We start from the raw sequence: 137,365 nt of genomic DNA, 5'->3' as shown, positions 1-137,365 counted from the left end.
TAGGGCGTCTGAAGGGACTCTCAGGCGAAATATGACTCTTCTCTGCACATTTTCATGCGACTTTGATGGTGATTTTTTTTTTTTAGAGGCATAAATGGGGGAGGTTAGCAGTTTGGGGAACCACAAAAAGTGGCACAGTGGAATTATCAGTTTGATAAGGGAGGATTATAAATTTGAGACCAACAATAGGACAGAGGGCATGATGATGGAGGGGGAGTATTTAGTTTTTTGGGCCAGAATCAGGCAGGGAAGAAGACTCAATAGTTGGAGGGAGCAGCAGGATTGGACTGGTCCACTGGTGTACTGGAAAGCCACCGGTGGTACCTGTCACCTGTTGACTCCACCCCCAGTACTCACTGACTCCGCCCCTACCAGCAGTTCAATAAGAGAGCAGAGGAGAGGAAAGTAACCAATTCATTATTTTGTAATTATACTACAGAGGAGAGGTGATACCCTAAGAGGGGGCCACAATATGTGGAGGAGATGAGAGGGGCCATAAGGCAAAACACATGTGTTACTTATCGAACGCAAGCGCTTACGTGTACGGGAAGGTGTAACTTCAGATGCGCTAGAAATTCATTTCAAAATGCAATTCAAGAGCATCGTGTGAACAAGTATTAAAAGAACTTGCAAAACAGAACGGTAAAAATGCAAATCGAACCAGATCCGTGTTTTTAATCATCATTAATAATGATGTGTTCTGCCTAATATGTTTCAAAACACAATGTACATGTAATATTCCCATGTAGCAGTAGGTGGGCCCCCACAATACATTTTAAAGGGAATCTGTCATCAGGAGCCCCTTTTTCTACCTCCCTGTGTCCCCATAGAGAACAGTATACACCCTGCCAAAGAGATTTTATAGTAAAACTGTGTTTTTAAGTCAGATGAAAGTTTACCATTCTGTATGCGGAGCCGTGTCCCTTGTCCCCCCCCCCCCCCCCCACCTCAGGACGTCCTCATTGGCCACTCCCATGGGACACACCTCTGCATACAGAAAGGTAAACTTTCATCTAACTTCGTTTTACTATAAAAACTCTTTGGCAATGTTTACACTATTTTCTATGGGGGAGCCAGAAAATGTGCTCCTGATGACAGGTTCCCTTTAATCCCCCATTATAAGCGCAGATAGTTGGGAGCTATGGTATTATAGCATTGACGACTCTGATGTTATCTGCCTGTCGGCTTCAGTGCTACACAAAGCAAAAGGAGAGGATCTGCTGAAGGGGAACAGAGGTAAGTACAGGACGTGTCTACTTTCATTCTTTGGGTCGGTACGATCACAGGGATAACAAGTTTGTATAGATTTTATGTTTTCATACATTTACAAGAATTAAAACCTTTTGTACAAAAATGTTTTTTGTTTTTTTTTTATTTTGCCTTCTTCTGGCGCCAGTAACTTTTTCATACTTTGGTGTACGGGAGCTGTGGGTGGTGTCATTTTGTGCTACCATTTTTAGGACTGTACGACCTTTTGATCGCTATTTATTGAATTTTTTTTAAATATATTTTTCAAAATGGCAAAAAAGTGCCATTTTCAACTTCGGCCACCATTTTCAATTGAGGGGTTAAACGAAGTGTAGAGCAGTTATTATATTTTGATAGATCGGGCATTTTCGGATGCGGCGATACCGAATGTGCTTATGATTTTCACTGTCTATTTATATCAGTTCTAGGGAAAGAGGGGCGATTTGAATTTTTTTAATTTTTTTTTTTTCAGACTCCCCAGGGAACTTTAACCCTAGGTTGTTTGTTTAATGCTACCATACTACAGTCTATGTACAGGGTAGGGATGTCATACAACAGTCCATGTGAGATCAGCCTAAGGGCGATGCCACACATGGCGTTTTTGGTCCGTTTTTTTTTAACGATGCGTTTTCAGTCAGTTTAAAAAAAACTGCATGCGTTTTTTTGACCTTTTATCATGCGTTTGGCTGCTTACAACCCGTTTATCTATTAAGATAATTGGGGGGAAAAAAAAAAAAACAGTCAAAAACTGATGCATTTTCAACCAACAGACCAAAAACGCCATGACCCTAACCAGCAGCTATGAACATGTGTTAGAGATTTTTATCTAGGGCTTATCCGCCCTTCATGTTGTACAGGTGACTTACAAATTAACATTTTCATGGGACCAGAAACTTGAACATAAAACCAAGAACACGTCAGTCTCTTAGTGCATGTAAAGATCTTCTCCCAGTTTATTTCCCAACCACAGTCGTATATATCAAAACAAGACAGAAACTCATCAAAGAGGCGCGAGTAGAATACTGCAATGCTATTGGCCACAATGAATCCACCAGCACATTCTCCTAGAGCAGTGATGGCTAACCTATGGCACTGGTGCCAGAGGTGGCACTCAGAGCCCTTTCTGTGGGCTCTCAGGCCATCACCAGAGATGACTCCAGGTATCTTCCTGCAGTCCCAGACAGCCCAGGACTTGCTGTGCACAGAGCTATATTAAAGTGACAGCGCTACCTGGGACTATTTTCTGCTTTATTGGTGTCCTCAGGTGCTGGTATCAATGAAAACTGTGACAGAGAAGGGAGCATAAATCACTAATTACATTTCTGTGTTGGCACTTTGCGATAAATAATTGGGTCTTTGTTGTAGTTTGGGCACTCGGCCTCTGAAAGGTTCACCATCACTGCCCTAGAGGCTGATAGACCTTGTTCACAGACATGTTTATACGAATTTCCCTGAGAAGAAAAAGATAAGCTGACTCCAGAACTAGAGATGAAGGACGGACTGGATTCCCATTAAATGTCAAAGGGATTTAGACAGAAGAGCAAACACGTTACGTAAAATGAAGTTTGAATTATGACGTTAACCGGACAGCGCTTGACCCCCGGCATGACCCTTGGCTAATACTTAAAATGGTGGACAGTCCCTTATTTTGGGATCTCTTAAGTCGAGATGGTGTCCGAAACCAGTGCGATCTCCTTAAAGGGGTTATCCGGGTCTTAAAAAATTACTGAGGGCCGGGCTATTTAACACATACTAAACATGTACTTACCTCCTCTAGCGCTGCCGATGTCCCATGCCGCGGTCAGTCTCTTCTGTGCGCCGGTCTGTTTACAGGGGTGCACAGGGAGCTTCCAGCTGGCCGGAAGCTCTCATCCGACACCATCTCCCAGAGCTTACAACGCTGAGAGATAGGGATGGATGGGAGGAGCCGGCCACATCGCGGACCGGAAGCTCCCTGGGCACCCCTGTAAACAGACCGGCGCACAGAAGAGACTGACCGCGGCACGGGACAAACAGGGGCACAGATCGAAGAAACCTTGGCGTGGGACATCGGCAGCGCCAGAGGAGGCAAGTACTTGTTTATTATGTTTAACTAGCCCTCCCCAGCACTGCCCTCAGTAATTTTTAAAACCCGGATAACCCCTTTAACAACATGTTTTCTAATCTAAACCGCCCCCCCCGGTGGCGCTGCTGCGCTGAAGAGCATCGGAACGCACTGGAGTTCACCAGCTCGGGCTGAGTGAAGGTAAGTGCACATTTTCCGTTTTTAAATGCGGCGGTTTTTCCGAATCCGTCGGGTTTTTGTTCGGCCACGCCCCCCGATTTCCGTCGCGTGCATGCCGGCGCTGATGCGCCACAATCCAATCATGTGTGCCAAAATCCCGGGGCAATACAGGGAAAAAAAAAAAATCGGCGCAAGTCGAAAATATTCGGGTAACACGTCGGGAAACCGCGAATCGGGCCCTTAGTAAATGACCCCCAGTCACTTTCACACTGTAAAAGCAAATGTAACACAGAACTAATAGTTTGTCTTCTCAAATCTCCTTATTCAAGAACATCCCAGCACAAAAGACGTTTTATTTAATACATTGTATGTACTCCAGGTGTTATAAACAGTGAAAAATGGAGTAAGAGACATAAAACAACGTAAAAAGAAAAAAAAATATATATATATTCATACATATAAATGGGCAAAAATAGGGGCTTATTGACAAACAATCTGATCTAAGAGCGAGGTCTAACCTTAGGATAACCTATACAGGGAATAGGATACTGTGATTAGTTCTGTATTTCCTAATATTAACATTATCAGTTACAATAAACAAACTATAATATACAATGTATGTACAATCCTCTGTAAAATTAATTTTTATTAATTCATTATTTTAATTTATTCATCATTTATTACACTGGACAATCCCTTTAATGGACAAGCAACAGCAAACCTCCACCCTGTTCATTTAATTTTATGCCGTTATTAAAATTTTCACAAAAAACGTGAACGTCTCGAGATGCAAAACATCGCAATAAAATAAGTATTCAAGTTGGTGAGACTACACGAGACGATTAAAGGAAATCTACCATCAGGATCGTGGATTATAAACCACACACACTTCCATGCTGCTGTGCGCCCCCTTTACAAGGATCTGCTCTTCTTTTAACTTCTTAGGCCCTCGATTTTTAAGAAAATCTGCTTTTAAAGCTATGCAAATGAGCCTGAGGGGCTCCGGGGGCGTAACTTAAAGGGGTGCAGTCGCAACCGGGCCCAAGAAGTCTAGGGGGCCCCATATGGTGTAGCTTTCCTATAGGAGAAGACTAGGACTATAAAGAATACATTATATTTGGGGGCCTGGCACACATTTTGCACTGGGGCCCGGTAGCTTCAAGTTACGCCACTGCTGGGCTCCGTTAACTTCTATGGAGCGCGGAGCCCCTGAGGCTCATTTTGAAGGCTTTTTTTCGTAAAAACAAAAGCATAAAAAGCTTAAAGAAGAGCGGATCCTGACAAAGGGGGCGCACACCAGTATATAAGTGTACTTGGTTTATAAACCGTAATCCTGGTGGTAGATTTCCTTTAAGGCTACATGCACACACACAAGTCATTCCGTTTGTGGCCGGACATCGGTGGACAATTCTGTGACTTTCCTGCAATTTGTCCAAATATAATATCTATGTATCAAAATGTAACATTTAATATTGACAATAATTTATTACACATTTCATATTGATAAAAATACTGTACACACACAAGGCTACTTGGGCTTCTCACGAGACTGCGATAGCTTCTTATCTATTTGGGCGATCCCTCTCGCACAGAAGCCAAGCATTGTTTTGCACTAAAATTGGGAAAAGAAACAAGAAAAAAAAAAAAAAAAAAAAAAAAAATTAAAAAAATTTAGTTAGGACGACACAAGTTACCGAGGAAATCAGCTCATCTAACGGCAACCGGTCACGGCCCATAAACAGCAGCGCCCAATTATCCTGGACAGTGTCCGGATCACTATCATTTCTTTCTAAAAATAGATGTTTAACCCCTAAACGACCTAGCCCATTTTATCCCCCCCCCCACCTTCAAAAAAAAAAAAACCTTTTCTTTTTTTACACGTAAAGAGCTGTGTGATGGCTTGTTTTCTGCGTAACAAATTGCACGTCATAGTGATGGTATTGAATATTCCATGTCGTGTACTGGGAAGCAGGAAAAAAAAATCCAAATGCAGTGAAAATGGTGGAAAAAAAAAAAAAAAAAAAAGAAAAGAAAAAAAAAACACATTTGGCCTTCTTCTTGTTGACTTGGATTTTACAGCTTTCACCAAGGTCTACTTCATTCTTTGGGTCTTTAATTTTTGTAAATGTATGAAAACATTCTAAACCTCCTGTACAAAATTATTATTATTTTTTTTTTTTTTTAATATTTTGCCATCTTTTAGCACTAATAACTATTTCATACTTCCATGTACGGAGCTGTGGGTGGTGACATTTTTTGCAACTTTTGATGATGTTTTCCATGCTATAATTTTAAGGACTGTGCGACCTTCTGCTTACTTTATTGCATTTTATTTGTTTTACAAAATGGCAAAAAAGTGGTATTTTTTTTTACTTTGGGCGCTATTTTCCGTTACGAGGTTAAACGCTGTGAAAAAAAAATGTTATTTTATTTTGATAGAACAGGCATTTTTGGACGTGGCGATATCGAACTAGTTTCTGTTTTTTACCGTTTCTTTATATTTATATCAGTTCTAGGGGAAAGGGGGGGGGGGGGTGATTTTAAAATTTTTACTATTTTCCAGACTCCCTAGGGTACTTTAACCCCAGGTTATCTGATCGATCCTACCATACTACAGTATATGGGGATTTTCCACCTCATTCATTAAAATGTGCCGATTGGGTTATGACGTCATGGGGAGGGACGGTCTTTGGCAAGATGGCGGCGCCCATGCGCCGGAAGCGATCAATGAGATAACACCTGCTATCTGTGCTAGCACCGATCATGGGTGTTACCGGTAAGTGTTTGCTGCAACATGCAGCAAAGACTTACCGGCTATGGACAAGGCTCAGCCCGTGAGCCCTCTCCATGCACCGGGACCCAATGCGCACCCTTCAGACTCAGAACTTCCCTATCAGATTATTAGTTGCTTAATCCCAAACACATGGAACATTTCCAGTATAAATGTGACACATAGCGATGCAACATTGTGACAGATCTGAGGTTTTTCCCGCTTACCTTTTGCAGTTGCGCTTCCACGTAGCTAATACTTGGCAGCTTCACAGCGTTTTTAACTATTTTTCTCGTTTGCTTGTGAGGGTTATCAAAGCGATAGCTGCAATACATAAGGAATTGTTATGTTCAGGACATTGACATCAATCCATATTGGGATAAAAAGCAGATAACACATGAGAAGTACATAATACCTATAAAAAGAACCCCCACTACACTACGGATTGAAAACGCGCGCTTTAATCGGTCCTAGAACGCGACGTGTGGCATCACCCTAACGTGTGACTGTCCATCAAAATGGAAATTCATGCGCTTGCGACAAAAACAACCAAAATCACATAAACGCAAACAATCCCGCATGAAACTGCTGCAGGGGAAGGCGAGACATCGAATGTGAGAAAGGGATTTCAAGAGACACAGGTTCAAGATACTGAAAGGGTGTAAATATTTCTGCGACATGGTACATTTACATATACCCATATACCGTATTTTTCGGACTATAAGGTGCACTGGATTATAAGGCGCGCCATCAATAAATACCTGCTAAAACGTCTCGGCTCATATATAAGGCGCACCTGATCATAAGGATCAATGACCAGCAGGTGGCAGACCTGTGCACAGTTCAAGACCACTGTTGTCTGTAAGTACGGTTCATATATAAGGCGCACTGGACTATAAAGCGCACCATAAAATTCCTGCTAAAACGTCTAGGTTCACATATAAGGCGCACTGGACTATAAGGCGCACCGGATTATAAGGATGAATGACCAGCAGGGGGCAGACCTGTGCACAGTACAAGGCAGCTGTTGTCTGCAAGTACGGTTCATATATAAGGCGCCCTGGACTATAAGGCGCACCGGATTATAAGGATGAATGACCAGCAGGTGGCAGACCTGTGCACAGTTCAAGGCAGCTGTTGTCTGTAAGTGCGGTTCATATATAAGGCGCACCTTTTGATTTCTGAGAAAAATAAAAGGATTTTTTGTGCGCCTTATAGTCCGAAAAATATGGTACAAGAACATGGGCCCTAAGAATTGTTCCGTTAAAAAGTAACCGCACGATGTGGCCATTTTTCACTGCTGTGTGTGAGCAAGTCCTTAGTGTCCATTATTTCATTTATTTGACCATTTCCCTCTATTACCAAGTGACAGCACTTGAATTCAGGTTAAATAAATCGCGCTTGTAGTCCAGATGATCCGGTGTCGCTATATACAAGGCTCCGAGGGTTAATGAGCAGCCTTTACAGTACAGAATCTGCACAGTGCTATGAAAGAAGAGAAAAACTAAATTAAAAAAAATAATAATAATAAATAACATATGCAATATGTTTTACAAATATTCTTTACTTCAGTATATATATATATTATATATTCCCCCCCCCCCCCCTACTCCGCTTCAGGAGCCGAAAAGAAGAGAGGAGATTATTACACGTTGTTAATTTTTATGCCTCACGGGACCAATATTAAAAATATCTTGGACAACCCCTTTAACCCTTTCCTTGGCAGGAGTTTGTGGAAAAATGAGCATCATTATTTGCCAGGGCAATTTTTACTAATTGATACATGAAATGATACTATTATTCTAATTATTGGTAACAAGCGTCCAGTGCTTTGCATGTAAACCATGAAAAACGCTCGTTACCGAGGCCCCTCTCTATAGGCAACATAAGGTCATGTTACCCCCTCCCCCGGGATTAGCTACAGATTCATAGATATTGGGAATATTTGGATTATCCCTCATTCTCCTCCCGGCGGCCCACCACACATCAGAGGGCGATGTCAATGACTTATCTAATACGACCTGGATGCCAAGAGCCAGAACTTTGTTTAGTTTTGGTAACATCTGAAAAAGGAGAATCTTTTCTCTCATATGATACCAAATCAGGTGCAGGGAACCAAAATATTAACTGCTTGGGAGTGAGATCTGTATATGAAGATCCAAAACCCAAAATTCACATGAACTGTAAATATATCCGGTTCTCTGGAACCTAGAAACAGATTATAATACAAGAGAAGATATTCTCCTTTTTCAGATGGCACCAGAACTTTGATTCTAGGTGCCACTAATCCAATGTTATGGCTCTTAGTGTCATGGGCCACTGAAGTGCCACCCTGGGAGCATGTATATGGTCAGAGGTTCACAGGTCTGGGACCACAAAGCTTAAACGTGGAGTATGAACGGTGTTTGAAAAGCAATCCAGGCACAACAGGGAGGGGAAGTGTTTTCACTGAAATTATTTATATCGGAGATTGAAACAGGGGAATGGGCTGCAATGATCACAAAGGGGGGGGGGCATTATCAGAAGCCGGAGCCAAGTCTTTTTATGAGAATCTGGTCTCGGACATAAAAAACATCCCCCTAGACAGAAGGATGAGCATTTAAATTTGTGACATCTACCTTAAGTAAATCTGACCCTAATGTCCTTTAGGTTCTCTCCCTACACCCTTCACACAATGGGGCTCATTTACTTACCCATCACATTGTCCGTGTATAATGCACTGTGCCGCGATTCACTAAGATTGTGCGCTCGATATCCTGCATGTGTCTCTTCCCCGCTCAGGTCCGCAGGAGTTCACCTTCTTCTTCCTGGTGCATGTAAGTGCATTGTGCGTGTATAATGTGCTGTGTTGGGAGTCACTAAGATCCTGCACCCGATATCCTGCAAGTAGTGTCGCTTCCCCACTCAGGTCCCCGGAGGTCACCTTCTTCTTCCTGGTGCATGTAAGTGCATTGTCCGTGTATAATGCGCTGTGCAGGGAGTCACTAAGATTGTGCCCCCGATATCCTGCATGTGTCGCTTCCCCGCTCAGGTCCCTGGAGTTCACCTTCTTCTTCCTGGTGCATGTAAGTGCATTGTCCGTGTATAATGCGCTGTGCAGGGAGTCACTAAGATCGTGCGCCCGATATCCTGCATGTGTCGCTTCCCCGCTCAGGTCCCTGGAGTTCACCTTCTTCTTCCCGGTGTATGTAAGTGCATTGTCCGTGTATAATGCGCTGTGCAGGGAGTCACTAAGATTGTGCCCCCGATATCCTGCATGTGTCGCTTCCCCGCTCAGGTCCCTGGAGTTCACCTTCTTCTTCCTGGTGCATGTAAGTGCATTGTCCGTGTATAATGCGCTGTGCAGGGAGTCACTAAGATCGTGCGCCCGATATCCTGCATGTGTCGCTTCCCCGCTCAGGTCCCCGGAGTTCACCTTCTTCTTCCTGGTGCATGTAAGTGCATTGTCCGTGTATAATGCGCTGTGCGGGGAGTCACTAAGATCCTGCGCCCGATATCCTGCATGTGTCGCTTCCCCGCTCAGGTCCCCAGAGTTCACCTTCTTCTTCCTGGTGCATGTAAGTGCATTGTCCGTGTATAATGCGCTGTGCAGGGAGTCACTAAGATCCTGTGCCCGATATCCTGCATGTGTTGCTTCCCCGCTCAGGTCCGCAGGAGTTCACCTTCTTCTTCCTGGCGCATGTAAGTGCTTGATCTTGCGACACAATTTTAAAGTTAAATCCCACGCTCAGTCCGAATGGGTCGGATCGTTCAACGGCCGCCCCCCGATTTCTGTGGCATGAAAGACGCGCCAAAATCCGATCGCATGTGACACAACCCCCTGCTAAATACCCGTCACAGCGGCGCAAATCCTTAAAAAGCTGTAAAGTCCAACGAAAGTGTGGCCGCGGACCCTTAGCAAATAAGCCCCATTGTGTGATGGGTGTATAGAATGGGTTAAGTATTGTTATTGATTGATTATCAGCCTAGTAGGAAAAACAAACCTGAAGGCGTCCAGCTTGTAGGAGGAAACCGCTTTGTTTTCTTCTATTTCTACATTTTCTGTAACAGCTGCAAAACATAAGAAATAAAAAAAACACCACGATTACTTCTCGCATCCAAAACGCACATGAGAGGGGCTATATATATATATATATACACACACACACATATCCATTGAAGCCCATACGTCTTGGACAAACCCCCTCCCACTTTGGATGAGTTTTAAAGTGACAAAAACCCCACGTGGGAATCTGCCCCCAAGGTACTGGAGTCTTTTTTACTCTTCGATATGAGATGAAATCAGAAATCTGATGGCGACAATGTTGTGGTTTGCAGCAAATAATAATTAATTACAGGTAAACTCGTGGCGTTCAGCACCAAATGGGGAGGGGGGGGGTTAAAATCTTTTTGGTGCGGAACGCCACAATTTTCTTTTATGTTGCATGAATCTCTCCGTTCTGAGGGAGGCAGCACATTGGTTTGGGCTCATCGTGAGCTGAAATAGATTTTTCTATTGTTACTATTTTTATATTACAGATAAACCCAATTTTTTGACCCTTGGGTAAATAGGAGACATGACTGGGCACTACAGGTATAGACACTGAGGGGGGGTGACTGCAGACCCCTGGGTACAGAGGAGACATCACTGGCACTGAGGGGGGGGGGGTGACTGCAGACCCCTGGGTACAGAGGAGACATCACTGGCACTGAGGGGGGGGGGGGGGGGAGTGACTGCAGACCCCTGGGTACAGAGGAGACATCACTGGCACTGAGGGGGGGTGTGTGACTGCAGACCCCTGGATACAGAGGAGACATCACTGGCACTGAGGGGGGGGGGGTGACTGCAGACCCCTGGGTACAGAGGAGACATCACTGGCACTGAGGGGGGGGGGGTGACTGCAGACCCCTGGGTACAGAGGAGACATCACTGGCACTGAGGGGGGGGGGGGGGGTGACTGCAGACCCCTGGGTACAGAGGAGACATCACTGGCACTGAGGGGGGGGGGTGACTGCAGACCCCTGGGTACAGAGGTGACATCACTGGCACTGAGGGGGGGGGGGGGGTGACTGCAGACCCCCGGGTACAGAGGAGACATCACTGGCACTGAGGGGGTAGGACTGCAGACCCCTGGGTACAGAGGAGACATCACTGGCACTGAGGGGGGGGGGGGGTGGGAGTGACTGCAGACCCCTGGGTACAGAGGAGACATCACTGGCACTGAGGGGGGGGGGGGGGGGGAGTGACTGCAGACCCCTGGGTACAGAGGAGACATCACTGGCACTGAGGGGGGGGGGGGGTGACTGCAGACCCCTGGGTACAGAGGAGACATCACTGGCACTGAGGGAGGGGGGGGGGGGTGACTGCAGACCCCTGGGTACAGAGGAGACATCACTGGCACTGAGGGGGGGGGGGGTGACTGCAGACCCCTGGCCCCTGGGTACAGAGGAGACATCACTGGCACTGAGGGGGGGGGGGGGTGACTGCAGACCCCTGGCCCCTGGGTACAGAGGAGACATCACTGGCACTGAGGGGGGGGGGGGTGACTGCAGACCCCTGGGTACAGAGGAGACATCACTGGCACTGAGGGGGGGGGGGGGGTGTGACTGCAGACCCCTGGGTACAGAGGAGACATCACTGGCACTGAGGGGGGTAGGACTGCAGACCCCTGGGTACAGAGGAGACATCACTAGCACTGAGGGAGGGAAGGCGGCTGCAGACCCCTGGACATGCTGAGAGTTGTAGTGCCGGGTGTGCCGCTCCCTACAGGTCGCACCTTTCAGCTGGATGATGTCCTTGTCCTGCGCCTGCGCCGTGTAGTCCCCGGAGTCCCCTAGCGGCAGGCTGCAGTTACTGCACAGGTACAGGGCGGGACTGGCCGGCGCTTCGTTACTTATTTTGGTTTCCGATGCTGTAACTTCTGCCGGTAAAGAAGCAGATTTCGCGCCATTTGTTTCCATTCTGTTGGCTCCACATGACCGCCGTGCTCTCTAGCGGTTGGGCGACCAGGAGACGCGTCATACCAGCGGCGATCCCGCGCTGGGCGGAGGCGTGATGTCACTGCTCACGTGACACTCCGGATCATGTGACCGAGGTGATATAGGCGGGGGCGGGGCTTGGTGCAGGGCCGCTCTCTGCTGTGTGGAGGAGATTATCGTCATGGTGTAATGTGTGCGAATGAAGGGTGAGGGTCATGTATGGATTGTGCAGGGTCTAATGGCTGCATATAGACACATTGGGACATACATCATTATTAATGTGGGGCGCAGTGTATAACATTGGGGTACATGCTGTATGTGTATAGGGGGTGCAGTCTATGATATGGGGGGTACATGCTGTGTATGGGGGGTACATGCTGTGTGTGGGGGGTGCAGTCTATGATATGGGGGGTACATACTGTATGTGTGCGGGGGTACAGTGTATAACATGGGGGGGTACATGCTGTATGTGTGCGGGTGCAGTCTATGATATGGGGGGTACATACTGTATGTGTGCGGGGGTACAGTGTATAACATGGGGGGGTACATGCTGTATGTGTGCGGGTGCAGTCTATGATATGGGGGGTACATGCTGTATGTGTGCGGGGGTACAGTGTATAACATGGGGGGGTACATGCTGTATGTGTGCGGGGGTACAGTGTATAACATGGGGGGGTACATGCTGTATGTGTGCGGGTGCAGTCTATGATATGGGGGGTACATACTGTATGTGTGCGGGGGTACAGAGGTACATGCTGTATGTGTGCGGGTGCAGTCTATGATATGGGGGGTACATACTGTATGTGTGTGGGGGGTGCAGTCTGTCATAGTATTACATAGTATACAGAGACTCCTCTTTTCTCTGGCCCCTCAACTCTTAAAACCCTATTTTGTTGACTTCTTGCATATAATGACCCCTTTTATTTATCAATTGTTACCCACTTATAGTCCCCCGCCAATCAAATTGCGGCCACTTCACCTCCCTCGCCTCCCCCTTCACCTTGTGACTCCCCATTATGGCCCCCACGCAGTGTATGTCTCTTCTTTCTGCTGATATGACTGTGTGCGGTAATATTGTAAGTTTTTGTTTTTGGTCCCTTTAGATTCTATTCTGCATTGGATCTTGAATGAAGCATTTGTGTCATCGGAGAAGATCACAGCAGCATGGACTGGGATTTGAGAACAAACCCTGCTTGAAAAAGGATAGAGGGTAGTGATCTGACTGGTGGGGATCAAATTCTGGGACCCCACTAATATCTGGTTTCCGTTCTCTGGTATGAATGGAGCAGAAGGTCAAATATACGTCCTGCTGCTTCATTCATTCACTGATTGTGCCTGGTCGCCTGTTATCTCTGACACTGTCATTGAGGTTCAAGACAAGAATACCCAAGCGCTGTGCTTGCCAATTTCCAAAACTCCAATGGTATTTAATGGAGCGGCAGAACACGGGGTTGACCTACTGCTCCATCAATTAGAGCTACATTCTTGTGATCACTGGAGGTCGCAGAAGTCACACCCACCTGTCGGATTGCTATTCCCTATCCTGTGGAAAAGATCCTATACTTACCTCTCCCCTGCATTATACTCCTGCCTGCACCTTCTGGTCTTTGTTTGCAAACAGAAGCTGCAGCAGGGATGTCATGTCCGCTGCAGCCTTATCTTCCTCTCTGCTAAACCCCTCTGAAGCCAGGAGTCACATGTCATCATCATGATGTCACCGCTGTCAGAGAGGCAGGATGATTCTCTGCTGCTATTGGGTAGATATTCTTATGTTGCGGACAACCCTTTTATGTCTTCTAGTGGCACATTTAAAAAAAAAAATGTCCAGGTAATGTTTTATAAAATAATAAAAATAAAAATTTCTTAAAATCACTTTTCTCCTGATTAATTTCATGTGTAATAAAATAGAAAATAAAGAAAAACCACAGAACCGTAGCTGAAGGACTGTTCAGTTTTTTGTTTTTTTTTGCAAAGATGATCTTTAAAGGGGTTGTCTGACTATTTTAAAAACTTTGCAAGTGGGCTGAGGAGGGCTATAAAACAATAAATCCCTTTATTTTTCCTCCTCAATCCCAGGGCTGCCAGGTTTTCTCATCATGTGAGAAACTATCTGGGTCCCTGCTTCGTCTGCAGTGCACAACCCATCATAAATGTCTACAACTGCAACACTGCCAAAGCTTCCCCACAGACACAGCGAATACCAACACCTCGATTTACCGGCCCCAAAGAAACCTAGACACTTGAGACTCTCACAGAGGACTCCACACCAAGCCACTGCTCTCAGACTATCTCATGAGTCGTAGTCCTTCAGATTCTACTAGTTCTTACTGTCATCAACAAGGCCGTTCAGTTCCAAGGAAGCGGAATGCACACCTGGCCAGGGCAGGTATCCTCTGCGCGTGTGCAAATTTTTGAGCTCTATACTCCTATTGGCACTATTATAGGCACTATGATAGTCTGACACCTACACAATACCTCCCACTCTAGCACTGCGGACATCTCAGGGTTACTCCTTCCCGTCTCAAATCTTCAGCTAACATCACAGACTCATTGTCAGTCACCATACAAGTGGTCCTTTGCCACAATTATAGTGAGCATACTGTCATATATGGACATTTAGAGGCAAAGTACATAATATCAGACAAGGAAATGACCTTACCCAGTCCTTCCAGCCAGTGAAACAGAAGTGACGGTTGGGGCAGACAATAAAGTAAACTTACCCCGAGCGCTCATTGTCAATTCTGGTCACTGGACTCCTGCGGAGGTCACCTCGATGGTTAGATGTCCATTTTAGTATGCCCAACCCAGGAAGGCCAAATGTAAGAGATCTTTATCTAGGGTTTAAACCGCCCTGCAGTTGTAAGGTGACTTTTGAGTTAACCCTTTTAGCCAAAAATGGCTCCCGGTACCGGGATGAGAGCAGAAACTAAGACACACCAGTCTCTTAGAGAAGCTGTCATTTCTGGCTCCTCTGCTCTGGGTTGAGGCCCCGCCCACAAGCTGCAGGGAGTGAGAGGTCGTGCCCTGTATAATGAACAATGTGGGATCTTCTTCACTCTGCAATAGATGACGTCCTCCAGTGGTTGCCTGGCCCTGTCCTGCGATCAGCAGAGGTTAGTCTGCAATTTCACCTTTGTCTTTGGAGTTCATAATAACCACAGGCAGGACAGAGATAAAGTTTCTCCTATGGCATATAAAAGTAAAATCTTTGTCCTATAAATCTTCCCCTCCGTACTGTGATCGGTGACATAATATTCTTATAAAACTCCTGTAAACCATCATGAATGAGCCCCCTGCAGTACAGGCCTCCGGGCGGCAGAGGGCGCTCTGAGAGGCGCAGCACATCCCGTCACACATTGCCTTCCCTGTATCTGGCGGCGCATGCGCGCTGCGGTCTGTCTCACTGTCACCTGGAAGATGGCGGCGTCCGTGTACAGAGCCGGGAGCGCTGCGGGCAAGGCCTTCTTCTCCGGCCGCTCGGTGGGTACAGGCTCCTGCAGGGAGGTGGCGGGGCCCGGGGAGGACGCAGGAGGTGGTAGCCGCGGTTATAGGGGCCTACGGGAGCTGTGAGGAGAGGCCGCCCGTGTGTGAGGTGAAGGTCACCCAGTCCCAGGACACGGCGGGACCCGGAGTACGAGGAGAGGAGGCCGCGATATACCGGCTGTAGTCACCTCATTATTACAGCACCGGCATCGCCGTCCGGTTACATTTAACCCCTTACACTCTGCACTTAAAGGGGAAGTCCATGAGTGTGGAACTATAGGTGTCCACTGGAAAATATCAGCAGATCCTACAGTAAATAACAATCAGCGCCACAGCCGTCCATAGTTTGTGTGTATCTGTTTTACTACACATGTGCATCCCTTTAAGGGGGAACAGAGGACGATTAGTTCTTAAAGGGGTCGTGTGATGCATGGAGACAAGTGACAGACAGGGAATTTGAAAACAAATCCAGTCCCCGTCATTGAGTGTCACAGCTGCAAAGGACGTGATGATGTGACCTCTGAAATGTGTTGTTGCTGCTGGAGTGGTAGAAGGACCCTCTAGGGCTCAGTGGTATAAATGTATGAAAAATGTAAGATCTATGGTTGACCTTCCGTATTTTAGTTTCCATTACGCTCCCCTAAACTGATGGCCCAATCGCAGGTGTGAACAAGGCCTGAGTTGGACCCTGGATTTTTGAAGGATTGTAAACCCAGCACACTGACCTACTGGTGTGTGCCCCCTCCGTCAGAATCCACTCTTCACACAATTATGCAGATTAGCCTTAGGGGCTCCATAGATGTGAAAACAGCCTGGAGCCCCTTGGGCTCATTCGCATACATTTTAACCCCTTAAGGACGGAGGGTTTTTCGGCTCATTTCTCGCTCTCCAACTTCAAAAATCCATAACGTTTTCATTTTTCCGTGTACAGACCTGTGTGAGGGCTTATTTTGTGCGTAACAAATTTTACTTTCCCGTGATGTTATTTATTTTAACATGCCGTGTACTGCGTAGCTGAAAAAAAATTCCAAATGTGGAAAAATTGAAAAAAAACCGCACGTGCGTCACGTTCTTGTGGGCTCAGTTTTTACGACTTTCACTCTTCGCTCCAAATAACACGCCTACTTTATTCTTTGGTTCGGTGCGATCGCGGTGATACCAAATTTATAAAGGTTTTATTGTGTTTTAATACATTTTCAAAAATTAAACGAATGTGTACAAAAAAGAAAAACAAATTTTTGCCATCTTCTGACGCTAATAACTTTTTCATACTTTGGCGCACGGAGATGTGTGAGGGGTCATTTTTTGCGAAATGAGGCGACGTTTTCATTGCTACCATTTTGAGGTCTGTGCGACATTTTGATAATTTTTTATTTCATTTTTTATGTTATGTAAAAAGGTGTAAAAGTCGCATTTCGGACATTTGGGCGCCATTTCCCGCCTCGGAGGTCATATTTTGATAGATCGGGCATTTTGGGACGCGGCGATACCTAATATGTTTGTGATTTTTACTGTTTATTATGTTTTATATCCGTTCTAGTGAAAGGGGGGTGATTTGAACTTTTAATATTTTATTAATTTTTTTTATTTTTTAAACTTTTTTTATTCTTTTTTTTTTCCACTATTTTTTAGACCATCTAGGGTACATTAACCCTAGATGGTCAGATCGCTCCTACCATATACTGCAATACTACAGTATTGCAATATATGGCATTTTTGCAGGTCATACATTACAATGAGCCACTGCAGATGCCATGTAGCCTCGTGTCAAAAGAAGACCCGAGGCTACCATGGTAACCGATCGGCGCCCCCCTGATGACGTTCGGGGGCGCAGCGATCGGAAAAAAGATGACGGCGCCCGCGCGCCGCTGTCTTTTAAACGCCGCCGGCGTTGAAAGGGTTAATAGCCGCGATCGGTGCAAGCACCGACCGCGGTTATTAGCGGTGGGGGTTTTGTGCAAAATGCAAAAACCCCCACCTCTGTATGAAGAGGACTCAGCCCGTGAGCCCTATTAATACATCCCTTATACCTCTGCGCCGTAGAGCTACGGCGCAGAGCGTTAAGAGGTTAAAGGTTTTTAAAATTTGATGTCGGGGCCCTGTGCTCTGGAGAAAGATGCCGACACGTTGGGTGTGATCGGGTTTATAGAAGCAATAAAGACTAGGCCTAGTTCTCTTTCTGTTTTTCTCATTATAGTAGGAGAGATTAATGGATGTTTCTTGCGCTCCTCATAGACTCATAAAACAAAGATTTAGGCTGCTGTGCTAAAGTGGAACCAATTCCTGGGGGTCTCTGTGACACCCCAGTGGGTAAATATGGTTTAATAATCCTTTTAATGTGGCTTATACATGAGATGAAGTTTGCACGGATTTTCCCTTGGCAGCAAATTCAGTCGTTGGGAAAGAAAAGTATCAGGCAGGTAGATTTCTATATGTCACGGAAGGGTCAGCGGTTGGTTTTCTGCTCCCCCTTATAGAATACACACACTCACATCACTAGGGGGTGCAAGTAAGTACATGAGGCAATCTGGAGAACTGAATGAGCCATAGAGTCAGTGCATGACTTCAAGGTATGATGGTATTGTGTGACCCCCGAGGACCCCAGGGATATGCAGTAGGAGGAGTTGCAGTGATGCTGGGAATTTGCCCAGATCTATACAGCTGCAGAACTTGTCACAATGTATAAGTACAATCTAACTAGCAGCCAAAGATATCAGGGCTTTCTCATAGACTGCAAGCTCTTGTGGGCAGCCCCTTCCCCCTCCTACTGTTCCATCTCACCAGGTTATGACTCTGTCTTATTTTATTTGTATGTGTCCCTCACAATGTGCCCCTCCTATAGGGGGCAGTGACTGGTCAGACCTCATCTATGTGGGTTATTCCATGCAGTTATGTGGTAGCTTCTAACCAGAATTATCCCTGCCTCTGAGTCTGCATAAGATGAGTGGATAGGAAAGTGCTTCTGGCTGGAATACCCCTTGAAGCACCGCCCTGTCGGGTCTCATGATGGGTTTAGTGGTTTGTGATAATGACCTGATTTCATGTATATTAATATTTTCTGTATATTTACCCTCCAGCCCGCACTGTTAAGCCTAAAGAGGAACCGCAGCGCGTTGTCCTATGCGCAGACGTTGGCTAACATTCCCGAGACTCAGATCAGCACTCTGGACAATGGACTCCGCATCGCCTCTGAAGAGTCTGGACAACCTACCTGTACGGTAAGTCCTGCTGGTGGCCATTGGTGGCAGGAAGTGATGGATAAAATAATTACTGAAACCCCAGAGAGCTTTTTCATATATTTTGATCTCCGCTTCATTCTCTACATCTCTGATTGCTGTCAGTGATTGAGAACATCCATCCCACCGTTAATGTATCTTACACTCCTGACAGTTGGACATGAATAGAACAAGTTTTACGCCTCTGGGTAGAGGAATCCAGTCACTCGCCACAAGCAGAGGGCTTCTAGTTGTTGGAGTTAGGAGCTTGTGTGGACATTACATTTGACTTCTGTCTGTCTGTAGGTTGGTGTGTGGATAGCAGCCGGCAGCCGCTATGAAAATGAAAAGAACAACGGTGCGGGATACTTCTTGGAACATCTGGCCTTTAAGGTAAGAGAGAACTGTTTACCTTCCATATTCCTGCTGTCTTCCTTACTAAGGTCTATGTCACTGGCCATTCTGTGGTCCAATGTGATCACCATCTAACCTCCTTCACCTGTCTTATACCTTTTAAGGTTATTGCCATGTTATAAAGTGATAGAATATTGTCAGGATATGCAATCACTTTATGATTATGGGGTCCTGACCTCTGGGACTCTCGCAAATCCCAAGATTTTAATTTTTTGAGCATGTGCTATCCTCTAATTCAACAGATATCACATGAAAACAATATCATTCTTGTGGGCCCATACACATGACCCATGGTTTATACAGACCAGGCTGCAAAATTCAGAGCAGGTCCTATTCCTACCCGAGTTTGTGGCACAAGCAGTCTTAATTGCAGTCATTGCTTATTGTGAGTAGATTACACACAGCAATGACACATGGCCACAAACTGACACCTGGGACCTGTTTGCAGCCTGAGTTATGCTTATGTCTGTGTACATGTAGCCGTATTCTACTCAGAGGTACACCGACTAACTGCTGTGGATGCCACTTACAGTTCCCTACATACTTGATTATCCAGCAGCACAGAACACTTAGACGCTGCATTCTCCATTCTCAAGGTCAGACAGGATCTCTGACTCCTGATTTTAAAGTGTATCCAAACATATGCCATGACTTTATAGGGTGCAATTTACCCATTAGTAAACTTCTCATTCATATGGGATATTTGTGTAATCCCTGCCTTTTAATCCAGGGAACAAAGAAGCGTCCCCAGACCGCCCTAGAACAAGAAGTGGAGAGCATTGGGGCTCACCTCAGTACATACACAACACGTGAGCAGACGGCTATCTACATCAAGGCTCTATCTAAGGATCTACCTAAAGGTATGGAGACCTCCGTGTGGACTTTACATTGTACAGTCTTACAAGTAGGTAAATCTTTACCAGTCCATGAAGTCCTTTCTATGACTACATCCTCTGTTTTTAGCTGTTGAGATTCTGGCTGATGTGGTCCAGAATAAAAGCCTAGAGGACGCCCAGATCGAGAAGACACGTGAAGTGGTGCTGAGGGAGATGGAGGAACTGGACTCAAACCTCCAAGAAGTGACATTTGATTACCTCCATGCAACTGCTTATCAATCAACTCCCCTTAGCAGGACAGTTGTGGGGCCATCGGAAAATATAAAGTGAGTGGTTCTGTGTTTAAGGAGCTGGGAGAGGATAAGAATATTAAAATAGCAATACTTAAATTGGGCAAGCTATATAAAACCTGCATTAGAATCTATTTCGTGATTTATGATGGTAGTGGGTTGTGTGCTCTTATGTGAGTGGATGTTTACAGATCTTCTCTTACAGGAAGTTCACCCGGGCCGATCTTCTTGAGTACATCAACCTACATTACAAGGCACCTCGTATGGTCCTTGCAGCGGCCGGAGGTAACTCTACAACCATTAATATCAGATTGTTGGGACTGACACCTTGAAACCCTCTTGGATCAGGTTAAAGCAGTAGTGGACACTTATTGATGTTTCACTGTCCTGTAGCATCATAGTTATCAGTCATGTGACCTACTTGTAGCTTAATTCCATACAAGTGAATGATGCTTGGATTCAATACCAAGCACAGCTACTATACGAGGTGATACTTGGTGAACTATAAAGAGGCTGTGGCTATTATCCAAACGCTACATCCACTTGATATTGATTTCTTAACACGAAAAACCACAGAATTGGGTCTAACTTTCTGATCAGTGGGGGTCTCAATGATGCAACCCAGTCGGACCCCTGGAGCAGCCGGTCGCGTGTGGTCGTACTGCCCCATTCATCTCTATGGAGCTGACGGAGATTGCCTAAATGGCACCGGGCAATATCTGTCAGCTCCATAGTGATGTACGGGGCAGTACGACCACGCGTGACCAGCTGCTGCAGTTATCGTGGGGAGTGACTGGGGAACGGCAGACCCTGTCACGGAGACCCCCACGATCATTCTGTGGATAGGGTCTAACATGTTTCGTGGGAAAACCCCTTTAAGCTTAGGTCATTAATATTTTAGTCCTGGAAAAATTCTCTCTCAAACCCACTCCCCTTTTCTCTGAACCACTTTTGGTTTTATACTGGAGCAATTATTACTTTTATCACTGTTACTACAAATTGTTTTACATTTAATGTCTATCAGGAATAAATCACAAGGAGCTGTGTGATCTTGCTTCAAGACACTTTAGTGGACTTTCCTCTGAGTATGAAAACGACGTCATCCCCGTGCTCTCCCCGTGCCGGTTTACTGGAAGTGCAGTGAGTATCTGGATCAGACCGTATTGTATTACCATTATCCGTTTATACTTCAGGTTATGAGCAGGACGGCAGAGCTGGTTAGCTAACCTGGAGTCAGATTTGGGGAAATTGAGGAGTCTAACACCACCAAAATGGTCACAGACTCCACAGAGCTGTTTTCCCAGTCTCTCTAGCAGTAGCGATATAAATGCGGGCCAGTGCCTTATTCCTCTGATTTGTAGTGGTGGAGCCACTACTGAGCAGCCACATTCCTCTCAATTAAAAGCCTGGAGCAGAGGTGCACAACCCATGGGTGACGGGCCACATGTAGCCTCTCAAGCCTTGGTTTGTGGGCGGCACCCTGCTAACAGTCCAGTGAGTCCTTCCATAACTGATGGCAGCTTAGAAGTTGCTACCGGTCCTGGGTGCTCTCCTACCTGGAGGACCTGGATGGGTAAATACTTGTCCGCTGTACTGTACTGTGCTGCACCTGGGTTCTTACTTATTGCTGTATTTTAGTTGTTGGTGCAGTCATGGGGCTTGTTACTGGTGCAGCCCCTTAAAGTCGAGCAGTATGACAATGTGTGTTGCCTTAAATTAGGAGCAAGGCAGACATTTAAAGGAAATTTCATAGTATATTTTTTTTATAATTCATTCAAAATTTATTTATTTTTAAATATATTTAAGGAGGCTGTCTATTTAATCAGGACTCCAACCCCACCAAAATGGTGACGGACTCCAACAGCTCTAGTTTTGAGCACTAACACAACCAGATATTATGGCACCAGTATATCCAACACAAAACATCAAGAATGCAAGTTTTTACATAGTCTTGATTAAACACGTGCTCCTGTATGCAGATCATATGCAAAACTATTTACATTGACAAACTGCAGGCCAACCATGAGTGTAGTTGTTCGGCTTTCTGAAGTGGTGAGTTTGCTTGTCAGTGACTGTATCACCAGTAGCCAGTAACCTTCCTGCTGGGTATAGTATACTGAGCTCTATTCATATATTTACCATCATTTTACCTTTTTGTGTCTCTTTTTAGCTTTCTGCCCGCAATGACGACCTACCCCTGGCTCACGTTGCTATTGCAGTGGAAGGACCCGGTGTGAACAGTCCTGATAATGTTGCTTTGGCTTTAGCTAATACCATCTTTAGCAACTATGATGCCACATACGGTGGTGGGAAGGTAAGGATACTGCAAGTTTAAGTGGGTTCTAAAGGGTCCAAAAGGTGTTTCTCTGAGGAAATTATTAAAGGACACCTGTCATCAGGTCTGTGTCACTTGTCCTGTCACCTCTACCTGTTGGAGCAGCTCACAAGGATCCCATCCCAGCCTTTATCTAGTTATTTCATACATTATTCATTGTAAAATCACATATTTTTTATCATGTAAATGAGGCTGGTCACATGGTCAGAGGCAGTGATGTCACCCCTGTTACCCCTCCCCTCTCCTCCCCCTGCTCATGTCTGTGTGTAATGTATAGTAAAGCATAGTTAGTGTATCTGTTGACATGCTGCATCCTCCTAATATACAGGTGAGAGACACAGACATCAGCTACACATGAATCTGACATGTTCTGCTGTAACATGGCTGCCTGGAGCTGCTGTATCTCTCCTATACACACACACATGCACACACAGGCTGCAGGGGGCGTGGCCACCAGCACCAGGAAGCACATCATTATACAGCCTCACATCATTATACAGGCTGTCAGTCAAGCACTGGGGGTGTGGCTGTGCCTCCCACTCATGAATAGTGGACAGCTTGAATATGCTAATGCTTCATTGGACATTTCACAGGTCATTTGCATACAGCTTTAGGACCTCATTGCTTAGGTTTACAGGCATGTAGAGGGACAATGAAGGGATAGAGGCAATGCTCTCTAATGGCAGTTTATGAAAATATATTTAGTTTAGGGGGGTTATTTTGCATGACAGGTTCTCTTTAAGGTTAGGGGCCCTGTAGTTTAATTTTACACCCCCTGTTAAGCATGTTGGGAGTTTTAATTCCTCAACCATTGTGTATTCTATTATTTTCAGAATCTTTCTAGCAACGTGGCAAGGACTGCAGCTGAATACAATCTTTGCCAGAGTTTCCAGGCCTTCAATATTCGATACTCTGACACCGGCCTCTTTGGAGTCCACTTTGTGACCGATAAACACAGTATTGAAGACATGTTCCATATTGCTCAGGGAGAGTGGTAAGTATTCAGTATCAAGGGAGCTTCAGTCTTTATGCTCTCCTTGCAGTCTGATGTAATCTGTGGTGAAATCTGAGAATCTTCCGCTATTGCCCGGTCACTACTGTGTCGTAATTGCTAAATATTCTAATATTTATTCCATAGGATGCGCATTTGCACCAGTGCAACCGACGGAGAACTGGCCCAGGCTAAGAAGGCTTTGAAGAACGCTCTGGTGGCCCAGTTGGACGGTAGGGGATATTCTTTGTGGTAGGATAAGATTGCATAGCATCCATTGAACACTTGCTTATATTTTGTGGTTTCATTTTGTAGGAACAACCCCCGTGTGTGAAGATATTGGGCGTCAGGTTTTGGCTTATGGTCAGCGCATCTCCTTGGAGGAATGGAATTCCAGGATTGATGTGAGTATTTAATGCTTAGTCTGCAGGGTTCAGTGCATTTTAAAGTATTTGTACCCTGTGCACAGGATAGCCAAATGACATGCTTATTGTTGGGGTTCAACCACTGGGGCCCCCATTAATCATGAGATCAGGGATCCTATTCCCCTTTCAGGTTGAAAATTCACCACAACACTCACTTCATTGTCTATGGGACTGCAAGATATTGCTACGATATATCTGGCAATTCCATAAAGAATGAATGGTTTGACCTATCTATTAATGGGAATGGGACCACCATTCTCATCAGTGGATAGGGGATTCCAGAAACTTGGGACAACCCCTTTAAGCATCCTCACTATGTATATAGTAGCCATCTTTGCAGACATGTGCTACCAGATTGCTATACTGTAAGCATTGTAGAAGAGGAAGCAACCCTGCTTTGGTCGTGAAATATCAATCTCTTGTCTCCTGACAGGCCGTCAATACCAAGACTCTAAGGGACGTCTCCTCTAAGTACCTGTATGATAGGTGTCCCGCTGTGGCATCAGTTGGTAAGTTCCCCGACTCTTTGGTTTTGGCTTCTCCATTCACTTCAGGTAATGGTCTCCACCAGCAGAGAAGCCTTGGTCACCAGTAAATGTTCTCTCTCGTCTTCCCTTAGGTCCCAATGAGCAGGTTCCTGACTACAACCGCATCCGCAGCGCCATGTACTGGCTGCGCTTCTAAACTCCATAAAACGTCACGTTGCTCTGTGAAAAACTCTAAAGGAGTTGTTGTTTTTCTATGTATAAGCCGCACGGCTGCTGACGACCACATCACCAGGTAGAACGTTTGCAGATTGTGTAACGCAAGGCGGCCATGATTGTCTGTGCATTGTCTATTCTCTGAAATGCCAAAAGGACATGGAATAAAGTTAATTTAAATGATGAGATTGGTCGTGTTGTCCATAAAGCTCACACTCAGATTCTAAGAAATAATCAGCTTGTGGTATTCCTTTCATAGGGATTGTTTGGTTCTCCAGAATTCCTGACAATGGCATGAAGAAAGTTATGGGCGCCCTCTAGTGTGTCATGTGGGACTTTGCAGTGGTGCTACTTAGATTGCCACATTATAGATGTTCTCTACTGCAGCGCCCTCCTGTGGTCACACTCTTAACTTATTAATCAGTAGCTACGGTATAACAGACTTACCCTGCCCGTAACAGCAGCAGTGATGCAGCCCCCGGCTGTGTTCCAGGTCTCTATGGTACGTACTGACATGTTAGAAGAGCGGTTATACGATTGTGCAGACATTTTATCGTCACTTTTTCTGTTTTACAAAGCTCAGGATTATTTTACTGCTTGCATAAATCACGTGTGGGGATGACTGGTATGTGAGACGATGTGCAGCTGGGGTCTAATGCACTCAGGAAGAGAGAATATATACTGTAGAAAGATTGCTGCACCCCCTAATCCCCCACCACCACCCCTGTAGCCCTATGATCTACACCCAGTTATATTCTATTGTAACAATATGATGGATTTAGAGTTTCCAAAATTTGAAGGGTCCAAAAAAATTTTAAAAGTTCATACACTATCTTTTGCTGAGGCCACTCTTATTTCTAGCGGGGCTCACCCGTCTTTGGTACTTCCAGCGCCATTGGATCAGGAGTGATGATGTCTCATACATTAAGCATCTATCACTGGCCTCAATGGCAATGTCCCATTTATTCATACATAACTGCTGAGGCCAGGGATTGTAATGCACCAAGTATGTAACTAACCTCCTGATGGGACCAGAACCACCAGACCCTATTTATGCAAAATCCCTTTAAGAGAGAGCGTCCGAGCTTAGGTGAGTCTTCCCATATCGAATGTGCAGTGTAATGTGACAGGCTTGCTGTCTGAAATAATATACCTCCACTAAAAGGGGGTGCTCTATTGAATATTGCTTTGGCACCCTCCCTTGTATAGTTACACCACTACTACCGGCTCCTATGACTATTGGTGGCGTCCAATTCACTGCAGTAAAGCTGGAAAGTGCCTCAGTATAAATGCTGCAAAACCCTGCATGTGATCGCACCCTCGGGGGCCCCAAGCCTGGCATAGAAAGGCTAAAAACCACCCACCCTCATGAATCACAAGATAATTGTACTTGCCGAAACAGGTGACAACGCCCTGTGTGCCGGCCCGCCGCTGGCATGGCACCAGGCTCTGCTCCTTGAGACGTATCAGCTAACTGTAGCGGGAGCTAAGTTTCCTGGGGCTACAGACACAGATTTCTGAGCCTCCCAGGGCAGGGTGTATTGTCTTATTGTATCCACAGTTTTTAGGTGGAGAAGTTGTGGAAAATTTCCAGGGATTCTGAATGTCTGCGGTGCAGGAGAGGAGCAGGACGGGGCCTGTTGGGTGCAGAAAACCCCTTCTCTGAGGCTAAAGATGAACTGCCGGAGGGTGCAACCGAGTGAATGATCAAATTATGTAAATATGTATTGGGTCATTAATCCTGCAGTCAGAACAGAATTTTCATTCTAATACGGACCATACAATTCCACCATCTGATGGGAAACCACATAGTGGAGTCTCCACTCCATGACATTATGGTAGGTCCGTATGGTAACGCTTCACCATTCACACCATTGCTGGGAGTCCCAGTGATCAGCAGGACTGCAAGTGCACTAGGGGCGGGTCCAACTATCATCTAGTTGCAAGTGTCCTGTCTCTCTTCTTGAAGTGATGTCCTATTAGCTATGACTGACGTTTTCAGCTTTTGTATGCAGTACGCAGCCTGTATGCAATTCTTCAAAATCTGGCACCGCCCCCATTGCACTTCTAGGCTGATTTGCATAGTTAAAAAAAGTTAATGCTTCTATTTTGTATCAAAGATTTTCTTCCACTGTTATTAAAGGCCTCTGCACTTTGCTTTTACTGGATTTTGCACCTGATAAAGTCCCTTTAACCATCTATGTCTGTATTGCTCTCTATCTGTTGTATTGCTCTCCAGGCATTGACTTTTTTTTTTCCTGCAAAACTATGTTTCCCCAGCGATAGGTACAAGTTGTAACACTGGACTGTCTCCTGTACCTGGGGGAGAGGGAACACTTCAGTGAATAATTTATGACAAATCTATAGGCTCTTTGCAGCCGTTGTGATCCCATTACACTGTATATCCTGCCTTTAGTTATGGGATCAGTGTCATATTGAATCCTCATGTTCCTCATAACAATTCTATCCCTCTTATATCACATTCTGGGAAAGCTGGGTTACTGCTTATATAATTGCCATTACACTGTAAAAGATTATTTAGTTCATGGAATCCCATTACCAGATTTTACCCCATTAAACTACTGCCCCCTTCAGGCAGAGTATAAAATATCCATTCTTAAATTCCTTCTTTTTATGTGAATTCTCATCAGTTTACCTATAAAAAAAAATAAATAAATAAAAAAAAAAATCTTGCCCAAAGTCATGGATAAGAGTCCTATTTTACCAGAGAAGTCCAGTTTAGAGGCTGCAGGGGGCAGAGTTCCTTCAGAAGACCATATTGTTGGTTATAAAGCACCTAGAAACAAGGTATTGGGTGTCAAAACTACGAATCTCATCTCAATTAAGGATCTCAATCTCCACCAAACCAGAGAGATGTCCAGAAACTGGATCTTTATCTGAATTTCCAACTTTGTCCTTACCTGCCTGTATCTCTGGCTCTGTAGCACACAGAACCACAAACCTTGTGGTCAGCAAGATGAGATTCTTACCTTTTAGTATGACACCAGCAGCATGACTTTTGAGGAGTGTTTACATAAAAGGGTGCATTCTAGAAAGTACATTTCATCCCCTAAATGGGGGTGCTGGTAGTTTTTTTGGGGTAAAATCTGGTGAAAGGTTTCCTTTAACTTTTTCTGGGTCCTGGATGACACATATGCTAAGGTATATGGATGTACCTATACCCATACCTTCATCACTGTCATTAAAGGGGTTGTCCTACCTTGTATTTGAACCTCCATGGATCAGGATGTGGAATTTGGCACAACCCCTTTTAAGGAGTCTGAATATATTGTAAGTTCTGCAGAGGTGCACAGTCGTGTCAGCTCCCTATAACATTTATTATTGTGTCAAGTCCTAATTTGTAGTAATTTTTGCTGTAAAATATAACCGCAGTGACAAAGCTTGGTAAGAATCCGGGTTTCCACAGAATACTACAATATGCCGCGGCCAAAATACACAGATACTAATGACTTCATTACGGCAGAACCCGTGTTCTATCAACCCTTGGCTTGGCACAGCCGGCTTCTTCCTCTGAACGTGATTCTATGGTTAAATCTATGAAGAGTTACATTGTACAGAATGTTGACTTGTACTCCAATCACATCCAAATCTGCATGGAATTCGAGCCTGGACCAGCAGGGGGCAGCAGAAATGTGTAAAGTCTTGCACCGTCTACCTATCATTGTCTGAAGTTGGGGTCATAAAAGTTATTGGGGTAGATTTACTTCTGCGCTGAAGAGCATCGGAACGCACTCAAGTTCACCGGCCTATTCCTAGTGAAGGTAAGTGCAAGCTCCGCGACACATTTTTTTTTAAATGTGGCAGGTTTTCCGAATCTGTCGGGTTTTTGTTCGGCCACGCCCCCGACTTCCATCGCGTGCATGCCATTGCCGATGCGCCACAGTCCAATCACGTGCGCCAAAATCCCGGGGCAATTCAGGGGAAATCGCCGCAAATCGGAAATATTTGGGTAACACGTGAATAAAAACGAATCAGACCCCCATTGTGATGACACATTGGAAAAATGACACTAACACAGTACAAAAATATAAGGGAGGGAAACAATCAACAAGTAGATGGGGTTTTATTTCATAACTTTTTTTCTTTTATTAGATCCTGGCAATCGCACATATTGCTGTCAATTCCTAGACAAAATATAGTATTACATGTTGCCATTTAAATGATTAGCTGTCCATGTCCTGGAGGTATTGTCTATGACCACCAGCTATTAAGCCATTAAAAGGAGATTATAGAGAATAAGTAATTTAGACTGATAGCTAAATTGTATTCTGTTCACTCCTGAGCTCCCCCTAGAGGTGATTATAGGAACAATAATTTAAAACTATATCTTTGGTAAGGGTTTGGAGCTCTGTATCAGAAAAACTAAACTCCATCCATGATAAAGATATATTTTTCCTGGGAATTATTAGCTAGTTAGTATTGCCTATGCATTGGATAAGGCGATAAACGGTAAATCACAAGGGGCTTGGACCGCTGGGACCCCCACCAGTCTTTAAAATAGGGTGTTTGGACATATGAGCCTGCGCTTTATTGGATTCTGCCTCCATAGAGATGCAGGAGAATTTCCAATCCATTATCATGACGCACAAGAACTTCTAGAATCTCCCTTTAAGCGATTTATTAACAGAACATTGGGATCACAGTCACGCTACATTAACGACGTGGCAATTTATGATGAATCCAAATAATAAAATTACAATTTCCTATTACGAATGATTACCTTAAATACTTTGTCCTCAGTGATCTACATAGAAGCTACTCAGCCCTGGGGGTCCGCAGTGCAGACCCTTCCCCTGTCTGATCACGAAACACGGAGTCCCAAGCAATGTTCGCCCTGGAGCGGAGCTGCATTCCTGAGACATTATCATCTTTCTGGGGCTGCAAGACACCTCCGCATAATCATATAATTTTACATGAAACACTGCGAGACTGTATAATTATCTGGAGTGTCATTAGTGGGGGGGTCTTGCCCCACCACAAAAAATCCGGTACTTAGTGAGAGCGCGGCACAGACGTCCTGTAATCATCGTGTTTTATGTCCTCGGCTGTTACCCTTTACGTTCTTGTAAAAGTCATAAAGGAGCAATTACTTCTCAATGGCGATTTACAGTATCCAACTACTGCGTGATGGAGCGGAGCGCGACGCATGGACTCACTTTGGCGTCCCATGTCAAGCTCCGCCCCCTGAGGCCCCGTATAATTTATCTTATTTGTTATTCGCGCACATGTAGCGAGCAAACGCTTTAAAATAAGCATAAGTTGCCCAGAGATGTGAAAGTCGGACACAATTGGACAACAAAAATAGGCAGATGGAAAGTATTAAAAGTCATAAAACGGATAAAAATCACATTAAATATCATCAGTATTTTACTGATAGGACATGGATGGATTTTCCATTGTTTACATACAGCCGGCCTAACACAGCAACCAACTGTGAAGCCTGAGGGCCCATAGCAACCAATCAGGGCACAATTTCCTTTTACTGAACTGCTATAGAAAAATGGAAGCTGAGTTCTGATTGGTTGCCTATGGACACTCACACAGGCCTACGTTAGATTAGGCCTCAGCTGTCAAAACTGGGCCTTAGTTGTCATCCCAGGGTCTCTGAGGGGCAATTCTGCCTAGTGATGTACATTGTCTTTGTACAAGCTGAATGAGAATCCTACTTTTCTGGCTTCCATATTGGTTGCTACCCATCTTTGCCAGAAATTAATTCTTAAAAATAAGGGGAGATTTATCAGAAGTGTCTGAGGTAAAAATGTTCACATTGCCCATGGAAACCAATCAGAGCTCAGCTTTCTTTTTTAAAAATAGCCTGGGGGAAAATGAAAGTCGAGTTCTGATTGGTTGCAGCGAGAACAGTTTTACCTCAGACATTTTTGATAAATCTTCCTCCACGTCTCCTAGATTTACTGATTGATTCGGTGCACCCAAATAAAACTATTGAAGTGTGAATTTAGTGTGAAAAAGCTCCTGCCGTATTGTGTATACAGCTCCCGTGCATTCTTATGTGTGGTAACATAACAAAGTACCTATTGTATTTTCTATAAAACATTCTTTTTTTTTTAACAATGTGGGGCCAAAAAGCACCCAATAACATTTGACTGCAAAATCAGGCTGTTTGTAGTCTGTAACCATAGAGACACATTCATACGCATTAGAGCTGCATACATTAAACGGCCAGAGATCTGGTGTAGTAAACTTCTTTATTAAATTGCCACCAAAAAAGTTTTATTCTTTGTTATTGTGATCCTCCGCGCTAATGACTAAACCCAAGACCCCGTTGGAAGACGACAGCTGTACAAGTGTAAATATTCGGATATCCACTGCCCAAAATCTGCAGCATCAAATTTGTGTTGAAGATTTGGGTTGTAATAACTGTGGATTTCCTGTAGATTTAACCCTATGTGTGCCCAGTAAGACGGCTTCTCACCGCAGATTCGGACGTTCCCTAAAACCAAGCCCTGTGTAATTATTCGGGAATTCTAATTAAAAGTTAAAAATTTTTGGGTGGCCATTATCCACTTAAAGGAGATGGATCTCACCATCAAACATGGTGCTGGAGGCCGTGTAATAAGATAACTATTGTCTCCGAAGGAAAAAGGTCATCAACCTATTGTATGGTATGAGAGCAAGAGGGAAAAAATCCGGAGGTTACTGTGGGGTCACCGGCAAGAAGCAGGAAGAGCAGATGAAAGGAACTTGTCAGCAAGTTTGACCACGCAGACTGCAGGGGTCATCCCCGCGAAATATTTATATTCCAGGGTTGTCCTCACACTGCTGTGCTCTCTGCACAAAACAGCTCCTTTGCTCTAAGTGACTGCTGTAGTATGCCTTCAGAAGTCTGCTGCAACTTTTACTCAGAGCAGAGGGGCTGTGGAGGAAATAAATATGTAAAGAGCGCAGAGCACAGCAGTGTGAGGAAACACCCCCAGTGCACTTGGAGAAGTTACATTCATGGAATATAAATATATATTTCACAGTCCTGCTGCTCCTAAGATATCAGTGTAGAAAATTATTCCATCCAGAGTCGTCAGGTGACAGCCTTGTCCGTATGGAGGATTTCTGTGAAGTCTTTCTCCTTGGTAATAATAATCTTTATTTCTATAGCGCCATCATATTCCGTAGCTTTACAAATCATAGGGGACATATACAAGTATAATATTACATTACAGAGTGCCCTGATCACAAGAGCTTACAGTCTATGAGGATGTGGGGGTGACACAAGAGCTTACAGTCTATGAGGATGAGGGGGTGACACAAGAGCTTACAGTCTATGAGGGGGACACAAGAGCTTACAGTCTATGAGGACGAGGAGGTGACACAAGAGCTTACAGTCTATGAGGATGAGGGGGGGGACACAAGAGCTTACAGTCTATGAGGATGAGGGGGTGACACAAGAGCTTACAGTCTATGAGGGGGACACGAGAGCTTACAGTCTATGAGGATGAGGGGGTGACACAAGAGTTTACAATCTATGAGGATGAGGTGGTGACACAAGAGCTTACAGTCTATGAGGATGAGGGGGTGACACAAGAGCTTACAGTCTATGAGGATGAGTTGATGACACAAGAGCTTACAGTCTATGATGATGAGGGGGTGACACAAGAGCTTACAGTCTATGAGGATGATGGTGGGCACAAGAGCTTACAGTCTATGAGGATAAGGGGGTGACACAAGAGCTTACAATCTATGAGGATGAGGTGGTGACACAAGAGCTTACAGTCTATGAGGATGAAGGGGGTGATACAAGAGCTTACAGTCTATGAGGATGAGGGGATGACACAAGAGCTTACAGTCTTTGAGGATGAGGGGGTGACACAAGAGCTTACAGTCTATGAGGATGAGGGGGGACACAAGAGCTTACAGTCTATGAGGATGAGGGGGACACAAGAGCTTACAGTCTATGAGGATGAGGGGATGACACAAGAGCTTACAGTCTATGAGGATGAGGGGGTGACACAAGAGCTTACAGTCTATGAGGATGAGTGGGTGACACAAGAGCTTACAGTCTATGAGGATGAGGGATTGACACAAGAGCTTACAGTCTATGAGGATGATGGGGTGACACAAGAGCTTACAGTCTATGAGGATGAGGGGGGACACAAGAGCTTACAGTCTATGAGGATGAGGGGGTGACACAAGAGCTTATAGTCTATGAGGATGAGGGGTGACACAAGAGCTTACAGTCTATGAGGATGAGGGGTGATACAAGAGCTTACTGTCTATGAGGATGAGGGGAGAAACAAGAGCTTACAGTGTATGAGGATAAGAGTGACACAAGAGCTTACAGTCTATGAGGATGAGGGGGTGACACAAGAGCTTACAGTCTATGAGGATGAGGGGTGATACAAGAGCTTACAGTCTATGAGGATGAGGGGGGACACAAGAGCTTACAGTCTATGAGGATGAGGAGGTGACACAAGAGCTTACAGTCTATGAGGAGGAGGGGGTGACACAAGAACTTACAGTCTATGAGGATGAGGGGGTGACACAAGAGCTTACAGTCTATGTGAGGATGAGGGGGTGACACAAGAGCTTACAGTCTATGAGGATGAGGGGGTGACACAAGAGCTTACAGTCTATGAGGATGAGGGGATGACACAAGAGCTTACAGTCTATGAGGATGAGGGGGTGACACAAGAGCTTACAGTGTATGAGGATAAGAGTGACACAAAAGCTTACAGTCTATGAGGATGAGGGGGTGACACAAGAGCTTACAGTCTATGAGGATGAGGGGTGATACAAGAGCTTACAGTCTATGAGGATGAGGGGGTGACACAAGAGCTTACAGTGTATGAGGATAAGAGTGACACAAGAGCTTACCGTCTATGAGGATGAGGGGGTGACACAAGAGCTTACAGTCTATGTGAGGATGAGGGGGTGACACAAGAGCTTACAGTCTATGAGGATGAGGGGGTGACACAAGAGCTTACAGTCTATGAGGATGAGGGGGACACAAGAGCTTACAGTCTATGAGAATGAGGGGGTGACACAAGAGCTTACAGTCTATGAGGATGAGGGGGACACAAGAGCTTACAGTCTATGAGGATGAGGGGGTGACCCAAGAGCTTACACTCTATGAGGATGAGGGGAGGACACAAGAGCTTACAGTCTATGAGGATGAGGGGGGGGACACAAGAGGTATAAAAAACTTACTTTTATATATGGAAATCTTTGCCAGATTCACAGCATCAATCAGAGCACCTACAGATTATCTAGAGGAGGGGAAATCAAATAATAATCCCAGATCTGCTGACATGGCACATCTCCTGCCAGCACCACTCATGGCAGGCAGCACAGGTGCTACTGAGGAGGGAAGGAGTCACCAGGTAGAAATGAGAAACATCCCACCCAGACATTAATCAGCCCGGAGGAGACGTCTCATCTGCTCTATAGCTGTGCCAATGTGTCTATGCCACCAGACCGCCCAGGTATTTAGGGCGCTCGGTGTGCCCCTTTATTGTTATTAATAGTGGGTAGGTGTCTGATTGCTGGGGATCTAATCACTTCGACCCCCAGAGAGTCCTTTAAAGAGGTCCATAGGTGGTGTGCATGCAGCATCACTGCATTCATTACTATGGGACATGACAGTTTTGGTGGTCCTATAGCATGCCCACCACCACTGCATTCACATGATGGGGAGTCTCAGGACTAGAAACTCTTAAAAATAAGAGTAATTTGTGGGGACTCCTTCATGTCTGACTCCCAAGACCCGAACCCCAAAAAATGAACAGAGACCCTTCTCCACTTTTTCCCTACCAGGACGTCTTCCAGGGGTACTGCAGTCAGCCCTATCGACCATAATGGAGTAGTTCCCCGCACAGTGACCACTTACCTAACCAGCTATGTGGCCCATTTATTTTTATTATCAGAGGGACCTTACAGGATGGATGCTCTCTAATTTTAAAGGGGTTGGCCGTGTCCTGCTCTGCTTTCTTGATATGTAAAGTGAAGCCTCCTGTCTTTTACCTCATCACCCAGACATTCTTGACCATAAAATAGCCGCAGAAGGAGGGTCATGTGATCTCTAACTGTCCATGAGCAATCACCCTGCCAGGACCTTATGGCAGGGCGATTGCTCAGAAACATGAGGTAAAGTGGCCACCCCTTTAAAGTGGTATCCCAGCCATATAACATCATGTTACCATATAGGAATACCCCTTTAAGGACAAGTATGATGAGCAATAAGTACAGTCTGGCCTGATCTCCTATCTAGACATGTAGGAGGCCTCTGCCCCCGTCCTCCTTTCCCCTGGATCCTAATGATTGTTCCGTTTAATGAGGTAATTGATGGATGAACACAATTCTCTGGCAGGAACATGATCCGCACTTCTCTCCCACAGCAGCTGTAATTCTAGAGATGACCCCACAACAGCGGCGACCCCACATCACCCTGACTGTATGACACAGAGATACAAGCTGCTTTGTAGGAAGTCAGGTCCATGGGCCCCACACTGCCAAAACCCTGCGGAGATATTGATTAGTCATGTCTGTCTCCTGAGACGCTGAGTAACATTCACATATTATTAGGAATATCTTCCAACTTTCAGAACCCTAAAAGAATTTTTGTATAACACCCACATTACTAGCCCCAAACTGTATAATGCCCCTTTTAGTTGCCTCCACATACTACAATAACCCCATAATGTGCCCCCCCCCCATATTGTGGCCCTGTATTTATAATGGACAACTTTCTATAGCCCCCTTACTTATTATGCCCCCTTTTCTGTGGCCCTGTACTTATGTTTCCCTTTCTGTAGCCCCCTACTTATTATGCCCCCCATTCTGTAACACATTTCTTATAATGCCCCCCATTCTGTTGCCTACTACTAAGAATGCCCCCCTTTTGGCAGCCCCTTACTTATAATGCTCCCCATTCTGTAGCCCCCCTACTTATAATTCCCCCCCATTCTGTAACCCCTTACTACATATTGTGACCCTGTATTAATAATGGACCACTTTCTAAAGCCCCCTTACTTATTATGCCCCCCTTTCTGTAGCCCCTTAATTCTAATGTCCCCCACTCTGTTGCCCCCTACTTATAATATCCCCTTTTTTTGCCCTGAAATATAATCCCTACCTTTCTGTAGCCTCCCTACTTATAACACCCTCTTTTCCCACGTTCGGTAGACTCCACTTATGATGCCCCACTTTCTGTACCCCCCTATTTATAATGTCACTTTTCATGTAGTCCGGACCTATAATGCCTTCTCTTCTTTAGCCCCCACTTATAAAGCTTCCTCTTTTTTGTAGCCCCCATATTGGACAGGTTAGGGGGCCCATTAATCCAGTAGCTGCACATACATAGAAATAATGACCCCCATCAAAGGGGCCAGTAAAAATCCGGGGGGGGCGCCCTGTGTATGTGGTCAGTAGTCGGTCACACGTATGACGCGGTGACTCAGATCAGGAGGAAACCTCTGTGTATAAATATTTACAGCTGAGCCCCGAGACGGAAGATTTCAGACCCCAGGAATGTGAGCAGCGGGCGGCCGGGAGCTCAGCTGCCTGCTCCAGTAATGGCCTTCATTCTCTAGTGTGGATCTCACTCATCATTGTTCCTAATCCACCAGCTACGAGGATTTATATGGAACAGGTAATTACGGAGCGCGAGCAAATGGCACATAACGAACAATAACGAAGAGGAATCATGGGGGAGAATGAGGGGAATGACGTCACCCCATTGTTTCATCTAAGAGATTAAGATAATTCTTTCAGGAGATAATTTAAAATAATGGGGGTCATTTACTAAGAGCCAGATTCGCCCGGCTCGGTGTATTCCAGTGCGTTCCGATGCTCTTCAGCGCAGCAGCGCCACCTGGTGGACGTCGGAGGAACTACCTTAATAAATCCCGGACGGACCCGAATCCACCGCAGAGAAAGCGCTGCTGGATCGCGAATGGGCCGGGTAAGTAAATCTGCCCCAATGGGGCAATTCAGGGAAAATCGGCGTAAATCGGAAATATTCGGGTAACACGTCGGGAAACCGCGAATCAGGCCCTTAGTAAATGACCCTCAATATCTCTATTTGTTTCATAAATTGTGCATAAAAGTTAAAGAAATTCCCATTGCTCTCCTATCATATTTCCTGGGACTAATCAATATAATAAATAAATAAGAGGTGCAGTAACACGGCTCTGCCACTATACAGAGAGTGGAGCTGTTCCTCTTGCTTGGTTCTCTGAGTTCAGCATCTGATCAACTGGGGGTCCACGTGTTAGATCTGATACTGATGACTTATCCCATAGAGACCCCTTTAAGTGGAAAGACTCTAACAATTCTGAGCACCAGATTCAAATATAGTGAAGGGGCAAGGATTAGACCCCACTGATCCCACATCAGTAGGGAATTTTAAAAATTGTAGGAAATTTTAAAAAATATCTTATTTTGAGAGGTCAATACAAATCACATAACCCCTGGAGGCGACCCTTGTGGCCAATTCTATCATTACATAGCACAGCAGGGGGGCTGCAGTACACATTACGGAGATCTCTGTCATCACACGGATAGAGGAGACATCCGGGGAGGGAAGTCAAGGAAAAGTCTTTAGGAAATATTAATCTTTGCTGTTCCTGAAAATCTTTTACCTCCCTGAGGCCTCCATAACCAATGTGTGGTATCAAGGAGTCTGGGGTCTATAGGTAAGGCACATGCTTTGGTCTGGGGTATGTATTTAAGGCTCTATAGTTAGATCTTTATGAATTTTAATGGTCTGGGGTCTATATTTAAGGAATATGCTCTGGTCTCGGGTCTATATTTAAGGAATATGCTCTGGGCTGGGGTCTATATTTAAGGAATATGCTCTGGGCTGGGGTCTATATTTAAGGAATATGCTCTGGGCTGGGGTCTATATTTAAGGGATATGTTCTGGGCTGGGGTCTATATTTTAGGAATATGCTCTGGTCTGCGTTATTTAAGGGTTAAGATCTGGTCTTGGGTCTATATTTAGAGGGTGTGGTCTGGGGTCTATATTCCATTGAGGCCTGTTTACCTATAAAGGAGTGTGGCCTGGGGTCTATATTTAAGGGATATGCTCTGGTCTGGGGTATTTAAGGGTTACAATCTGGTCTTGAGTCTATATTTAGGGGTTCTGAGACCTTTATGAGTTTTAAGGGTCTGGTGTCTGTATTTATAGGGTCTGGTTTGGGGGTCTATCTTTAAGGGATATGGCTCCGGTCTGGGGTAATTAGGGGGTTAAGATCTGGTCTTGGGTCTATATTTAGGGGGTCTGGTCTGTGGTCTATATTTCCTTGAGGACTGTTTATTAATAAAGGAGTCTGGTCTGGGGTCTATATTTAGAGGGTCTGGTGTCTGTATTTATGGGGTCTGGTCTGGGGTCTATATTCCCTGAGGCCTGTTTACTTATAAAGGAGTCTGGTCTGGGGTCTAGAAATCTATGTGGTCTAGTACAATAATAGGATTGAAATTGGGGTCCAGGGGTTACACTACACGGGTTTGGGGGAGTGACCTATATAAACATTTTGAGCAATTTTTCCATCCTTCCCAATTATTTGATCCAATCTATGAATATCACGGAAACCCATCCCATGTACGGCATTATGGGTTATACTATAACAGAGCGAAACTGGCTGATACAGGAGAACAGTAGCTGTCAGAGAGCGATGACGTCTGTGATTACAGTAAGAGTTAACAATTACGGATACAGCAGATGAAGTAACCTGACACTGAAGACAAACATGCGGCTACATTAGAGAGAAGCTTCCCGGGGCAGGACCCGACACGCCGAGCCTGACACATCTGCAGCGCACAAGTCCTGTCGGGCCCGGTATCCGTACAAGTATGAGGGGTGGCCATCGATCGGCCACCGGCCACCGTCACGTCACCCCCTGCAGCTTCCTTCCATTCTCAGGATTAAAGGGATTTTCGGAATGCCAATAATCATTCCAGAGGAATCTATAGGATTTATAACGTTCCCCAATATGTGGCTCTCAAGCTAATGCAACACTACAACTCCCAGCATGCCCTGTTAGTGTAATTCCATGAAATCCCTGTCTACACTATCTATGTCTGCCATGTACAGAATCTCCTAATTACTGAAGACAAGTTTATAGTTCATTTCAATGGAATTTGCATAAATCTATGTAAGATGAGCTCCCCCTAGTGGTGGCAGGCAGCAGGCAGAATTTTATTATTGTTCTCTGTAGCTGCAGATTTAAAGATCAGAAAAACTCCCTATAATAATGCATAAAATAAATACATTAATGATGATATTTTCACTTGTAAAGTTAATAAAAATGAATAACAAACAAACCATCTTTTTTTTGATTGCAGTGGGAACTGATATTTTCAGTTTTTTTGTGAACACAGCCTTATCACTGTACAATGACACAAGGACCTTGTTCCACGAGCTGCTCTGACACATTGTAACAAGAGCTGCACCTGTGGAAACAGCTCACATCTCATCGGCCGGATCATGAAATATTGAGATTTACTTCTGCGGAGCCACAATGAATCACACGGATACAATGTGACGCTGGGGAGAAGCAGAGACATGGACAGAACATTCCTTCCTACTTTGCATAAACCTTGTCTAGAGAAACCTGATGAGGGACGTCCAATGTCCAGAGGCTTTTCCGCATCTAATAAATGAGTTACTGTAATCAGCCCTTCCCTGGAGAGAGGTTCCCCTATCCGCGAGGTCATCTCGGTGGTGGAGGGGTCAGCCTGTGCAGATGTCTTCAGGGCTGCTTCAGTTACTTATAGCAATGGCCGGATATGACTGGAGATACCAAACTGTGACTTGTCAGAAATCCTGTGCTGACTAATTTCACAAGATATTTATACAGCTCAGTTTTTCTGATACAGAGCACCAAATACTCTGCAGTTAAGTGATAAGATAATGCGTCCAATGGAAGGGGAGCTCCGATTAAATTCAATAATTAATCTGTCTACGGTGAGAAACTTAGCTCCCTCTAGTGGCAGCTGCAGGAAAATCAAATTGTGTCATTTAAATTAAGACGATGTAGGCCTGAAGAAGCTACAGTCTACAGTGCATATAAAAGAGAAAAAATTGGCTAACAACCAGTTTCCCACAATTCCCAGAATGCACTGGTAGTTTGGAGCTGTCATTGCATACTGGGACTTGTAGTTCTGCGAGGACTGGACAGCAGGTGGGGGAGACTGATGAACACTATAATATATCACTTTTGATCCTAATGTCAGACACCATCACCAAATGCCTGTCCTATAAATCAGTGTCTGCATCCTGTGCACAGAGAGAAGCTGCCACATTCCGGCCGCAGGTGCCCGGAATCCCTGGAATCCCCCTCAGTATTCCTGCCTCTAAGGCTTATTAATAGAAAGACACAAGGAATGTAAAGGTGATAACAGAAACACTTAACACAGGAACAAAGGAGACAAACCGCATCCGATGTACAGGGAAGAAAAGAGATAAAAAAGGAAGAGAAGTGTGACATCACTGTGTGTATTATCCCTGTACTGTGACATCACTGTGTGTATTATCCCTGTACTGTGACATCACTGTGTGTATTATCTCTGTACTGTGACATCACTGTGTGTATTATCCCTGTACTGTGACATCACTGTGTATTATCCTTATACTGTGACATCACTGTGTGTATTATCCCTGTACTGTGACATCACTGTGTGTATTATTCCTGTACTGTGACATCACTGTGTGTATTATCCCTGTACTGTGACATCACTGTGTGTATTATCCCCTGTACTGTGACATCACTGTGTGTATTATCCCTGTACTGTGACATCACTGTGTGTATTATCCCTGTACTGTGACATCACTGTGTGTATTATCACTGTACTGTGACATCACTGCGTGTATTATCTCTGTACTGTGACATCACTGTGTGTATTATCCCTGTACTGTGACATCACTGTGTATTATCCTTATACTGTGACATCACTGTGTGTATTATCCCTGTACTGTGACATCACTGTGTGTATTATCCCTGTACTGTGACATCACTGTGTGTATTATCCCTGTACTGTGACATCGCTGTGTGTATTATCCTTGTACTGTGACATCGCTGTGTGTATTATCCCTGTACTGTGACATCACTGTGTGTATTATCCCCTGTACTGTGACATCACTGTGTATATTATCCCTGTACTGTGACATCGCTGTGTGTATTATCCCTGTACTGTGACATCACTGTGTGTATTATCCCTGTATTGTGACATCACTGTGTGTATTATCCCCTGTACTGTGACATCACTGTGTGTATTATCCCCTGTACTGTGACATCACTGTATTATCCCTGTACTGTGACATCGCTGTGTGTAGTATCCCTGTACTGTGACATCACTGTGTGTATTATCCCTGTACTGTAACATCACTGTGTGTATTATCCCTGTACTGTGACATCACTGTGTGTATTATCCCTGTACTGTGACATCGCTGTGTGTATTATCCCTGTACTGTGACATCACTGTGTGTATTATCGCTGTACTGTGACATCACTGTGTATTATCCCTGTACTGTGACATCACTGTGTGTATTATCCCTGTACTGTGACATCACTGTGTGTGTCTGTACTGTGACATCACTGTGTGTATTATCGCTGTACTGTGACATCGCTGTGTGTATTATCCTGTACTGTGACATCACTGTGTGTATTATCCCTGTACTGTGACATCACTGTGTGTATTATCTCTGTACTGTGACATCACTGTGTGTATTATCCTGTACTGTGACATCACTGTGTGTATTATCCCTGTACTGTGACATCGCTGTGTGTATTATCCCTGTACTGTGACATCGCTGTGTGTATTATCTCTGTACTGTGACATCACTGTGTGTATTATCCCCTGTACTGTGACATCACTGTGTGTATTATCCCCTGTACTGTGACATCACTGTGTGTATTATCCCTGTACTGTGGCATCGCTGTGTGTATTATCCCTGTACTGTGACATCACTGTGTGTATTATCCCTGTACTGTGGCATCGCTGTGTGTATTATCCCTGTACTGTGACATCACTGCGTGTATTATCTCTGTACTGTGACATCACTGTGTGTATTATCTCTGTACTGTGACATCAGTGTGTGTATTATCTCTGTACTGTGACATCACTGTGTGTATTATCTCTGTACTGTGACATCACTGTGTGTATTATCCCTGTACTGTGACATCGCTGTGTGTATTATCCCTGTACTGTGACATCACTGCGTGTATTATCTCTGTACTGTGACATCACTGTGTGTATTATCTCTGTACTGTGACATCAGTGTGTGTATTATCCCTGTACTGTGACATCACTGTGTGTATTATCTCTGTACTGTGACATCACTGTGTGCGTTATCCCTGTACTGTGACAATAAAAATTTTGCTAACTTCTCCCATCTTTCATTCCTGCTTCCTATGGCTCAGTCTGGAGGATGTGGCTCTGTAGTATAATCTTGTATTCCCTGTAGCGGTGACCCCGGAGGATCGCTCTGTGGATGTGTCTGTAGTGATGGGAGGATTCTGTGGCTCTTGGTCACTGTCTGGTTGGGGGGGACTCTTTGTGGCTTCCATTACTCACCTGAGCGGGGGGGGGGGGGGGGGGGGGACCAGGTCTATGGCTCATAGTAGCATCGCTTATACAGGGATCTCTACAGGTGATTGTATTGTATAATCAGGACTCAGGTTCTAGATGAGGTCTCCAAAACTTTGAAGAGACCACCCAAGATGAAGAAGAAGATGAGGTCATAGCGGCAGGTGAAGCTCTTCTACTGAGGAACAGAGAACCTAATGGAAGATCAAAGGAAGTGTCCAGTCCTATGTACACAAAGCCTATTCCCAGAGTAACCCAGATCAGGAGGCGTAGAGACCCCAATCCACCATCACAGCTGGATCAGAAGGGTTAATACACACAGTGATGTCACAGTACAGGGATAATACACACAGTGATGTCACAGTACAGAGATAATACACACAGTGATGTCACAGTACAGGGATAGTATACACAGTGATGTCACAGTACAGGGATAATACACACACAGTGATGTCACAGTACAGAGATAATACACACAGTGATGTCACAGTACAGGGATAATACACACAGTGATGTCACAGTACAGGGATAATACACACAGCGATGTCACAGTACAGGTATAATGCACACAGTGATGTCACAGTACAGGGAGAATACACACAGTGATGTCACAGTACAGGGATAATACACACATTGATGTCACAGTACAGAGATAATACACAGGGATGTCACAGTACAGAGATAATACATACAGTGATGTCACAGTACAGGCATAATATACACAGTGATGTCACAGTACAGAGATAATACACACAGTGATGTCACAGTACAGGGATAATACACACAGTGATGTCACAGTACAGGGATAATACACACAGTGATGTCACAGTACAGAGATAATACACACAGTGATGTCACAGTACAGGGATAATACACACAGTGATGTCACAGTACAGGGATAATACACACAGTGATGTCACAGTACAGAGATAATACACACAGCGATGTCACAGTACAGGGATAGTACACACAGTGATGTCACAGTACAGGGATAATACACTGGGATGTCACAGTACAGGGAAATATTCTGAATCCCCAAGCAAGGGAACATCTCTAGGTGTGGCACATGGCCCCCATCTTAAAGGCCGCCATATTGGATCTAGGCTCAATTTTTCCACTAGGAAGGTGGTCTTGTAACAGTTCACAGCAGAACAGAAGAAATCGATTGCCTCCATCAGAGCAATGCAGGGAGTTACAGCAACAACTGGGAACGTTCCGCGTGATGCACAGCTATGTGACGTCTTCTCCCTGGTGGAGAACACAGCGTTGAAGTCGCTGGATCCAATTGCAACGAGAATCTATGGAGCTGTAGATCCGATTCTGATCTTCTTTGATATATTACATGAAACTTGCCCTTGATCTAATATGGCGGCTTTAAAGATGGCGGCCAAATTCTGAACATAGGCTAAAAGATATCAACTTCACCCATTACTTTGTGATTCTGCACCCTATATAAAAATATCCATGCATCCAGGACTGATGATTTTACCTAGTACACATGGGGTTAATAGACACCCACCTGTATAATGTGAGTGTATCTGTCATTGTAATGTGAGGTGTGTGACTCACCCGCCCACAGAGGAGCAGCCGCGTCTCCGGTACAGCAGATGTGGCGGCTCACAAATACTCATTCTATGGAAGAACTTGAACGCTCCGGGGGTCATTTATTCATCTATTTTTCCTTCAGTTGGTGTTTTTGCGCCTTTTTGCTGCCTAATGGCAGTTTTGCGCCTATTTTGCGTTTTTTTTGCATTTAATTGCGCAAAAACACAACAGTCCTGACCATGGTTAGGAGAGGCAATGGTGTGATCTGCACAACAAAATTGCGCCTTTTATAAAAAAAATATTTGCGACTAATAAGGCGCATGCGACCAAGAACCAAAACAACAAAGACAAATGAGGCGCAAAAATAGACTTACAACTGGCGCAAAAGGAACGCAGAGAAGGGGGAAATAATATAAATGACCCCCTATGTGTGTACCACGGGACCCATGGGGGTCATTATGACTAATGGAATACTGAATAGTGTCATTTATACAACAGCATAACTGCGCTGTCCGTAGATGGCGACACCTTCGTGATCACATGACTCCTGCAGCCAATTACTGGCTCCAGTGGTGACAACGCCAAAAATATCATCTGAATAATTGGCCCCCAGATATAGTTTATACACATGTCACCCCTAAAACTCATAAAACCCCCGGCTTTATTACTTTTCTAAATCACCGTAGATTCAAAAAACTGTCTAAAAGCAGATCTGCCCCTAGCAACCAATCACAGCACAGCTTACATTTCAAATTATGCTCTGGAAAAATGAAAGCTGCGCTGTGATTGGCAAATAAAAGCTGTTTACTTTTAGACGGGTTTATGAATCTTCCCATATAGTATTTACCTACAGAGGGGAATATAGAGAAGACGGGGCCCAGTATACATACAAACATGTCATTAGGGACACTGCAGGGACACAGAGGCTGCTGCTTTCGCCTCTGCCCTCTATGTTTACATGACTGACTATTGTTGGGGCCCAATGTCCGGACCCAATTAGGAAGAAATGACATCAATAGTAATTCAATAGTAATATCCTATTAGTATGTGCTTACAGCTCATGTACACTGCTATATGTCTCCATGGTAACAGACTTCAAACAAACCCTTTGGAAAACGATCTGCGTTTTCCCGACGTGTTGCCCGAATATTTCTGATTTGCGTCGATTTCCCCTGAATTGCCCCGGGATTTTGGCGCACGCGATTGGATTGTGGCGCATCGGCGCTGGCATGCACGCAACGGAAATCGGGGGGCGTGGCCGAAAACCCGACGGATTCGGAATAACCGCCGCATTTAAAAAAGAAAAGTGTTGCGGAGCTTGCACTTACCTTCACTAGGAATAGGCCGGTGAACTTGAGTGCATTCCGATGCTCCTCAGCGCAGCAGCGCCACCTGGTGGACGTCGGAGGAACTACCTTAATGAATCCCGGCCGGACCCGAATCCACCGCGGAGAACGCGCCGCTGGATCGCGAATGGACCGGGTAGGTAAATCTGCCCCTTTGTGTCGTCTGATTCTGTAGTCATCTATTACATCCTTCCCTTCATGGCCCAAAATCTACTTTATATGGATCACCAAGTTTGTGACCATGGAGACACATAGGGGCAGATTTACTTACCCGGTCCATTCGCGATCCAGCGGCGCGTTCTATGTGGTGGATTCGGGTCCGGCCGGGATTCATTAAGGCAGTTCTTCCGACGTCCACCAGGTGGCGCTGCTGCGCTGAAGAGCATCGGAACGCACTCAAGTTCACCGGCCTATTCCTAGTGAAGGTAAGTGCAAGCTCCACGACACTTTTCTTTTTTTAAATGCCGCGTTTTTTTCCGAATCCGTTGGGTTTTCGTTCGGCCACGACCCCCGATTTCTGTCGCGTGCATGCTAGCGCCTATGTGCCACAATCCGATCGCGTGCGCCAAAATCCCGGGGCAATTCAGGGGAAATCGGCGCAAATCGGAAATATTCGGGTAACATGTCAGGAAAACGCGGATCAGGCCCTTAGTAAATGACCCCCATTGTATTGAATGAGATATGTATATTTAAAGTCGTTGTCCAGAGGTTGAAAAACATGGCTACTTCCATGGCTACTTCCAAAAACAGCGCCTCTCCTGACCATGGGTGGTGCATGGTACTGCACCTAAGCTCTATTCATGTCAATACCAGCACAGGCCATGTGTCAGGTGTGGCGCTGTTTTTCAAAGAAGCCATGTTTGTTAGCCTCTGGAATCCCCCCTAAGATGGTAGCAGATTATGGTTGCACCCTACACCACAACAGCTACTGTCACCCCTAGTGTACATGCCATATGGCGGTATAAATATACTATACAGGGGTAGCTCTCTAGAGCTATACATTACACAGAAGGTTTAAAGAGCTGTCCATTTTGTCCTGAAACAGCGCCTGTTCTGTCCATGAGCTGGATCTGCAGTATGCACATAAGCTGCAATACCATTTACATGCTTCTGTACAAGGGTGGCGCTGTTTTTGGAAAAAAAAGATAAGACTCCCAGGGATTTTCTCCCTTCCAGCTGCTTCCTATATCTCTTCTGCAAACTCTTTGCCTTTCATAGTTGCAATAAATCTCTTTTTTTCCCCTTTGCAGCCAGAAGGAGGAGTCGGTGATCTGTTAGAGGGGAGAATCTGTATGACACAGCGCGGCGTCCATTCACCTGGCTGCTGAGAGTTTGGAGCTGAGATTTGCATCCCCTCCTATCTATTGGCTGTGAGCGGCAGGGGAAGGGCTGGGGGATTAATTACAGAGCAGTAACTTTTTGTGTAGCTTTAGGGTACATGCTAAAAAAAAAAAAATCTGGGAGAGGCAACAACAGACAGAAGCAAAAGAAGAACCAGGAGAGGGGAATTTGGAGAGAATTTTCCATTTTTGTAATTTTTTTTCCCCCAAGGATTTTCTAATTTTCTCCTTCAGAAAGTGAATTTACAAGAAGGGGAAAGTGAAGAGGCAGAAGGAGACCGAAAGTGTCCCCCCTATTCCCAGCCTCCTATAGGACCGAGCGTGCGGTGGAGTATGCACCTACAGCAAAGGTACAGTTTTTTATCTTCTAAAGTATTGCCGTGTAGGATTCGAGGAAAGCTGGGTGGTTCATGGGTCAGCTCACACACTTGTTTGTTTCTATGACCGTCCCTTTAATCTGAATGGGTCCTGCAGGAATCCACAGAACGTCACTTTTATGGATCAGATTTTCAGCTGCGCAAATTTTGCAACAAATCTGCTTTATATGACTACAGAATGGAATTGCAGTACCCAGCTTTCTAAGGAATGGATAAGATGTGAAAGTAGCGTCTACAGCTCCATAGAAATGAATGAAGGGGCGTACATCTGCATAACACAATTCGGGAGAGTGGGGATCCTTCTGGTGATCTTAGCAGTCGGACCCCCACTGATAAGGACAACTTATCCCTCAACTTGTGGATCAGGGATACATTAGATTCACTGGAAAACCCCTTTAAGGTTGGGTCTATTGCAGTTATGTGTCTCTCTAGCAGTTATATTGGGGTCCTGGGTTATCCCTCACATTTTGATTGTGGACATGATGATGTATAAGATGCCAGTCATGTGTGGGTACATGTGGGTACGAGACCCGCAGAGAATTTCATCCCATAAAAGTCAATGGAGTTTGGATCTATGGTCTGGAGTAGTAATATGGGGCTCCTGGACTGTTATGGGGTCCCACCTAGCATGTGGCACCCTCTTCTTGCATAACATAGGATGATCATCAGGTACCATTGCCCAGGTGTAACTCCTACCATCTGCCCCCTATAGCGTCCCACCTATACTGGAGATTAGAGCTTCCTCTCACCCATTGTCTGCACATTATCCCCTTCACTGACAAAATACAAGGACCTGCGGTGCCCGACCCTCCGCACCTGCAGATCCTCTTATGATTCATACATTAATACTCCAGACTCCATTAGGCGGCTGTACCTCTGCTTGCTTTGCCAGTCATGTACCACTCTGACGTCTTCATAGACTATAATAATATATATTATACACATCCTCAGTGCCAGGTGAGGGCAGGTATGGATAGTACAGGTGTGGTCACACCTGTGACTGTGTCTTTCTATAGAGGTGCAGTAGATTGAATCATATGCCCTCTACAATATAAGGTACAGGCATAAGTCTCTTGTGCCAACCTCTAATGACACAAATCAGAACAGGAAGAAGAAGATGCAATAACAATGGGGAGATGAAACGGACAAGAGGGTGGTGCCCTACAGTGCCACAGATTGTGTTTTGCATTATGGGCTCAACAATACTGAAGGAACCTAAATGAGTTGGTACTAGATATATTTGGCCTAATATCAGTTGGCATTGTGGGCACTAACGTGTAGTCACTGTATATGGAGTAAGGAGTTTGGTTTAACCATTAGCACTTCAAAGTGTCTGGGTCTGTGAGGACCATGGTAATGTTGGCACTATGGGTACAACCGTGAGTCTGGCACTTGGTGCATGATATTAAGGTTGGCACTATGGGCACTGTTGTGATGCTGATATTAAGGGCCTCACCATCTGTCTGACACAGTGTACTATAGTAATACTGGCAAAAAAGAAGGAATAGTCGGGTCACTCACCAAAAAACGTGTAGTTTTATTGAAGTCGGTTGAAGCAGGTAGAGAGTTACCAGGCACGCTACAGGTCTGTAGCGTGCCTGGTAACTCTCTACCTGCTTCAACCGACTTCAATAAAACTACACGTTTTTTGGTGAGTGACCCGACTATTCCTTCTTTTTTGTCGATGTTTACTACGCTGTCAAGCTGTCAAGTTAAAGCCGGAGCGCACCGCCTAGTGTACATTGCAGATTCCACAATTGTCCAGGTGTACAACATAGGTGAAAACACGTAGTAGCCTGCCATATCTTTTTCTCTGTATTTCTACTTATAGTAATACTGGCACTATGGGTACTTCAATGCATCCGCCAGTGGCGTACACTGAGGCTCATGGCTCCCAGTGGAGACTCTATGCCAGGCCCGGACTATAATGTACAGTTTATAGTACTAGTCTTCTCATATGGGAAAGGGACACCTTATGGGCCCCCTAAACCTCTTGGGCCTAGGTGCAACCCCCATTAAGGTACTGTCTGGCACTGTGTTGACTGTAGTGCTGTTGGCAATATGGGCACTATGTTATGTCGGGTACTGTGAGGACTTTGGACCACTATCGACCAGTGGCTGCATATTGGTTGCAAAACTACAACTCCCAGCATCCCCTGAAAGCCACCGGCTACCTCTACACACCCATACAATTAAAAACATGTTGACTCCTCCCCATCCCAAATATCCCCAAATATCTGATGGGTGTTATCATCCTGGAATGTGCCTCTGATCTCCGGAGGGAAGACCTTGGAGACATGATGTCATGATATCCAGGCTTGGGTGCTGAGGTGTGGTCATGTTTAGTCTTAAACTTCACAGCATCAAACAAGAAAGCATGAAAATAACCTGCACCTCCCTAGCTGCCCCCCTGCTGCTACTGGAGCCTGGATGTGACAAATGCAAGTGATGGACACTGCAGTAAATTTCCACTAAGAAGGGCCTTACAAAAGTATTCACCCCCCTAAAAAGAATAAAGAAAATGTGGCTCCATTTCCAAGCCGATGAGCTCTCAATCCATAACAAAGCATAATAATAAATATTATTACTAATGATATTAAAATAGAAACAATAAAACAAAAAAATACTAAACCATAAAACAATAGTAAAAATAATAATAATAACAATTTGAACAGCCTGTAGATACCACCAGAGGGAGTAGGGTGCCCACTATTGAGTTTAATGGAGGCTGACTAAATCTACATGAATGGAGCTCCCCCTAGTGGCAGCTTTATTTTGTAGTATTTTTTCATTATTTAAAATATTATTATATATAATTTATTATATAATATTTTACTGTTGTGTGGTGGGACCTAGAGCTCTCTATGAGAATAACAAAGCTCTAACACCTGATTTATGTGCCCTTTCACAATGTAACATAATAGCAAACCATGTTTAACAGGCAAACTAAGGGGGTAAAACTCTACAACAGTCAACTCTGAGCCCACAGAATCACGAATATAATGGCACAATGACAGTAAAGACTGACACAGAGATTAGTAGAGCATTTTACGCAAATTTCTGTCACAAGGGTCATGATCATTAGTAAAAAAAAAATCTAAAGCATAAAAATCAGTTTTATGAGTGCGTCCAGTTCTGGTTTCTAGGAGAATCCCCTTGGAATGACTTGTAGGTGGCATTTCTGTGTCTCAGCAGTGGGAATCCCACATGTTACTAGAGCGAGAGAATGGGAAGAGGGAGCAGAGGTGGCTGCCGCCATCAATAGAGGGAAGATGTCTCCCTGGCAGCTGCACAATGACCGTCTTCTGAGAGCTCCAGCCGTGGCCTTTACAATGAACCAGAAGCGGCCTCTCAGGATGTCAAAGGGCCTGGAAAGTCTTCAGTCTGTGGCTCTACAGACCAAGCAAGAAACACTGGGACAGGGTGGGGTGCGGTCAAGAGGGGGCGAGGGGACCCTGCGCAAAAAGAGACTTTAATGACTAAATTCAAGAAAGCAACAAAAATAAAATAATAGATAGAAGATAGATAGATATGAGATAGATAGATATGAGATAGAAGATAGATTGATAGATAGATAGATATGAGATAGATAGATAAATAAATAGATAGGAGATAGATAGGAGATAGATCGATAGATAGATAGATAGATAGATAGATAGATAGATAGATAGATAGATAGATAGATAGGAGATAGATAGATAGATAGATAGATAGATAGATAGGAGATAGATAGATAGATAGATAGATAGATAGATAGATAGGAGATAGATAGGAGATAGATAGATAGATAGATAGATAGATAGATAGATAGATAGATAGATAGATAGATAGGAGATAGATAGATAGATAGATAGATAGGAGATAGATAGATAGATAGGAGATAGATAGATAGATAGATAGATAGATAGATAGATAGATAGATAGGAGATAGATAGGAGATAGATAGATAGATAGATAGATAGATAGATAGATAGATAGATAGATAGATAGATAGATAGATAGATAGGTTCAGTGAAGAGGCAGCACTCCTTGTAGTGGTGAAAGGGGTGAAGCTTTATTCCATAAAAAGCGATGTTTCAGTGTACTGTTACACCTTTATCATTCTTGATAAAGGTGTAACGGTACACCGAAATGTCGCTTCTGCCTCTTCACTGAACCTATATTGGAGACCCTGGCCAAGGGATCACCGGCTTCTGCACCCACCGCTAGCTGTGCTGCTCTGGATCTTCTACTTTTTAGATAGATAGATAGATAGCAAGATACAAGATACATATTAAATAGATTGCTAGAATATTCACAGTGTATTGAGGGATCACTGGTTATCCTGACAAGTCTAAACTTCCATCTTTTGGAGTCCGCAGGGTTACATTCCTCTTTTTGTTTCTTCCCTTTGTCCTATGAAAAACATACAAGTGTAGAAGGTTTCATAGAAAGTTGAAGGGGGGGGGGGCTCTAGTCTTGAGGGGTGAGGACGTGGAGACTGATATAACATGTATATTCTTTCATTAGCCTACAGATGGACCAAGCATGCTGGGAGTTGTAGTTTTGCAAAATCTAAATAGCCATGTATTATAGACTACAACTTCATACACAAGCAATGGACCCAGTAGAGCTTTGCCTATTCAGCTTAACTTTTTAATTAAAGTGGATTAACCCTTTAATGAATGTATCTTTTTCATATGTTGCCCTTTAAGAAATGTCTGAATTGGAAGATTACCTGCAAGCCAGGTAGAGAGTGATGTAACCAACAACTGGTTATAGCTATTAATAGCTAACATGTTAGTAATAAGAGAGTTAAAGTATGATAATGTGTAGCCTGCAAGCATGTAGTGTGTCTGATGATGGGTGGAGCCCTCCCTGCCCCGGGCTACACATTACAGCATGAGACACACCTATCCAGGTAAGGATTATAGCGCTGAGCAAACAGATGTCCTACCGAATATCCTGCCCGGATCTGTTATACAGAGGAAGCTGCAGCGCACTATAATCAAATGCTAAGATGCTGTATAGATTTGGGTTAGATATGTCACGCAGGGGCGTAACTACATGGGAAGCAGCTGCTATGGGACCCACAGTGTCAGGGGGCCCCGGCATCTGACCTGACATGCTAAATAATGGAGAATGTGCACCATTATATACATATTATGCTGCACATTATACATAATAATATGTATATAACAGTGCACATCCTGCACATATGTATATGACAGTGCACGTACAGCACATATGCATATAATAGTGCACATCCTGCACGTATATATATATATGACAGTGCACGTACAGCACATATGTATAGAACAGTGCACATCCTGCACATATGTATATAACAGTGCACATCCTGCACATATGTATATAACAGTGCACGTACAGCACATATGTATATAACAGTGCACATCCTGCACATATGTATATAACCGTGCACATCCTGCACATATGTACACTCACCGGCCACTTTATTAGGTACACCATGCTAGTAACGGGTTGGACCCCCTTTTGCCTTCAGAACTGCCTCAATTCTTCGTGGCATAGATACAACAAGGTGCTGGAAGCTCCTCAGAGATTTTGCTCCATATTGACATGATGGCATCACACAGTTGCCGCAGATTTGTCGGCTGCACATCCATGATGCGAATCTCCCGTTCCACCACATCCCAAAGATGCTCTATTGGATTGAGATCTGGTGACTGTGGAGGCCATTTGTGTCCAGTGACCTCATTGTCATGTTCAAGAAACCAGTCTGAGATGATTCCAGCTTTATGACATGGCGCATTATCCTGCTGAAAGTAGCCATCAGATGTTACAGGGTACACTGTGCTCATAAAGGGATGGACATGGTCAGCAACAATACTCAGGTAGGCTGTGGCGTTGTACCAAGGGGCCCAAAGACATCATGACACCACCACCACCAGCCTGAGCCGCTGATACAAGGCAGGATGGATCCATGACACCACCACCAGCCTGAGCCGCTGATACAAGGCAGGATGGATCCATGACACCACCACCACCAGCCTGACCCGCTGATACAAGGCAGGATGGATCCATGCTTTCATGTTGTTGACGCCAAATTCTGACCCTACCATCCGAATGTCGCAGCAGAAATCGAGACTCATCAGACCAGGCAACGTTTTTCCAATCTTCTACTGTCCAATTTCGATGAGCTTGTGCAAATTGTAGCCTCAGTTTCCTGTTCTTAGCTGAAAGGAGTGGCACCCGGTATGGTCTTCTGCTGCTGTAGCCCATCTGCCTCAGAGTTGGACGTACTGTGCATTCAGAGATGCTCTTCTGCCTACCTTGGTTGTAACGGGTGGCGATTTGAGTCACTGTTGCCTTTCTATCAGCTCGAACCAGTCTGCCCATTCTCCTCTGACCTCTGGCATCAACAAGGCATTTCCGCCCACAGAACTGCCGCTCACTGGATGTTTTTTCTTTTTTGGACCATTCTCTGTAAACCCTAGAGATGGTTGTGCGTGAAAATCCCAGTAGATCAGCAGTTTGTGAAATACTCAGACCAGCCCTTCTGGCACCAACAACCATGCCACGTTCAAAGGCCACAAATCACCTTTCTTCCCCATACTGATGCTCGGTTTGAACTGCAGGAGATTGTCTTGACCATGTCTACATGCCTAAATGCACTGCCGCCATGTGATTGGCTGATTAGAAATTAAGTGTTAACGAGCAGTTGGACAGGTGTACCTAATAAAGTGGCCGGTGAGTGTATATAACAGTGCACATCCTGCCCATATGTATATAACAGTTCACAATACTGGCACAAATTGCTTAATAAATGTGGGTCACTGTGTACATACATGACGTTACTTATCCTGTACTGATCCTGAGTTACATCCTGTAATATACACCAGAGCTGCACTCACTATTCTGCTGCTGGTGCAGTCATTGTGTACATACATGACATTACTTATCCTGTACTGATCCTGAGTTACATCCTGTATTATACCTCAGAGCTGCACTCACTATTCTGCTGCTGGTGCAGTCACTGTGTACATACATGACATTACTTATCCTGTACTGATCCTGAGTTACATCCTGTATTATACTCCAGAGCTGCACTCACTATTCTGCTGCTGGTGCAGTCACTGTGTACATACATGACATTACTTACCCTGTACTGATCCTGAGATACATCCTGTATTATACTCCAGAGCTGCACTCACTATTCTGCTGCTGGTGCATTCACTGTGTACATACATGACATTACTTATCCTGTACTGATCCTGAGTTACATCCTGTATTATACTCCAGAGCTGCACTCACTATTCTGCTGCTGGTGCAGTCACTGTGTACATACATGACATTACTTATCCTGTACTGATCCTGAGTTACATCCTGTATTATACTCCAGAGCTGCACTCACTATTCTGCTGCTGGTGCATTCACTGTGTACATACATGACATTACTTATCCTGTACTGATCCTGAGTTACATCCTGTATTATACTCCAGAGCTGCACTCACTATTCTGCTGCTGGTGCAGTCACTGTGTACATAAATGACATTACTTATCCTGTACTGATCCTGAGTTACATCCTGTATTATACTCCAGAGCTGCACTCACTATTCTGCTGCTGGTGCAGTCACTGTGTACATACATGACATTACTTATCCTGTACTGATCCTGAGTTACATCCTGCATTATACCCCAGAGCTGCACTCACTATTCTGCATTGATACCTCTCTTAGGTAGTGCTATCTTGACTGTCACCATGCTATTCGAGAAGCAGATATTATTTCAAAACAAATGTTACAATTTGTATCACTTGGGACTTTTATTGCACTTTAGTCGCACTTTAAATTTTGGACTGATCTAAATTTAACTTTACCCAGATAATCATTGCAGGCCCCATTGCTGGGGTCTCACTGATGGATTTAGCAGGCGCTGCTGTACATGGATGGTTTTTAGATTTCCTGAGCTGTTCCCTCGGTCTTGCACGTCATCCCCCGGCTGTCAGTAAAACAGATGTTTTCTGGAGCGCTGCCGAGGCTGTGGGTGACAAATAGGAACTTGTATTATACCAAGTTTACTGGATGAACAGACAGGGGTGAATGGGTTAAGCTTCTAATAGATCTCTGCTTGCTCGAGGGAAATGGAATCTTTCTTGGACACTTTATTGTATGTAAATTTTAAGTCACATAATAAACTTGATCCCACTACGTGGCTACAAGTGATCACCTGGCGTGGAACCTGTTGAGTCACCATAGAATTGAGATGATCATTCGTGGTCACCAGGCAGTAACCAATGATCCTGGTTTGTGTCCCGGGGAGCACACAGTTGGCTTCTGGGTCACTTAAGAGTAGACTTGGTATTATATTGTGATTAGGCAATAGGCATATATCTACTGGCTCTTCATGGAATGGACACATCTACTGGGTCATCATAGAATGAGCGTGTGTCTACCGTAGATACAAGTGTTCAAAGTAAGTTTTCGGGTCACTGAGGCCACAGAATGAGACATGATCCTACTGTGACATAACTACAGGGTCTTCATGGAATGGACATTTGTCTACTGAGTCATCATGGGATGGACTTATATCTATTGGATCACAACTAAATGGACTATTGTCTACTGGATCGTCATAGAATAGACATGTGTCTACTGGCTCATAATGTGGTGGGTACATGGTCTACTGAGTCATTATGAAGAGGACGTGCTTCTGCTGGATCGTTATGGAATAGACAGGTTCTACTGGATCAGCACAGATTAGACAGGTGTCAAATAATAATAATTCTTCATTTATACAGCGCACACAGATTACGTAGCGCTGCACAGAGCTTGTTACATTAGTCCCTGTCCCCAATGGGGCTCACAATCTAATCACCTACCAGTATGTTTAGGAGTATGGGAGGAAACCGGAGGACCCGGAGGAAACCAACGCAAACATTACTAGGTTATCATAGATTGGACATGTGTCTACTGGCTCATCATGTGGTGGGTACATTTCTACTGAGTCATTATGGAGAGGACATGCTTCTACTGGATCATTATGGAATAGACAGGTTCTACTGCATCAGCACAGATTAGACAGGTGTCAAATAATAATAATTCTTCATTTATATAGCGCACACAGATTACACAGCGCTGCACAGAGTTTGCCAAATCAGTTCCTGTCCCCAATGGGGCTCACAATCTAATCAACCTACCTGTATGTTTTGGAGTGTGGGAGGAAACCGGAGGACCCGGAGGAAACCAACGCAAACATTTCTAGGTTATCATAGATTGGACATGTGTCTACTGGCTCATCATGTGGTGGGTAAATATCTACTGAGTCATTATGAAGAGGACATGCTTCTAATGGATCATTATGGAATAGACAGGTTCTATTGGATCATCACAGATTAGACAGGTGTCTACCAGGTTATCTACTGGACTTGTTTCTACCAGATCTTCATGTGTATTAGGACATCATTAAATAAACATGATTCTACTGGGTCTTCATTGAGTGAAAATTCTCCTACTGGCTTATTTAAAGGAATCTACCATCAAAATCCATCAAACCAGGGACATTACTCATAGATCCAGGCACCAGGACTGTGATAATCTTCTTATATTTGTTATGCATGGCCTCCTTTCTTCTACAATCAACTATTATAATTATGCTAATGAGCCAGAGGGAGTACCCTGGCACCTCTGCAGTCTGGTTTTACATACTGTCACCCTGTCCCACCCTTCCCCAATGCAGGAAGTGATCACTGATGTAGCAGCCTGGATGGGGCAGGTGTCATTATATTTGGAACTGTCCTCCCGTTTTAGGGTACATCTAAGTGTAAAACCTTCCTGTAATGAGTCCGCAGGTGTCTGACCTAATACCATCTGTGAAGCCCTTGTTGATATGTTTCAGAGAAAAAGACATAAAGCGAGAGCATCAAAGCCGTGAAACACAAAGGAGATGTGGAGGGGGAGCAGCAATTCCTCCATTATGAGGTCATGGAGGGGGTATGACTGATCGTGTAGCTTGTACCTCCGGTCTTAGGAGGGGAAACCCATCAGGACTTCAAAGGGAGCAGATTTGGATGTATAACTTTAAGGAGGATCTGTCTTCTTGTTGTTCCCCAAATTGGAGGCCTCCTCCATCACTCTATCACCAAGGTCACACAGATCAAGGGCAAGTTCTCACCAGCAGACGTATTGGTACCACCTTAGTGCCAAGCACCTGTGCAGAAGCCCCCCTGATGTAGATAAGTCCCTACTCAATGTACCGAGCCGCGCCAATTAGGATGAATATAAGCGGCACACATCAAAGAAAAGTGACACATGGACAGCCCGTGCCATCAGTCACCCCGTGCTGGAACCTCCACTAATCATGGGAGGGACTCTATGGCACAGATTGAACACAGCGCCCCTAACATGTATGTGTTAAGGCTGGTATTGCAGATCAATGAGGTGCAGTACCAGACACACCCAATACTTGAAGGTGGCGCTGTTTCCAGTAAATCAAGTTTGTGCTTTCTAGTGGCTGTCCCCAAAGTAAGAGAGCCTCAACGATGACACACTTTAAGGATATGCTGTCACCTGTTACATTTTGGAACCCCCTTAAGAAGTTCTTAGAACTTACAATAGTTGCACAATTTACCGTAAAGATGTATTGCTTCCTTCACATGTGATTTGTGGAACTTTGCAAGAGGTTAACATACAACATGTGTGTGCCAGGACCTGGAATGGCAGATGTAAGGCGGCCATACTCTGCTCCTGCCACGTGTAGAATGTAGTAAATTTGGGTAAATTCCAGGAATTCCGATAAAAAGCAAATGTCAAGATGTGTTTGAGCTTCTCACGTGATGGGCTGTGGACGCTGACAGGCCCCGAGGCTCCTGTGGCCCATTAGCTCCTTCACTTGACACTGCACTTAGCTAATCATACTGCGCTAATGGACGGCAACCACATCACAGCGCGGCCAGGGAGGTCTGAGCGAGCCGCGGCCTCCGCCAAAAATCTCTGTTTATACACAAGTTTCCTCTTTTAGAACCAAGTGCTGATCTTCTGTATAGACGACAAATATTTACATGAGGGATGTTGATGTGACTCATTACTTCGCATGAAAATATATGGAAAGTTATATAAAAGTGGAAAGGAAATTTGAAATGAGTTCATATAAGAATCTATCAATTTGGTCTATATAACTTCTATGCAGAGCTTTGTGTTTCCATGGTTACAGACTACAAACAATCCCTGCTGTAGTCTGATCCAATGCTGTTCCATACATTTTTCTCATACTTCTTGCTGTTGCAGCCCTTGCTGCGCTGGGGACCTGGGTTCGAATCCCACCTAGGTCAACGTCTGCAAAGAGTTTGTATGTTCTCTCCGTGTTTGTGTGGGTTTCCTCCAGGTCTTCCGGTTTCCTCCCACACTCCAAAACATACTGGTAGGTTGATTAGATTGTGAAACCCATTGGGGACAGGGACAAATTTGGCAAGTTCTGTACAGCGCTGCGTAATCTGTGTGCGCTATATAAATAAAGAACTATTATTATAATCTTCTGCACTGCAGGTTTTTGGCTTTATCATATACTTTGTATGTCAACCTATCCAGAAGAACGATTTTATGATTCCTGGACCCTACTGCAAGGTTCCAGAGCCCAACAGAAATTGCTACCTCTGCGCCCCCAATAAGTACTACCTATTCTACTCACAAAGGTGTATGGGTCATGAAATGTATCCAACAGAAATCTTGAATAATGGAATGAAGCCACAAATTCTCTGACTACACAAGGTTTGTTTGTAGTCTGTTACTAAGGAGATTTACTGGACTGAAAAGTTGCTGCATATGCAAAATACTAGATTTTTTTTTAATTGTATACATATTGGGGGTCATTTACTAAGGGCCCAAATCGCTCTGTTTCGTCGGGTTTCCCGAAAACTACCGAATTGCCCCAGGTTTTTGGCGCACGCGATCGGATTGTGGCGCATCAGCGCCGGGATGCACGCGACAGAAATCGGCGTGGCTGTCAGAAAACCCGACGGATTCGGAAACAAAAATGTGTCGCTTGACACGCACTTACCTGCACCCAGCAACGGACGGTGAACTCCAGTGAACTCCGACGGACTTCAGCGCAGCAGCGACATCTAGAGGACATCGGGCACTCGACCATAGTGAATCGCCAGAAGACCCGAATCCTCCACAGAGAACGCACGCGGGATTGCGAATCTTTGTAACATTGGGGCTCATTTAGTGTGGCGCATCGGCACCGGCTTTCACGTGGCAGAAATTGGGGGCGTGGCCATCGAACAACCCGACGGATTCGGAAAAAACACGGAATTTAAAAAAGAATTTGTGTCCCAAGATCAACCACTCACCGGGACGAAGAAGGCGAACTCCGGTTGATCTCAGCACAGCAGCAACTCCTGCTGGATATTGGGCGCACGGACCTTAGTGAATCCCGGCAGACCCGAATCCTCGTCGGACAATGCGCCGCGGATTCGTGACAGGACCGGGTAAGTATTTCATATGTTTCCTGCTTTATATAGTAGTTATTGGAATGGAACCACAACGCATCTGACTGGCTTATCTGTAGTCTGTTACTATGGAGATACATTGGTCTGCAAAGGAGCTTTTTATGCAAAATAGTAGATGTTTTATTTTATAAATGTGCGTTTCAATAGTTACAGACACCAAACAAACCCAGGGTGTAGTCAGATCTTGAATTTATGTGTTATGCCCTTCTATCCGTTTTGTGTTTATAACCTATTATGTGACCTCTTATGGAGGCATCACACGTCAGCACCCTGAGCGCGCACGCTTAGCACTGCTACATCTCATTATACATGTGATAAAGTTCTATCATGTGGCATCAGGAGATAATCTGTGGTCATTGTGTGGAGCGGGTGTGTTATATTAGCGGCACTCATCATGTATCCTGCTGCTTCCTGTACAGGACGAAACTTCTGGTTATTTAAAGTAAATCTGTAAATCTGCTCTCAATTTCCTACCTAGCGGGATAATAGTTTTCTTAGATTTCCATCAGGACATTTTGCAAACATTTGCCTTTCCTGCATTCCCAGACCTAAAGCGTTTAACTGTTGCGCAACTACAACCAACACTGTCTCCATCTGGCTGACAAGGACGATGGAAGTAGTAGTTTCACAACAGTTAGAAAGTAACAGGTTGTGGTTCGCTATATACGCCTGTAATATGTTACTTTGTATTATAATGGTATAATAATATATTCTCACATGGATTCTACTTTCTATAATACTCTGTATCTCAGTGTTTCAGATTTTATGTACACAGTTTATGGCCACCTTCCTTCTAAAATTAACTTTTATAATTATGCTAATGAGCCTGAAGGGCTCCTGGGGGTGGTATCGGAGCCCTCACTGATGTCTTTTCACTGGTTGTTACAATGAACACAGCAGGTCTCCCTACCCCCTGCACTTCCTGCTGCTGACAGGGAGGAGGGAGAGACATGTTCTGCTCATTGTAACAGCCTGTGAATCTGCAGCACTGAGGGGCTTTGGTAACACCCCCTGAGGCTTTCAGGGGCATTAGAATGGTTTTAAAAGTTTAAAAAATTACCACGGTGCCTGAGTCTATGAGTAGGTATCCCTCGGTTTTTATGATGGATTTTGATAGTTGCTTTTTTCCCGCTTGTTGATAGTTTCCACATAGAAATACATTCAGTTGGTAGACTTTGCATGGAGTTCTGCTGCGGATATTATTTATTGCTACATCTCCCTGATGGTATGTTTTATTATGTCTTGCAGAAATAGAAGATGATAGGGTCAGCTGCCCTCCTAGTGGCATTGCATGCACTAATATTATTCCCTGAACGGGGCACCAGTCAGCAAGGTAAGTAGCTGAAAATCCATCAGTGTCCAGACCTGAATTACATGTCCTATGGGACAACCAATGGCCATGCTGATTGTTTCCTCCCTCCCTGTTCCATAATTCTTGGGTCGATGTTCTCCCCTTGCTTAGTAACAATGCATCCTCCCTATGGACGGGGGAAGTCCGGCTCAGGGTCTACCTGCCATATAGTAAAAGTAATAGGACCAACTAGGGCAGGACCCCATTATTTTAGGTATTTTCCTGGTTGGCTTTGATACAAAATAGCAGAATGTAAGATTATATAACACATGGCTATAAATAATACAAATATCTCTTAAAACTTTGAAGTTTTTATCTTGGACTTTCCGTTCTGTTGAGATATTTGCTGCAGCCTCTGTCGGGGGCCCCTCTCGGCTCGGGCAGAGAAATTTTCCACCAGTTTGTGAATTTTCGTCCCTATCAGTCAGTTTTTGTGGTTTTCGTCACCCACGGTCGATTCTGCAAAATCATTTACAAGAACATCTCAAGTTCTCACAGTGGAGACCAACAATAGTTTTACATGAAAAAGTTTGTGTAACTTTTATGTGACACCCCTTGGCTTTCCATTATGTGGTGGGTCCGCTCCTTTATTCTGGGACCCTTAACCTGCTCCCCCCTGGGTAAAACAATGGTCCCATTAGTAAGAATTGACCTGTGATTGACAGCCATGTTCAGTTATAGGTATATACAGGCAGTCCCCGGGTTATGTACAGGATAGGTTCTGTAGGTTTGTTCTTAAGTTGAATTTGTATGTACCTCGGAACTGTATATTTTATCACTGTAACCCCAGCCAAATTTTTTTTTTCGTCTCTGTGACAATTGGATTTTAAAAATGTTGGGTTGTCATAAGAATCAGGATTAACAATAAAGCTTCATTACAGACACCAGTGATAACTGTTATAGATGTTTATTGTAACCTGGGACTAAAGTACAGTAAATTACCAACATCCAGAGGTCCGTTTGTAACTAGGGGTCGTATGTAAGTCAAGTGTTCTTAAGTAGGGGACTGCCTGTACTAGATGTATTAACTATATACAGTGTCATCCGTCAGATAATAGATTGGAAAATCTGCAATCTGACCCTGCAAAGCAACTTACATAGCTTCTTCTCTACTCACAGCCAAAGCTGCATTAACAGTTCTGTAGGATCCTAGTAGAAATCACTTTGCACTATGTTAACAAAACATGTTCAAAATAACAGTCCAAAATATAAATTACTTACTCCTTCTAGCTCCCCCTAGTGGTGGCTAAAGGTCATCATAATTGATACATTCACACCCAATCAATTGTACATGTGGAACGTATTGTTGTTGTCACCCAGGAATCCGGACAACGTCCTCATCGCTATCTCTTCTTCTCCGCAGCAAGATGCGACAACATATACGACTCAGATATTGTATTTGTAGTCGATGGGTCGTCCAGTATCGGAAGGGCGAACTTCCGGATGATCAGGACCTTTATGGAAGGATTGGTCATCCCTTTTATAAATGTGGTCAGTCAGGACGGAGTGCGGTTTGGGGTTGTCCAGTACAGTGATGACCCGAGGTGAGTCTTCTTATCTACACCCTATCTATGCAATGGTATATCACCTCCATTACAAGGCAGGACAAGGGTTAGGCAGAACAGGCAGGTGCCTAGGGGGGCTCTATGATCGGGGAGGTGCTGTAGGTATCCATTGGGTCACACATATTTTACCCCCAAATTCTACAGATCACAATGTTGGTATTTATTGCCCAAAGGAGTAAAAGGGACAGTGCAATGTTATTTATGGCCCAGGCTGTCACTTGTAATCAATTCATTTTATGGCTTTACACTCATCCCTGAGGCAGAGAAGGATCTCCCTGCAGGCAGCTGCCTTACATCATCATGGCTGAAGAAGGTGGTGGTGGTGGGGGGGGGGGGGTATGGGGGCACATTGTAACGTTACAAATTTTCCTATAGAAAACTTACACAAAGTTACACAAACAAAAAGCAGACCTATGCAACGCCATAGCAACAGACTACAAAGAAGCCCTGCGTAGTCAGATTCTATACACAAGACTTGTAGCCCTCTAGTTGTTACACATCTTCTAAATGTACTTATTCATTGTTTGAAATAAATTGAATTTATTTATTTTTTTAGAACAGAGTTCGATTTTTCTCGATACCCTAATGGGTCCCAGGTGATTCAGGCCATAAGAACCCTGGCCTACAAGGGAGGGAACACGCGGACCGGCGCCGGACTGAGATATGTCACAGATAACTTCTTTGGGCCGGCAATCCTGAGGCCTGACATACCTAAGGTCAGAAAAATTCTAAATTCTAAACACTCGTTATATTGTATCATTATAGATGAAACATTTAAAGGGGTTCTCTGGGTGAGAATTCCTGTTGTCCCATTAATTATTAGGGAACAATGAGTTTGTAGTGGGGAGGTCTACACTTCCGTGATGCAGAACGGCTGCAAAGAGCTTCTCAAATGTGAAAACCTGTCCTGGCCTCTTTTATATCCATGACCCATAAGCTACAATTTGCACGGTGTAATACTTCATTTCACCTGTGGTGGCGCTGCAGGGATTGTACCAAACATTACAGCATGTAGGGATTGTCTAAAGCAAAGAACTCATTACATTGGGGCAGATTTACTTACCCGGTCCATTCGCGATCCAGCGGCGCGTTCTCTGCGGTGGATTTGGGTCCGGCCGGGATTTATTAGGGCAGTTCCTCCGCCGTCCACCAGGTGGCGCTGCTGCGCTGAAAAGCATCGGAACGCACTGGAGTTCACCGGCTCGGGCTGAGTGAAGGTAAGTGCAAGCTCCCCAACACATTTTTTGTTTTGAATGCGGCGGTTTTTCCGAATCCGTCGGGTTTTTGTTCGGCCACGCCCCCCGATTTCCGTCGCGTGCATGCCGGTGCCGATGCGCCACAATCCGATCGCGTGCGCCAAAATCCCGGGGCAATTCAGGGGAAATCGGCGCAAATCAGAAATATTCGGGTAAAAAACGCAAATCGGGCCCTTAGTAAATGACCCCCATTATGTTGTATAGTTAAATGGGAGCAGCTGATTGTACTGATGAAATTAATAATTCCTAAATATTCTCTACTGAACATGAGCAAATTATCCATCCCTATATTCTCTATACATGTCAGAGTATTGTCTGTGAGGGTCCAATAATATAAAAATGTCATTCTGAGATAATGAAGAAACATGATCTAAATAATCCTGACATACAGGCCTTTTATAGTTATACCATATACGGCTACGTAATACAAACATATATTGCCTAAATAAAACCAACATATATAATGCCTAAATAATACCTCCATAAGGTACATAAAACCATTATGTATTTCCTAAAAAAAATGCTACTATACAGTGTCTCAAAAAAAATTAACAAAATATCATCTACTTAAAGGAAATCTACCATCAGAATCCATCCTGATAATCCACTGGACATTACTCATAGATCCAGGCACTGGGACTGTGGTATCTTCTTATATTTGTTATCCATGACCTCCTGCCTTCTAAATTCAACTTTTATAATTATGCAAATGAGCCAGAAAGGCTCTGGGGCAGTTACTAGAGCCCATCCGTGCTGTAGCTTCTCAGGCTGTTACACTGTCTCCTACTTCTGCTCCCTCTTCACTTCAGCCCTCCCACTGCTTGATGTAATCTCACTGCAGCAGAGGAAGTTTCAGCACAAAGTGGGAAGCGGAAATGCTCCTGCACATTGTAACAGCCTGTAAAGCTGCAGCACGGAGGGGCTCTAGTAACATCCTTGTTAGCGTAATTGTAAAAGCTGATGTTAGAAGGAAGAAGGCCATGGATAACAAATATAAGAAGATTCACACAGTTCCGGTGCCCGGATCTATGAGTAATGTCCCTGGTTTATCAAGATGGATTTTGATGGGAGATTTACTACCGCTCAATAAAAGTAAAAAAAAAAAAAAAATACACATACTCACCTGTCCTCCTCTTCATCTTGATCTGGGCGCCTGCCTTCTTTAAGCTTGTTTAAGCTTGACACACCGGGATCGCCTAAAAAAAAAACGGATAAAAAGCAGGCAAGAGCACTGGATGACGCTATGGGCTGCTAATTATATATGCCCTGGCCACCCATGCTGGGAGAGGGAGGTAACGTTACTCCCATGGGGCAGCACGGTGGCTCAGTGCTTTGCATTACAGCCTTTCAGCGCTGGGGACCTGGGTTCAAGTCCCAGGGTCAACATCTGCAAAGAGTTTGTATATTCTCTCTGTGTCTGCGTTGGTTGCCTCCTGATCCTCCGGTTTCCTCCCACACTCCAAAACTGGTGTGGTTGATTAGATTGTGAGCCCCATTGGGGACAGGGACTGATGTGACAAGTTCTGTGCAGCACTGTGTAATTGGTGTGAACTTTATAAATAAAAAATTATTATTATTATTATACATTCTCTAATAATACCACCGTACAGCGATCGGTATAGGTGACTGACATTGTTTTGCATTTTCCAGGTTGTGATTTTAATAACGGATGGAAAATCCCAGGATGAGGTGGACCAGGCAGCGCAGAGGCTGAAAAATCAAGGGATAAAGATATTTGCTGTTGGTACGTCCCAGGCAGTGATAATATATACAGGCAGTCCCCGGGTTACATACAAGATAGGGACTGTAGGTTTGTTCTTAAGTTGAATTTGTATGTAAGTCGAAACTGTATATTTTATCATTGTAGTTCCCGACACTTTTTTTTTTTCCCCCAGTGACAATTGGAGTTTCAAATTTTTTTGCTGTAATAGGACCAAGAATTATCAATAAAGCTTCATTACAGACAATTTTAAGCTGATTATTGCAATCTGGGACTATTTTAAAGCATCCAGAGAGCTTCACCAGAGGTCACAGTGGGCAGAGGGGTCCGTCTGTAACTATGGGTTGTCTGTAAGTCGGGTGTCCTTAAGTAGGGGACCGCCTGTATATATATACATAATGTGTGTGAGGGTGTAGGTATAGAGGTGGCGGATGTAGTAGTCACAGCTGGACTCTGGTACCAGAGGGGGGTAAAATCTGCTGTGACCCATCGGAGGACCCTGGTACTGGGAATGGCGCTTGGTAAGTGGAAGGTGGACCAGGATTTCACACTGTGACCCACTATGTAATATCTTCTTCAGGTATAAAGAACGCGGACCCCCGGGAGCTGACCAGAGTGGCCTCCGCTCCCACCGACGACTTCTTCTTCTATGTCAATGACTTCAAGATTCTGGGGACACTCCTTCCCCTGGTGTCCCGGAAAGTCTGTGTTACTACCGGAGGAGTCTTCGTCCCCGAGACCAGTAAGTCAACCTATCACACATCACTGGAGATGTAGCAGAGACGATTGTGTGACTTACAACTAGTGAGATAAGGAGATCCGGCTCCGGTAATACATGGAGTCTTTTCATTGTAGCCTCAGACACTTACACTGGACCCTCCAACCTGGTTTTCTCTGACCAGTCAACAGACTCCATGAGGATACGATGGACGGCGGCCACAGGACCAGTCACTGGATATAAAATTGTTTATGGTCCCCTGACGGGTTTAGGACAGCAAATCCCACTGGAGCTGAGAGAGGTATGAGGTATCTTGACATTAGACCTCCATTGTAAGGATAGGTTGGACGGATTCTTGATGTATCTGATGGGTATATTCCACTATATACACTGGGATACTTTGTCCGGTTCCACTTGAAAGTGGGAAAAGAAGCGAATATCGGGAGCAGACAGTGATTAGCTGCTGCCAATGTTAAGGGTGTTTATATACCTATTATAATACTGCCCCTATGTACAAGAATATAACTACTATAATACTGCCCCTATGTACAAGAATATAACTACTATAATACTGCCCTCTATGTACAGGAATATAACTACTATAATACTGCCCTCTATGTACAGGAATATAACTACTATAATACTACCCCCTATGTACAAGAATATAACTACTATAATACTGCCCCCTATGTACAAGAATATAACTACTATAATACTGCCCCCTATGTACAAGAATATAACTACTATAATACTGCCCCCTATGTACAAGAATATAACTACTATAATACTGCCCCTATGTACAAGAATATAACTACTATAATACTGCCCCTATGTACAAGAATATAACTACTATAATACTGCCTCCTATGTACATGAATATAACTACTATAATACTGCCCCTATGTACAAGAATATAACTACTATAATACTGCCCCCTATGTACAAGAATATAACTACTATAATAATGCCCCCTATGTACAAGAATATAACTACTATAATACTGCCCCCTATGTACAAGAATATAACTACTATAATACTGCCCCCTATGTACAAGAATATAACTACTATAATACTGCCCTCTGTACAGGAATATAACTACTATAATACTGCCCCCTATGTACAAGAATATAACTACTATAATACTGCCCCCTATGTACAAGAATATAACTACTATAATACTGCCCCCTATGTACAAGAATATAACTACTATAATACCGCCCCTATGTACAGGAATATAACTACTATAATACTGCCCCCTATGTACAAGAATATAACTGCTATAATACTGCTCCCTATGTACAGGAATATAACTACTATAATACTGCCCCCTATGTACAAGAATATAACTACTATAATACTGCCCCCTATGTACAGGAATATAACTACTATAATACTGCCTCCTATGTACAGGAATATAACTACTATAATACTGCCCCCTATGTACAAGAATATAACTGCTATAATACTGCTCCCTATGTACAGGAATGTAACTACTATAAAACTGTTATAATTCTGTAATCTTTTGTACATGTATTCACAGATCAGCCTGACCTCCGCTCAGACATCTACCCCCCTACAAAGCCTCCGGCCCGGCACTGAGTACTCGGTTACGGTCACTGCTTTATATGCCAACAGCATTGGAGCTTCTGTCTCCGGTCGGGATAAAACTTGTAAGATATTCACATAACGGATAGGGACGTATCACTAAATGGTCAATCACTTTTCATAAAACTGCGTGAACACAGGGGAATATAAGAAACCTATTGGTGATACAATGTATCAGGCTGCTCCCCTCCTTCCTGTTCCTGTCTTTTAAGAAAGACCACAGATTACAGGGGTCTCAGGTGGCATTACACATTACTGCATTGCAGTCTATGGAGAAGGCTGGAGGAGGAGGAGCGAGTGGTACAGGAGAGGCGCAGCACAGACGGAGGCTGCTGGAGATAATACTACTTCTTTTATTACTCCAAAGTGCTTTATTCCCATCAGTATAGGTCAGTACTTCTCTATAATGCTCTATATGATCCTGCTGATGCTTCTGAGTGAGAGATTATGGAGCAGATTCTCCTCTACTTTCTGTGTGCAGTGTAAGGGAAGGGAAGGGGGGGAAGTGTTACCAAAGCCCCTCCCTGCTGCAGTTTCACAAGCTGCTAAACTGTGCAGGAGCACTTTCCCCCTCCTAATGTGCAAGAATTACAGCAGGCAGAGGTAGGGGGAAGTGCTGAGGGAGCAGTGATAGGGGGGATAATGTGACAGCCTGTGAATCTGCAGCATGGAGGGACTCTGGGAACTGCCCTAATAGGCCTTCAGGCTCATTAGCACAATTTTAAAAGTTGATTTTAGAAGGAAGGAGGCCATGGATAACAAATATAAGGAGATACCACAGTCCTGGTGCCTGGATCTATAAGTACTGTCCCTGGTTTATCAGGATGGAATACTTATAATGACATAATGGCTACAAGTAGTATAATAGTATAAGTAATAGTATAGTATAAGTCACCAGATCAGGGAGCTATAGAGAGTTGGTTGAAAAGTTAATGACCATTAAAAGTTTCTGGCCTGGAACTAAAAACTTAACTTTTTTGTTATTTAATCCATAATGTTATCTTTTATAGTAAGCGCCCTTGGAATAACCAACTTCCGGGTGACAGAGGCCGGCCCCTCCTTCCTGAGATTAGCGTGGAGCGTTTCGGGAAGAGAACCGCCTTCAGGATACAGACTTACCTATTCTACTAGAGGTAGGTGTCACTTTACTAGTAGGCTTGGCATGCTGGGAGTTGTAGTACTACCACAGCTGGAAAGGCAGCGGCCAAGTAACCAGCTCCTTAACCTAGTTTTGTGGTTGGATCAGTGGTTGTCATCCACCCAAGACCCTGTAACCTATGGGAGCATGGTTATGCACAGGTCTGATCAGACACAACCATCTGTAACCAATCGGGGAAATTAGTAGCAATTTCCCTGCAGCACCTCCGCTGGAGAAAAGAAGTATTACATGCACAGATGTGTTGGGTCCTCCAGAGGTTGAGATTCCTTTGTCGTTACTCTCCCTACTAGTCAGAGGTTGGAGTACTATGATCTAATATGGTTTGCCAATCCCTTTAAGCAAAGGTCAGAGTTCATCTTTCTCAGCCTAGACAGAATGATATAACAACATGTTACATAATGTTACATAATAGACACTGTCCCCCCTTCCCTTGGGTCTATGTTGATGCCAGATCCTCCTGTGGCCTCTTTGATCTCCTTAATTTGCTTACAATGTTACAACATTTGATTCTCTGATAACGGTGTTTGGGTCCTTTAAGGAATTTTTGATGCCTGATATTAAAGGCTCCCGGTGCAGCTGGATGGGCTCCAGCCTCGTCCTGGGACGTACCTGTACATGTCTGACGCTTGTGTCTTGTGTCCCCGCTGCACCCCACGCCCTGTGGAGCTTCTACAGCAATTAGAGAATTCTCTCCCCCCTTAAGGCAGTAGAAACAAAAAATCCTATGACTCATCCAGAGAGGATTTATTATGGGACTATCACCCTCATCATGCTCTATTAACCTGCAGGAGATGCAAAGACTGGAGAGAAAACGCTGAGTGGGAGCGCATTATCGGACACGCTTGGAGACCTTCGCTCTGATACTGAGTATATACTGGTGCTCTACCCTCAATACCAGCGGCAGACTGGCACACCGGTTACCATCACTGGCCGGACACGTGAGTATCAGATAAGGGGGCACATATACTACCCGCGGAGTGACATGCGCACTCCCAAAATGCCTAAACTGCATTCACCGTGTGACCGCACACGAAAATTGTTCCTTTTTATATGGCTGCAATGTTACAAAAATGATTTTGTAAACTTATATGCAACTTACCTGATGTGTCAGATTAAAATTTACCTGCACTTTAACTGCATTGAAACGTCTAACCCATGTATGTATCTGATCACATGAAATCACTGCAGCCTACATAGAGGATGGGGAGGAGTAGAAATCCATCAAGGATGGGGAGGAGTAGAATTGAATAGAGGATGGGGAGGAGTAGAATTGAATAGAGGATGGGAAGGAGTAGAATTCCATGGAGGCTGCTGGGATTTCATGTTATCAGATATATGCACGGTGTACAGTTTTCTAATGTAAGGAAACTAAAGAACCTGTGATGATGTCACTCTGGTCACATGACATGCTGAGGAGAGACATGGGGAGGTGTCGATGGGAGGGGCTTGCTGAGTAGGACACGCCCCATCTGGTGCCAGATAATATAACATAAAGTTGATTTTATGGCAATATAAGGGAAACAATTTTTAGCTAAAAGCAGGGTGTCAGTTAGTTACTAGGGCTCTGTAGGAACCCGTCACTAGCTGTATTTGTGAAAATGTGGTGACAGGTTCCCTTTAATAAATGTGGGCCATTATGGTGGCATTTGTGCACATTGTTACTCCAATAATGTTTGGAAGTATTTTCTGCTGGTCCTTTAGCTCTATATGGCGGTAACAGTGCAATATATGGCGCCATTTGAGCACAGCATATTTGAATACTCTTTCGCAGTATCTGAGCATTGCTTACTTCTATTTGAGTACTGCATGTTGGTATTTTAGTATTGTATATCGCTATTTAAACACTTTTTGACAGTATTTAAGCACAGTTATTTGGTATATTACCTATACAGCAGGACGGAAGCACTGTATTAGACCCCTGTATGTTAGTATTGCAGTTACTGTATACCTTTATATACTGTATATACTGTATGGTAATAATGGAGCACAGAACACAATGGTCCACCTTTATTAAGCAGTCTGGACCAGTATTCATCCAGGGCTGGTTATATACAAAGTGGGGCCCTGGGTAAAAGTAAAAGTGGGGCCCCAAAATAAAACTATTCTATGAACAGTCACAGTCACTAAGAGGCTCCTTTAGCCCTGGACTATAGTAACACCACTTACACACAGTAGTAGGTAAGTATCTGTAATATGGGGCTGTAGGGGAATGATATAGTAGACGGATGATAGGGAGATGGAGGATAAACATGAAAGATGATATATAGATTTATAGATGCAGAAATATAGAGTAGATTATATATAGACAGAAGATACATAGATATGAGAGATAGATACAGTAGAAGAGAGATAGGAGATAGATATGATAATACATAGGAGATGTCTATCTCCATTTTTCCCCCCTTACGTCGGCCCTGAATACATGTGCAAAGTGCATGTGCATGTATTTATGACGTGTTTCCGCCAGTATTGTGTCGCACCGCACATTACTGTACACCTAAAGGGGAGTTCTGGTGCGCATTCACACAGTGCACCATTACGTTGGCAAATCCGCTGATGCGTTGGTCTTCATTAATCTGGTGCACTCCGCACAATATTAATACATCTAGGCCAATACATTGATATATCCTTTAGTATCAGAACATTCATGCAGTGTATTTTACAGCGTGAGCACCTGATGGCAGTACTGGAGCACTGTACGGTGTACATGACATCATCTTCTCATCCACAGAGCGATTAGAAGGTATCACTGACCTCAACATCCAGGATGTGACCTCCCAGAGTATGACGGCCACATGGAGAGGGGTCCGAGGAGCCACAGGTTACCGCATCTCATGGGTGTCTCAAACAGGTAATCACAGTCTGTAACATATAGTAAATGACGCCTTTAAATAATTCCCATTAAACTCATTTTTATCTCCCTCAAATGCACTTAAAATGGAAACTGAAGCAATTATGGAAACAATCCCCGATCAATACATCTGCATAGTAACAATGCAGCAATAGATCAACACTCTCTTTTGTTTGTCCCCTTAGTTTTGCAAGTATATATTTGATATATTACCAAAAATGACTATGGGGCAGATTTACTTACCCGTCCCGTTGCGATCCCTGAGGTGTGTTGTCTTACGAGGATTCGGAGCTGCCGGGATTCACTAAGATCAAGCGCCCGATATCCTGCATGTGTCGTTTCCCCGCTCAGGTCCGCTGGAGTTCACCTTCTTCTTCCTGATGCATGTAAGTGCATGGCTTGCGACACAATTTTGAATGTTAAATCCCACGTGTTGTCGGAATCCGTCAGATCATCCGTCGACACACCCCTGATTTCTTTCACATGAAAGTCGCAGGAAAGATCGCCTGCGCCACAATCTGCTTTTAAATGCGGCGCAAAACAGTAATCATCGGAATATCCGACATTTCTGCGGACCCGTAGTAAATGAGCCCCTATGAATTATGCATCTGACTACACAGGTTTTGTATGTAGTCTGTCACAATTCTAGATTCACTTCAATTCAATAGGTTTCGATCCATGTGAGAAAATTACAAAAATAATGTTGTCATAGCAGGGTATCTGGCCATGAAGTAGATCCATTGGGGCTTATTTATTAAGCGTCCGTAGTCGCACTTTCGTTGGATTTTTCGACGTTTTTGGGATTTGCGCCACTGTGACAGGTATTTAACTGGGAATTGTGTCGCACGCGATCAGATTTTGGCGCAGCTGCCCTGCTTTCATGTTACAGAAATTGGTGGCGTGCCGTCGGACGATCCGACTGATTTGGACTGAGCGCGGGACTTAACCTTAAAATTGTGTCGCAAGACAATGCACTTACATGCACCAGGGAGAAGTAGGTGAACTCCGGGGACCTGAGCGGGGAAGCTACACATGCAGGATATTGGGCGCAGGATCTTAGTGAATCGTGGCACAGCGCATTATCGTTGGACAATGCGTTGTGGGGGAGCGAGTCAGAATGGGTAAGTAAATGTGCCCCATTGAGTGCCCACATTACTTCTGATAGCAACATATGTATATATTGTATTAGCTTGTAGAAAACCCCCTATAAGGAATCTGGGAGCCATCTTTCACTAGATTCATGCTCTGATCAGTCAGATGGTAACATATGTAATGAAGTGCTTTCCCTATCTTCCTCTTGTAAGCCTCACCACCTAATAATAATGGGCAGGAATGAGCCCGGTGCCTTTGATATGGGCCGGGTGCCTCCCCCAGAACCCGAGCTCTTGCCAGCAACTGTCTGCTTGGCTCACGGGCCGGCGTAGGGAGTTACCTGGTTGGAATGAATTACTGGAAGCTGCTCAAGAGCATAAGAATGGTAAGACAATGAGAGAACGACATGAAAGAACAGAGCGCAGGCCGACCTCACACGACCTCTTACCTCCAGCACATAGCTAGGCTCACCTCTCATATCATAGACACAATAATGTAGCCCATAACACAGATCCAGATATCTGTGAAGTACAGACTGAAGTCAGACCACACTCTACATACTGACCCCAGACCATAGATTATTTTTAATAAATTCTGAACCCAGAAAATACTCCAGGTCATAGCCCCTAAATAAATACAGAGCCGGGCCAAATAAATTGTACCCTTAAATAAGTACAAACCCCAGACCATAACCCTTTAAGGGGGTTTCCCATTAAAGAAAGTTTCCCCCCCAGGCTCTCGGCTCCCTGCTCCTCCCGTCGCCGCTCAAGCTCCAGGCTCCCTTCCCGCTAACAACCCCCCAACGGTCCGGGCCCCAAAACCTCCTAATTTATACAGACTCCAGGCTTGAGGACCTGTTCCGATATTGTAACATGACCAAATCTGTGCAGGACCTTTAAAAGTAACAGGTCCTTCATACACTTGGTATCAATTTCATTGTAACATTTGATGTGATCTATAAAATACAGTAAAAGCACAGTATTCCAGGTTTGACCCCCCCTCCAGTCTTTTAATGACCTTTTTGTCTGCAGGTGATGACACCAAAGACTTTGACGTGGGTCCAACTGTTAATTCTTACGCCATCCAGAACCTGCAGCCCAGCACAGAATACACTGTATCCGTCAGTCCACTGTTTGGAGCCTTAGAAGGAGTAGCTGTGTCTACCAGGGTCAAGACAGGTAGGAAACCGAAATCTACACTGCATGGATATGTCTACCCCACCATCACACAGCACCCTCACTGGTCGCCCTCCTATTGTAGAATCCGGGATTGTGCAGGTGCTGAGGACCTTCGCTGATAGTCCCACCTCCATCCAGGTGACCTGGAACCTCATCCCTGAAGCCACAGGATACCGGCTGGAGTGGAGGAGAGCCCGAGGTAACCACACATATAAAGTGTCAGGAGAAGAAGGATCTAAGGGGTCACACCTGGGACTGACCCCAATGACCTCAACTGTTTACAGGTAGAACAAAGAATCCGCAGGTGGTAAACCTTCCAAACACTGTCAACCAGTACGTGATCAGCCGTCTCCAGCCCGGGACCGAATATCTCATCACTCTATTCACCCTGTACGAGGGCAGGGAAATAGCCACCCCTGCAACCGCCTCCGAAACTGGTAAGAAGACCCCAGATCTCCTATCTATGCATCTCATATATATCTATCATCTACCTAAGTATTCATGTACAAGGGCAGAGGAACAGCCACACAGTTGACCGCATGCAAAACCAATGGAGGAGATCTGATACTATCTATCTATCTATCTCCTATCTATCTCATATTTATCTATCTCTGATCTATCTCCTATCTATCTATCTATCTATCTATCTCATATCTATCTATCTCCTATCTATCTCCTATCTCTGGTCTATCTCCTTTCTATCTATCTATCTATCTCATATCTATCTATTATCTATCCATCTATCTAATATCTATCTATCTCATATTTATCTATCTCTGATCTATCTCCGATCTATCTATATATCTATGTAATATCTATCTCATATCTATCTATCATACTCGTCCCCCCTCATGCCAGCACACTTCCAGGGCTAATGACCATCTGGATGTTCCTCATGTGGTCAGTTGTGGCAAAAATAGAACTTTTTAGTAACAACTACAGTTGCCCTGGTTAGAGGAAGAAGAAGTATGAGAACAACCCCAGGAATAGCATCCCAAACCTTGAGGCATCAAACTTTGGAGTTGCTTTTCTGCATAGAGGACAGGATGACAGCTCCGTATCGCAATGAAGCTGGGTCATGAATGACTCTTCATTATGTATTTTCTATCCTTCCCTCCTATATATCTATCTATAGCATACTTATCAATCTAACATGGAATTGATATTATTAGACATTTTACTTGATGAATTAATAAATCCTTTTATTTGTCTCCCATAAAAGGAAGCACCATTGGTACAGTCACAAATTTCCGGCTCACAGAGGCCACGGGCAAATTGGCGCGGTTTGCATGGAATGCATTGGTTGGCGCTACAGAATACAAGGTCGTAATCCGCAGTGCTGATGGTACGTACAGAGTGAGTAGCACAGGAGAGTGTAATGAAAAGAAAACCTTAAAACAAATCTCGGTTTATTTTCATATGTGCTGCTAATATTTGTAATATATCATTGTAGTGGTAAGGGATGCCTGCAGGCACCACTAGGGGGAGCTCAAGAGCTGACCACCTACTGTTGGTATCATAGAATTCAATGTATAAACAGTGCCTGCAGGCACCACTAGGGGGAGCTCAGAGCTGACCACCTACTGGTGGTATCATAGAATTCAATGTATAAACAGTATGCAGTGAGCTCCTGCGCTCCCCCTAGTGGTGGCTACATGATATGTATTCATGTATCTGGAGGATTTGGAGGTCTGTATCACTGTAAAACTGAAGCTCTATCGACCCAAATTTTAAACTTTACTAAATAAAATGACAATTTTCTGTACACAGGAAGCTTTGAAAGAACAATCAATGTTCCTGCCACTCAAAACACATTTGAAATAGATGATCTCCAAGAAGGCGTCACTTACTATGCCCTGATATCGGCGCTTGTAGGGCGGCGGGAGGGATCCCCTGTTTCCATCACCGTCCGAACAGGTAACTCCGTTCATGCATAGAATTCCAGAAATAACCTGACTGCGCCGGAGAAGCCTTTAAGATTTCCTTTAAGACGATTTCCTATTCCAGAAGCTGCAACATTTACCATCACAAACCTCCGTGTCTTGGATGCAAGAAGAGGACGTATCCGCCTGGCGTGGACCGCCGTACCCCGGGCCACAGAATACAGGATCTTCATCAGAAATTCAGAGGGTAAGAGGGTGGGGTCACCATGGGTGGCATCTCCTTGTCAGGTCCAAGCTTCTGGGCACTGATGCCAAACATGTGCAAGGAGTCCCTCATCAAATAAAGGGAATCTACCATCAGAATCCATCCTGATAAACCAGGGACATTACTCATACATCCAGGCTCTGTGACTGTGGTATCTTCTTATATTAGTTATCCATGGCCTCCTTCCTTCTAAAATCAACTTTTAAAATTATCTTAATGAGCCAGAAGGGTTTTATGTGGCATTAACAAAGCCCCTCCCTGAAGCAATTTACCCCCTTCCCCATCAGCGCTTCCCCTTCCCTCTGTCTGTTGTAATCTCGCACACTGGGATAGGGAAGTGCTTTGGCACTGTGTAACAGCCTGTGAAGCTACAGCATGGAGGGGTTCTGGTAGTGCCCCTCAGAGCCCTTCTTATTGGTAGATTTCCTTTAATATCCCCGTACAGTACTTCTGTCATCCTTTGAGACCCAGCCATTGGAGCACCAGCCACTAAGACCCTGATATCAGTACATCGTTTGCATTATTTAAAGGAGTTGTGCGGAGTTGACAATTAAATGTTATTGTTTGTGTAAGGAAAAGTGATACAATTTTCCAATATACTTTCTATATAACTTACCCATGGTTTCCTAGATCTCTGCTTGCTGTCATTCTATAGGAAGCTTCATAGTTTTCTTTCTGTGGATAAACACTGGACCATGGTCATGTGATGTCACACAGGTGCACGGCTCATTACATCCCTGGTCATGTAATGTCACACAGATGCATGGCTCGTTATATCCCTGGTCATGTGATGTCACACAGGTGCACGGCTCGTTATATCCCTGGTCATGTCATATCACACAGGTGCACGGCTCATTTTATCCCTGGTCATGTGATGTCACACAGGTGCACGGCACGTTATATCCCCGGTCATGTCATGTCATATCTTGCTATAGTAATCAGAGCTTTTTATAGAATGACAGCAAACAGAGATCTTGAAAGTGAGGAACTGATACAAAAAATATGTTGAAAAATTGTATAACCGTTCACACAAACAATAACATGTATTTATTTATTGGACAACCCCTTTGATCTGTGGTCTTATGTAACTATTGATACTTCTATTTGTATCTACAGTGTGTATATATCTATGCTTCTATATGTATATATCTGTGCTTCTATATGTATATATCTTTGCTTCTATATGTACATTTCTCTTCCCTGTAGATGGGACAGAGAGGAGTCAGGTGATATCCGGAGACCAGACAACATATGAACTTGTGGATATACAAGAAGGCATCACCTACATAGTGAGGCTCACCCCTGTGGTGGGCACCAGAGAGGGGGTCCCTGTGACCATCAATGTCAAGACAGGTGGGAACCTATAGGGGACTATACATATAGTCCTATATGTAACATGCACTTGTGTATCTGACATGTCTTGGCTTTTTAGAAGATACAGTAGTGGCCGGAGTTGCGAACCTTCGGGTGGTGGAGACAACATCATCCAGATTTAAGATCGCATGGACCGGGATCGCCAGGGCGACTGGTTATAGGGTGACGTGGAGACAAAGTGATGGTAATATAGATACTATATATCTACCTATAGATCCACCTACCTATCCAGGTATCACAGGAACAGCGTCACAACTGTCTACAGGTTGTTTCTTAATGCAGTATTAATAAAAGTGGTCTGAGCTGTAATACCATGCACAGCCTATGTACGAGAGTGGCGCTATTCTACCCATCCCCGGACAACCCCTTTAAGACAGTTTTGATTTACTCTTCTGCTGACCTCAGGCTTTGTGACTAATACTTGTCTTTTTTTTTTTAAGGTCGGGAGATTAGCAGGACACTTCCGGCAGGGACAACGTCTTATGACATTGAACCTTTGCAGGGGAACACGGTATATATAATCGGGGTGACAGCTTTAATCGGCAACACTGAAAGCAGTCCGGCAACCATAACTGTTCGGACAGGTAATTTTGCCACAAAACCATAAATATTTGTTAAGAATTAGAAAAAAACTGCTACATTCTTTCAAAAACAGCGCCCCATCTGCCCTGTGGTTGGATCTGGTACTGCAGGTGTAAATAAGGGTGGCTTTTAAAGTGGGGTGGGGGCATTATAGGTGGAGATTTGCAAGAATAGGAGGGCATTATAAGTGGAGGAGGGACACAAAAGGTGGATGCACAATAAGGGAACAGCATAAATGGTGGAACACATTATTGGGCCAATATAGAAGAACACTACACAGTGGGGACAAAATAAAGTGTTGGATGGGCCACAGGAAATGGGCATTGTATAGAGGGTAGGATATGATACTATGTGGGGGAATACTATGTATTATATCAGGGGTAATATATTGTGTGTGTCGGGTATTCTACAGCGTGGGAGTCACATACTGTACGGGGCCACTATAGAGGGTATAATTTGGGGGTATTCTTCGTGCCTGATATAAGATCCCTTGGATCCCTACAGAAGAAGATACCGTGGAGCAAGTGACCAACCTGCGGAGCACAGTCATAGGAGAGAACGTCATACGCCTGGAGTGGAGCCCGATAGCGAGAGCGACAAACTATCGGATCACGTGGAGACGCAGGGACGGTATGTCATACATTGGACCAGAACCTGTGCCACCTGTTGTCACCCCTTTACCTCCCACATTACACACGGCAAAGCTGTCTCCATTTCCCTACTGTTTGATGACATCACTTTGCTAACACTGTATTGCGGTATTTGTTACTCATTGTATGGCACTATTATTTGAGCACCATTTTCTCTTCCCCAGGGTAAGGACTAAGTTTTCTTCCCCAGTCCCCATATACATTGGGCATGTCGGAGAGGCTAGTCAGCTCACTGGCTGCACAGGCCCCACTAGCCCACCCTGGCCTATGGCTAGAGATCCGCCTTGCAATGTTACTTATGTATCAATATGTTGCATCTTGTATTTCCAGGTGTTGAGGTTTCCCGCTTGGTGACCAGAGACGTAACCTCCGTAGACATCTCAGATTTAGTTCCTGGCACGTCTTACACCATCTTCGTTACGGCTGTGTATGGCACACGGGAAAGTGACCCTGTATCTATCGTTACACAGACAGGTAAAGCACAGGTCTAATGCATGGCAATGTAATTGTAGTATAGGAACTAGGTGGCAGTATTATGTGATACAATGTATTATTTAGTCACTGCTGTACAGTATTATGTGATTCTTTGTGTTATGTGGGCACTAGATCGTTAGAATATTATGTGATATTATGTGATTTTTATATTATTTTAGTAAATACATGACAGTATTTTGTGATACTGTGTGTTATTTGGTTAGTATATAGAGGTATTATGTTATATAATGTTTCCATATTAAATGACATCTACCACTAGGATTAAGGTGTGTAAACCAAACACACTTACATGCTGGTCTGTGCCCCCCAAAAAATAAAAAGAATTCTATGCAAAAAAAAATGCAAATGAGCCTGAGGGTCTCCATGCTCAATAGATGTCAATAACAAGTAACCAGCACCTAGCACTACCTCAGATGTAGCAGTGTTACACTGCTAGCGTTATCCGAACCCTCCGATGCACCGTACCCTAGGAACATATTAAAAAGGGGGTGGTCCGAGGCGCTGCTTCATCCCCAGACGGCCACTCTCATGCCATAGTGCGGTACTCACCGCCCCCTCATGAATACCCCGGACCGCTGTAAGCTTGGTCCGGCGTTCTGAGGCTATGGCGCTGCTTTATCGGAGGGTTCAGATAAAGTCTAACACTTCAACAATGGAGTAAGCGCTAGCAGCTGCTTAGTTTAGTAAGCAGCTCTTGATGATTTTTTTAGGGTGACAGGTCCTCTTTAAGGATACTGGGCCACATTAACTTATCCCCTTCCGCGGAGTTCACCGAAAATGCATTGTCCTACGATAATGCTCTGTGCCGTGATTCACAAAGATCGTGCGCCCGATATCCTGCATGTGTCGCTTCCCAGCTTCCGACAGAGTTCACCTTCTTCTTCCCGATGCATGTAAGTGCATTGTCTTGCAACACAATTTCTCTCGGATTATCTGACGACTTGCCCCCCAATTTCTGTCGCATGGAAGCAGCGCAGCCGCGCCAAAACCTGATCACATGCGGAACAATCCCAGCACAGACACCTGTTGGACACCTGTCCAAGCTGCGCAATCCCCGATAAAGGCGAACAGTCTGACGAAAGTGCGATCCGCGATCCTTAGTAAATTAGCCCTATGTATTATTTGGATAACAAATGGTGGTAATATATTGGTGGTTTTATTATGTATAATGTTGGCACCATATGGCAGTATTATGTGAAATTGTGCATTATATGGCGGCATTATGAATGTTATATGTAGGCTAAAACTATGAGTCCACAAAAAGTCCACTATTGTGCAAATTCTTCTACTTCACTTATATGTGATGTTTTTTTTCTGTTGCCTTGCAGGCCGGCAGGAGGTTGGGGCTGTGACAAGTCTGCGGATATTTGAGAGTCAGAATACAATAAGGGTGACCTGGGTCGGGGTCCAAGGGGCTACAGCCTATAGAGTCTCCTGGAGTTCTGAAAGCGGTATAACATCCCTCTAAAGTCACCTCTGGGGTCACACCAGGCGCATGTGATCCCAGGTTCGAAAATAAATTCCTATAATGAACCTCTCTGAGATGACCATAATGTCTCATCTCTGTAGGTGGTCCCGAACAAAGCAGAGAGGTGCCGGGTAATACTAACTCATTCGAACTGGTGAACCTGGAGCCCGGTGTACGATATATTGTTAAAGTCACAGCGTTGGTGGGCAATCGCCAGGGGGATCCAGTGTCTACAAGCGTCACTACACGTGAGTTATCTATTTCACATGAATGGGTTGGGGTCCTACCTATAGTTCTGTGCTTCACAACATGAACACAACATTTATACCATATTATGGGTCTATCCTATAATGGAGCGGCTATTATCCTGGTAACGTCAGGCCCAAAGATTGGTCATGGTAGCCCCACTATTAGATTCCTCTTCGTTGTAGATGAGAAGGAACCTTGACCTTTAGACCATCCTCCTTATATGACCACTTAAAAACTCCTACTCAGGATTTGCTCTCCATAACATCTCCATAATGGTGACCACCAAAGAGGAAGCCATTGTCCTTTCCAGTCCACGGAGACAGGTTCTTTTGACCCCTAAACAGGCAAAATCTCCATTCTCAGTAGTGTAAAGTATTCATATTTTGTGTTTCCAGCGGATTTTCCAGCAAATCCTGTGAGAGATCTCAGAGTTACGGATATATCACGTCAACGGGTGAGACTTATCTGGTCAGCAGTCTCCGGAAGCAGCGGATACCGGATATACTGGAGGAGGGTGGATGGTAAGTTCTGGACTAGTGGTGACCATCTCAAGTATAGGTGTCTTCTATGTCAGGGGGTAAATATCTACTATGTGAAAGGATGAACTCCATAATGTCCTACAGTCCAGGAAGAGTAAAGTCTTTGGTGAAGGACTCATCTGGCCTCATGGATGATCATGTCTTCTTCATGTATTTATTGTATGACATTTTGAAGGTGGACCCGAATCAAGCCGACAGGTTTCTGGAGATACCACGTTCTATGACCTGGACAATCTCCTCTCCGGTGCTCGCTATCAGTTCCGTGTGACCTCCATAGTGGGGACCCGCGAGAGTGAAGCTGTGACCGTCTTGGCCAACACCAGTGAGTTTATTGGTTGTCTCAATATCAAAGCGTATTCTACATGGAGATGTTCTAAATCCCCGACTCATTTTCTTCCTCAGTCTGTGGGAGCGGCAGGACGGACATCGTATTCATGGTGCACACCACCCAGGACAATCAGTACAACGAGGAGGCCATCAAAAGATTCCTATCGCAGGCAGTATCCTCAGTGGGTCCCCTAGGACCTGACGCTACACAGGTATTACTGACTTACTGGCATCACTGGACCGGGGGAAGGTTTTATTCAGACTGCTTTGGAGTCACATATAGCGTGAACATTGGGGGTCATTTACTAAAGGCCCGATTCGCGTTTTCCCGACGTGTTACGCGAATATTTCCGATTTGCGCCGATTGTAGCTGAATTGCCACGGGATTGTGGCGCACGCGATCGGATTGTGGCGCATCGGCGCCGGCATGCGCGCGGCGGAAATCGGGGGGCGTGGCCGAACGAAAACCCGACGTATTCGGAAAAACCGCCGCATTTAAAAAACGAAAAAGTGTCGCTTGGGGAGCGCTTACCTTCACTTGGTCCGAGGTGGTGAATTCCGGCGCGAAGAGATGACTTTCAGCGCAGCAGCGCCACCTGGTGGACGGCGGAAGAACTACATTCATAAATCCCGGCCGGACCCGAATGCAGAGCAGAGAACGCGCCGCTGGATCGCGACTGGACCGGGTAAGTAAATGTGCCCCATTGTGTTGCTTCCTTGTAGCATTCTATAGATTTCTATCAACTTCTGTGGTTGACACAATGTTACTTTGTATTTCTGACAATTCCCATTGTAAACAGCTAATGTATACTGATGCCACTCAGGCCCCCTCATGTACCGGGCCAGGGGGCAGCTACAGCCTCTTCTGTGATGCCTGATGTTAATATCTATGTAGACATTTGATAAATTGTTACTTTTTATGTTGCCTCTAAGATTTCAGTCGGAGCCTACAGTTTCCGACAACGTCCCTCCGTCCTGCTGAACCGCTCCAGCGACCTGCAGACAGTCCTACAACAAATCCAGAACATTCCCTTCTCCGATCCCAGCGGGACCACTATTGGTAACATAACATAACATAATATCATTCAGAGTGGTGTTCTAGGAACATGATATATAACAGTCACTTATCTGGACCCCTGTGTAGAGGTAGCAGTGCGGAGCTCTACATTGTTCCTGTGATATAGCATTGGATGTCCAGATACAGTATGATCACTATGTACAGTGACTTTGACAGCAGAATAGTGAGTGCAGCTCTGGAGTATAATACAGGATGTAACTCAGGATCAGTACAGGATAAGTAATGTCATGTATGTACACAGTGACTGCACCAGCAGCAGAATAGTGAGTGCAGCTCTGGGGTATAATACAGGATGTAACTCAGGATCAGTACAGGATAAGTAATGTCATGTATGTACACAGTGACTGCACCAGCAGCAGAATAGTGAGTGCAGCTCTGGGGTATAATACATGATGTAACTCAGGATCAGTACAGGATAAGTAATGTCATGTATGTACACAGTGACTGCTCCAGCAGCAGAATAGTGAGTGCAGCTCTGGAGTATAATACAGGATGTAACTCAGGATCAGTACAGGATAAGTAATGTCATGTATGTACACAGTGACTGCACCAGCAGCAGAATAGTGAGTGCAGCTCTGGGGTATAATACAGGATGTAACTCAGGATCAGTACAGGATAAGTAATGTCATGTATGTACACAGTGACTGCACCAGCAGCAGAATAGTGAGTGCAGCTCTGGGGTATAATACAGGATGTAACTCAGGATCAGTACAGGATAAGTAATGTCATGTATGTACAAAGTGACTGCTCCAGCAGCAGAATAGTGAGTGCAGCTCTGGGGTATAATACAGGATGTAACTCAGGATCAGTACAGGATAAGTAATGTCATGTATGTACACAGTGACTGCACCAGCAGCAGAATAGTGAGTGCAGCTCTGGGGTATAATACAGGATGTAACTCAGGATCAGTACAGGATAAGTAATGTCATGTATGTACACAGTGACTGCACCAGCAGCAGAATAGTGAGTGCAGCTCTGGGGTATAATACAGAATCTAATTGTAGCATTAATCCCACATGACGTCTGCTTTTCCTCAGGTGGTGCTATAGATTTTGCCAGAAACTATCTCTTCACTTCCCCCTATGGCAGGAGACGGAATGTTCCGGGTTTCCTGGTAATTTTTGCGGATAGTCCTTCCTCGGATGAAGCACTGCAGGCAGCGAATGCCCTTAAAGCTACAGGTAAGTACCAGTCATCAGGCTGTAAGTCAGCACAAGCCTAGTGGAGTATTATAGAGTCACATCTCCGCCTTTCTCCAGGTATTCGGATTTTGGCAGTGGGGACAGACGGCGCTGACCAGGAACAGCTGCGGAGAATAGTCTCGGGTCAGGGCGTCTTCTACACTGCAGATATAGCAAACCTGCGCAGCCTGGTGGACCCCCTGGCAGAGGCCATATGCTCCATCACACAAGTGCAGGTCAGGGAGCCATAGGAGCCGTAATGTAATAATAATATACCAAAAGTAACATTTCTGATATTTAGAGATTTGTGTTTTTTGTTTAGGAGCCCTGTACAGTGCAGTGCCCCCAGGTAAGTGTCACCCGTGTGATAATAACTGACAACATGACCCCATGATGATCCATTCAATTAAAATATGCAAAGTAGATAGAAATGTATATTTCAGGGGTCGTCACTTTCTGCAAATAATTGATTGTTTGTGTAACGAAAAGTGATACAATTTTCCAAAAAACTTTGTATATCAATTCATGGTTTTCTAGATCTCTGCTTGCTGTCATTCTACAAGAAAGGTCATTGTTTACTTCCTGGGGATAAACATTAGATCTGTAAGACGTCACATGACCGGGGATATAACGAGGCGTGCACCTGTGTGACATCACATGACTGGGGATATAACGAGGCGTGCACCTGTGTGACATCACATGACTGGGGATATAACGAGGCGTGCACCTGTGTGACATCACAGGACCAGGGATATAACGAGCCGTGCACCTGTGTGACATCACATGACCAGGGATATAACGAGCCGTGCACCTGTGTGACATCACATGACCGGGGATATAATGAGCCGTGCACCTGTGTGACATCACATGACCAGAGATATAACGAGCCGTGCACCTATGTGACATCACATGACCAGGGATATAACGAGCCATGCACCTGTGTGACATCACAGGACCAGGGATATAACGAGCCGTGCACCTGTGACATCACATGACCATAACTATAACGAGCCGTGCACCTGTGTGACATCAAATGACCAGGGATATAACAAGCCGTGCACCTGTGTGACATCAAATGACCAGGGATATAACAAGCTGTGCACCTGTGTGACATCACATGACCAGGGATATAACAAGCTGTGCACCTGTGTGACATCACATGACCAGGGATATAACAAGCTGTGCACCTGTGTGACATCACATGACCAGGGATATAACAAGCTGTGCACCTGTGTGACATCACATGGTCACGGACCAGTCATTATCCAGAGGAAGGAAACCGTGAAGCTTCCTATAGAATGAGAACAATCAAAGATCTAGAAAACCACAAGGAATTGATACAAAAAGAATATTGTATATAACTTTTGATTACACAAACTATATCAATTATTTGCTGGAAGCGGACGGCCCATTTAATTTTCCCAGAATGCCCCCAATAACAAAACAAACGTTCTTTAATACCATCTGTTCTGTTATCTGAATAATTCTCCATTTATTTATTTGTTACTTTTAGGGTGAAAAGGGCCAGAAAGGAGAACTGGTAAGTATTGGCCATTACCCTGCAATATTCACAATCTCAGAACTAACCATCACAAAGGTTTCATTACATAAAACACCTTCTACTTCTAGGGGACTTCTGGACGCCCAGGAGGGGCAGGGCCACAAGGAGACCCTGTACGTATTCACAAAAAATACAAGCTTCAATTAATTTATTTTAAAAATAGTAAAACAAATTAAATAAACTTGTATTACAGGGTCGGCCTGGTCCCCCTGGTCCGCAGGGGCCCGTTGGACCTCGTGGCCCCCCTGGAGAGGGAACCGCAACAAGAGGACTAAAGGGAGAAACTGTAAGTAAATATTGAAAAATGTATTGTATAATAACCAAATGTGACTCTGCCACACCTCTTTTATAATAAGCCACACCCTCTTATCTTAAGCCACACCCACTTTACATGCAATTTATTTCCGTTACAGTCTCAATGACAGTGGCAGAGGAGCGGAGCATGACAGAGGGATTCTCCTATTGGTCTTTATTAAATCCCTGAGTCAAGCCCCGCCCCCGCGGATCCTGCACCAGGCTTATAGCAATGTATTACATTTTCCCAGGATTTTCTTTTAGATTTTGCTCAATAGATCAGGTGGCTAGGCAGTATTATCTCTATACTAGGTCTTGTTTTCTAAAAATGTGAGTGAATAGTAACGGAACAGATACATACATATGTGACTTCTCTTTATAGGGAGAGCCAGGATCTGATGGTCTTCCGGGTACTCCTGGTCGCCCAGGTAATCCAGGCACGCCTGGCACCCCGGTAAGTCACCCCATAAAGTAACACTGATGTACATTGTATCTATTTGATGTTTACTGATGTAGATTGTATATGTGTAGTATATACTGATGTAGATTGTATCTGTATGATATATACTGATGTAGATTGTACAATCTGTATCTGTAATTATGTAGATTGTATCTATTTGATAAATACTGATGTAGATTGTATCTGTGTGATAGATACAAATGTAGATTGTATCTGTATGATATATCCTGATTTAGATCGTACAATCTGTATCTGTACTGATGTAGATTGTATCTGTATGATGTATACTGATGTAGATTGTATCCGTATGATGTATAGTGATGTAGATTGTATCTGTGTGATGTATACTGATGTAGATTGTATCTGTGTGATGTATACTGATGTAGATTGTATCTGTATGATGTATACAGATGTAGATTGTATATGTGTAATATATACTGATGTAGATTGTATCTGTGTGATGTATACTGATGTAGATTGTATCTGTATGATGTATACTGATGTAGATTGTATCCGTATGATGTATAGTGATGTAGATTGTATCTGTGTGATGTATACTGATGTAGATTGTATCTGTGTGATGTATACTGATGTAGATTGTATCTGTATGATATATACTGATGTAGATTGTATCTGTATGATATATACTGATGTAGATTGTATCTGTATGATATATACTGATGTAGATTGTATCTGTATGATATATACTGATGTAGATTGTATCTGTGTGATATATACAGATGTAGATTGTATCTGTATGATGTATACTGATGTAGATTGTATCTGTATATATATATAATGATTAATGGAAAGGACTGATCTTTGTGTTTCAGGGGAGTAAAGGATCTCAAGGAGATAAGGGGGAAGCAGTAAGTAGTTACTCCACATCACAACCTCCCATTACATTGTACTCCCCATTACTCCACTCATCATTTTCTGGTCTCTTAGGGGGATCGCGGCTCGGCTGGTCCAGTTGGTCCAAAAGGAGAGAGAGGATTACCGGTAAGTTTGGGGGCAAAATGGAGATCTACCTACAAGGTCTTAAAGGAATTTTCCCGTCAAATTAACAATAAATCAGAACCTTGGATTTTATGAATATGGGTCATAATGTTCTGTTCCTGCCGCTGTCCCTTATATTTTAAGTTCCTCTACTGTGAGTATTATACTAAATTCATCTCCATTAATCCTGTTTATGACACAGTCTCATCTCTTCTTTATGTAGGGTGAACCCGGGGAGGTGACAGGTGGAGGAGCAGGGGTACCAGGCCGAAAAGGTGAACCCGGAAATCCAGTAAGTACAACATAATAATAACAATATTATTAATCTCTCATGTTAAAGGTTCATGTAGCTCAGGGCTTCTAAAATCATCAGTTAAGAAATTATGTAATTAACTTTTTGTTCAATTCAAGATCTTTGCTTGCTGTCAGCAATGAAAACAGGCTGTACATATACCTGTCATTATTTTTTTCTTTTTCCCATTCACATAATATATTAATATTTTATTTTATCAGGGACTTCCTGGTCAGCCTGGAACCCCAGGACAAAGAGGAACACCAGGAACACCAGGACAGCCCGGGTCAGAAGGACCAAGCGGACCTCCAGGAGTACCAGGACAAACAGTGAAGGTCATTTTCTATAATTATGATGTCTTATGATTTAGAGAAATTGTACAAAAATATAACTACTATAATACTGCCCCCTATGTACAAGAATATAACTACTATAATACTGCCCCCCTATGTACAGGAATATAACTACTATAATACTGCCCCCCTATGTACAGGAATATAACTACTATAATACTGCCCCCTATGTACAAGAATATAACTACTATAATACTGCCCCTATGTACAGGAATATAACTACTATAATACTGCCCCCTATGTACAAGAATATAACTACTATAATACTGCCCCCTATGTACAAGAATATAACTACTATAATACTGCCCCCTATGTACAGGAATATAACTACTATAATACTGCCCCCTATGTACAGGAATATAACTACTATAATACTGCCCCCTATGTACAGGAATATAACTACTATAATACTGCTCCCTATGTACAAGAATATAACTACTATAATACTGCCCCCTATGTACAGGAATATAACTACTATAATACTGCCCCTATGTACAAGAATATAACTACTATAATACTGCCCCCTATGTACAAGAATATAATTACTATAATACTGTCCCCTATGTACAAGAATATAACTACTATAATACTGCCCCCTATGTACAAGAATATAACTACTATAATACTGCCCCCTATGTACAGGAATATAACTACTATAATACTGCCCCCTATGTACAGGAATATAACTACTATAATACTGCTCCCTATGTACAAGAATATAACTACTATAATACTGCCCCCTATGTACAAGAATATAACTACTATAATACTGCCCCCTATGTACAGGAATATATCTACTATAATACTGCCCCCTATGTACAGGAATATAACTACTATAATACTGCCCCCTATGTACAAGACTATAACTACTATAATACTGCCCCCTATGTACAGGAATATAACTACTATAATACTGCCCCCTATGTACAGGAATATAACTACCATAATACCGCCCCCTATGTACAAGAATATAACTACTATAATACTGCCCCCTATGTACAAGAATATAACTACTATAATACTGCCCCCTATGTACAAGAATATAACTACTATAATACTGCCCCCCTATGTACAAGAATATAACTACTATAATACTGCCCCTATGTACAAGAATATAACTACTATAATACTGCCCCTATGTACAAGAATATAACTACTATAATACTGCCCCCCTATGTACAGGAATATAACTACTATAATACTGCCCCCTATGTACAAGAATATAACTACTATAATACTGCCCCCTATGTACAAGAATATAACTACTATAATACTGCCCCCTATGTACAAGAATATAACTACTATAATACTGCCCCCCTATGTACAAGAATATAACTACTATAATACTGCCCCTATGTACAAGAATATAACTACTATAATACTGCCCCTATGTACAAGAATATAACTACTATAATACTGCCCCCCTATGTACAGGAATATAACTACTATAATACTGCCCTCTATGTACAAGAATATAACTACTATAATACTGCCCCCTATGTACAGGAATATAACTACTATAATACTGCCCCCTATGTACAAGAATATAACTACTATAATACTGCCCCCCTATGTACAAGAATATAACTACTATAATACTGCCCCTATGTACAAGAATATAACTACTATAATACTGTCCCTATGTACAGGAATATAACTACTATAATACTGCCCTCTATGTACAAGAATATAACTACTATAATACTGCCCCCTATGTACAAGACTATAACTACTATAATACTGCCCCCTATGTACAGGAATATAACTACTATAATACTGCTCCCTATGTACAAGAATATAACTACTATAATACTGCCCCCCTATGTACAAGAATATAACTACTATAATACTGCCCCCTATGTACAGGAATATAACTACCATAATACCGCCCCCTATGTACAAGAATATAACTACTATAATACTGCCCCCTATGTACAAGAATATAACTACTATAATACTGCCCCCTATGTACAAGAATATAACTACTATAATACTGCCCCCCTATGTACAAGAATATAACTACTATAATACTGCCCCTATGTACAAGAATATAACTACTATAATACTGCCCCTATGTACAAGAATATAACTACTATAATACTGCCCCCCTATGTACAGGAATATAACTACTATAATACTGCCCTCTATGTACAAGAATATAACTACTATAATACTGCTCCCTATGTACAGGAATATAACTACTATAATACTGCCCCCTATGTACAAGAATATAACTACTATAATACTGCCCCCCTATGTACAAGAATATAACTACTATAATACTGCCCCTATGTACAAGAATATAACTACTATAATACTGCCCCTATGTACAGGAATATAACTACTATAATACTGCCCTCTATGTACAAGAATATAACTACTATAATACTGCCCCCTATGTACAAGACTATAACTACTATAATACTGCCCCCCTATGTACAGGAATATAACTACTATAATACTGCCCTCTATGTACAAGAATATAACTACTATAATACTGCCCCCTATGTACAGGAATATAACTACTATAATATTGCCCCCCTATGTACAGGAATATAACTACTATAATACTGCCCTCTATGTACAAGAATATAACTACTATAATACTGCCCCCTATGTACAGGAATATAACTACTATAATACTGCCCCCTATGTACAAGAATATAACTACTATAATACTGCCCCCCTATGTACAAGAATATAACTACTATAATACTGCCCCTATGTACAAGAATATAACTAATATAATACTGCCCCTATGTACAGGAATATAACTACTATAATACTGCCCTCTATGTACAAGAATATAACTACTATAATACTGCCCCCTATGTACAGGAATATAACTACTATAATACTGCCCCCTATGTACAAGGATATAACTACCATAATACTACCCCCTATGTACAAGAATATAACTACTATAATACTGCCCTCTATGTACAAGAATATAACTACTATAATACTGCCCCCTATGTACAGGAATATAACTACTATAATACTGCCCCCTATGTACAAGGATATAACTACCATAATACTACCCCCTATGTACAAGAATATAACTACTATAATACTGCCCTCTATGTACAGGAATATAACTACTATAATACTGCCCCCTATGTACAAGAATATAACTACTATAATACTGCCCCCTATGTACAAGAATATAACTACTATAATACTGCCCCCTATGTACAAGAATATAACTACTATAATACTGCCCCTATGTACAGGAATATAACTACTATAATACTGCCCCCTATGTACAAGAATATAACTACTATAATACTGCCCCCCTATGTACAGGAATATAACTACTATAATACTGCCCATATGTACAAGAATATAACTACAATAATACTGCCCCCCTATGTACAAGAATATAACTACTATAATACTGCCCCCTATGTACAAGAATATAACTACTATAATACTGCCCCCTATGTAAAGGAATATAACTACTATAATACTGCCCCCTATGTACAGGAATATAACTACTATAATACTGCCCCCTGTGTACAGGTATATAACTACTATAATACTGCCCCCTATGTACAGGAATATAACTACAATAATAATGCTCCCTATGTGCAAGAATATAACTACTATAATACTGCTCCCTATGTACAAGAATATAACTACTATAATACTGCTCCCTATGTACAAGAATATAACTACTATAATACTGCCCCCTATGTACAAGAATATAACTACTATAATAATGCCCCCTATGTACAAGAATATAACTACTATAATACTGCTCCCTATGTACAAGAATATAACTACTATAATACTGTCCCCTATGTACAAGAATATAACTACTATAATACTGCCCCCTATGTACAGGAATATAACTACTATAATACTGCCCCCTATGTACAAGAATATAACTACTATAATACTGTCCCCTATGTACAAGAATATAACTACTATAATACTGCCCCCTATGTACAGGAATATAACTACTATAATACTGCTCCCTATATACAGGAATATAACTACTATAATACTGCCCCCTATGTACAGGAATATAACTACTATAATACTGCCCCCTATGTACAGGAATATAACTACTATAATACTGCCCCCTATGTACAAGAATATAACTACTATAATACTGCCCCCTATGTACAAGAATATAACTACAGTACTATAATACTGCCCCCTATGTACAAGAATATAACTACTATAATACTGCCTGCTATGTACAAGAATATAACTGCTATAATGCTGCTCCCTATGTACAGGTATATAACTACTATAATACTGCCCCCTATGTACAGGAATATAACTACAATAATAATGCTCCCTATGTGCAAGAATATAACTACTATAACACTGCTCCCTATGTACAAGAATATAACTACTATAATACTGCTCCCTATGTACAAGAATATAACTACTATAATACTGCCCCCTATGTACAAGAATATAACTACTATAATACTGCTCCCTATGTACAAGAATATAACTACTATAATACTGTCCCCTATGTACAAGAATATAACTACTATAATACTGCCCCCTATGTACAGGAATATAACTACTATAATACTGCCCCCTATGTACAAGAATATAACTACTATAATACTGTCCCCTATGTACAAGAATATAACTACTATAATACTGCCCCCTATGTACAGGAATATAACTACTATAATACTGCTCCCTATGTACAGGAATATAACTACTATAATACTGCCCCCTATGTACAGGAATATAACTACTATAATACTGCCCCCTATGTACAAGAATATAACTACTATAATACTGCCCCCTATGTACAAGAATATAACTACTATAATACTGTCCCCTATGTACAAGAATATAACTACTATAATACTGCCCCCTATGTACAGGAATATAACTACTATAATACTGCTCCCTATGTACAGGAATATAACTACTATAATACTGCCCCCTATGTACAGGAATATAACTACTATAATACTGCCCCCTATGTACAAGAATATAACTACTATAACACTGCCCCCTATGTACAAGAATATAACTGCTATAATGCTGCTCCCTATGTACAAGAATATAACTACTATAATACTGCCCCCTGTGTACAGGAATATTACTACTATAATACTGCCCCCTATGTACAGGAATATAACTACTATAATACTGCCCCCTATGTACAAGAATATAACTACTATAATACTGCCTGCTATGTACAGGAATATAACTACTATAATACTGCCCCCTATGTACAAGAATTTAACTACTATAATACTGCCCCCTATGTACAGGAATATAACTACTATAATACTGCCCCCTATGTACCGGAATATAACTACTATAATACTGCCCCCTATGTACAGGAATATAACTACTATAATACTGCCCCCTATGTACAAGAATATAACTACTATAATACTGCCCCCTATGCTCAAGAATATAACTACTATAATACTGCCTCCTATGTACAGGAATATAATTACTATAATACTGCCCCCTATGTACAGGAATATAACTCCTATAATACTGCCCCCTATGTACAAGAATATAACTACTATAATACTTCCCCTATGTACAGGAATGTTACTGCTATAATACTGCCCCCTATGTACAAGAATATAACTACTATAATACTGCCCCCTATGTACAGGGATATAACTACTATAATACTGCCCCCTATGTACAGGAATATAACTACTATAATACTGCCCCCTATGTACAGGGATATAACTACTATAATACTGCCCTCTATGTACAGGAATATAACTACTATAATACTGCCCCCTATGTACAAGAATATAACTACTATAATACTGCCCCCTATGTACAAGAATATAACTACTATAATACTGCTCCTACCTACATGAATATAACTACTATAATACTGCCCCCTATGTACAGGAATATAACTACTATAATACTGCCCCCTATGTACAGGAATATAACTACTATAATACTGCCCCCTATGTACAGGAATATAACTACTATAATACTGCCCCCTATGTACAAGAATATAACTACTATAATACTGCCCCCTATGTACAAGAATATAACTACTATAATACTGCTCCTACCTACATGAATATAACTACTATAATACTGCCCCCTATGTACAGGAATATAACTACTATAATACTGCCCCCTATGTACAGGAATATAACTACTATAATACTGCCCCCTATGTACAGGAATATAACTACTATAATACTGCCCCCTATGTACAGGAATATAACTACTATAATACTGCCCCCTATGTACAAGAATATAACTACTATAATACTGCCCCCTATGTACAAGAATATAACTGCTATAATGCTGCTCCCTATGTACAAGAATTTAACTACTATAATACTGCCCCCTATGTACAAGAATTTAACTACTATAATACTGCCCCCTATGTACAGGAATATAACTACTATAATACTGCCCCCTATGTACCGGAATATAACTACTATAATACTGCCCCCTATGTACAGGAATATAACTACTATAATACTGCCCCCTATGTACAAGAATATAACTACTATAATACTGCCCCCTATGCTCAAGAATATAACTACTATAATACTGCCCCCTATGTACAAGAATATAACTACTATAATACTGCCCCCTATGTACAAGAATATAACTACTATAATACTGCCTCCTATGTACAGGAATATAATTACTATAATACTGCCCCCTATGTACAGGAATATAACTACTATAATACTGTGCCCTATATACAGGAATATAACTCCTATAATACTGCCCCCTATGTACAAGAATATAACTACTATAATACTTCCCCTATGTACAGGAATGTTACTGCTATAATACTGCCCCCTATGTACAAGAATATAACTACTATAATACTGCCCCCTATGTACAGGGATATAACTACTATAATACTGCCCCCTATGTACAGGAATATAACTACTATAATACTGCCCCCTATGTACAGGGATATAACTACTATAATACTGCCCTCTATGTACAGGAATATAACTACTATAATACTGCCCCCTATGTACAAGAATATAACTACTATAATACTGCCCCCTATGTACAAGAATATAACTACTATAATACTGCTCCTACCTACATGAATATAACTACTATAATACTGCCCCCTATGTACAGGAATATAACTACTATAATACTGCCCCCTATGTACAGGAATATAACTACTATAATACTGCCCCCTATGTACAGGAATATAACTACTATAATACTGCCCCCTATGTACAGGAATATAACTACTATAATACTGCCCCCTATGTACAGGAATATATCTACTATAATACTGCCCCCTATGTACAGGAATATAACTACTATAATACTGCCCCCTATGTACAGGAATATAACTACTATAATACTGCCCCCTATGTACAGGAATATAACTACTATAATACTGCCCCCTATGTACAAGAATATAACTACTATAATACTGCCCCCTATGTACAAGAATATAACTACTATAATACTGCTCCTACCTACATGAATATAACTACTATAATACTGCCCCCTATGTACAGGAATATAACTACTATAATACTGCCCCCTATGTACAGGAATATAACTACTATAATACTGCCCCCTATGTACAGGAATATAACTACTATAATACTGCCCCCTATGTACAGGAATATAACTACTATAATACTGCCCCCTATGTACAAGAATATAACTACTATAATACTGCCCCCTATGTACAAGAATATAACTGCTATAATGCTGCTCCCTATGTACAAGAATTTAACTACTATAATACTGCCCCCTATGTACAAGAATTTAACTACTATAATACTGCCCCCTATGTACAGGAATATAACTACTATAATACTGCCCCCTATGTACCGGAATATAACTACTATAATACTGCCCCCTATGTACAGGAATATAACTACTATAATACTGCCCCCTATGTACAAGAATATAACTACTATAATACTGCCCCCTATGCTCAAGAATATAACTACTATAATACTGCCCCCTATGTACAAGAATATAACTACTATAATACTGCCCCCTATGTACAAGAATATAACTACTATAATACTGCCTCCTATGTACAGGAATATAATTACTATAATACTGCCCCCTATGTACAGGAATATAACTACTATAATACTGTGCCCTATATACAGGAATATAACTCCTATAATACTGCCCCCTATGTACAAGAATATAACTACTATAATACTTCCCCTATGTACAGGAATGTTACTGCTATAATACTGCCCCCTATGTACAAGAATATAACTACTATAATACTGCCCCCTATGTACAGGGATATAACTACTATAATACTGCCCCCTATGTACAGGAATATAACTACTATAATACTGCCCCCTATGTACAGGGATATAACTACTATAATACTGCCCTCTATGTACAGGAATATAACTACTATAATACTGCCCCCTATGTACAAGAATATAACTACTATAATACTGCCCCCTATGTACAAGAATATAACTACTATAATACTGCTCCTACCTACATGAATATAACTACTATAATACTGCCCCCTATGTACAGGAATATAACTACTATAATACTGCCCCCTATGTACAGGAATATAACTACTATAATACTGCCCCCTATGTACAGGAATATAACTACTATAATACTGCCCCCTATGTACAGGAATATAACTACTATAATACTGCCCCCTATGTACAGGAATATATCTACTATAATACTGCCCCCTATGTACAGGAATATAACTACTATAATACTGCCCCCTATGTACAGGAATATAACTACTATAATACTGCCCCCTATGTACAGGAATATAACTACTATAATACTGCCCCCTATGTACAGGAATATAACTACTATAATACTGCCCCCTATGTACAGGAATATAACTACTATAATACTGCCCTCTATGTACAGGAATATAACTACTATAATACTGCCCTCTATGTACAGGAATATAACTACTATAATACTGCCCCCTATGTACAGGAATATAACTACTATAATACTGCCCCCTATGTACAGGAATATATCTACTATAATACTGCCCCCTATGTACAGGAATATAACTACTATAATACTGCCCCCTATGTACAAGAATATAACTACTATAATACTGCCCCCTATGTACAGGAATATAACTACTATAATACTGCCCCCTATGTACAAGAATATAACTACTATAATACTGCCCCCTATGTACAAGAATATAACTACTATAATACTGCCCCCTATGTACAAGTATATAACTACTATAATACTGCCCCCTATGTACAGGAATATAACTACTATAATACTGCCCCCTATGTACAGGAATATATCTACTATAATACTGCCCCCTATGTACAGGAATATAACTACTATAACACTGCCCCCTATGTACAGGAATATATCTACTATAATACTGTGCCCTATATACAGTACTTCCCACTATAATGTTATTTAATATAATTCTTCTGAACAATTGCTAAAACTATTTTATGTATTTTTGTTTTTCCAGGGAGATAAGGGAGAACGAGGTGAGAGAGTAAGTGCACTTCATATTATCTATGTCAATAAAAGACTATTGTCTTTCAGTGCAATTCTATATCTAGACCACTAGAGGGCGCTGAATGTTTATTATGATTAGGACTGTTCTGTTATACATGATATCACCTATGACCCTACTAGAAGACGAGGCTTTATGACTGGAGCACTAGAAGTAAAGCAACATGAGCTTTGTATAAACGTGTGCTATATGGTGGGGGTCACATAATTGCCCCCCCACCTGAGCAATATTACCATATAACCTCATGTCTATGCACTTGTATGTCCCACCTGATAATATCCAGATTTCTCCTGTACTATCATCAGTCCCTTCTATGTCCTGCAGGGTCTTCCAGGATTAGTCAATGGTGTGGCCAGCAAAGGGGAGCCGGGAAGTCCTGTAAGTGGGGGGTGATATGGGAACATTCATTATGGGACAATGATAAATCATTTAAAATGTCTCCATTCACTTTCCAAGGGTCCACCCGGTCCAAGTGGACCAACTGGTCCTAGGGGATTACCAGGACTGCAAGGACCACGAGGCGAGAAGGTGAGTGACTACTCGTTAGTGGTTCATCTGATCATGGCCAAAGGTGTAGATCACAGGGGCTCGGGTACCACTGCACTCTTTCCCCCGGCGGATGGGCATCATTAAAGTTTTGGCGAAATCCTATAAATATCCCCAATGTAACGCATTGTGTTTCCCTTCCAGGGAGAAACAGGTGAAGGCCTCACAGGTCCTGCAGGACGGACAGGAGATCCAGGTGATAGAGTGAGTTCCAATATCTAATAATCTGATAAATGTGCACAGGAGGACAAGGACTATGTGATAGTAGGGACTGTCAGACTGAGTGACTAATAGATCATTTATGTATCTCCTATAGGGACCCAGAGGACCTCCCGGGGAGCAGGGGATAAAGGTAAGTGCTGGGGGATAGGCTTGTGAGTGGGTCTTCTTTATTTGCCAATTGTCTTTCTCCTTCACCTCCTCTTTACACCACTCATCCACCTTCTCCTCCTTCACATCATCAGATCCTTCCTTCTTCATTGTTTACTCTTTCTCCTTTAAAATCATCTCTTCCTTATCCTATTCTTTCACCACCTTCATATCCTTCTTTATTTGGTTCTTATCTTATCTCTTGCCCCAACACCTCTGTATCCTTCATCGCCACATCTCATCCTACTTCTTCATTACGTTCTTATTTCTCTTTTTCTCCTGTTCCTTATCCTCCTCTTTACTTGCTTCTTCATTGTCTCATCTTTCTTATCATCTGTGTTTTTCTTACATTGCCTCCTTATCATTTTTACCTGCACCTTATCCTACTTCATCACTGCCTCTTTATCTTTCTTTTTCTACTCTCTTACCACCATCTTTCCATATTCCTTTCTTGATTTTTTTATTCCTCTGTTCCTTGTTCTCCTTATTCCTCGGCTCCGTGTCCTCCTCATCCTCCTTATTCTTCTGCCCCTCGTCCTCCTTATTCTTCTGCCCCTCGTCCTCCTTATTCTTCTGCCCCTCGTCCTCCTTATTCTTCTGCTCCTCATTATTCATCCTCCTCCTTATTCTTCTGCCCTTCATCCTCCTTATTCTTCTGCCCCTCGTCCTCCTTATTCTTCTGCTCCTCATTATTCATCCTCCTCCTTATTCTTCTGCCCTTCATCCTCCTTATTCTTCTGCCCCTCGTCCTCCTTATTCTTCTGCTCCTCATCCTCCTTATTCTTCTGCCCCTCGTCCTCCTTATTCTTCTGCCCCTCGTCCTCCTTATTCTTCTGCCCCTCGTCCTCCTTATTCTTCTGCTCCTCATCCTCCTTATTCTTCTGCCCCTCGTCCTCCTTATTCTTCTGCTCCTCATTATTCATCCTCCTCCTTATTCTTCTGCCCTTCATCCTCCTTATTCTTCTGCCCCTCGTCCTCCTTATTCTTCTGCTCCTCATCCTCCTTATTCTTCTGCCCCTCGTCCTCCTTATTCTTCTGCCCCTCGTCCTCCTTATTCTTCTGCTCCTCATCCTCCTTATTCTTCTGCCCCTCGTCCTCCTTATTCTTCTGCTCCTCATCCTCCTTATTCTTCTGCCCCTCTTCCTCCTTATTCTTCTGCCCCTCATCCTCCTTATTCTTCTGCCCCTCATCCTCCTTATTCTTCTGCCCCTCGTCCTCCTTATTCTTCTGCTCCTCATCCTCCTTATTCTTCTGCCCCTCGTCCTCCTTATTCTTCTGCCCCTCGTCCTCCTTATTCTTCTGCCCCTCATCCTCCTTATTCTTCTGCCCCTCGTCCTCCTTATTCTTCTGCTCCTCATCCTCCTTATTCTTCTGCCCCTCGTCCTCCTTATTCTTCTGCCCCTCATCCTCCTTATTCTTCTGCCCCTCGTCCTCCTTATTCTTCTGCCCCTCGTCCTCCTTATTATCCTGCTCCACATCCTCCTTATTCTTCTGCCCCTCGTCCTCCTTATTCTTCTGCCCCTCATCCTCCTTATTCTTCTGCCCCTCATCCTCCTTATTCTTCTGCCCCTCGTCCTCCTTATTCTTCTGCCCCTCGTCCTCCTTATTCTTCTGCCCCTCGTCCTCCTTATTCTTCTGCTCCTCATCCTCCTTATTATTCTGATCCTCGTCCTCCTTATTCTTCTGCCCCTCGTCCTCCTTATTCTTCTGCCCCTCGTCCTCCTTATTCTTCTGCCCCTCGTCCTCCTTATTCTTCTGCCCCTCATCCTCCTTATTCTTCTGCCCCTCGTCCTCCTTATTCTTCTGCCCCTCATCCTCCTTATTCTTCTGCTCCTCATCCTCCTTATTCTTCTGCTCCTCATCCTCCTTATTCTTCTGCTCCTCATCCTCCTTATTCTTCTGCTCCTCATCCTCCTTATTCTCCTGATCCTAATCCTCCTTATTCTTCTGCCCCTCATCCTCCTTATTCTCCTGATCCTCATCCTCCTTATTCTTCTGCCCCTCGTCCTCCTTATTCTTCTGCTCCTCATCCTCCTTATTCTTCTGTTCATCATCCTCCTTATTCTTCTGCCCCTCATCCTCCTTATTCTTCTGCTCCTCATCCTCCTTATTCTTCTGCTCCTCATCCTCCTTATTCTTCTGTTCATCATCCTCCTTATTCTTCTGCCCCTCATCCTCCTTATTCTTCTGCTCCTCATCCTCCTTATTCTTCTGCTCCTCATCCTCCTTATTCTTCTGCCCCTCATCCTCCTTATTCTCCTGATCCTCATCCTCCTTATTCTTCTGCTCCTCATCCTCCTTATTCTTCTGCCCCTCGTCCTCCTTATTCTTCTGCCCCTCGTCCTCCTTATTCTCCTGCTCCTCATCCTCCTTATTCTTCTGCTCCTCATCCTCCTTATTCTTCTGCCCCTCATCCTCCTTATTCTTCTGCCCCTCATCCTCCTTATTCTTCTGCTCCTCATCCTCCTTATTCTTCTGCCCCTCAACCTCCTTATTCTTCTGCTCCTCATCCTCCTTATTCTTCTGCCCCTCATCCTCCTTATTCTCCTGATCCTCATCCTCCTTATTCTTCTGCCCCTCATCCTCCTTATTCTCCTGATCCTAATCCTCCTTATTCTTCTGCCCCTCATCCTCCTTATTCTCCTGATCCTCATCCTCCTTATTCTCCTGATCCTAATCCTCCTTATTCTCCTGATCCTAATCCTCCTTATTCTTCTGCCCCTCATCCTCCTTATTCTCCTGATCCTCATCCTCCTTATTCTTCTGCCCCTCGTCCTCCTTATTCTTCTGCTCCTCATCCTCCTTATTCTTCTGTTCATCATCCTCCTTATTCTTCTGTTCATCATCCTCCTTATTCTTCTGCCCCTCATCCTCCTTATTCTTCTGCTCCTCATCCTCCTTATTCTTCTGCTCCTCATCCTCCTTATTCTTCTGTTCATCATCCTCCTTATTCTTCTGCCCCTCATCCTCCTTATTCTTCTGCTCCTCATCCTCCTTATTCTTCTGCTCCTCATCCTCCTTATTCTTCTGCCCCTCATCCTCCTTATTCTCCTGATCCTCATCCTCCTTATTCTTCTGCTCCTCATCCTCCTTATTCTTCTGCCCCTCGTCCTCCTTATTCTTCTGCCCCTCGTCCTCCTTATTCTCCTGCTCCTCATCCTCCTTATTCTTCTGCTCCTCATCCTCCTTATTCTTCTGCCCCTCATCCTCCTTATTCTTCTGCCCCTCATCCTCCTTATTCTTCTGCTCCTCATCCTCCTTATTCTTCTGCCCCTCAACCTCCTTATTCTTCTGCTCCTCATCCTCCTTATTCTTCTGCTCCTCATCCTCCTTATTCTTCTGCCCCTCATCCTCCTTATTCTCCTGATCCTCATCCTCCTTATTCTTCTGCCCTTCATCCTCCTTATTCTCCTGATCCTCATCCTCCTTATTCTTCTGCTCCTCATCCTCCTTATTCTTCTGCCCCTCATCCTCCTTATTCTTCTGCTCCTCGTCCACCTTATTCTTCTGCCCCTCGTCCTCCTTATTCTTCTGCCCCTCATTCTCCTTATTCTTCTGCTCCTCATCCTCCTTATTCTTCTGCTCCTCATCCTCCTTATTCTTCTGCCCCTCATTCTCCTTATTCTTCTGCCCCTCATCCTCCTTATTCTTCTGCCCCTCATCCTCCTTATTCTTCTGCTCCTCATCCTCCTTATTCTTCTGCCCCTCGTCCTCCTTATTCTCCTGCTCCTCGTCCTCCTTATTCTTCTGCTCCTCATTCTCCTTATTCTTCTGCCCCTCATCCTCCTTATTCTTCTGCCCCTCACCCTCTTTATTCTTCTGCCTTTCATCCTCTTTATTCTTCTGCCTCTCATCCTCTTTATTCTTCTGCCCCTCATCCTCCTTATTCTTCTGCCCCTCATCCTCCTTATTCTTCTGCCCCTTGTCCTCCTTATTCTCCTGCTCCTCATCCTCCTTATTCTTCTGCTCCTCATCCTCCTTATTCTTCTGCCCCTCATCCTCCTTATTCTTCTGCCCCTCATCCTCCTTATTCTTCTGCCCCTTGTCCTCCTTATTCTCCTGCCCCTCATTCTCCTTATTCTTCTGCTCCTCATCCTCCTTATTCTTCTGCCCCTTGTCCTCCTTATTCTCCTGCTCCTCATCCTCCTTATTCTTCTGTCCCTCGTCCTCCTTATTCTTCTGCCCCTTGTCCTCCTTATTCTCCTGCTCCTCATCCTCCTTATTCTTCTGCCCCTCATCCTCCTTATTCTTCTGCCCCTTGTCCTCCTTATTCTCCTGCTCCTCATCCTCCTTATTCTTCTGTCCCTCGTCCTCCTTATTCTTCTGCCCCTTGTCCTCCTTATTCTCCTGCTCCTCATCCTCCTTATTCTTCTGCTCCTCATCCTCCTTCTTAACCTTCTCATTATATTTCTCCATCATTGCCTCTTTATGTTTGTTCTTCACCTGCTCCTTCTCCTTCATTGCCTCCTGAGAATTTCTTACTATTGTTCCTGTTTTCCTTCCGATTTTTCTTTACCAAAAGATATTCTCCATCCTTGATCTTTTAATACTACTGGAAAGTAAGACAATCATTCTAGATTCTAAGTGGCTGAGATCCGGAGTCTCATATCCATTAAATCCACCAAGTTAACAAAATAATTAACTTACATTTAAATACTTGTATGATTAATGATTCTCCTATCTGGAGTCCCTGGATGTATCTCTGAGTCCCAGGCATTAACCCTCTAATAACCTGTGATACTTCCTCTTGTACAGGGTGACCGCGGACAGCCCGGTCTGGATGGAGAACCAGGAGTGAAGGTGAACAATAATTATGAATCTTGTGAGATTTTTATAATCCTCTGTATATGTGGTTTAAAACATTATTACTTTTGCAATTATTATATCTGGATAGAAGATTTCCTGCAGGAACAGATCATTATAGAGTTTCCACATATCATCTATATGTGTTGTGTTTCTTTATACAGGGAGATCGCGGTCCTCCAGGATTTCAAGGGCTTAAGGTCAGTAAATTACTCAGCTTATATAGAACTATTGTCTTGGTTTATGGGATGAGTCTAACCTTCAGATCCGAGATGAGGAGATATATGGTAATATATTATATTTATACACAATTTAAGACAAGTGATACCATTTTTAATTTTGTAGGGAAATCCAGGACAAAACGGTCAGGATGGAGCAGCCGGACCGGCGGTAAGTCACATATCTTCACCGCTATCCCTCAGTATTAGCTCGGATACAAAACAGAGATGCTATATCAAAGCCATGAAAAGAAAAAGTCGTCGCCCCCCCCCCCCCTCTCCCCTCAATGACAATTTACGAATTTGGAAAAAGAATAAAGCACACTGGGGCAGATTTACTTACCCGGTCCATTCGTGATCCAGCGGTGCGTTCTCTGTGGAGGATTCGGGTTCTGCCGGGATTCACTAAGGTAGTTCCTCCGACGTACACCAGGTGTCGCTGCTGCGCTGAAGTTCATCGGAATACACTGAACTTCACCAAGCTATCCTGGGTGCAGGTAAGTGCGTGTCAAGCGACACTTTTTTTTTTTAAAAAATGCAGAGTTTTTTTCCGAATCCGTCGGGTTTCGTACGCCCCCCCCCCCCAATTTCCGTTGCATGCATGCCCGCGCCAGGGCTATTCAGGGAAAACCGTCGCAAATCAGAAATTTTCGGATAACCGGTCGGAATAACGCGATTGGGACCCCTGTGTCTGTGTAGACTGGCCCAGCAGAGAACCAGGAGATCCATCAGTTCTCTCAAACCCATTACTGGACTCCTCAAGTCTAGCAGAAGACAACCCAATATGATAGGTTCTAGTAAAGGATAAGCGCCTAGAATAGTTTTATCCTGGGAACCAAAAACTGACATTTATTTTATAATTATTATAATTATTTTTTTCATGCGTTTTACTCTTTGGATTCTAGTAGTTTTTTTTATATCCTGCAAATGTAAAGATTTAATAGTGTTACATTTCCATTCCTAATAGGGGCCTATAGGACAGCAGGGACCACGAGGAGAAAAGGTGGGTGAGAATACTGATTTGTGCTGTGATCTATGTACTATGTAAAGGACATTTGACCCCTACAGATGCAACTCCCCTCCATAGTTACACTCCAGCATGGCACCGTCTGCACTGTATTGATGATATATCTATATCTTATCTTGATCTATCACCCACTACCATTACACTAGTACTTCCTGCAATTTTCCATTTGTATCAATATCCTGTTTTCCCTAAATATCGTGTTTGTAATTTTAGGGTGAGCAAGGATCCCCAGGACCTCCAGGCACATCCGTAAGTAAAGAAGTACTTACACACCTATCATACAGCCACTTGGGTCGGCAATGATGTGTATTATGTGTGATTCTCTTCCAGGTCTCCATGGATGGTGAGATAAAAGGAGATAAGGTAATTTGTAAAGAATTTGGTTTTGTAATGATATAAAACGTCCACTAGATGTCACTGCTTGCAATGCATCATAATCACAGCGATCACATCCCGTAATCTTCCGATCCCTTGCACAGGGCGATCGAGGACTGCAGGGGCCCGAGGGGCCTAAAGGCGCAAAGGGGGACTCAGGGGACAAGGGTGAGAGGGTAAGTCTTTAATACAGCATAGATCTATTATAACAATAGGTCTTCCATACCAGGACCATGAAAAAAATCTGATATTTGTATTCAGGGTCCGGAAGGATTCGGGACACCTGGGAAGCCAGGGGAGAAAGGAGAATCGGGGGATAGGGTAAGTGCGACAAAATAAAAGACCGCTGGCATATGGAGCGTCCTAAAATTGTTCAAATAACTGACATTGATTTTGTTTTCTTTTCTTTAGGGGCCGATGGGTCAGGCTGGACGACAAGGTCCAAAGGTAGGATAATGGTTTGTTATATTTGGCCAATTTCTTCAAAACTAGAATTGCTCCCGTCACAATGGATCAATGATTATTGTATCAGTATACACATACAGCGCCCCCTTGAGCTGTGTACGGTATTGCAGCTGACAGCTCCATTCTTGAAGTCCCACCCCTGAGGAACGCTCCCAACTTTTAGGCAGAGTTTGTATGAACCCCTCCCCTTTTCAAGTCAGGACTCTCAGTAATTGGACCCTACATGACTCCCCCTTTCTTATCCACTTCACTGTATACAAGGGCCAGATCATCAGTAAGGACCAGTTGTTAACTCAAATCAATGACCCAAATGCTGCTGTACCTCATTGGTCCAAACAAGGCCCACAGAAGGATTATCTACGTCATAGTTTTGCCAATGCAACGTTAGTAGGAGCCATTATAAGCATATAACATGGCCCCCGATGATTATGCAGATGTGCTATATAATCATTTAGTGTATCTGGTATTTCTGGGACCCCAAAGTTTTGCCCGGGGGCCCCCCTTAATACATGGCTGTACTCTGAATGGCAGAGCAAGGAGTCTATTGCTCCCTGCTCCACCACTTCTTTACACTGTATTGGTGGTAAACGATGTCAGGGTGGGACTTGATAAGCCCGAGCAATTGGTGAATAGCCACACAAAATTTTTATTTCCCCAGGGAGATGCCGGTGATCCAGGAGAGGATGGACTAGATGGAAAACCAGGTCCACCCGGACAAATTGGGCTTCGAGGCAAAGAAGGCGAAAAAGGAGACAAAGGAGATGAAGGGACGGCGGTAAGTGAGAGAGCGAGCATCCAGTGCTAATGGCCGCCTGGTGCTGAAGACAGAAGATAAGGATTTATTCCTGTTTTTATTTTTTAGGGAGAACCAGGAAGTCCAGGAAAGAATGGAGAAAGAGGCGCAAAGGTAAGTGACTCGTCTGCAGGCAGTGCACATATTGTTACATTATATCTGACCCTTACTTACAATGCTTTCTGCTTTCTATTACCAGGGTCTTACAGGGTCAAGGGGTGATCCAGGGGAAAAGGGCGATCCCGGAGAACCTGGGACAGATGGAAGAAACGTAAGGAAGGAAATCCACATCGATCTAGTGCCAAGTTTAGCTGCTCATTATGCAGAGACATTTCCTTACATAATATGGCGCCACCTTGTGTTAACAATCTATAGCAATGTCTACGTCCACCTCCTGAGCTCAGTGCTGGTGGTCACACATGCTCAGTCAAGTATGTGCATAGTCACCGTTGGTATACTGCAGGGAAGCCAATACTAATAGCTTCTTGCCCTGCTTGTCAGGAGAGGAGCAGAGCCTCTGCAGTACATAACAGTATAGCTGGAATGACTCTTTCTGCAGGGGAAGTAAGAAGGGGCTATAGTGCCAGATGGGGAAGGAGACTGATTCTGTTCAAAGCCCACCCTAACAGCCGCCATAATACAAACAGTATAGTTACTATACTGAAATATCTATATAACCACAAATTACTTCTTTTTTTTAGGGGAGCCCCGGTGCTGCAGGCAGTAAAGGTGATCGTGGTGACCCGGTAGGTTCAATGCTGATCTCATTACTGTATGACTATGCGCTGAGTAGCGAATTGTGCTTTATACCAGATCAGCCCATACACATCCTGATTTATTAATTGATTATATTCTTATTGTAGGGGCCTCAGGGACCTCAGGGACCCCCAGGGAAACCAGTAAGATGTTTTTTAAATTATTTTTTTCACTTAATATTTTTTTTAATATTATTTATTGAATATATATATTATTTTACTTTCACTTTATTCTACTCTTTTGGTGTTCACTGGTTTATACTGGGATTTAATACAATACTTTTTAGGGTTCTGTTGAGTCCGTGGCCTCAGGAGTTAAAGGTGACAAGGTGAGTCTGAATGCAGGGTCATGCACCCGATGGCGCTTTAATTGATTCTTTCTTTTTATATATTTCTTTATAAAATAGGGGCCATGCAATACGTCACACACGTCGCCACAGTCATGTAAAGAACCCCTTTAAATCTTTTAGAATGGTATTGTCATAGCAGGGGCCATTCTCAGGGGTGGAAATTGGCTTGCAATGTCACCCCATGTTAGCTCCTTTCCTTATATCCTTACTTTAGGGTCAGACTACAAAAGGTTTGCTTGTAGTCTGTTGCCATGGAGACACATAGTCATCATAGGAGCTGTAAACTTCTAACGACGAGAGTTGTATTTTATCAAATTGATGGTTTCAAAGGCGGCACATATCATATAATGGTATTTCTGGCTGCGTTGTGTAAGACACTTAGGATTAGTAAAGAAGTAAGGAGTCTACTCAACTTTTTCTGAGATGATATAAATCTTTACTCTGTATATTTAGGGTGATGCAGGCGACCCAGGAGAACACGGAGCAAAAGGGCAGAAGGGAGAAGGCGGTTTAAATGGTGTCCCTGGAGAGAGGGTGAGTTCATGGGGTTTCTATATTTTAGAGGATTTATTACATACAGTATTAACCCTTTATCACATTGGTTCAGTTATATTAATATGAATCGAATCTACCCATATGTGATCAAAATTAAAGCCATGTTGTTCTATCTGCAGGGATTGGAGGGACCCAGGGGGCCACCGGGAAATAGGGTGAGTTTTTGTATTTCTTGTACCGCGTCCAATATAATCTCCATCTGTTCTCTGTTATCAGTCCCATTGCCAGACATTTACCTTATTTGTCTCAATTTTGCAGGGAGAACCCGGCGATCGTGGTACTCCAGGTGACAAGGTACGTAGACAGGTTGACTCACGTGGATTATGTAACATACACTGCTTTTGCCTTCCTATAGATTGAGGTGTGGGGTCGATAAGCATCAGGAATTTGGTGACATTAAGGATCCTGTCGATTATGGCTCACATTGATGTCCTTCATTCCACCGGATCCTGTGCTAAAAACATCCAGATTCCCAGTGGCATGAAGTTCATTAGCTGAGCCGGCAAGCTGCATCATATAGGAATCCCACTCTGTGAGCGTTGTGTGCACCCCTAATGTGCACCCTACTCCCCCCTCATGTCTGTGTTCTATTGATTTAAGGGTGAACGTGGCCCTCCAGGAAATGATGGGAGAAATGGAGTTGATGGCAAAACAGGATTACCCGGGACTCCAGGACTGAGGGTAAGGGGGAAACAATACTCACATTATATTATCCTTTATGTCCCCGGCAACCGAGCCCAGAGTTTTCTGTAATAATACACTCTACTTACTGTACAAGAATATAACTACTATACTACTGCCCCCTATGTACAAGAATATAACTACTATAACACTGCCCCCTATGTACAAGAATATAACTACTATAACACTGCCCCCTATGTACAAGAATATAACTACTATAATACTGCCCCCTATGTACAGGAATATAACTACTATAATACTGCCCCCTATGTACAGGAATATAACTACTATAATACTGCCCCCTATGTACAAGAATATAACTACTATAATACTGCCCCCTATGTACAGGAATATAACTACTATAATACTGCCCCCTATGTACAAGAATATAACTACTATAATACTGCCCCCTATGTACAAGAATATAACTACTATAATACTGCCCCCTATGTACAGGAATATAACTAGTATAATACTGCCCCCTATGTACAGGAATATAACTACTATAATACTGCCCCCTATGTACAAGACTATAACTACTATAATACTGCCCCTATGTACAGGAATATAACTACTATAATACTGCCCCCTATGTACAGGAATATAACTACTATAATACTGCCCCCTATGTAAAGGCATATACTAATAATACATGTTGAATGTTCAATTATAGGGAGAAACAGGGAAGCAAGGAGAATCAGGAAGAGATGTAAGTATTTCAGCTGAAATTTTTGGTGACACCCTTTTTGCTTCTTGACTTTACTATGATTATCTGTTTCAGGGTCTTCCAGGACTGAGAGGAGAGCAAGGACCCCCAGGACCAATTGGACCTGCTGGGCCTCCAGGCGTAGCGGTAAGTTGTCACTAGTAGTATTTACTCTATTATTGCCAAAAACAACCAATCCATGTGTTTGAGTGTCACTTATTGAGCTTTAAAGTTTTGCTTTGACTTTGATCATTAATTTCATGTGGAATTATTTATTTGTCTTTTTATAAAGGGAAAACCTGGAGAAGATGGGAAGCCGGGTCTGAATGGTAAAAACGTGAGTAATATTAAAAAAAATTTCGGCAGTCTTGCTTTCCTACTTCCGTGTGAATTATTAAATTTGTTTTTGACTTGCAGGGGGAGGAAGGGATTCCTGGAGAAGATGGCAGAAAGGTGAGACGTTACATTGTGTGCTTCTTACAATGTGTCTGAACTAGATAAGATTCTACCACCACAAACAGATATCTCTAAACTCCCACCCTATCAAAAAGTAATGGACGTTATTTCTCCTTCCTTTAGGGCGACAAAGGGGAAGCTGGTTCTCCCGGCAGAGATGTAAGTATTGTTAAATTTGTGGACAGTTTAAGACCTAGTTTCGAAATTGACTTTAGTTATGGTTTAAAGATTTTCTTTATGCCCCGCCCATGAGGAACTCTATCCAACTGCTCATGGGAGGGGCATTGAAAATTGTCTAGAGCAGTTGTTCTTAACCGGGAGCTCTATCAAACGCTAGGGGTCCGGTGAGTCGGTCTTAGGGGTTAGGTGAAGCCTCCGCCACGGAGGTCAAGACACACACATATTTGATTAATCACTAAAGAAGGGTTCGGTACATGTTCATATGAAACTGGTGGGTTTGGGACCTCATACAAGGTTAAGAACCACTGGGCTAGACTAGGGAACATGATAACCAGATCTGTACAAAGTACACCAACTGGACAATCATCACTAATAAACCTACCCAAAGGTCAGCATTGACTTTGCTCATGGGGATCACTATCCAGCTGTTCATGGGTGGGGCAGGGGGTCATTCACAAGTTGTGATTTGACAATTTCAAGCATGTCCTGCCCATGAGGTTCTCTATCCAGGTTTTCATGGGAAGGAAATTAACAACTGACTAGACCTAGGAGCCTGTTAACCTGATTTGCGCAAAATATACTTATAAAAAGTCCAAAAATGTAACAAACCAAACCCAAAATATACTTATAACTGTGATGTGATGATTGTATTTGTGCCCCACCCATGAGGATCTCTCTCCAGTTGTTCATTGTTATAACTTAATTTTTGCAGGGCCGTGATGGTTCCAAAGGAGTACCAGGAGATGCTGGCCCACCAGGACCAATCGGGGTCCCAGGAGTTCCAGGACCACCAGGACTAGCTGGTGCCCCGGGAGTGGTAAGACTACAAATTTTAGATATATTTCACCCACTTATACAGTCTTTTTCTGCTATTTTGCCAGCACATATTCATGATATTTACCATTCTTGATTTTTTTCTTATTAGGGAGTCCCTGGAGTAGCCGGCCCAGCTGGACCAAAGGTATGACTACTGGCCTATATTCTAAACCCTATTACTCTTGTTTGTTTGTTATGGAATTTGATATGTTAATTTATTTCTTTTTAGGGTGACCGAGGTGAAATAGGACCTAAAGGTGACCAGGTGAGTCTCTGATCTATCGGGATAGCAGGTGCATAGCAATCAATGGTGCCCTGGTGGATGTTGTATCGCCAGTCCTTGGGTCCTTCTCTTGACATAAGCCCCTGGTGACATTGTGACACTCATTGGTACTTTTTTTTTTTTTTTAACTTTCTTTAAAACCAGGGACGACCTGGGGAAATGGGTCAGAAAGGCGAGGCCGGAACCGCTGCGGTGAGTGTTAATGATACATGACTGGTCATCTATAAGTTGTATTGAATGGTTTTCCCAATATTTATTCCATATGAAATCTCATTTTGTCTTACAGAATGTAGAGAGAGCCCTGAACCTCATGGGAATTAAGGTAAGTCTCCATCGTACCTACCGTGGCCACTTCTATAGAATATTGGACCTTGGCCACAAACAGTCAATACTTGCCAATTTTCTTGTATTTGCCACCACAGTCCCTAATTTTCCATAGCGTAAAGATTGTACTGCTATAAGCATCTCTTGTATTGCATCCAAAATAATCTGTATTATCCAATTGATAAAGAGACTGAAGAAACCATATAATACTGCCCTATAGTACTCACATAATATGGAAATCCATTACATAAATATCCCCGCCCCCTGCATGCTGCACCATATGGCGGTTGTATTTGCATCACATCCCTCCTTGGTTCTGCCACAGATTTCAGCCCTGAAAGATGTCATGGAAATCTTTGATGATGGATCCGGAATACCCATCCTCCCGGTCCAGAAGAAACTTAAAGGAGAAGCCGGAGAACCGGGAGAGAAGGGAGCTCCAGGCAGAGATGTATGTCCACAAATCTCAGGACTTAGAGAATATTGTGGTGCTTTTTTTTATCTCAATTTTATCTTTATGTTGCTAATCTATAAATGTTATTTTCAAGTTATAAGAAAAGATAATATAAAGTAGTTAAAGTGGACGCATAGCAAAGGAAGTCACACTGGAGGATATTTTCATGTATTTTTTTTCAAATTTCCTTCTAGGGAACCATGGGATTTCCAGGGGAGAGAGGGCAGAAAGGAGAAAAGGGAGATCAAGGTCCTACTGGTCCACAAGGCCCCACTGGACGGGCTATTGGAGAACGGGGGCCTGAGGGTCCACCTGGGCCGCCTGGTGACAGTGGAAAGCCTGGTATTCCTGGGGTACCTGGAAGGACTGGAGAAATCAGAGAACAGGGAAAACCAGGAGAGAAGGTGAAAAATAATCGGTCTCATATCAGCAGCTTTCCTGACTGACATGTGCCTCTTCATACCACCTAAACTAATACAAGACCCCAGACCAAAGCTCTGAAATACAGATCCCTGAACCCTAAACTAATACAGACCTCAGTCCACACTCCCTAAGTGGCAACCCCTAAATATAGACCGAAAAAGCGGATAACACTTCCATTTTTGGTGGAGTATGGCTGCTCTCCCCTCTGAATTTAGGACCTTCACTGATATGGTCATGTGACCTTCTATGTACGGGTCCTACATACTGTATGGATGAAGCAGAAGTCCAGCTCACTCAACATTTATTCACATTACATGACTGGGGTGGGGGTTCTTGTCTTTAGAGACCATAACAAATTTCTGGTTGGTCACCTGAGATCTGGAATAGTTGTTGATTGGCTGCTGAACCCCAAATCTAATATGTACCCAGGTAGCTATTTATCCCCTGTATCTTTCATTTTTATCACATGATGACTAATCTTTTGGCTTTGCAGGGTGACAGAGGAGAGAAAGGAGACCGAGGAGACAGTGTAAGTTATCTGCAAATCACAATATATCATATACATGCAAGACACATATATGATTTGTATCAATGTCCAATGTTAGGAGAACTTATAATTAACTTGGCCTTAATGTTATAATGATGTGTATATCTTACAGGGCAAAGATGGAGGCAGGGGACCTGTCGGACCCCCAGGACCTAAGGTAAGTCCAATGTCATAAATCATGAGGTTCTGTTATTGTATTCATATTCCCTCATTAATTGGAAGTTAACATCTAATGTTCTTACTAAGGGGGAGATAGTGGAACTTATTGCCACCGGGCCACGTGGTGAAAGAGGACTACCTGGACCCAAGGGAGTCATGGTAAGTCCAACTACCATGAGATATCTTGTGTAGGACTAGAGCAGTAATCAAAGTGTGGTCTGTAGTTTATAATATGATTCTTTGTTGTAGGGTGACCCTGGAGAAGACGGCGGGAGAGGACCCAAAGGAGATAAGGTCTGGTTGTAGTAGTAAGTCTATAGAGAGGTCTTCTACCTTCTTCTGACAACTCTAATAGTGTCCTATTCATTATGACATGGATTTTATTTTGCACATATATATATATACAGATTTAGGCTACATGTGCACATGCGTGCGGGGAGAGGACGAGGAGGTGAGCGCCGCTCACCCCCGCCCCTCTCCATAGAAACATATGGGCCACGGCGCCGTAATACGGAAAAAGATAGGACATGTCCTATCTTTTCCCGGGCTACGGTACGCTGACGATGCCGTCAGCCCATAGAAGTGTATGGGGGACGTATATGGGCCGTATATACGTCCCCCATACATGTGTGTGAATGCAGCCTAAGGGGGTTATTCATCATTGGTCTTCCTGGAGTTTTGGGGTGTAAAAAGTCTCAAAAAAGTCGCATTGAGATTTTTTGGGTCTTTTCACTGCTACTAAGTCTCATAGGACTATTTCCACCTCTTGATTAATCTGGCGTGAACATAGAACTACTGCTAGTGCAACACCCTAGCCAGTGCAACAACTGCTAGTGCAACACCCTAGCCAGTGCAACAACTGCTAGTGCAACACCCTAGCCAGTGCAACAACTGCTAGTGTAACACCCTAGCCAGTGCAACAACTGCTAGTGCAACACCCTAGCCAGTGCAACAACTGCTAGTGCAACACCCTAGCCAGTGCAACAACTGCTAGCGCAACACCCTAGCCAGTGCAACAACTGCTAGTGCAACACCCTAGCCAGTGCTACAACTGCTAGTGCAACACTCTAGCCAGTGCAACAACTGCTAGTGCAACACCCTAGCCAGTGCAACAACTGCTAGTGCAACACCCTAGCCAGTGCAACAACTGCTAGTGCAACACCCTGCAAATCCAGATTCACCACTAGGTGGAGCTCACCAACTTACTGCATACTGTTTTATCATATAGTTCAATGTATAGACTGTCTGCAGTAAGCTGATGGGCTCCCCCTAGTGCAATAAGAAGAAATGTTATTGTTGATCCCTGACGATGTAAGGAATTTGCGGCTCTGTATAAGACAAGAGGGACACCTGTCCATGTAAAGAAATATATTATAAAATAGTTTTTGTTAAAAATAAGTGTTCAATGGTGAGCCTATACTTTAGTAGACACATAATAGGCAATTGCATGACCAGTTTTCACATTGTGGAAATTAATTAATAAAAAAATAATTTATTTTTCAGGGAGTGGAAGGTCCAAAGGGAGATAAAGGTGATCCAGGAGAAAAGGGCAAAGATGGTGTCCCCGTAAGTCTCAGCATCAATGCAATATGTTTGATTTTGTGCTTTATTATAGATGTTACCCTGCTTATTACTGGGGATTTACGGTCTTATGTTTCATTTTCTAGGGACTCCAAGGAGAGAGAGGTCTAGCGGGGCCCGAAGGGAAACCGGTATGTAGTAAGAAGAAATCATGGACTCCTGTATTAAAACTTGTCCAGATAATCTTGTCCTTTAACATCTGTTTCTATAGGCTCCATACATCTCAATGCCAGACATCATCCCAGAAAGCCAAAATTTTTGATACTATATCTCCAAGCCCAGTTGCAACACAAAAAAACTTACTACATGCGCCCTATCAAGTTGAAAAGATATGAAACATCTTAAAGGGAACCTGTCATCAGGAGCCCTCATAGAGAATAATGTGCACAATACCAAAGTGTTTTTATAATAAAACTATCTTTTTCCGACAAAAAAAGTAAAGTTACAGTTTACCTTGTCCCATGGGAGTGGCCAGTGAGAGGCGTCACTCCCCCCCCACCCCACCCGTCACCCTCGGAAAGCCGCTCCTTCATGCGTCTATTTCAAAAACATCAATTTCCCTCTGATTTGGAATAGACCCATAACTGAGGAGTTTCCCAAGGGTTGGGGGGGGGGGGGTAACCAGTCCTCACTGGCCACTCCCATGGGACACTGCTCTGCAGGGGGAAAGGTAAACTTTCATCTAATTTTTCTTTTAATTGGAAAAATCCAGTTTTATAAAAACACGTTGGCAATGTGCACACGATTCTCTATGGGGACATGGGGGAGCCAGAAAAACGGCTCCTGATGACAGGTTCCCTTTAAATGATGTTGTATTTAGTAATGCAAGTGAGCCCCACCACTGACTTAAAGGGGTTTTCCCACCAAGCAAGTTCTGTCAGCTCCATAGAGATGTTCCATTTATCTTGTGGAGCCACGAGTGGTTTGACAGAGGTACCTGGAACCCCATCGGACCCCCCACTCTCGTGAGCTGTCAGGGTCTCATCACTGAGATCCCCACCTATCAGCAAGTTAGGCCTTATCCCACTGTTTTGCTTGGTGGGAAAAACCCTTTAAAATGGGTTGTTCTGCAACGCTAGACATATTTGGAAGGAAGAAGTCATATTTTGTATGTAACCCCCTTCAAGCATTTTATTTTTACTTAAAATTAATAAATTATAATGTTTATAAATCAAGCTATTGAAACATTTCACCAATCAACTAGGCCACGATGGGTAAGTCTTGTCCGCCATGGACATCCCATACGACAAGGAGAATCTACATTTTAAACAAGGGCAGAATCATCTATATCAACCACGTTATTATCTCATCAGGGGCCAACATTCTGCGCCCATTCATTTCTTTGTATATTTTTAGTCAGATCTCTTTATTTTCTGCTACACAGCTCCAATTCTCATGTACAGACCAAGAAATAATTGATATTCTGAAGTTTACTGCTGCTGCCCCTAGGGGGAGCTAAGACGTTTACTGGAGACAGTTTATACATTGCACTCTATAATATATTAGTATGCAGTATACAAACAGCACCCTCTAGTGGTGACAAATTAATGGATGAAGAATGGTGGTCCTAAAAGCAACTTCATGTTAAAATATGGACCTCAAAAGAAACCTCTAGAATACAAAGCTTAGCATTTTGTCACTTTTTCTTTTGTTATACAGTGATGTTTGGGCAAGAACTTGCTCTCTTTTACTTCCTGGTCCACTTTTTAGGACTGTTTAAGGATTAATTACAGGGATTTTTTTTTCTCTGTACAATAATGTTGCAGCCGTGTCCGGTAGACACCCGGTTCTTATACATCCCATGTGACCTGTATTACGTCTTCCTGTTTTATGTCCATTCCCTTCATTACAGGGCGAGAGGGGCAATAGCGGGCTGCCAGGCCCAGCTGTAAGTAATTCCCCCGGGACAGCTGCAGTTTGGGCCCGCGGCTTGAGCTGGCTTTGCACGCCTGATCCGCTCTCTTTCACCTCTTGGTCACAGTTTATGGGGTTGGTTTGGGTTTCTAATCTTCTATCCTACTAATGATTCGGCTTGAATTAATTATCCGCAGGGTATGCCAGGCTTCCCAGGAGTGCTCGGCCGACCGGTAGGTGTTACTCATTGCCTCTGGGCTTGTGTCTTGCATCTGGCATGTGTGCAGATTATATGTGCTATCAGGGGAGTAACTAAGAGAGGCAGGGCCCTATAGCAGACTTCTGAATGGGGCCCCTCTTCCCACTTTGAAAAATATACATATTACACTCATATACTGTATATAGACACATTAATATATTCTTACACACATACACACACATATACACATCACATATACAGTGCCATATACAGACATACATCATATATACACAAATACAGTATATATACACCATATACACATACAGCATATATACATCATAGATACACACAAATATATAGCATATACACATCACATATACACACACAGTGCCATATACAGATGTACATCATATATACACACATACAGTATATATACACCATATACACATACAGCATATATACATCACAGATACACACACATATACAGCATATATATACATCACATATATGTTATAAACATATCCTTTACAATGTGCACCATAATATATATAATGGTGCACATCCTCCATTCTTTAGTGTCGGGTCGGATGCCAGGGCCCCCTGACACTGCGGGCCCCATAGTGGCTGCTATGGCTGTTACCACTGTAGTTACGCCCTTGTGTGCTATCAGGATAACTACTGACACAGTGAGGACCGGCGGATCTTTCCTCTGCTTGTTCAGGTGTTCTCAGGATTATTTTATGAAAAGCAAGTACAGTAATATTTCCAAAACACTCAACACCATGCAATGAATTACAAAGGGGCAATCTATTTCGAATGCATGCAAAAAAAAAAAAAGGAAGCAAAATACTATAGCTAAAAACTTCCTTGCGTTGTTTTTGTTGTCTACAGCTCCTGTGCAGAACTATGGGGGTCATTTACTAAGGGCCCGATTCACATTTTCCCGACGTGTTACCCGAATATTTCCGATTTGCGCCGATTGTACCTGAATTGCCCCGCATCGGCGCCGGCATGCACGCGACGGAAATCGAGGGGCGTGGCCGAACGAAAACCCGACGGATTCGGAAAAACCGCCGCATTTAAAAACAAAAAATCTGTCGCGGAGCTTGCACTTACCTTCACTCAGCCCGAGCCGGTGAACTCCAGCGCGTTCCGATGCTTTTCAGCGCAGCAGCGCCACCTGGTGGACGACGGAGGAACTACCTTAATAAATCCCGGCCGGACCCGAATCCACCGCAGAGAACGCGCCGCTGGATCGCGAATGGGCCGGGTAAGTAAATCTGCCCCTATGTGTCTTTCTGGATACTACTACAAATAAGCCATGCATGTAGTCTGATCATGCACTCTCATACACATTCCAGTGACCAATACATTGGGGCAGATTTACTTACCCGGTCCGTTCGCGATCCAGCGGCGCGTTCTCTGCGGTGGATTCGGGTCCGGCCGGGATTCACTAAGGCAGTTCCTCCGCCGTCCACCAGGTGGCGCTGCTGCGCTGAAGTTCCCCGGAGGCGCGCTGGAATGCCCTGAAATTCACCGGCCTATACCTGGTGAAGGTAAGTGCAATTTTCGTGACACATTTTTTGTTTTAAATGCGGCGGTTTTTCCGAATCCATCGGGTTTTCGTTCGGCCACGCCCCCCCCGATTTCCGCCGCGTGCATGCCAGCGCTGATGCGCCAAAATCCGATCGCGTGCACCAAAATCCCGGGGCAATTCAGGGGAAATCGGTGCAAATTGGAAATATTCGGGTAACATGTCGGGAAAACGTGAATCGGGCCCTTAGTAAATCACCCCCATTGTTGCAAATGCAGACTACACAGGGTCGGTTTGCTGTCTGTCACCATGGAGACATATAGTTTATATAGTAGCTGTGAACACGCGACATGAAATGTGGTTTTTAATCAATACTGTTGAATTATTGCTTCATTTCCTATTTTAGATGCCCAGAAATACTAATTTAGCAGCAGGAAATAAAGCCGGAGCCTCATTGTGTCTTTAAGTATAAGGTGCAATTCATTGATTTACTGTATAGCTCATAGGTATCTCAGTCACAGATACTCATAGCAAATATCTGATCTGTGAATTGCACCTTTTTATGCTATAATATATATGCAATTCCCCACCTGCACGTGTATCTTACAGGCTACAGAAACCACCTAAATATCTGGCTGTATAACCAACATAGGGCACAAGGGCTCAGCATAATATCCTATCATTTTATAGGGCACTGCTATCCCCCCTTCTCTATGGATCAGGTTTATACTTGTGCTTGGGTCCTTTCTGGAACATGAAGCTCTTGGACCCCAAAGCAAAATCTATAACAGGGTTCGCCTCCATAATGTATAGTACTGCTCATATGGGTCCCACTGAATCTTATAAGTCCATGTAACCTATCAGGATCAATTAGGATCCATCAGTGCTCCTGACCCTAAGCAATATATTGCTATTACATGCCAGATATTTGGTGTATATGATATTAGTATTTTACTGTATTCATTGCTAATACTGATGTATTTTTCCAGGGAAATCCAGGAGAGCCAGGACAGCAGGGTCTTGTGGTTAGTATATTCCTCCATGTGCATGCTGTATGACATTGTGGCCATAGGGGCAGCGGTAACTTGTAGGCAGGGGTGAAATAGTGTCCATCCAATAGCAATATATCAGATTATTTTTAGTACTTGGGTTCTCCATGCAGTGTCTCACACCCCTACTGACACTATTTTTAAGAATCCAGTTCTGCTTGCCTGCGCCTCTGGTGCTGCCCCCCTACTTTGCTGCAAGTGGTGCTGCCTGAGGCAAGAGGCTCAACTGGCCTCATGACTGATGCACCAGTTTGTAGGTCATCACACAGACATCTTATATATTCACTGCAACTGTGTAGCCTCTCCTCCTCATATCATACATCCATACAGAATCCTGAGATTATTACAATGTGTCACTTATTCATCATGTAACTGTTCATCTTTTGTCTCCCCCCCCCCCCCCCCCAGGGACCACCCGGCCCAGCTGGATTAAAGGTAAGTCATGATTTATACACTAAGTAGATAGACAATAAGAACTGTACTGTAATATCCTATAATATACTTGTCATGTGATGTCATTGTAGGGAAATCAAGGAGAACCCGGACCCAGCGTCAGAGTGAGTAGTACTTTCATTTGTGCTTTTTCTTTATATTTGTATTTTTTTAAAATAAATATCTGGAAATAACTTCCTTGATATACATGAAACTTAAAGGGTTACTGAGGAGGGCAGAGGAGGAGGTAAAGGGCAGATTAGTAGGGATTGTCCACATTGGACGCACAAATGAACCTGTCAGCAGGTGTGACTATACAGACTGCACCCAGTGTTATGTATTGTCCCTGGAGAGATGTGTAATCAGACCTTTGTGTATGGTGGCAGCAGGACTGTGATATAGGGATGTATATTTCAGGATTGTAGCTTCCCCAAGTCCTCTGGGTTGTGTCCTCACACTGCTGTGCTCTGTGCATCCTGTGCTAAGTATTGTCCCTGGGGAGATGTGTAATGATACCTTTGTGTATGTTGTTAGTAGCAGCAGGACTGTGACATATGGATTAATATTACAGGATTATAGCTTCTCCAAGTGTACTTGGTACCAGTCCTCACACTGCTGTGCTCTCTGAAACCTGTGTTTGGCATTGTCCCCAGAGAGATGTGTAATCATATCTTTGTGTATATTGTTAGTGGCAGCAGGACTGTTATACTGTATATGTATTTATATTCCCTGATTGTATCATTTGAATGCACTAAGGGGTGTCTCCTCACACTGCTGTGCTCTCAGCTTTCTCGTTGAGATGCTCTACTGACACTGCCCTTTCTAACACATTGCAGTTTACTATCATGTCTGCATCTTAATTGCACATTTGTTCTGCTTTTTTCAGGGTCTACCAGGACCGCCCGGCGTTGCAGGACCTCCTGGTGTACCTGGTCCTCCTGGACTAGTGGTAAGGACTTGCGTGGAGAAGACGCTCTTGTCTCTCCTAGTGCACATCATGTTGAACCCATCTCAGCCAAAATAATCTTGTATTCCGTTACTATACCCTTACATGCCTCTTCATATCCCAATAATATCAAGTTATGGCTTAGTCCCCATCAACCAGCGACATAATGGGCGTCCCTATATGATGGAGTCTTCCTACTATATATACAGTAGATATACAGGCGGTCCCCTACTTAAGAACACCTGACTTACATACGACCCCTAGTTACAAACGGACCTCAGGATTTTGGTAATTTACTGTACTTTAGTCCTAGGCTACAATAAACAACTATAACAATTATCAATGATGCCTGTATCTAACATTTATTGTTAATCCTGGTTCTTATGACTATCCAACATTTCAAAAATCCAATTGTCACAGAGACCAAAAAAAATTTTGATTGCGGTTACAATAATAAAATATACGGTTCCGACTTACATACAAACTCAACTTAAGAACAAACCTACAGACCCTATCTTGTATGTAACCCGGGGACTGCCTGTAGTTGAGTCATACTTATTCACTTATTTTCTTCCATTCTTAGGGTCCCCAAGGACCTCCCGGAGTCCCCGGCTTGGTGGTAAGTCCTGTGCAAGATGGGACCATAATTTGCCAGCTCCCGGCTACCAGACATATCCCAGAATGAATAATATTGTATCATGTGATTTTATAGGGGGAAGCAGGAAAGAACGGAATACCCGGCAGAGACGGCGTACCGGGGAAAGACGGACAGCCGGGACTTCCAGGGAAGATGGTATGTATCAGGATTTTCTTATTACACTTCAGCTCTGTATTATGAGTTCAGATAGTAGAACATGTTGCTTAGAGGACCTTCCACACTGAAGAAGGTCCTGCACTTAGAAACTTATTGCATTATTGTATTTTTTGCAGCTTATTAAATTATTTCACTAATTTCAATACTAAATATGATTTTAGGGTATTCCGGGTCCCTCAGGACCTGCTGGAACTAAAGGAGAACCAGGAGAAGCTGGAAGCCCCGGAGAAGTGAGTAGAAACTTTTGGATACTTTGGGGGATATTTATCATACGCTGGCGCTCGTGCGCCAGCATATGATCGCCCCGCCGCTGCAAATTCGCAACCCGATACATCAAGAGGCATCTGCCTCTTGATGTATCGGGCTGCAAGCAGCGCAGCGTTTATCCTACGCCAGGCAGGGCCTGGCGTAGAAAAAGCCGCAGCCGGCGACTTTTCACATATGAAAAGTCGTCGGCAGCAGCGAGTGCGCAGTAACGCCCCGCGCCGGCCCACTCCCGTCCGGCCGCGCCCCCCCTTCACGCCCCACTGGCGTGAAGGTGGCGGATTGGGGAAAATAATCGCAAAAGCTAGCATTTGCGATTATTTCAGGGCCTCTGCGCCAGTGGGGGTGCGCAGAGGTCCTGATAAATATGCCCCATTGTGTTTATGTTTAGAGGTTAGGGGTTAAGGGTCTGATCGTTGGGGAACCCCAGTAGCTGTATGGCAGCAGATGGTCAAAACAAAGAGCTACATGGTTTGATATTCTATATAATATGACATATAATAAACACATTGCTACATAATGATACAATAAATGATCCTCCATGTGATCTGTTTTCAGTTTGTGGTTGGTGCTCCCGGGCCAAAAGGAGATAAGGTAAGATCTTACAAACACTCATTGAAATCATCTTCTACTTGTGGCCTATCAGATAATGAGCTATGCTCACACAGCCCAAAACTTTCTTGTTGCTGTGATATATTCGATATTAATGTGTTGTTAGATCTTTAATTATTGCAGCTCATTTCCAACACCACAAGGTGGCATCTACTGTTTTTGTAGCTCACTTTACAGATTTGTTGTGTAGGCCGGGACAGAGTCAGCAGAGTCACTTCATTATTATTAGAGAGAGTGGTCAGTAGAGTCACCTCAGTATCATTAAGGGTGGGGTGAGCCCTGTCCCACGCAAAGACATGTCCATATCATTAGTAGGTAGGGTCAGCAGACTCATCTTACTGTCTGAAGTCGACATTCTTGCATCAGCATATACTATGTATGTGATGGTAATGATGTATATGATATTTTACTAGGGTGCTCCTGGTGACCAAGCCAATCAAATTCCTGGTGAACCGGTAGGTCTATCTATCTCATATCCTTCTATCTATCTATCTATCTATCTATCTATCTATCTATCTATCTCATATCTATCTATCTATCTCCTATCTATCTATCTATCTATCTATCTATCTATCTATCTATCTCATATCTATCTCATATCCTTCTATCTATCTATCTATCTATCTATCTCCTATCTATCTATCTCATATCTATCTAATATCTATCTCATATCTAATATCTTATATCTATCTATCTATCTATCTAAAAGAAGGAGAGTCTGAAGCAGCACAGGCAGGCGAGGGTGCAGGAATAATGGAGGGTGCATGGAATAAAAGCTTCACTTTTTTCCACGTACTTTGGAGTGCTGCCTCTTTCCTACAAATATCTATCTATCTATCTATCTATCTATCTCATATCTATCTATCTATCTATCTATCTATCTATCTCATATCTATCTATCTATCTATCTATCTATCTATCTATCTATCTATCTCATATCTATCTCATATCTATCTATCTCATATCTATCTCATATCTATCTATCTATCTCATATCTATCTATCTATCTATCTATCTCATATCTATCTATCTATCTATCTCATATCTATCTCATATCTATCTATCTATCTCCTATCTATCTATCTATCTATCTATCTATCTATCTATCTATCTATCTCATATCTAATATCTTATATCTATCTATCTATCTCATATCTATCTATCTATCTATCTCCTATCTATCTAATATCTATCTATCTATCTATCTATCAATCTCCTATCTATCTATCTATCTATCTATCTATCTATCAATCTCCTATCTATCTATCTATCTATCAATCTATCAATCTCCTATCTATCTATCTATCTATCTATCTATCTATCTATCTATCTATCTATCAATCTCCTATCTATCTATCTATCTATCTATCTCATATCTATCTATCTATCTCATATCTATCTCCTATCTATCTATCTATCTATCTATCTATCTCATATCTATCTATCTCATATCTATCTAATATCTATCTCATATCTAATATCTTATATCTATCTATCTATCTATCTATCTAAAAGAAGGAGAGTCTGAAGCAGCACAGGCAGGCGAGGGTGCAGGAATAATGGAGGGTGCATGGAATAAAAGCTTCACTTTTTTCCACGTACTTTGGAGTGCTGCCTCTTTCCTACAAATATCTATCTATCTATCTATCTATCTATCTCATATCTATCTATCTATCTATCTATCTATCTCATATCTATCTATCTATCTATCTATCTATCTATCTCATATCTATCTCATATCTATCTCATATCTATCTATCTCATATCTATCTCATATCTATCTATCTATCTCATATCTATCTATCTATCTCATATCTATCTCATATCTATCTATCTATCTCCTATCTATCTATCTATCTATCTATCTATCTCATATCTAATATCTTATATCTATCTATCTCATATCTATCTATCTATCTATCTCCTATCTATCTAATATCTATCTATCTATCTATCAATCTCCTATCTATCTATCTATCTATCTATCTATCTATCTATCTATCTATCTATCTATCAATCTCCTATCTATCTATCTATCTATCTATCAATCTATCAATCTCCTATCTATCTATCTATCTATCTATCTATCTATCTATCAATCTCCTATCTATCTATCTATCTATCTATCTATCTCATATCTATCTATCTATCTCATATCTATCTCCTATCTATCTATCTATCTATCTATCTATCTATCTATCTATCTATCTCCTATCTATCTATCTATCTCCTATCTATCTATCTATCTATCTCATATCTATCTCATATCTATCTATCTATCTATCTCATATCTATCTCATATCTATCTATCTACGAAAAAAAGGAAAAATAGCAGCACAGTCCTTTTGAAACAAAGTGTTATGGGTGCTATTCTCACTCTCAACAGCTAGAGTGCAATCAATATCCAAAAAATGAAGACAGGCAGCACTCCAAAGTAGTGAAAAAACTTGGGTGTTTTATTCCACCTCCCGCAACGTTTCGGCTGAGACTACAGCCGAAACATTGCGGGAGGTGGAATAAAACACCCAAGTTTTTTCACTACTTTGGAGTGCTGCCTGTCTTCATTTTTTGGATATCTATCCATCTATTCATCTATCTACCTATCTCATATCCATCCATCGATCTCCTATTTATCTCATATCTATCTATCTATCTATCTATCTATCTCATATCTATCTATCTATCTATCTATCTCATATCTATCTATCTATCTATCTATCTATCTATCTATCTATCTATCTATCTCATATCTATCTATCTATCTATCTATCTCATATCTATCTATCTATCTATCTATCTATCTATCTATCTCATATCTATCTATCTCATATCTATCTCCTATCTATCTATCTATCTATCTATCTCATATCTATCATCTATCTATCTCATATCTATCTATCTATCTATCTATCTCATATCTATCTATCTATCTATCTCATATCTATCTATCTTTTTCTTCCCATCTTATCTCTCTTATCTTAGAGTTACTTGTCTGTTATCTACCTGTGTATTATCTGTCTATTGTCTATTTTCTGTCTGTGTATAGTCTATCTATCCATCTATCTATTATGATATTTTCCTATAACAAAGTTATATAACCATGTCCTCACTTTATGTTAGTGTAATAATGAGCGGTTTCTGTGATTTAGGGTGCGAAGGGAGAAAGAGGATTACTTGGGCCAAGAGGAGAAAAAGTAAGTATTGTTAGACTGTGGGAAAAAGATGATAAACCATGTCTACAGATGTCTGAGACTGCCCGCTGTGGGAGGGGAGGAGGAGAAGATGTGAGACATTAAATTGCCTTATTTATTGCTTCATCACAAGAAAAACCCAAATTAACGTTACCATAACTAATTACGTAATTTAACCATAGGGTGACCAAGGAAGAAAGGGAGATGCAGGAGACCCTGGAGAAGATGTAAGTGAACTCAACATCTTTTCTGCTATCACATATTATATTATATTACTGATGAGACCGTCCTGCATATCCAACAACAAACTTGACCAGATTTGCAAATCTCTGTGTTGTATTCCATGACTTCCAATCATATCCAAAGCAATGCCCTTGGAAACACAAGCTAAAAGTGTGGAAATCTGTACAGATTCATTGAAATGAAATTGGGGTAAAACTTTGTGAAATCTGACTTACTGTTATATATACTGTTTGCAGGGTCCCAAGGGTCCTCCTGGACAGAAAGGAGATAAAGTAAGTTTCAGAAATATGGTTCATATCACATCATTACATCTGTATCAGACACATATATTGTTATTAACCTCTAATTTTCAAAGGGTGGAGTAGGCGTTGGGTCACCAGGACCTCCAGGACAGATAGGACCCCCAGGTCTGAAGGTAATCCCCAGATATCACAATACTTTCTGCAATTATGTGATTTGTATAGCAATTTCTGAGAATTGTTATGTATTTTAGGGTGACGTTGGGCTTCCTGGTCCACCCGGTCCCCCAGGACTGCAGGGCATTGCTGGGACCCCTGGTCTGGCAGGTCAGAGAGGAGAACCTGGACAGGTTGGACCTCCTGGTTTACCAGGGGAGAGGGTGAGTTTAAGCAATACCAAAACACATCCATATATAGTCATATAGTAAACTTGATACTCAACTTTTTTATTTCTTTTATTTAGGGTTTGGTCGGTTTTCCTGGAAGAGAAGGAAATGCAGGACCTCAAGGACCACCAGGAGCTCCTGGGCCATCGGTAGAGACCTTATTCAATATTTGTTCCATATTAAAGCTAAGGCCACATTCACATGTCCGCAAAGACGGCAGCTAGCTCATGGCCGGCATAGACGTGCATCATGTACGGACAACTGCTCAGCAAAATATAGAGCAAGTCCTATACCTGCCCTGATGCGTGGCGCCACTGCACGGCTTACTATGGAGAGGGGAGGGGTGAGCAGATCTCACCCTTCCCCTCTCCTCCAACTTGCGGAAATGTGCACGTGCCCCTGGATTGGATCCACCTTCTGCCACCCTGAATATACTGGAACCCTTAAGAATATTATAATTAAAAGACATATCAAATTTCATTACAGGGGACCCTAGGACCTCCCGGAATCAAGGGTGACAAGGTATAAGTTTACTTCTTCTTTAAATACATGACATATACGCAGGCGGATTAAAATTCTAACAGAAAACATTTATAGATTTTTGCATTTTCTTGCATGTTATGTGCTGGAATTTAATGACTTATGTCCAATATAATTTTGGGATTATCAGATATAACAACTATGATGTTGCTAGAATATGCTATCACTTCAGTGGGGGTTCACAAACCCTGAGAATGGGGCAGCACTTATAGAAGAGAGCACAGCGTGGGTGGGGCTAGACAAGGCATGGGTGGGGAAACACAGATAATTTATGCCAAGAAACTGGTTTCAACTATAGCAGATTACAGATTCTGGCATATATTTCTTAATATTTTTGGTGTAAAAATGCTAATTTTGTTATCCTTTTCTCGCCCAGGGTGATCCAGGAATCGGTCTGTTGGGTCCTAGAGGAGAGAGAGGAGACCCAGGTCCAAGGGTACGTCTATATAAACTCTGCATAAGTCATCGTCGCTAGGGCTCACACCCCATTGTATTGAACCCTACGGATACTAACGTGTTACATTCCTATAGGGAGAAGATGGCCGTCCAGGATTAGAAGGAGACCGTGGCCCCCAGGTATATAACTATTGTATGGATGTGAAATCATTACGCTGATCGTACATGACTAATGTAGATACTAATTGATATTCCTTGTATTTTTCAGGGTCTTCCAGGAAACAGGGGAGAACGGGGAGACAAGGTATAAAATCGTGTGTCCCTCGTGGGTTCTGAATGGGGTCTTGCATTTGTTTAGGGGCCTGGTGTCTGAATTTATTTAGGTGTCTGTATTTAGGAGGTCTTGTCCAGGGTCTATAAATATAGGTTTGGCATAGCAGCTATTTAGAGGTTCTGGAGTCTGTATTTATATAGAGGCAGCTTTGGGGTCTGTATGCGGCTCATATTTGTTTCAGGATCTGAGTTTTCACTGTTCAAAAAACAGGGAACACTTAGATAACACAATATAACTCCAAGGAAATCAAACTGTTCACTTAGGAAGCAACACTGATTGACAATCAATTTCACACGCTGTTGTGCAAATGGAATAGACAACAGGTGGGAATTATTGGCAATTAGAAAGATACACTTAATAAAGGAGCGGTTCTGCAGGTGGGGACCACAGACCACTTCTCAGTACCATTGCTTTCTGATGTTTTGGTCCATTTTGAATGTTGGTGGTGCTGTCACACTCGTGGTAGCATGAGATGGACTCCATAACCCACAGAAGTGGCTCAGGTAGTGCAGCTCATCCAGGATGGCACAACAATGCGAGCTGTAGCCAGAAGGTTTGCTGTGTCTGTCAGCGTAGCGTTCAAAGGTTGGAGACGCTACTAGGAGACAGGCCAGTACACTAAGTGATGTGTACCAACAGCAGGACCGCAACCTCTGCCTTTATGAAAGGAGGAACAGGAGGAGCAGTGCCCCATTCTGCAGAATGGTTAGAAATGGTATGGGGGCCCAACGACCACACCGTGCAGGACGCTTGGCATTTGCCAGAGAGCAACAGCATTGGCAAATTCACCACTGGTGCCCTGTGCTCTTCACAGATGAGCACATGTGGAGACACCACGGGGAGCGATCTGCTGCCTACCTTCAGCATGACCGGTTTGGCAGTGGGTCAGTTATGGTGTGGGGGCCACACAGCCCTCGATGTGCTCGCCATTGGTAGCCTGAATGCCATCAGTTACTGAGATCCTCAGATCCTTTGTGAGAGCATATGCTGGTGCAGTTGTCCCTGGGTTCCCCCTAATGCAGGACAATGCTAGATCTCATGTGGCTGGAGTGTGTCAGCAGTTCCTACAAGATGAAGGCAATGAAGCTATGGCCACTCATTCCCCAGACCCGAATCTAATTGAGCACATCTGGGACATCAGGTGTTTCGCTCCATCCACTAGCGCCACATTGCACCACAGACTGTTTAGGAGTTGGCGGATGCTTTAGTCCAGGTCTGGGAGGAGATCACTCAGGAGACCATATGCAACCCATTAGGTGCATACCAAGGCATTGTAGGGAGGTCATAAAGGCACATGGAGGCCACAGTCAATACCGAGCCTCATCAGGAGCATGCCGAGGCCTTGTAGGGAGGTCAAACAGGCACATGGAGGCCACACACAATACTGAGTCTCATCAGGAGCATGCCGAGGCCTTGTAGGGAGGTCAAACAGGCACATGGAGGCCACAGAGAATACTGAGTCTCATCAGGAGCATGCTGAGGCATTGTAGGGAGGTCATACAGGCACATGGAGGCCACACACAATACTGAGTCTCATCGGGAGCATGGCAAGGCATTGTAGGAAGGTCATACAGGCACATGGAGGCTACACACAATACTGAGTCTCATTGGGAGCATGGCAAGGCATTGTAGGAAGGTCATACAGGCACATGGAGGCTACACACAATACTGAGCCTCATCAGGAGCATGCCGGGGTGGTGTAGGAAGGTCATACAGGCGCGTGGAGGCCACACACACTACTGAGCCTCATCAGGAGCATGCCGAGGCCTTGTAGGGAGGTCAAACAGGCACATGGAGGCCACAGAGAATACTGAGTCTCATCAGGAGCATGCCGAGGCATTGTAGGAAGGTCATACAGCCACATGGAGGCCACACACAATACTGAGCCTCATCAGGAGCATGCCGGGGTGGTGTAGGAAGGTCATACAGGCACGTGGAGGCCACACATACTACTGAGCCTCATTAGGAGCATGCCGAGGCATTGTAGGAAGGTCATACACAATAGCGAGCCTTATTTTGACTTGTTTTAAGGACATTTCATCAAAGTTGGATCAGCCTCTACTGTGTTTTTAGTTGTGGGGTGTTTCTGAATTCTTTGTATGTTATGGGGGCAATTTAAATAATGTTATGGGGAAATAAATCACTATGTTCCAGCTGTAGACATTTTATCTTAGTAGTAGTAACATTATTGTGTTCTGTGATATTTAGGGTGATCCAGGTCCAATGGGAGGTAAAGGAGACAAGGTAAGTCTTCATCCTTATAAGCATGTTGTATCCAGTAGTCCTACAAATAGAGCGGCTCCCATATGAGGTTCTCTTGTTCTCTTGCCCTTTCTAGGGTGACACACTGACCATTGAAGGACCAGCGGGGGCTAAAGGCAATAAAGGAGAGCCGGTAGGTCCTCTTCTTCTTTTATGTTTATCTTAATTGGATTTATAATTATTTAACGTATCTACTTGCCTCCTTTCAGGGCGATCGAGGAAACAAAGGGTCTGAGGGACAAAAAGGTGAAAAGGGAGATCAAGGAATAAGCGGAGAAAGGGTAAGACTATATCAAATAGCTTATTCAAACAGGGAACCCCATGATATAAAGCAGAGCTATGACCTAGGGAAAGATCATGGTTGGCCAGAATTGACGATCTTGTTGGTTATGGCCATATTACATCTTAGTTGCTCTGGTCATGTCACACACCAGTTGATTCTTATGTCTAACCTGTAGATGACTTCTTTCCCTATAATGTCATAAAATATCTTGTGGAATTACAGTATAATGAGTCCAAATCACTAGTAACTATGATGGGGGTACAATTATTCTCAACAGGGAGCCAAAGGAGAGCCTGGAGACAAAGGGTCAACAGGCTTTGTCGGACCTCGTGGACCTGGTGGACAGAAGGTAATGTATCAACTAGTCGGGGAAGGGATTTGACAACTAGTATGAGGATGTTTTTGGTTTTACAATAATAGTTTTCTCATATCTGCTGTAAAGAACTTGAGAATAATGACATCTTTTTATTAGGGAGAAATGGGAACACCAGGAGAACCGGGAGAGGCTGTGAGTATCTCAGATTTAGATATACAATATTTTTAAACACTTTTGTCCTCCTACTTCTGGTTCATGACCCCCATCCCCAAGGCTTCCCAAACCTAAGAAAGGTCCTAACACTGGAATTTATTCCCAGGGTGTCCCGGGTAAAGATGCATTCCCAGGATCACGTGGAGAGAAAGGAGAACCAGGTCTAAATGGGTTAAGAGGACCAAAGGTAAGAGCCCTATACCTATATATTATAGTTACTCCTATGCTTTACATATATTACCATTAAACAATGTAACCAACTATACCCATTGCTCTTATTTTTGTGTTTTAGGGTGATCGTGGTATTAAGGGACTTTGCGGCCAGGATGGAGAGAAGGGAGATAAGGTATTAGTTACCACTGAGAGTTTTTGCATTGCACATAGTATGGTTGGGGTTAGCAGAATAACTAAAATATGGACAGAGCGGCCTAATCCCCCCCATATCTCTCTAGGCCTCTGTCTCTGTAAGGTTTTTTGCACGTGGAAACCCTGATCATTTCTAAATGCTCCTTGTCATAGGGTGACAACGGCATGTACGGACGCCCCGGTCTTCCCGGAAGAAAAGGAGAATCAGTAAGTCGTCTACTGCTTTCACTTCAACTTATAGCACAGACCTCTACATAGGTCATAGGTGACTCCATATCATCAATGGCTGATGGCTCAATACTCACCTGGCCTGCTGCTGTTCTTTCTGACCCCTTCAACCAATCTCCCTTGGCTTAGTCTAATTTTTTACCATATTTGCATTTATTAAAAACTCTCATAATTACTTTAATTAAGAAAGATTTTAATTACAGGGAGAAGCAGGAATCCCGGGACATCCTGGCCTGCCCGGAAAAGAAGGTCTTGTTGGTGCCAAGGTAATACATTACATAGATACATTGTAACATCTATTTACTTCTATGTTGTTTCTTTTATGGTCACGTTTTGTCTTATGGATCCTCTGTAGGGCGACCGAGGGATGGAAGGATTACAGGGAACAAAAGGAGATCAGGGAGAAAAGGGAGAAAGAGTGAGTAATATCATTGGTATCTCATATCTATCATCTATCTCCTATCTATTTCTCTCATATTTCTCTCATATCTATCTATCTCCTATCTATCTATCTATCTCCTATCTATCTATCTATCTATCTATCTCCTATCTATCTATCTATCTATCTATCTATCTCCTATCTATCTATCTATCTATCTATCTCGTATCTATCTATCTATCTATCTATCTATCTATCTCCTATCTATCTATCTATCTCCTATCTATCTATCTATCTATCTATCTATCTATCTATCTATCTATCTATCTATCTATCTCCTATCTATCTATCTATCTATCTCATATCTATCTATCTATCTATCTCCTATCTATCTATCTATCTATCTATCTATCTCCTATCTATCTATCTATCTATCTATCTATCTATCTAGAAAAAGGAAAGTTTAGAGCAGCACAGCAACTCCGGTGGGTGCAAGTCCGTAAGTCCCCAGGCAGGGGGACTGCAGTATAAAGTTTAGGAAGAGGCAGCACTCCAAAAGGTAGTTTCAAAAAAGTGGGGTGTCTTTATTCCATGAGCGACGTTTCAGCTCCTTACGAGCCTGAAAAAGGCTCGTAAGGAGCTGAAACGTCGCTCATGGAATAAAGACACCCCACTTTTTTGAAACTACCTTTTGGAGTGCTGCCTCTTCCTAAACTTTATCTATCTATCTATCTATCTATCTATCTATCTATCTCTCTATCTCATATCTATCTATATATATAGGACATTGCCTCCTGCAATGTTTTTGTTAGCTGCTTAACCCACTGATCTACATATTTTATCTTTACCAGGGTCCAGTGGGTATCATTGGTCCAGCCGGACCTAGAGGTGTTGATGGAAATCCAGGGCCTCCAGGTCCCCCTGGTGCTCCCGGTACAAAGGGTCCTGAAGGTCTTCAAGGACAGAAGGTATGAACATTGACAACAAACATATTTCTATATCTCGATGATATCTGACAATATCCTTTGATCACCTGTCGGAGATTGAGAAAAGTCTTAAGCCTTCTCAGACCTCACTTAAAGGACATCTAGCACCAGATTTACTTGCGATAGACTGTCAATGATGTAATGCTCGTTACCTTAGGGGTTAACTGACACCATTTTTATTATCTTCAGGAACGGTCGATACACTGAAGCAGCAGCTATAAAAAATATGCTAATGCACCAGGGGTGCTCAGGCCTACGTCACCCAAGCTCCTCCTGGCTCCACCCACTACTAAAATATGCACACCTCCTTCAAAAAAAATCAATTCCTTGCACCGCCTCCAAGCGCAGCAGACAGCCAGTGACGTTACCCAGCTGTCTGGAAATCTTGCGGTTTCCGGCCGGCTGCGTAAGGTGTCAAGCTACTGCACATGCGCGAGGTTTGCAGACAGAAAGGTGACATCGCTGGCTTTCTGCTGCGCTTGCGGGTGGTACAAGGAATTACATTTTTATGAAAGAGACTAATTTAGTAGTGGACAGAACTGGGAGGCGTAGGCCTGAACGCCTCTGGCTCATTAGCATATTTTAATAAAGTTGTTTCTTTACTGTATCGGCCGTTCCTGAGGGTGCCGTTTAACCCCTAAGGTAACGAGCCTTACATTGATGACAGTCTACCAGCAGATTTACTCCTTTAAGTTGAAGTGACAATAAATCTGAGGTAGACTGGTAGTTAAGGACATCCTTGTACTTATGATTTGGATCCATAGCACCCAGACTGCCAGACAAGACCCATCCGAAATTCATCTCATGACTTGGTGCTGACCACTGAGAAAAGTGTAGCCGCTGCCATGACATCCATTCTACATCCAATGCTGCAGTTTTTTGTAAATTGTAGGACAATAGTGTTTGACTGATTGATGTGTCTTTATTGTTCATAGGGTGACAGGGGCCCTCCCGGAGAAGCTATTACAGGGCCACGAGGAGTCCCGGGTGTCCCAGGAGAGCGAGGTGACCCGGTAAGATGGTATTCCAACCCACAAATGTCACCAGACTATGAACGTGTGCTACTGGGACACATACGTCATATAGATTTCATCTCTACTTCCAGGGAAATTTGGGACTGGATGGACCGAAAGGAGATAAAGGAACTCCAGGAATGACTGTAAGATACAGGGGTCTCCCTAAACACCACGTGCAATGATATTATCGATTTTCATATCTATCTATATCATATATATTATATCTATCTATGCATCTCAAATATATCCTCTATTTATCTCGTATCATAGTTATGCATAGTTATTTCATATGTTTCATATCTTTTATCTATTTCATACCTATCTCCTATCTATCTATCTATCTATCTATCTATCTATCTATCTATCTCATATCTATCTATCTATCTATCTATCTATCTCATATCTATCTATCTATCTATCTATCTCATATCTATCTATCTATCTATCTATCTATCTATCTATCTATCTCATATCTATCTATATATCTATCTATCTATCTATCTCATATCTATCTATCTATCTATCTCATATCTATCTATCTATCTATCTATCTCATATCTATCTATCTTCTATCTATCTATCTATCTATCTCATATCTATCTATCTTCTATCTATCTATCTATCTCATATCTATCTATCTATCTATCTCATATCTATCTATCTATCTATCTATCTATCTCATATCTATCTATCTTCTATCTATCTATCTATCTATCTATCTATCTATCTATCTATCTATCTATCTCATATCTATCTATCTATGTATCTCATATCTATCTATCTATCTCATATGTATCTATCTTATATCTATCTATGTATCTATCTGTATCCCATATCTATCTATCTATCTATCTATCTATCTATCTATCTATCTATCTATCTTCTATCTATCTCATATCTATCTATCTATCTCATATCTATGTATAGCATGCATCTCCCTCCAGTCTCTTCATTTTTCATACTAATGTTGTCTTGTGAGACAGAGGCACATTTGAGCCCACTTAGATACTATAGGATCTCAACCCCTGAGACCCTACAGCTGTTCTACTGATAATGACCTGTTTTAGTTTACTAGAATATGGTTGTCTATAAGAAAACCTGTTTTGCCCATAGCAACCAATCACAGCAAAGCTTTCATTTTTCTAAAGCAGAATATGAAATGAAAGCTGCTCTGTGATTGGTTGCAATGAGCAATTCATAGATTCCATAAAACAAACTTTTCCATATTATATAATAATATGTGTGTGTATATGTATGTGTTTATGTGTGTATATATGAGTATGTGTGTGTATGTATATGTGTATATGTATGTGTATGTATATATAATATTATATACAATCCTGCATTCTACCTGTAGGAGGAAGAAATCCGGAACTATGTGAAGCAGGAAATGAGTCTTCACTGCGGTGAGTAAGATCATAACATTAGATTATAAAAATTCTAACAGAAATCTTCAATTTGTTAGAAATATTAGCATTCCCCTCTGAATTCTTAGCAGCCGACTATGTGACACCTTATGAAATGGGAAATGGCCCTCAATAAAAAAAAAAAATAAAAGTAAAAAATGTTGTAAAATGTGATTATTTCACCTTACATAGTCTGATTATCTTTTTTTTTTTTTTTTGCAGCCTGCGGAGGTCAGTTCACTTTCCCCAAAACAGAATCTTGGTAAAGCGAGCGAGTGCATGAAGACGTGCGACTGTGTCATGTGAATGAGGCCAATCCGAATAGTGTCACCCACATAATGGTCATAGTCTTTATATCATCCAGGTCTATGGAATAAAATCACCCCCCCATCCCTGAGGGCTCACATTAGTTTGAGAAGTGCAATATTTGGGGATTAAATGGTTTTTTTTAATTAAAATGATGCTATATCATAAAAAATCATTGAACACCTATAACGAATAGTTGACATAAAGAGAACCTGCCGGATGTGATGATGTGTCCGGAAATACTTGTACGCATCATAAAATAACAAATGTGGAGCATCTTTTCTTAGATATCTACATTGAGAGAATTCCTCTGTTATTCCTCCTGGTACTAAATGAATCGATTCTATTTTTGCAACTGTTATTCAATGGGGGAGTCAAGTAGTGGCTAAAACAAAGTCAAGTTAGAAGAGGTGACAAGTAGACATAAGAAGACTTGATGTCCTCCTTCGGGGGTTCGTGTTTGGCCAAGCGACCCAGAAGTAATGCCGCATCAGGGGCCAAAAAGTCAATCCAGAAAATTGACGCCCCTTGCAACTAGTCATGGCTGTGATTGGCCAGGTGTCCCCCCACTTGGCCAACCCGAACCCCAAATATGGACATGAAGTCCTCTTACAGAGAAGAATGACTGTGCTTTCTCCTAAGGGTTACAAATAATGGACAGATCTCCCTTATTGTCTCCCGTTAACCCTCTCATGACCGGTGTGCCCTGCCCGTGATCACTATATGTATATAATGTCCTGTGTGTATTGATCCAAACACCTACTAACATCCTAGTGCCATGTATCCTGGTGTGAACCTTTATACTGACCCTCCTTTACTTATACTCACATATTTATACTTTATATGCATTTCCTTACCCTACAACCTCATACATGAATATAGAAAAATCTTGTTTTCTACAAGTGTTTTGTAGACCTGTGTGTTTCCCTGGTAACAGACTACAAACAGACTCTGTGTAGTCTGATCCTGTAGTCGAGCTCCCTTCCATATTTCCATACTTCTTCCTGAAACATAAGGCTATATTCACACAAACGCACCCACGAATGCGGGTCTGTAAATAATAGAACATGGGGTGAAGGTTGTTCTCAACTTCAGGATCTATTTAGACAACCAGATAGTTAGAATCAGACATTTTATGGCTCCATTCTTCCATCATTGGATCATTGGGAACCTGTCACTACTTTTTACTCCACTAAATTTGCCCCCACAGGTCAGGTATGAAATGTTCTTTCTAGAATTTCCTTTTTTATGTAAAATCTCACATAAAAAGTCAGGAAAACATGACTCCTCTCATCCAATTTTTACATGAGATCAGTCAAGTTTAGTGATTGCAGGGGGAGTGTCATTTCAGAGGCCTCTATCCTCTGTTCTGTAGCACCTGGAAACATACTGCTGGTGTCATTTTAAAGATAAGAATCTCATATTTCATGATTCTTTAAGCTAGGTGGGAACAGGCTCTTTATCAGCACCTTGCTTTTACAACTATGGGGCACATTTACTTACCCGTTCCTTGGAGTTTCCGAAAGTGCCCTGTCCGATGACTGTGCCGCGATTCACTAAGATCGCGCACCCGATATCCTGTATGTGTCACTTCCCCGCTCAGGTCCGCCGGAGTTCACCATCTTCTTCCCACTGCATGTAAGTGCATTGGATGCGACACAATTTGAATATTAAATCCTGCGCTCAGTCCGAATCAGTCGGATCGTCCGATGACCCGTCCTCCCATTTCGGTCACATAAAAGCCAACGCCGCTGCGCCAAAATCCGATCGCGTGTCACACAATCCCCTTAAAGATGAGATTCTTATATTGACACCATGTTTCTAGGAACTTAACTGAAGATATGGGCTTCTGAATTGATGCTACCACTAGAAAGGACATTTCATACCCTACATGAGGGGACCTGTAGTTTAGTGGGATAAAACCTGGTGACAGGTTCCCTTTGAATAGTAGAATACCTCTTTAGTGCAGCGTTATATGGTAGCATCATAATGTGGTACAGTACAGCCTCCATACAGTCTCTATTCTTCGACTCCTCACATTGTCCTGCCCACACACTTTTAATCTTATGTTTTTATTTTATGAATTTTATGACTGATGTCACCGTTGCCCATGTATCTATTACTAATATGTTACAAATGTATCTTGCACCCCCCATTCT

The 137,365-nt window shown here is 43.1% G+C and overlaps 3 protein-coding genes across 5 annotated transcripts; 2 read left to right on the top strand and 1 right to left on the bottom strand.

The window, feature by feature from the left end:
• Positions 1-3,792: 3,792 nt before the first annotated feature.
• LOC140104224 (protein Mis18-alpha-like) lies at positions 3,793-12,290 on the bottom strand. The gene is made up of 5 exons (XM_072127657.1): positions 11,999-12,290; positions 10,226-10,292; positions 7,605-7,727; positions 6,470-6,566; positions 3,793-5,084 (listed from the first exon to the last, which is right to left on the bottom strand). The coding sequence occupies exons 1-5, from the start codon at positions 12,180-12,182 to the stop codon at positions 5,001-5,003; spliced, it is 555 nt and encodes a 184-aa protein (XP_071983758.1). The 5' UTR covers positions 12,183-12,290; the 3' UTR covers positions 3,793-5,000.
• A 3,235-nt stretch (positions 12,291-15,525) lies between these two features.
• Positions 15,526-25,073, top strand: UQCRC1 (ubiquinol-cytochrome c reductase core protein 1). The gene is made up of 13 exons (XM_072127048.1): positions 15,526-15,680; positions 18,761-18,901; positions 19,205-19,291; positions 20,043-20,172; positions 20,276-20,474; positions 20,644-20,723; positions 21,463-21,578; positions 22,609-22,752; positions 23,607-23,767; positions 23,912-23,997; positions 24,080-24,168; positions 24,623-24,698; positions 24,809-25,073. The coding sequence occupies exons 1-13, from the start codon at positions 15,582-15,584 to the stop codon at positions 24,871-24,873; spliced, it is 1,473 nt and encodes a 490-aa protein (XP_071983149.1). The 5' UTR covers positions 15,526-15,581; the 3' UTR covers positions 24,874-25,073.
• Positions 25,074-46,611: 21,538 nt separating this feature from the next.
• COL7A1 (collagen type VII alpha 1 chain) lies at positions 46,612-135,343 on the top strand. 3 transcript variants are annotated; one of them, XM_072129228.1, is made up of 117 exons: positions 46,612-46,710; positions 46,915-47,030; positions 60,772-60,856; positions 62,238-62,418; positions 62,996-63,155; positions 65,346-65,439; positions 65,996-66,157; positions 66,271-66,434; positions 67,674-67,803; positions 68,749-68,871; positions 69,686-69,835; positions 71,629-71,748; positions 73,872-74,018; positions 74,101-74,217; positions 74,303-74,455; positions 75,241-75,363; positions 75,789-75,935; positions 76,026-76,148; positions 77,373-77,519; positions 77,599-77,724; positions 77,981-78,124; positions 78,627-78,752; positions 79,103-79,246; positions 80,596-80,718; positions 80,837-80,983; positions 81,380-81,505; positions 81,699-81,845; positions 81,926-82,062; positions 82,784-82,910; positions 83,966-84,109; positions 84,188-84,345; positions 84,432-84,458; positions 85,623-85,649; positions 85,739-85,783; positions 85,864-85,956; positions 86,347-86,418; positions 87,258-87,293; positions 87,373-87,426; positions 87,647-87,715; positions 87,937-88,050; positions 97,499-97,525; positions 97,871-97,924; positions 98,003-98,074; positions 98,237-98,296; positions 98,409-98,444; positions 103,217-103,261; positions 103,429-103,464; positions 103,610-103,654; positions 104,450-104,485; positions 104,723-104,758; positions 104,840-104,872; positions 104,989-105,060; positions 105,146-105,205; positions 105,296-105,331; positions 106,008-106,124; positions 106,212-106,256; positions 106,342-106,413; positions 106,844-106,888; positions 107,006-107,041; positions 107,185-107,226; positions 107,701-107,781; positions 107,922-107,957; positions 108,061-108,096; positions 108,403-108,483; positions 109,157-109,192; positions 109,265-109,336; positions 109,482-109,526; positions 109,607-109,642; positions 109,769-109,804; positions 110,538-110,642; positions 110,751-110,786; positions 110,871-110,906; positions 111,069-111,116; positions 111,211-111,246; positions 111,574-111,699; positions 111,897-112,106; positions 112,619-112,654; positions 112,785-112,829; positions 112,919-112,990; positions 113,081-113,125; positions 114,335-114,397; positions 114,499-114,543; positions 116,464-116,499; positions 118,989-119,024; positions 119,457-119,483; positions 119,573-119,605; positions 120,367-120,429; positions 121,010-121,045; positions 121,139-121,219; positions 121,402-121,470; positions 122,063-122,098; positions 122,530-122,571; positions 125,266-125,310; positions 125,490-125,534; positions 125,787-125,822; positions 125,906-125,965; positions 126,044-126,169; positions 126,253-126,324; positions 126,662-126,697; positions 127,092-127,151; positions 127,247-127,291; positions 127,380-127,415; positions 129,654-129,689; positions 129,784-129,840; positions 129,917-129,988; positions 130,268-130,339; positions 130,463-130,498; positions 130,626-130,706; positions 130,812-130,865; positions 131,039-131,092; positions 131,317-131,379; positions 131,469-131,531; positions 132,344-132,460; positions 133,414-133,491; positions 133,584-133,637; positions 134,852-134,900; positions 135,123-135,342. In XM_072129228.1, the coding sequence occupies exons 3-117, from the start codon at positions 60,781-60,783 to the stop codon at positions 135,164-135,166; spliced, it is 8,820 nt and encodes a 2,939-aa protein (XP_071985329.1). In that variant the 5' UTR covers positions 46,612-46,710; positions 46,915-47,030; positions 60,772-60,780; the 3' UTR covers positions 135,167-135,342. The 3 variants fall into 3 exon arrangements, with proteins under 3 accessions (XP_071985329.1, XP_071985330.1, XP_071985328.1); XM_072129229.1 differs by lacking the exons at positions 46,612-46,710; positions 116,464-116,499 and adding an exon at positions 116,265-116,300 and having other exon boundaries at positions 46,790-47,030; positions 135,123-135,343; XM_072129227.1 differs by lacking the exon at positions 46,612-46,710 and having other exon boundaries at positions 46,790-47,030.
• The last annotated feature ends 2,022 nt before the right edge of the window (positions 135,344-137,365 follow it).

The sequence above is a fragment of the Engystomops pustulosus genome, chromosome 10 (genome assembly GCF_040894005.1).
Source record: "Engystomops pustulosus chromosome 10, aEngPut4.maternal, whole genome shotgun sequence".
In the NCBI taxonomy this organism is placed as follows: Eukaryota; Metazoa; Chordata; class Amphibia; order Anura; family Leptodactylidae; genus Engystomops; species Engystomops pustulosus.
This window is presented reverse-complemented; position numbering and strand designations above follow the sequence as displayed.

Coding starts and splice junctions, on each gene's coding strand:
- LOC140104224 (XM_072127657.1), bottom strand. CDS start 12,182: ATGGAAACAAATGGCGCGAAATCTGCTTCTTTACCGGCAGAAGTTACA. Junction 6,567..7,604: donor AATTCAAGTGCTGTCACTTG/GTAATAGAGGGA, acceptor TATGTATTGCAG/CTATCGCTTTGATAACCCTC. Junction 5,085..6,469: donor TGGAAGCGCAACTGCAAAAG/GTAAGCGGGAAA, acceptor TCCCAATTTTAG/TGCAAAACAATGCTTGGCTT.
- UQCRC1 (XM_072127048.1), top strand. CDS start 15,582: ATGCGCGCTGCGGTCTGTCTCACTGTCACCTGGAAGATGGCGGCGTCC. Junction 22,753..23,606: donor CCACATACGGTGGTGGGAAG/GTAAGGATACTG, acceptor TATTATTTTCAG/AATCTTTCTAGCAACGTGGC. Junction 23,768..23,911: donor CATATTGCTCAGGGAGAGTG/GTAAGTATTCAG, acceptor TTTATTCCATAG/GATGCGCATTTGCACCAGTG.
- COL7A1 (XM_072129229.1), top strand. CDS start 60,781: ATGATAGGGTCAGCTGCCCTCCTAGTGGCATTGCATGCACTAATATTA. Junction 60,857..62,237: donor ACGGGGCACCAGTCAGCAAG/GTAAGTAGCTGA, acceptor TCTTCTCCGCAG/CAAGATGCGACAACATATAC. Junction 131,380..131,468: donor AAGGTCTTGTTGGTGCCAAG/GTAATACATTAC, acceptor GATCCTCTGTAG/GGCGACCGAGGGATGGAAGG.